Consider the following 144,179-nt stretch of genomic DNA (forward strand, 5'->3'; position numbering starts at 1 on the left):
TTTGGGATTCTTAGGGAGGTCATGGAATTCACCTCTCAAGTTTATTGGTGAGTCTACGACATTCACAAAAAAGGCCATTAGAGCATTTGGCAGACCAAACGGTGGTTGTTGAGGAATAGCTATTAGAATATTTTGTGGTTGACTAGGTGGTTGGAGTGGAGGTAGAGTTGAAGAAGATGATGAAATTTTGAATGGAAGTGGTTGAACTTAGGATGTTCCCTTGTCACTATGTGGTTTATGAAAGTGGGTAAGCTCAAGAAACTCATGTGCAATTGGCATAAACCTTAATACTCACTAAAATGGGGATTTTGGATCAATATCCTCCAGCTTGCATCAATTTTGGAAAAAGTGCACCTCTCCATAGAAGTATGTAAGGAAAATCAGGTGCGGAAACAGCTTCCTACACTAATCTCATAAGGAAAGTATGATGCAAATACTATTAAAATCTTCTACACTTACAGATTCAATATCATGTAAACAACAATATTGTAGCCAACCATGCATACAAAAATTAGACAGAGAAAGGAACACATAACACAAGGATTTGCCAGTGGGGAAAAACCTTTTCGTAAAACAACCCCACCCCTTCAGAACCTGCACAATATATTATCTTCAACACGAGGTTACAATACACTTGCAATGCAAGCTCAACATCAACAATAGAAGACTCCAGTAGCTACTCGCAGTACCAACAATACACCTTTTTCGCATCGCAACTCTTTGCAACCCTAAAAAAGCTTATAACATGCACTTCACTTTAGGGCTACTCCCGAAAGGTAAACCATATTAGGGTTTTACCATTCTCTGAGAAAATAGGAACCCCAAAAAAAATTTTGAGGCGATGCCCCGAACCCCACTATTGGGGTAGAGTGTACAGTACTCAAATATTTTAGTTGCGACATGTCTTCACCTATCATTGAATCTTCCTAACATAGCTCTTACGTGTCATAGGAATCTGTCATAACCATTTTAGTCATGATCTCCTTACACACAATTCAAGATGTCGACACATCAACATTATTTGCAAGAAATACATTTTACAAAACAAATAATAAGAATAGGAATTATACAAGGTTGAGACACCTTATTCCTAACAAAGTACACTTTCTCACCTTTTTGAATTTTGTGCACCACAAAGTTTTGTGGACTTGTAAAGTTGTAGATCTATGGATGTACATAGCTATGTACCTATGGACCTATGTACCTATGAAGCTGTGGAGTTGCATACCTGAATTTGTCAAAAACTCAAGAGATTTTTTGAATATTTGTGAAGCACAGATTATTGTAGAAGTGCAAAAATTTTGAAACTTGGAAAAAATTTCTTCCTTTCTGGGAGTCAAAAGAGGCACTCCTTCTAGCACCACTTCTACTGGGAAATTTTTTTACATGAGGTCAATGGCAAGAATCCATTGCGCAATTTCTCTCTTGAAAAGCTAATGTTTTGGGTTCAACTCCAAGGTTCAGTATTTGTCTTGTGACCTACCTAAATCTGCTCAGTTGAACATAAATGTCATTGTTCATGAGGAAGCCTTTGTTGGTTCTACTATGATTTTGGAATGAATAAATCTATTTTCTATCCCAAAATAACACACAAAAGAACAATATTTTTGTATTTTTTGGGTTTTTCAATGAATGCAATTCTAACAGTGCCACTAAAATGAGTTCCTATTCTAACAATGGGTTAGCAAAGCAAATAACAAAACTGAAAGAAAATAACATGAAATTGAAATAACTTGAAATTGAAATTCTAAACAGACATAAGCTATAGAAAACAACACATTACAAGTTAAGCTTTCGAATAAATCGATAGGAAACCAATGAAAATAGGAGCAATGCTTCCTAGAATCCACTAATGCAATCATCAGTGAGAAACATTAACTATCATATGATATTTCACCTTTCATCAAATCACAAGGCCAAAAAAAGTGCACTCATGCAAGAAAAAAGGCTATGCATGTCTCTTCTCAAGCTCAATATGTTAGTAGAATTTGTAAATCTATAGCAAACACTACAACTAAAAGATCACACAACCAGAAACAATGCAATAAACCTTTGGCTCAATCACAATTCCATGAACAAAATTCACAAAACAATGACACATTCAACCAAGAATCACTACTCTCTAAATGTGAGCACCAAAAGTATAATTTTATTGCATAACAATGGCAGCCCTTGTTACATTTTTCAATAGGGTATTTATAAGAAATCATCTCCTCAATTTGTGTTGTGAGTGAGAGATATTCTCCACGCAATAAATTGCTATTAACTAATAAAACAAACTAAATATATACAAACTAACAATTAATCTGGTTCTTAGAGAGACTCCACCCATATTTTTTTCATTAATTAGATGCATCATCGCTTTACATGTCAAAAATAGAGAAAACATGAGAGAGAAAGTAGGAAGAAGCCATCAGTCAAAGTAGAAGTGTCTGGAGGTGCCAAAAATAGAAGTTGGTCCTTCACTTAGCATGTGTCAAAGTTAAATTACCATAAGAATTCATTTCTGATGCATGGAAAGTCCTATTTTTGGAACAATTAGTTAACTATCGATGCACCTTTGAATTATGGAGTTTTGGACCTACACACCTATAGAGCTACAGAGCTCTAGACCTTGACAAGGTCAAAAATATCAAAATTTTACTAAGTGTCAAAACTGAAATTCTGGCATCTAGGTTTTGTTCTTCTTTATCCCAAAGCTATGTTTGGATGATTTCCCTTCAATTTCTCTATCATCTCAGTAATCTTAGTTGCATTTGGAAGATCTAAAGCCTCATATTTATCCTTGACCTTTTGTCTGTAGTTGTCCACCTCAATTGGAATCTTTACAAAATCTCTGAGTTTTGTGTCCAACTCTAACTATGCTTCTTCTATCCTAAAGGCTTGTTAGATGTCCTCATCATCAGCAACCTCCACAAAAATCTTCATAAAATTCTCCACTACTATCTCTATAGGTAACAATTTCTCTCATTCCTCATCTTCAAAAATATCTAAGCATGCGTCACTGTAGTATCTCTCTACTTCAAAAATTCATTGTTGTGCTTGGTCCTTGAGCCGATGAATCTTGTCATGTAATGTCTCCATTACTTTCTTTCTATCCAGTATCTTCTCTATCCAATCATCAATCATGTCTAATTCTTCTCTGGTATGTACATCAATCAAAACCCAATATCTTTGGCCCTTTATGGCTTGTAGAGTCTCCAAATCTTTGCTCAGTCATGATACTTAAGTCTTGCTTCAAAATTGCTATGATATTATTCATGTTCTCCTACATAGCATGTAGTAACTTCAAATTCTTCGTGATGATTGTAACACCTTTCTCCTCAAAAATTTCTTGCCTTTCCTGACAAGCTCTCAAAAATGGGTCTAGTTGCACATCTCCACCTTCTCTAAGTATAGTTTACAAAGTATGCTTTGAATGTTTAGGATCAAGAGGACCAATGACCTTGGCTAGATATCCCTTTAGGATCTCAACATGTCTTTGAAGTTCATGGAGTTCAATGTCCTCTTGTTTCATGTACTTTATAACCTCTTTGACTCCCATAGTCATCATTTTTTAGGTTGAATCCTATGTAGGCCTTCCAAACACAACATCCTTTAACTCATAATCTTTGAGGCTAAGGCCTTCTATAAATATGCCTTCAAGAGGGAGAGCCACTTTTCCAAATAAATCCTAGTTCTATATGGTGTTTTCAAATGCCAATGGTGTTGTGTCATGTCATAGAGAATCAGGTTTGTTTAGGATCTCTACAATATCACAAATTTATTTGTCTAAAGCATGGAATTGAAGGTTAGTACTCCCCATTATTTCATTCTGGATATCTAGGGATGTGTCCTACTGAGGACCTAGCTCTTGAGAATGAAGGAGTATGTTCTACAACTTCCTTCCCTTTATTAGGAATAAGGTGTCTCAACCTTGTATAATTCCTATTCTTATTATTTGTTTTGTAAAATGTATTTCTTGCAAATAATGTTGATGTGTCGACATCTTGAATTGTGTGTAAGGAGATCATAACTAAAATGGTTATAACGGATTCCTATGATACGTAAGAGCTATGTTAGGAAGATTCAATGACAGGTGAAGACATGTGGCAATTAAGATATTTGAGTACTGTTATAAGCATTTTTTAGGGTTGCGAAGAGATGCGATGTGAAAAAGGTGTATTTTTGGTATTGTGAGTAGCTACTAGAGTCTTTTGTTGTTGATGTTGAACTTGCATTGCAAGTGTATTGTAACCTTGTGTTGAAGATAATACATTGTGCAGGTTCTGAAGGGGTGGGGTTGTTTTACTGAAAGGTTTTTCCCCACCTGCAAATCCTTGTGTTATGTGTTCCTTTCTCTGTCTATTTTATCTATGCATGGTTGGCTACAATATTATTTTTTACATGATATTGAATCTGTAAGTTTAGAAGATTTTAATAGGATTTGCATCATACTTTCCATATGAGATTAGTGTAGGAAGCTATTTTCGCACCTGAGTTTCCTTACAAGTAGTATTAGAGCTTGATCAACTTTTGATCCTAGTTATTGGGTAGGGTTTTTTGAGTTAATCTAAAGTTGAGTGGGAGTCTTGTGCAGAGCATCCTGAATCTTATTTGCAGATTGAGATGGCAAGTTCATCATATGGACGAATGGAGGTGGAGAAATTTAATGGCACTAATTTCGAGTTGTGGAAACTCAAGATGGAAGACATGTTGGAAGATCATGACCTATGGGAAGCGACTACAAGTGCTACAAGACTAGCAACTATAGCTCAAGTAGATTGGGATATCAAAGATCATAAAGCTAAGGGTCTCATAAGACTCTATTTAACCGATGCAGTCCTTCTAAATGTTCTAGATGAGAAAACCGCATATAGTTTGTGGGAGAGACTTGGGGCCGTGTATCAAGCCAAATCTTTGGTGAACAAGTTGTTCCTGAGGAAGAAGTTGTATTCTCTATGAATGGAGGAAGGTGGATCCTTAACGGATAATTTAAATGCATTTAATCTACTAGTTGCATAGTTGACATCAGTTGGTGTCAAGTTAGAGGAGGAGGATCATTGCTACACACTTTTGTGTTATTTATCGGATTCATGGGACCATCTTGTAATGGCTCTTAGAAGCACATTAGTCACTTTCAAAATGGATGATGTGGTGTCTTTGCTGCTATCAAAGGAGATGCAGAGAAAGGCTTCCATTTCAGAAAAAGAAGCCATTGTTGTTCGTGGGAGATCCACGGAAAGAGGAAAGAAAATTGACAATAAGTCTAACAATAAGGGTAGATCCAAATCCCATGGGAAGTCAAAGACTTCCAATAAGTCCAAGGAAAAATGTTGGAACTTTGATAAGACTGGGCACTTCCATAAAGATTGTAAAGAGCCTAAGAAGAAGAAGAAAGCCTCAGATTCTGGTTTTGAAAAATCTCAAGAAGATGGCGATGCATTCATCGTAGCTTTGGCAGCCCATGCATCGTATGATGTGTGGTTGGTTGACTCAGGTGCATCTTTTCACATGACTTCTCATCAAAACTGGTTCTCAAGATATGAAGAGTTCGATGGTGGAAAGGTGTACTTGGGTGATGATTCTCACCTAAAGATAGTTGGACACGAAAGTGTCACTATCAAATTTCTTGATGGACGAGTAAAGGGAATCAATGGACTTATGCACATTCTAGGTTTGGCACAAAACCTATTATCTATAAGTATGTTGAATGATGTAAGTGTGCAAGTTGGTTTTTCTAAAGATGGATGTAAGATGATGAGAGGAGCTATGGTGCTTGCTAAGGGTACTAGGAGAGGTACTTTATTTCATCTTGATGCATACATTTCTCAGTGTAATAGTTCTTCTATTTCAAAGAAGAGAGTAGCTATCACTTCATCCCCACCATCTGAATGAGTAGTAAAGAAGATTGTGGTTAGTGGTTCTGATGGTAGTGCAACAAGTGTACCTAAGGGTGCAAAAAATTTGGAAGGAAAGCTTCCTGCAGAAAAGACAATGTTATGGCATTTGAGATTTGGTCACATTGGTGAAAAGGGTCTCAGAACCCTAAAAAATAAAAATCTTGTTGAGAGGTTAAATGATTGCAATCTTGAGTTCAACTTCTGTGAACACTATGTATATGGTAAACAAAATCATGTTCAATTTTACTCTAGTTCTCACAAATCTTTTGACGTTTTGGATCTTATTCATTCTGATGTATTTGGTCCTATAAAAGTTCCTTCAATCTCCAAGTCTGTATTTTTTGTATCATTCATAGATGATTATAGTAGAAGGACATGGATTTATTTCCTTAAAATTAAGACACAATTCTTTAGTCGATTCAAGGAATTTAAAGCCCTTGTAGAGAATCAAACTAGTAAGAAGATTAAGTGTGTGAGAACTGACAATGGTGGTGAGTTTTGCTCAGCAAAGTTTGAACAGTTCTGTAAAGAACAAGGTATCAAGAGGCATAAGACAACTCTGTATACCCCATAGCAAAATGGAGTTGTAGAGAGAATGAATAGGACACTGATGGAGAAGGCTAGGAGTATGCTTAGCGGAGCTGGTTTAGAACAAAGGTTTTGGGCTAAAGTTGTGGCCACTACTTGCTATCTAGTTAATAGATCTCCTACATCAACCCTTGTTGGTAAGACACCCATGGAGGTGTGGTCTGGTAAGAAGCCTTCAATGAGACATCTTCATGTTTTTCATTATGAAGCTTATGCACATGTTCCAATGGAGAAAAGATCTAAGTTGGAAAATAAAGTTGTTAAACGTATTTTCATCGGGTACAGTGTTGGTGTGAAAGGATACAAGCTTTGGGATCCTATGACTAGTAACGTGTTGTATAGTAGAAATGTTATTTTTAGAGAGCTAACATCTTCTCCTATTGTGCTACAACCAGATGAAAAAGAAAAGGGAAAAGATGTTGTTCAGTTGCCTCCTACCCCTGAGAAGACTGAACAGAGAGACCATGTTGGGTCTAATAATGAGGAGAGCTCTTGTAGCTCTGATAGTTCAGAAGAAGAGGAAGAACAACCTCAACCTTAGCCCTTGAGGAGATCCATGAGAGAAAGAAAGAAACCAGAAAGGTTTGGTTATTCTATGTTAGATTCCAGAGTTGTGCTTTTGCTTTGATTACTAACACTGATGAGCCTAGATCTGTGAAAGAGGCTTTGGGCATGGAAGATGCAGGTTCCTAGATTGAGGCCATGGATGATGACATGGCTTCATTAGAGAAAAAAAGAACATGGGACTTTGTACCTTTGCCTAAAGGGAGAAAATTTGTTGGCTGTAAATGGGTGTTCAAGAAGAAATTTTGTGCAAATGGCAGTTTTAGAGATAGAACAAATATTCTCTCCTGTTGCAAAGTTGAAATCCATTAGATTTCTGTTACCTCTTGCTACATCATATGATTTAGAGATAGAACAAATGGATGTGAAGACAGCTTTCCTTCATGGTGATTTGGAGGAGGAGATTTATATGTCAAAGCCTTAGCACTACATTATTAAAGGTAAACAATCCTTGGTTTGCAGATTAAAGAAGTCTCTATATGGTTTGAAGAAATCTCCTAGGATGTGGTACCTTAAGTTTGATGCTTTTGTGGGTTCAATTGGATTTGTAAGATCGAAATCATATCATTGTGTTTATTTCAGAATTGAAAATGATCGCCTTCTTATTGCTGCATCATATGTTAATGATATGTTGCTATTTGGGAAGGGTAAGGGTATGATTTCTAATTTTAAATCTCAGTTGTCAGCACAGTTTGAGATAAAAGATTTTGGGGTAGCTAGGTACATCTTGGATATGGAAATCAGTAGAGACAGTTCTAACAGAAAACTTTGGTTGAGTCAGAGTAAGTATGTGAAGTCTGTGTTGGACAGGTTCAGCATGGCAGATTGTAGACCACTATGTGTTCCTATTCCTGTGGGAACAAAGTTATCTATAGATGATTGTCCAAAATCTCCTAGTGAGGTGGAGGACATGAGTAGAGTACCTTATGCTAGTGCAGTTGACAGTCTTATGTATGTTATGATCTATACTAGACCAAACATTGCCCAAGCAGTGGGAGTCCTGAGTCAATTTATGGCTAATCCTAGATGGATACATTGGGATGTAGTTAAGCAAGTATTTAGATATTTGAGGGGTACATCAGATTACTCGATATGTTGTCATGGTAACTCTTCTAGATCTCTACATTCAATTTGTATTGATGGGTTTGTGGATTCAGATTGGGCAAGTGATATTGATCGCAGGAGATCCACCGGTGCTTATGTGTTCACTATGTTTGGTGGTGCCATCAGTTGGATGAGCAAGCGACAACTTGTGGTTGCTTTGTCCACTACCGAAGCTAAGTACATGGCTGATACTCATGCTTGTAAGGAAGCCATTTGGCATAAGAGATTATGTTCTAATGTTGGTGTTGATGCAAGACAGATTACTATTTGGTGTGACAGTCAGAGTACTATTTTCCTTGTGAAGAATCCAACTTTCTATGCCAGAACGAAGCACATTGATGTGCAGTATCACTTTTTGAGAGATATGGTGGAAGATGGAAAGGTAAATTTGGAAAAGGTAGATACTATGAAGAATGTTGTAGATGTATTAATGAAACCAGTGGGCACTGAGAAGTTCAAATGGTGTTCGGAGTCTATGGGCCTTTTGGCCTATAGCGGTTAGCTCCTATTATGTTCCTGTTGCTCTTACAAGGTGTTCAACAAGTGGGAGAATGTTAGGAATAAGGTGTCTCAACCTTGTATAATTCCTATTCTTATTATTTGTTTTGTAAAATGTATTTCTTGCAAATAATGTTGATGTGTCGACATCTTGAATTGTGTGTAAGGAGATCATGACTAAAACGGTTATGACAAATTCCTATGACACATAAGAGCTATGTTAGGAAGATTCAATGATAGGTGAAGACATGTGGCAATTAAGATATTTGAGTATTGTACACTCTACCCCAATAGTGGGGTTCAAGGCATCACCCCAAAAAAAATTTTGGGGTTCCTATTTTCTCAGAGAATGGTAAAACCCTAATACGGTTTACCTTTAGGAGTAGCCCTAAAGTGAAGTGCATGTTATAAGCATTTTTTAGGGTTGCGAAGAGATGCGATGCGAAAAAGGTGTATTGTTGGTATTGCGAGTAGCTACTAGAGTCTTCTATTGTTGATGTTGAACTTGCATTGCAAGTGTATTTTAATCTTGTGTTGAAGATAATACATTGTGCAAGTTATGAAGGGGTGGGGTTTTTTTACCGAAAGGTTTTTCCCCACCTGCAAATCCTTGTGTTATGTGTTCCTTTCCTTGTCTATTTTTTGTATGCATGGTTGGCTACAATATTTTTGTTTACATGATATTGAATATGTAAGTGTAGAAGATTTTAATAGGATTTGCATCATACTTTCCTTATGAGATTAGTGTAGGAAGTTGTTTCCGCACCTGAGTTTCCTTACAATTTTTTCTAGTCTCTCCTTTGATAATGACTCCTTATGAACTTGTTCTTCCTCTTAAATCTAAGGTGGAGGAGTCACCAAACCCTATTTCATCATTGTAATTTGTGGTGGAGAAGGAGGATTATGTCATGTCCCCTTTTCAAATAATTAAAAATAATAATCTTTTCTAAGGCAGGCAGGCCCAAAAAAGGTGAAGTTTCAAAAAAAGGGGATAATATTTGAAAGCTATTGGACTAATAAATGAAAATTATTATTAAAATATGTTTCATTAACCCCTCTTGGACGTGAGTTAGGGTTATGCCCTCTTTTACGAGGTTTGGAGGCATTTTGGGCTCATTCCACAACTTGATTTTTGCGCATTGCTTTGTTGTTCTTCAGAGGCTGCCAAACCTATGGAGAAGGAGACCCAAGAACAGGAGTATTCAAGTTTCTAGGAAGGCTATGGATAGGATTTTAAAGCCATTCCATGTGCAAGCTCATGTAGAGTTTTCCTTTGTGCTAAACAGTGCAGATTTGTGAGTTTTCGGGTGTGTTTTTTGTAAGAGTTTGGTGTTTTCGGTTGAGTATTTCATATTGGTTTGGGTTTCTGCTGTATATTAGACATTTATATGTTAAAATAGAGCTGATTATATTTATTTGGTCCTGATTATACTTCTATGATAAATTATTAGTGTTTTTGTGGTGTTTCCAGGCTATTCTGTGTTGTTTTTGGGAGCCCGATGAGCATTGTTTTTATCCTCCGTTTGGGAGCTGTTGTGTAAATGTTATACAAATATTGAAATTTCATTTTGTAGGCTATTATTCTGCTGAAAATTTTATAAAAATTTCCACTTTTAGATATATTAATAATATGTGAAGCTGTGAAGTTTTTGGCACTATTTTCGACATACTCGATTTGGGGTTTATTGAGAAATTGGTGGATCTTTGAAAGATTGGTTGTTTGATCTTAACGATATGATTAGAGGCTTTAAATATCATTAAAAATTAGAGAAAGGGACATTTTAGTGGTATCAGAGCTACGATCTTGCCAGCCTAAGGGTTTGTAGAAGTTTGTATGTCAGTTTTGACAACTACCCAAATCTTGCATGTCCAAATTTATGGTTGCATGCTACTTCTAATCATTTTCATGTTAGTTCTTGGTGAATTTGGTGGTTTCATGTTGCTTCTAATCAGATGCATGTCAAAATCTATAGTTGCATGCTACTTCTAATCATTTGCATGTTAGTTCTTGGTGAATTTGGTGGTTGCATGTTGCTTCTAATCAGCTGCATGTCAAAATCTATGGTTGCATGCTACTTCTAATCATTTGCATGTTAGTTCTTGGTATTTGAAGAAGTTATAACCTATTGGGGTTACACTCTACTTTATTTAGAATGGACAGGTATAGTACAGAGTCTCAGAGGACATGATCTTGGACAATTGATATCCAGAGTCAGAACAGTAGAAAGGATGGTTTTTTAGACATTCGAGATAAACTTAGGAAAATAAGCCATGACATGTCTGAACAGTTGGTTGAGCACCACCATATGATGAATGACATGTTGTCCAATCCAGCTAAGGTGGATAAGTTGACTGGATTTCTATTTGGCAAATTTTCTCATAGGGCAGATGACACAATTACCAAGAACCTGCATGAGGAGTTTGAGAAACTAGTTTATAGCCAAGAAGAGGTCTTAGATTCTACTCTGCCATAGGAGGTAGTGGGTTTAGATGATGATTATGAGGATTTTGTTGTGCATGATGGTGAGATACCTGGTAGAGATGAGCAGACATTGAGTATTCATGACTTTGCTGAGAAAGAGTACCAAGCACAGTTAGATGCTTCATCACATGAGGTTGAGGCAGGTAGTACTTCACATGCTTTGTCCAACTAGCTGAAGGTGAACAAAGATAGTATTGTGACTTCATTATCTCATCATGACAAGATGTGAGATATGATAGAGGATCACATTCAAATGATACAATTATAGGGTAGACATGAGGGAGTTCAAGCAAATTCTTCTTGTGTTGACTTACAAGCAATTAGGGAAGGAATGGGATTGATGAAGTTGAGTTATTTACATCTTCTATCATATCGTGACCATCTTCTTAGCCTTGTTGGAGACTATTCAAATGCCTTGAGGAGGAAGGAGGAGGAAGTTGACAAGCTTTCTCATGAGCTTGAGGATACTTGAGCTTCTTTGGTGAATACTCCATTGGCATTACAAGACTGGGAGAGACATGTGGGATAAGCATGGCATGGAATTGAGTTTAGTTTCATCCTGCACTCCTAATACTCAGCTTTCTACGAATAGTAGATCATATGTGGTCATTGATAATGTTGTGATTTCATCTTGCATTCACATCCAGGATATAGGGACAATTTCAGACAAGTATGTGTAATTAGTTGGTATTGGTTACATTACTCAGCTGAGGAGTTTTCTTGAGTTACCAGCTGATTGTAGTTTATGGATATGGACTCGAGATTGTTATATTGGTGTTTGGGATTCAGTTGACTGGAAATATTTAACACTTTTTTGTAGTATTGATTGTTTGGGTGCTATCATGGATTTGATTAGTAGAATGCACGGTGTTTTCTTTTCTTGTACCAGGATCTTATCCGATGTTGGTATTAGTTTTTATACACCGGTGTTGGGCTTTGTTCATATATCAAGTCGACTATTTTTGCTAGAATGTGTTGATGATCTTTCATATTTGGCAGTGTGTACAGATGAGTCTCAGGATCATATTGGCATTGATGACATCTAGGAGGATGTAGTGCATAGTTTTGAAGACTTAGTTTCCTTGGTGGTTTCTTTTGGTACAGAGGAGTTGAATAGCAGTGCTACAATTTTTGATACTCTGTATGTTGATATGAGCTTTGGAGTTGATTCGCATGATATGGATGGTAATACTCTAGAGACCAGTAACCTTGAGGATACTCCTTTAGATAGTAAATTAGAGGAGGTTTGTAGGATATAGTCTAGCCAATGCCATTATGTGTCTAGTCAGTTGAGAGTTAGTGAGCGAGACATTGCTATCACTTGCCAACATTTTGATGTTGCTTGTCAATTTCTAGCGGTTTATGGATGGGGTTCTCCTACTAGTGATGAGCAGGGAGGTAGTTATCTTTCCTTGATAGAGTTCCACTCTTTTGGGAGGCTATCTAGATTCTAAGATAGGATTATATGCTGTTGGTAGCTGACAGAGATTATCTGATGGAGTGGGACAGTACAACATATGATGCATTGTTGGCAAAGGAAGATGAGGTGAGTGAGCTTACTTAGCAACTTGAGGTGACTTCTGAGATTCTTGAGAGCACACAGTTGGCTTTCAAGGAGTCATAGTTTCATTTGGCTAAGGTGACCATGGACTTAGAGAAACTACAATCTTTACCAAATTCTATAAAGTTACAAGCTGTGGTGTCTGTTGATCTGAGGATGTCCATGGTCGAGATTGTCAAAGATAGGGGAGATGGGGATGCATCCATCCTTGATACTAACATTGGCATATCAAGTTCATCCCCACTAGAGTCAGGTCCAGTTGAGATGGGTGCTATAGTAGATTGTTGTGGTATGCCTGACATGGTGGTGACTAGTACTAATGGCATGAAGACTAGAGATGTTGTATCAAAGACCATGTGTGATGTTGGTGAGCCGATAGTTGGCATGGTTCCTGCTAGTAATAATACTCCCTTGGAAATGTCTTCAAAAGTAGTAGTCAGTTCCAACTTGGTTAGTGATCGATTGCAGTTAGTTACATCTGGATTGCAGTCTGAGCCACTGACTAAGATCGGCACATTCTATCAACATTACATTGTGAGGTATGCCCATCAATTCACCTTTGATGACTATGTTTATGAGATGATGATACAGAGATGTACTTTTGTTCCAAGTGCTTATCATCAGTTATGGAATAGTTTGACACCTTTGGATGAGAGTTTTGATGGGCACGACATGGCAATAGGTTTTGCAGTTGACAGCTTGATAATACATGACTTAGAGCAGGAGTTTTGGAGTGATGCTTCAATAGGTGTTGTTATTGATTCTACTCCTTTGGCTATGACATCTCCCGACTTAGATGGTGATCAGTCACAGTGGGTTGTATCACTTGTTCATGGTGAGTTTTTGACTGAGGTTGGTTTTTTTTATCAACATTATATTGCAAGGTATGTACATCAGTTATCATTTGATCCTTGTGTTGAGGAGTTGATGGCAGCAAAATTTGGTTTGGGTTCCATTTCTTGCTATTTATCTTGTGATGGCTTTTTACCATCAGGGGTGCATGAGAGTTATGGTTAAGAGACACTCGCCAATTATCTATAGAGTTGTGTTGACTGTAGGAGTTGTACAATGTGTGGATTCTCCATACTTGGTACAGTTTCATTCGGGAGCATTCACCATTATTGCAGAGTTGGATTGTACATTTCATATAGGCTAGTGGAATGCGTTGATGGTATTTACTGTGTTGGTAGTTTGATTTTTCCACTTTACTTGGGTTTTAATGTTCTAAGAGTTTGTGTCTCATGGCTTTCTGACTGTGAAAGTTGTGACTTTGGAGTTTGGTTGAGCGGTAATTATCAGTTTGATTATGGATTCCTCTTGGTTATATTGCAGAGGATATTGCAGGATCCTGTGTTAATTGACAATAGTATAGTTCATGACTAAATTTGGGATCTAGGTGGATTTATTGGTTTATTTTTCAGCCATTTCTTGAGGACAAGCAATATTTGGAAGGGGAGGACTTGTCATGTCCCCTTTTCAAATAATTAAAAATAATAATCTTTTCTAAGGCAGGCAGGCCCAAAAAAGGTGAAGTTTCAGAAAAAGGGGATAATCTTTGGAAGATAATGGAATAATAAATGAAAATTATTATTAAAATATGTTTCATTAACCCTTCTTGGACGTGAGTTAGGGTTATGCCCTCTTTTAAGGGGTTTGGAGGCATTTTGGGCTCATTCTAGAACTTGATTTTTGCGCATTGCTTTGTTGTTCTTCAGAGGCTGCCAAACCTGTGGAGAAGGAGACCTGAGAACAAGAGTTTGTAGGTTTTTTGGAAGGCTATATATATGATTTTAAAGCCATTCCATGTGCAAGCTCATGCAGAGTTTTCCTTTGTGCTGAACAGTGCAGATTTGTGAGTTTTTGGGTGTGTTTTTTGTAAGAGTTTGGTGTTTTTGGTTGAGTATTTCTTATCAGTTTGGATTGCTGCTGTATTTTAGAATTTCAGATGTTAAAATAGATCTGAATATATTTATTTTTTCATGATTATACTTCTATGATAAATTATTATTTCTTTTGTGGTGTTTTCGGGCTATTCTATGTTGTTTTCGAGAGCTCGATGAGCATTGTTTTTATCCTCCGTTTGGGAGCTGTTGTGTAAATGTTATACAAATATATAAATTTCATCTTGTAGGCTGTTATGCTGCTGAAATTTCTATAAAAATTTCCACTTTCAAATTTATTAATAATATGTGAAGCTGTGATGTTTTTGGCACTATTTCTGGCATACCCGATTTGGGGTTTATTGAGAAATTGGTGGATCTTTGAAAGATTAGTTGTTTGATCTTAAAGATCTAATTAGAGGCTTGAAATATCATAAAAAATCAAAGAAAGGGAAATTTTAGAGTAAGATTAGGACCTTGTGTATCTGGTGACATATGTGTCCAATCTTCCTATTAAGGTTCACCTATAGGGGTGTCCCTAATCTTATCCCTAATCAACTCTGTACCTGCGAGCATGAAATAAAAAATGGACATTGAGAAAACATCATCACTCTCTTCACTCTTCTTATCCACCCATTTTTTTACTTCATCTTCTAAAGATGAAATCTCTAAGGGTTCTGCTTGAGTGGATGGTGGGATACCCATGGCACTCTTTCTTCTTTGTAATTTCATGGCTCTTACTAGCTGAGTTCTTCCTTCTAGGGGCATTTCTTCCTCTTCCACTTTTGATTTTGTTTATTTTTCTTCTCCATCTCCCACCAGAATACTTTTGGGAATAGATGGATTAGGCACTAATCTTCTACTAATCCTTTGCATTTTCTTCATCCGAATCTTAATCCTTTTCTTTTGTTTCTTGGAGGTAGAAGGAGAAGCTAGGTCATCTTGCATAGGAGGAATGGAAACTTGCAGAATATGTCCCTCTTCTAGTTGGCTAGACACAATGGGAGGAAACTATAGTTAATCTTGGACTTGGGTAGCTCTAGTACATTGGGACCCTTGTGCACTTTGTTCCTATTATTGGGGAGGTGCATATTCTATCTAAATCCTCTGAGGAGAGGTCTTCTTTCTTTTATTCTTTCCCTTCCTTTCAAGAGGGTGATAATATCCAACCAAGCAATCAAGTTGGTACACTATTTCTGGCCTTATAGGAGATAGAGCTACAAAGTTATGAATTGTCACTTTCCTTCCTCTACCTCTTTCGAGGTGAGCATGTGCATGGAAGATTATAGTATCAAGAATTGGATCAAGTAGAAAAGGTTTCTTGATCCAATCCTTTGTCATTTTGATGACATGCCTCGCTCTATGATTAATATCATCCCCTTCTTCCCTGTCAACCTCTGCATTCAAAATAGGCCTTTCACCTATTTTGTCAGCATTAAGTAGGGGTTCTAGTAACTCCTTAGAATCATGTTTCTTTATCTCATTAGGGATGTTCAACTGGAGAGCCTTTTCTGCTAGATAAAAATTCATCCTATAGTAGTCCCTAATGCAGACATCATAGTCATTTGTGGCATTCATACAGTGATCTTCAATAGTATCCTCATGATGGAAGTCTCTTCCTACCAGACTCTCCACTTTCTTGGCATTGTCAAAATATGGCTGGGGAGAGTTGTATTCTTCAAGAGGATATTTCTCCCACTCCCATTAAAATCTTCTTCTCATGACTCTCAAACTATGAGTCTAGGAGTCAAAAAAAGTAGGGGTTCCCCATTCCTAGTGAGGAATGGGTCATGTGGTGTGGACACCAAAACAAATAGCCCCAAAAAAGGAAGAAATGATCAAGGCATTTCTTCATTAGCAAACATTCCTCCAATATGTGTCAAACACTAACAAACTTTGAACATCTCAAGCATCTTTCAAATGACTTTTCAATCAAAATCTTAGAATTTGAAGCCTTCAAACTTTGTATGTGCATTATGTATTCATTCCCTTTGAAATCTTAGGATGTCATCTATCAAAGTTTTCTAATAACTCAAAAACATTCTCCCACTACTCTCAACTCATTCATTTAGAATCTGCACGAAGGCTTTTTATTAATCAATTTCTTGACCAGATGAGAGAATCAATTCAAGGGCTCTCGGCAGGATGCCATGTTCTTTTTTAATTTTTGGCTATTTGAATAATTTCTCCATGTCATTCAAAACATTACTTTTGTCAAAAAAATACTTTGAATACAAGATACTTTTTTTTAAAAATGTATCTTTTGCAATTTTTGATCTTTAGAATCCTTTAGAATTATACCCGTATTTTCTTCTTTTCTTTTTTTTTTTGTATGCTGAATATGCTTAGACTGTGTAGTCAGGACATCAATTTTTTTTTTTGGATTTGATCCCTCTTGAACACCCCTTGCATTCATCTTTTATAACTTTTAGGAAAGTCTCATGCCAACCAATGATCTTAGCAACCTTTCAAGGAGACCCCTCCTATTTGAACTAGTTGAAGTTTGGATCATCCTTCGTCACCTTTGACTCCAATTTGATAGTACCTAAAACAATCTAAATTTCTAAATGATAGAATACCCAATGTCTTCCTTCATTTATCCCTAAGTCATATCCACTTTATTAGTTATCCTTCCCTGAGGAGGCTTCTTAATGAGGTATGAGCATTGTATGATGTCAATGGCCTCTTGTTGATATTCCCTATACCACCTCTCTGCTATTGAATATGAGAGTCAAGTGAACTAGTTGATTCTAGGAAGATGAAACACCCTTTCAATATTGTCAGGTCATAGATCCAACACCACTTCTTCAGTGACACTTTTGACTACCCTTTCAATAAGAATGAAACATTGTGACAGGGCCATGATCAGTTCAGTTGATTGTACGAACATAGGATGTAATGTTATTTTCACCAATTCAGAATGGATCAATGTGAACATCATGGTTGACCTCTCTATTGGCTTGTTGCAAATTCTCAAAAAATTTCCTAAGTCTGTGTGGCGCAGGTCTGTATCTTAGATCTCAGCATAATTATCATGGAGTCTTTACTTTGAAGGTACAACTTGGAACTTGAACATGACAAGTTTGGGTGCTACTCTGGATGTGGACACCATTTGATCACCTGCATATTGTGAGAAAAAAATTTATTAGTCCAAAGATAATGTAAAAGCTTATAAATAAACATGAGTAAAAAAAAGTCCCCTTTGGGCATTCATTTACTTTCTATATATATATATATATATATATATATATATATATATATATATATATATATATATATATATATATATATATATATTTAATTTTATTTTTATTTTTAAAATGTGCATGTGTGGAGCACAAGGATGCACATGACGAGATGTATGCTCAAAAAAAGGTGTTACCCAAACACAAGTAGCACCATGTGTGCCTAAAGGGTGGCGCATGCTCAAGTGGTGCAATGCACACCCAAAGGGTGGCGTGCTCAAGTGAAGCAAGGAGACCATGCAAATATTTGGCACCATGTGGCACAAGTGTTTAGCACCAATGCGCAAAGTGTGGTGTGGTGCAAGTTTCAAATAGTGCCATGGACAAAGGCATAGCACATATGTAAGTGGTGACATGCACAAAGCACGGTGGGGTGCATAAGTGAATGCAACATAAGTGGTGCCATGCACAAAGCATGGCACAAGTTCATATGTAAGTGGTGCCATGTCCAAAGCATAATGTATGTTCAATGGTGTCATGCGCAGAGTGCGGCACATATGTGAGTAGTGGATGATGCCACGCATAGAGCGTGGTGAATATGTGAGTAGTAATCAAGGGTTCATACCTTGGAGTGCCAGTTGAATACAATAAAATGGTAGAAATGAGCCAAGGTTGGGGTTTTATAGCCCCCTGCCTAGTGGGGTGCGTTTCAGGCCCCTACAAGAGTGTGTGAGTGTGTGACATGCACTTCACCCACACATGTTTATATTTGACGCGGCTTCAAAAAATTTATTTCATTTTTTTTTTGTAATTTTATGATTATTCAGTTTTTTTAATTTTTTTATCGTTCAATATTTTTTATAATTTTTTGATTTTTCAATTTTTTTGTAATGTTTTGATTTTTCAATTTTGACAACTTATACTTTAATTCTAATAAAAATTTATTCTCCGGACTCTCAAACTATGAGTCTGAGAGTCAAAAAAAAGTAGGGGGTCCTCATTCCTAGTGAGGAATGGGGTGTGTGTTGTGGACACCACAATAGCAATGTTGGCTAACGAAGAATTTTCTTGTTTTGGCATATTGAGTTAAATTGATTTGTTTGTTGCTTCTAGTCGATTGAGAAGATGAATATTAATTATTCTAAGTTGTATTAAAAATGACTTGACAATGTGTAAGATATAAATATAAGTTCAAGTTGAGGATTGAATGTGTGAAACATAATAGAAGATTTGGTGATGCTTAGAGGAAGCAAATTAGAAGGATAAGACAAATATCCTTGTTGAGCTGCAAAGATACATTCAATCAAGAAGGATCAAGTATACAAGCTAGAATTGAGATATGTAATTAGGAATTCATTTGCATCAAAAATTAGGTCATCTCATTGTTTCTCTCTAACCATTGTAGCAGTGATCTAAATATCTTAATAGAGTTGGCTTAACAACTATTTGTAAATGCTCTAGCAAGGTGGTATTTCTAGATTGAATTGTCCAAAGACCTCTAACAAGGCCACTCCTAATTGAGTGATTAAATCCTCTAATAGGGTCACACCTAACAGTGTTTTTTGTAACCTTTAATAGGGTTGGCTACTAATGGGGCTCATTTTAGAACAGTGAAAATCAATAACTAGTTGCAATTGGTGGTTTATTCCCAAATTGGATTCCCACGTTAAGTCTTGGTGTCAATTATGTTCATGCTATTTCTTTTATGTGTATGAAACCAAGTTAAAGTAAGATTAATCATAAATAATAACTTAAGATTTTCATGATAAGAATTTGTTGATTTATTTCAGGGTTTACTGAGTTACATCATTTGATAGTGTAAATTTAGTGCATATGTGTTTGTCGAGTAACAACAAAATATAGTTTAAATAGAGATTTGATTTGTATTGACATTTAAGGGATCTACAATTTATTTTTGTGGTAATTGATTCACCCCTTCCCTCTCAGTTACTTCTCTTATATTTCCAACAATTGGTATTAGAGCTTTTTGGTGCTTGCATATAAGGTTTCAATGACCTAAGCTAAAGATCAAGATGTCTTACAGAAGAGAGATTCCCAAGTTATTTAGATACAACTTTGAAGCATGGCAAGAACTTGTGAAGTTACATCTAGAAACCATTAGCGATTCAAGTTTGAAATTCTTAAAAACTTCTTAAATATCTCATACTGACACAATGTCCATTGAAGAAAGTGTTTAAAAGAAAAATCATAATATCATGATGATTGATATAGCGTCATCTCTTAACTATGCTAAATTTGATGTAGTCAAAGGATGTGCTACTGCTCATGAAATTTGGACCAAACCAAAGGATATCTATGGAGGTGATGATAATTTAAAAAGAGACAAGGCCAAAATCTTAAGAGGTCAATTTCATCATACGAAAATGAGAGAAGATGAAAACATTGCAAAATATGTTGATAGAATTAAAAGCCAGTGCCAGTGCTATAAAAGCCTCTAGAGGAACAATTGATGATGTAATAGTGGTAATCAAGGCACTCAAAACCCTTCTTCCTATCCATGCAATTAGATTGTCTATTCTTCAAGAAATGAGATGTGATCCAAATAAAAAGATAACTTTGGATGCACTAGCTAGAAATTTGACTTCATTTGAACTAGATAACTATGATAATTATATTCCTAGTTCTAGCAATCTTGATGAGTCTACATTTGAAGCCAAGGTATCACTCAAGAAGGAAGCCAAAAGGTCTAAAAAGAAAACAATCTGAAAGTGAAGAGGAAGATAATTTTGACATTGATCTTGAAGCCATTGAAGTATTTTTTGCAAGAAGGTTTCGTAAAGGCAAAGGAAAGTATAAAGGTAAAATTCATTTCATTTGTTTCTCTTGTGAAGAAGTTGGAAACATTTCTACAAGGTGCCCAAATAGAGAAGAAAAAGATGAAAAGAAGCACAACAAGTTCAAAGATAAGAAGGATTTCAAAGATCTCAAAAACTACAAAGACTACAAGGAAAAAGGTAAGAAATTTTGTTTCATAGCTAAAGATTTAGATAGTAGTGAAGATGATGAAATGGTATATATTGTTGTAAAAGATGAATCTAATGACGAAGGAGATGAAATGGAACTTATCTCTCATGTGAGAAAAAATGATACATGGATTATTGATAGTGACTACTCACATCACATGAGTGGTGATAAAACAAAGTTTGAACACATGGAACATTACGATTGTGGTAGTGTGAGATTTGGAAATAATGAATCTTGTTGCATAAAGGGAAAAGGTTGTATCTCACTAACCAATGAACTTAAATGTGACAATCCTTATCAGGTTGATTGATTAAAGCACAATCTACTAACTATGGCATAGTTGAACAATATAGGATTTAGGGTAGAATTCATGAATGGGAAGGCCAAACTACTGGATGGAAAAGAAAATCTAGTTGGATATATCAAACAAACAAAAGATAATCTATTCTACCTAGATCTTAGTGCAAGTTCATGTTTTATTGCTCAAGTAGAAGAAAGTTGGTTATGGCACAAAAGATTAATTCATGTAAACTTTTATAATCTATTCAAGATTATAAATTTAAAAAAAATAGTAAGAGATATTTCTAGTCTAAGGAAACCTAATATGGGTCTATCCAAAAATTGTCAAATTGGTAAAATGAAAAAGACAAGTTTCAGAAGCAAGGACTATCATTCAAAAGAAGTCCTGGGGCTAGTTCATATAGACTTATGTGGACCTTTTGGAATAGAGAGTTATAGTGGAGATAAGTATTTCATTTTATTTTTTGATGATTACTCTAAAAAGATAAGTGGTATCAGGCAAGATTAACTAAGAAAACTAGAAAGAAACTAAAATGTTTGAGATCAAACAAAGGTGGTGAATTCATTTCCAATGAATTCAATGAATTCTACATTGAAAATGGGATTAAGAGACAAGTATCAGCCCCTAGTACACCTTAGCAAAATGGTATAGCTGAAAGAAAGAATAGGTTCATCATGGATTATGCAGGAATATTGATGATAGAAAAGAATGTTACAATCAAATACTAGAAGGAAGAAATTAGCATTGTAGTACATACCTTGAAGGATTATAGTTGAAGAAAGACTCAAATCAAACTCCTTATGAAATATGTTATGGCTACAAACCTAATGTAAGCTAATTGAAAGTATTTGGTAGGAAATATTATATCTTGAAGGAATCTAGGGAAGGTAGATTTGATGTCAAAGATAATGAAGGCATATTCCTAGGATACCCTTGTAGAAGTAAAGAATACAAATGTTTGAATCTATCTTCTCATAAAATCATGGAAAATGCACATGTAAGCATTGATGAGTTTGCAAAAAAGAGTGATATAGAGAGCAACAAAGAACCTAAGGATTAAAGAAGATTTGTTTATTATGAACTTGATACTTTGCCAAATCTACTTGGAAGTCTAGAGGACTTACCCCCCAAGTCCCCAAAATCTCCAAAAGCTACTAAGTTGCATTAAGTACAACTTGAGTCATAGTCTAAGGGACCTAAGTTGTAGTCAAAAGCTATCAAGTTGTTACCTGAGAAAACTGAGTCTAATGGACCTAAGTCACAAATAGGAGGACCTAAGCTTAATATAGAAGATTATGAAGAGGTCAGTGGAACAAACTCCAAATATATTTACATATGTTAGCAAGATATGTTAGAAGGCATCATTTCCCTAGTCAGATCATTGGAGACAAGTTAGATGGGATAATGACAAGAAATAAATTGAAAGGTATATGTTTGGTTACTAAATTTGAACCTATAAATGTCAAAGATTCTTTTGATAATGAAATTTTGATTGAAGTTATGAATGAATGAATAGAATAGATAGAGAAGAATAAGACTTGGAATCTTTTTCCAAGACTCAAGGATAAAAATGTAATTGGCACAAAGTGGGTATTCAAAAATAAGATAAATGAAGATGGAGAAGTTTCCAAAAATAAAGCAAGGTTAGAATGTAAAGGTTATTCTCAAGAAGAAGGTATTGATTATGGTAAAACTTTTGCTCCTATTGCAAGATTAGAAGGTGTTAGAACTTTAATAGCATATGCATCTCATTAAGGATTTAAAGTTTATCAAACGGGTCTAAGATCTACATTCTTGAATGGAATTATTGATGAGGAAGTCTATATAGAAAACCTAAAGGTTTTTTAGATCCTATAAAAAGATATATGGTCTAAAAATTACACAAAGCATTGCATGTGATAACTCCTTTTTCATTGATAAGAAATTTTTGCAATTTGTGTTAAAATTTTTGAATTATTCTGCTAGGGTTATGATTATATTTTTCCACTTTATAGTTAATTGTACGATGTTAACCTCATAATGGTTTTTGACACTTGAGTGCCAACACACTTAAACATATTCCACATTGGAGCCAAGTACATCATGCATGCTGAGTCACAACAGGTACCGAGTGAAGATCAGATACCGAGTGAAGATCAGATATCGAGTGAAGTATTAGTGCTGAGCAACACAAGGTGTTGAGTGTTAACAAGTGCCAAGTAATATAAGGTGCCAAGTGATACAGTTTTGTTAAGGTGCCGAGCTATTCAGGAAATAGCATGTGTCGAGCTGAGTAACTCAATATATCAGCATAAGAGTTTGTAATTGCACAAACTATGATGCAAACAATTTTTACAGCCGACATAAGGTAAATCTCAAAGGATTTAATGATGAGATCGAATCTTTTATTTTTCCTATGCAATTTACATGCAACCAATAAGAAAAATGCTAAAGGCATGCAACCAATCAGCAAAAGATAAGTATTGAGCGGAAAATGAAAATTGAATATGGATCGTAGATCCATACCTAACCCTAAATTCTCAAATGTCTTTATAAGGAAGATGAAATTTCATTATAAAAGGGGATGATAAAAAAATAAAAAAAAGGACATACAAGGGTGCACAAGGAATTCTATTTTCAGAAGCAAGGATTATCAGATCACAAAAAGGATCAAGATCAAAAAAAGTAGAACAGCTGCCTACATTCAGCAATCAGGGATTGTAATCAGTTAGGTTCATTGTACCTAATACTCTCTAGCAATTGTATTAGAATGAAAATCCTATGGTGATAGGTTAGCTTAACAGCTATTTTGTAAATCCTTTAATTAGGTGATTAAATCCTTTAACAGGGTGACACTTCATGTTAAGTGTTTGAAATCCTCTAACCAGGTCACTATTGACACAGTGTAAAGCCTATAACAAGGCAGACCATCAGAAGTGGTTGAACAATATTGCTATATTAATTTTTGTGGGTATCATCCCCACCCCAGTTTTACCTTCTTATTCTTGGAGGGTTTCTGGGTTACCAAATTCCAGTGTTATGAGTTATTGATGCATGTGTGTTTCATGTTTATTTGATGTATTTACATGCATGCAATTTACTTTCAGTTAAAAGTTTTATTGGCTAAAGTGTGATACTTATGATTCACACCCCCCCCCCCCCCGCCCGCCCCCTCTCATAAGTACTCTTTCCACATTTGAATATTCCAACAATTGGTATCAGAGCGAATCTAGGTTCTCACAAGGAAAAGCCTAACAGCTTGGAGGAAAAGATCTAAAGATGGAAGCCTTCAAACTTGGAAAGATCATTGAAAATCAAGTGATAGATGTGCAACTTGCTTTGCATAGCCTAGAGGAATTCAAAAACAAGTTGAGAAACTCATTAAAAAAAAGGAAGGATCTAGCCATAGCTGAAAATAATATACACTACAAGGAGATTGAAACCACCAACATATTTTCCAGTGGAGACACTAAAGAGTTTGATGCAACAATAGCAGAACTGATGGAGAAAAACAAAATTCAAGCAGAGGAGATAAGATCTCTAAAGATGGAACATGAATCACAAGCCATAATGATATGTGAAATTACTGAGCAAAAGAAAAGAGCAGTTGATGACAAGGTCATGATGGAAAATGACAAAAGAAATCTTGCAAATAGACTTGAAGAAAAATGCACTGAATTGACAAGGATCTCAAACATGCAGATGGATACACTTGGCCAAATGATAAACCTTCATCATGAACTCAATGTAAAAGATATTGAGATCTCTACTTTGAAGATGCAGAATGAACAAATGCAAAATGAATTAAACAGAGAAAGAGAGGTAGCAGAGAATCTCAATAAATCAAGTGAAGCCATCAAGTATTTTGAACAGTTGTTGAAATTCCCAAAATCTTCCCATGATACATCAGGACTAGGATACAATAGCACTGAAATTGGGGAATCATCAAAAAGTGCTGAACAAAGAAGTGATAAAGGTAAGAATTCAAAACCCACTTGTCATTACTATAATAAGAAGGGGCATACATCTAATGTGTGCAGGAGTAGAAGATTCAATCAATCAAACATACCCAAAAGTTTCTGTCACAAGTGCAACATGCAAGGACATATGACACAAAATTGCAAATCCAATGTCACAAGGACTCAGAGATTTGATGGACATTGGTATAATTGCAAAAAGTATGGACATAGGGCATTTGAATGCAGATCAAAACCTATGTGGACGTCAAATCAACTGGCAAAAATAGAAGGAAATGAAAGTCATTATCATTGGGATTACAACACTAGGTACAGTTGTCACTATTGCCAAGAATATGGACATATACCACAAAACTGCATAAGAACACATTTCAAAGGGAACTACAAAAGATGGTTGAATCAAACTACATGTTTCAATTGTTTGAAAATTGGTCATATCAACAAAAACTATCCTACAAGATCAAAGGCACCCAAGACTGAAGAAAATAAAGGAAAACAAAAGATTGATGTTGAAAAGATAAGGGGGAAAATGAATAAAACTTGGAAAAAGAAAGATGAGTGCAACACATCAAGTGGAGGGATCACTTCACCCAATGGTTCAAGTGATCACACTTCATCAAACTAAGCATGAGAAGTACACAGGACTGATATACAAAGCTATATCACACATCAGTCCCAAGACAAAGAAGCTAAGCAAGGTATAAATCTACATGAAACAAGATGTCAAGACAAAAACTAAATGTTGTTGTCGAGCTGTCTTTGGATGCCAAGTTAAAACAGATGTTGAGATCCCAATAGCAACCGAGTTGATAACCGATACTGATTTAGATAACTCCAATGGAAGCTGAGTAAAGTGAAATATAGTGGAAGCCGAGTTAGGTTAAAATTTCTTCAGAAGTCGAGTTGGCAGTTGAGCATTTAATGCAATGAAATTAGGGTATATTATCATGATTTCAATCAATTTTTCTAATCACGATCAAGAAGCAAAGGAGAAGAAAGAGAGATGAGTGACTTCATAGCAAGAATTCAACATTTCAAGCAGATTGCAACCTCATTCAACACACTTTTCATCGATCTTAAGGTATTTTCATTTGTACCAAGCTACGTAGTTTCATATCCTTTTATTGAGAAAACCCTAGTTTTCATAAATGGCATCAAGTTCGAAAAAAACCAAGGAAAAAGAGTCATTTGAAGTTTAGTTAGTTTCAAATGATGTCAAGCAACCTGATTTCTATCCTATTCTTGAAGTTGCCTACAAAAATGACCCAGTCAGAGCTCTCTCCCACATTCCCCCAAAAGTTGTAATGGTTCAAGATGTGAGGAAAGTTACAATTGCAAGATAGGAGCTCTAGGAGACATGGAAATTAGACAAGCATATGATAAACTGTGTGTAGATGGAGTCTTGAAAGAAGAATTTAAAATCGTCAAAAGAAAGGGTTTGACCCAAGTTTTAAGTTTTCCCACCGTATTCAAAACAGAATGGGTTAGACTTGTATTGAGAAAAATTCATGGTGGAAACTTGTGGTTAGAAGATATTCCCATTAAATTGACAAAGGAAATTATACTTAGAGTAACAAGGTACCAAACCCTAGATCGGTAGAAATCCCTGAGAAGTGAATCAAAGGAGGTCATTAAAAAGAATACTGGTGCACAATGGAAGAAAAGAGGAATGACAATTCATACCATACAGGATCCTCTAGTTGAGTTTGTTGTTAGAGTCATCGCCCATAAATTCTATCAATCCAGTAGAGTCAACAGTGTACCATGCATTGTAGTAGATGTAAGCTACAAATTGGTGAAGAAGGATCATACTTAAGATCTTTCAGAACTGCAACTACAACAGATCAATGAAAACCTAGCTGCCATAAGAAGAACAAAGGGCACACAATGCAAATTTGGAGCAATCCTAGTTTGCATATTCTTTTATGTTTAGAATGAATTTCCTTCTTTTGGGAAAGTAGCATGGAGGAATGACAAAACCATCATTGGTCAAATTAATGAATATATAGAACAAATGGGAGAAAATTTTGATACCTTGATGACAAGCTTTTTTGAGGATTTCAAGAAAGCCATGAAGCAAAGATCAAGGATACCAGGTTCTTTAGTGGAAAAACATACTAATGATATATGTTTCTTAGTTGACATGGATTTTACCTATATTCAAGTAGTAATACCAAGGGTAAGATGGCTAAGGCCATTTGGATATGAAATCAATATTGATCAGGCATCTGCAGCAATAACTGCATTATTGGCAAAAGAAGCAGATAAAAGTGCTCCACATTTTGGCACTTATGATGTGGTAAGATCAAAGATAAATATGGAATTAAAAACTGCTTCCACATCGAACAAGAAATACAAATTAATCAAGAAGATTAAGAAGAAGTTTGGCAAGGAAATTGAGGCTGAGGCAAAAGAAGAAGAAGATAATAGTGATGATGAAGATGAGCAAGAACAAGGGCCAATGGAACTAACTCAAGGTCTTGGAGAAGACAAGGAGGAAGGTTCAGAGGAAGAAGAAGCCAAGGAAGCACCAATTGAAGCTGAGCCAAAGAAGAGAAAGGCAATAGAATAGCCTTCAGCTAAGCCTAGATCAAAGAAAGCTGCCACACCATCACCTCAAAAGCCAAGAACACGAGCATCAACAAGGGCCTCCACTCAAAAGGCTAAAGAGGAAGTTACCAAGAAGAAACAAGTCAAGGAATCATAGGAAGAGATGAGGAAAAGAAGGTATGTGGCTCAACCTGACATTGATGAAGAAGATCAATCTGAAAAGGTAAGCAATCCATCAGTTGATACCTTATGTAAAAAGATTGGAAATGGTGACTTGAGTAATTTAAATAAAGTTGATTTTAGTAAATTTACAAAAGAAGAACAGAATAAAATAGAAGAAATAGTTTATGGAATGATGGCACAGTTCAAGTACACTCCACTTGAACTAGATGGACAATTGCCAAAAGAACTGTCAAAAATTGTAGAAGACAGATGGCATTTTTGTTTAAAAATGGAGAAGGAGATGAGGCAATCAACCCTAGCCAGTGTATTGCCGAATTTGACTAGAGAACAAGTTAGGAAGGTAGTCAAAAGGCATAATAATAGGTTTACACCTAAATACAGGGCATTCTTCATACTTCAAAACAGGATGGAAGAGATTGTTCAAAGAACAGTGAAATCATGGAAGAATTCGTACAAAAGAATTGAAGATTTTCTTGAGGAAGAATACAAGGAAGAAGCTATTGTACCAATAGAGGAGAGGAGAAAAAGGAAAGAAGAAGAAGAAAATAAAAGAGAAGAAGAGAGGAAAGAAGAAGAACAAAAGAAAAGAGATGAAGAAAAGAAAGATGGAGAGGAGGAAGAGACACAAAAATAGGATGAAATGGCAACAGCTGAGCAAGAGCAGTAACCAGATCAGAGTGTACAAGACACACAACTGCCACCCCCTAGCCCTCCTCAAGCATCCATCTCACCTGTAGACATTATAACTATTACTGATGTTCCTGATACTTCTGGTCAGAATATTAATCCATTAACTACAGAAGATCTTAAAAGAATTCTTGACCAATCTACAGAACAAGCAATATTGTGTACAGATCCAGTATTTGTCAGTATAGATGAATTGCAGAAACTAGTAGAAAATACAGTCAAAGATAAGGTGAATCCACAAGAACCACCTTCTATTACAACTACTAGTAGTCAATTCCAAATACCAACAAGCATAATTGATGTTGTAAGATAGAAGCAAAGTGCAGCTGCAGAAAAAGGAACAGAACAAACAGGACAGACTATTACATCTGATCCTATAGCACAAACAAAAGGTGCACTTCCACAAATTACAATAATTGATCATGGTAGACAGAAGGATTAGGAGGAAATAGTGAAAACCCCTAAAGAATAGGAGGCAATACAAACATTAATAAATTTTCCTACCTTGGGAACTCCTTCACACTAGCCATTGCAAATATCTATACCATCATCTAGTACTACCAGAGTTGCAAGGGTACTTCACTATGGAGACCCTGAATTAGATGAGGAGATAATCATACCAAGCTATGACTCAAAATCAATAACCATTGATCAAATCAATGAGGTGCAGGATGCACTAAATAAAAGGAAAAGATAGGAGATACTCAAGAAGGAGTATAAACATAAGAAAACACTTTATGAGATTAAGGACATCTTTATGGATGCCTTCAATTTGCAATCACCAAATGATTCAAAGCATATCATAGAGCAACTAATAGATATTGTTGACCAGGTGACAAATGAAGACCTAGAAACCAATGCAAAACTTATGGAATGGTCAGAAAGAAAATTTCAGGGGAAAGTTAATGAGAAAATATCAAGACAAATTACACTTTCACAAGTTGAATTGGAAAAACTTATTGACAAGGTGAAGAAGGTACTTGAGAATATATTCTCACTGTACAAAAAATTGTGTGATTTTTCATACTTCATACAAGAAACAAGCCAAAAGATACTGAGCTTGGAAAGAAATTTAAACATTTCAAGCATGCAGCTACCAAATGATCTAGCTCAAAGTGAGAAGCATTTTTCTCAATTGCTTCACACTCATAAAGAAATAGCTATCTTAATAGCAGATGAGGCTAATATCAAGGCCAAATTAATACAACTCCAATCCTCCATTATCCCACATTTAGAGATACTCCATAAAGAACAAGTCTATGCTAAAATTGTTCTCAAGAAAGACCCAAATCTTTCTACATTAGATGGACTTATTCATCTTGCTACCGAGACTTCCATCCAGCATAAGTCACTAGAAATTGCTTTGAACAATTGGGATGCAGCTCTCAGGATGATTATGGAGGTAAATAGCACATTTTTTTCTAAATATGGTCTTAGCCCTTAAACATTCTTTGAAATAAGTGTCAAAAAGGGGGAGATATAGATTAATAGGGGGAGATAAAGATATTATGAGATAAATTAATGGGGGAGTTATAAAAGGAGAAAATATATAAAGGAGGAGCTTGATATATAGATAAGGCACAATCAACTCAGGGGGAGTTACAAAATTTTTGAGGTATATATTGTAAGTTACAAATTTTGATCAAGTTTTATCTATATATACCAATTAGATTAGTAAATGTAAAAATAAGGTCTGTTAAGTGTTTTTGTCACTCATGTCAAAGGGGGAGAGTGCTAACGTCATAATGGTTTTTGACACTTGAGTGCCAACACACTTAAACATATTCCACATTGGAGCTGAGTACATCATGCATGCCGAGTCACAACAGGTACTGAGTGAAGATCAGATACCGAGGGAACATCAGATATCGAGTGAACATCAGATACCAAGTGAAGATCAGATATCGAGTGAGATCAGATACCGACTGAAGATTAGATATTGCGTGAAGATCAAATACCGAGTGAAGTATTAGTGCTGAGCAACACAAGGTGTTGAGTGTTAACAAGTGCTGAGTAATATAAGGTGTCGAGTGATATAATTTTGTTAAGGTTTTGAGCTATTCAGGAAACAGCATGTGCCGAGCTGAGTAACTCAGTATATCAGCATAAGAGTTTGTAATTGCACAAACTATGATGCAAACAATTTTTATAGCCGACATAAGGTAAATCTCGAAGGGTTTAATGATGAGATCGAATCTTTTATTTTTCCTATGCAATTTACATGTAGCCAATAAGAAAAATGCTAAAGGCATGCAACCAATCAGCAAAAGATAAGTATTGAGCGAAAAATAAAAATTGTATATGGATTGTAGATCCATACCTAACCCTAAATTCTCAAATGTCTTTATAAGGAAGATGAAATTTCATTATAAAATGGGATGATAAAAAAAAATTTAAAAAAGGACATACAAGGGTGCACAAGGAATTCTATTTTCAGAAGGGAGGATTATCAGATCACAAAAAGGATCAAGATTAGAAAAAGTAGAACAAGTGCCTGCATTTAGCAATCAGGGATTTTAATTAGTCAGGTTCATTGTACCTAATACTCTCTAGCAATTGTATTAGAATGAAAATCCTATGGTGATAGGTTAGCTTAACAGCTATTTTGTAAATCCTTTAATTAGGTGATTAAATCCTTTAACAGGGTGACACTTCATGTTAAGTGTTTGAAATCCTCTAACCAGGTCACTATTGACACAGTGTAAAGCCTTTAATAGGGCAGGCCTTTAACAGGGCAGACCATCAGAAGTGGTTGAACAATATTGCTGCAGTAATTTTTGTGGGTATCATCCCCACCCCAGTTTTACCTTCTTATTCCTAGAGGGTTTCTGGGTTACCAAATTCCAGTGTTATGAGTTATTGATGCATGTGTGTTTCATGTTTATTTGATGTATTTACATGCATGCAATCTACTTTCAGTTAAAAGTTTTATTGGCTAAAGTGAGATACTTATGATTCACCCCCCCTTCTCATAAGTACTCTTTCCACATTTGAATATTCCAACATATGTTATTTTCCTAAGTACATTGTTTAGTATGATGTTACAATGGAGGGTTAGCTAAATATCGTAGACAAGCATGAATGCCTTTTATGATCTCACTATTAATGTTGTATTGTGTTATCATAAGTGGGGTTTTGATCTTCCCTGATCATATGATGTCCCTTGTGTTGTAAGATCATATGGTATTATATTCTATTCATGAGAAGTTCTTTTCAAATGTTACAATAAAGGGTTCATCATGGCATTAGGAGCAAAGAGTAAGGGTGGTTACGATCTTATGATAAAGTGTTTATCATCATATCATAAAGTGAAGGATGGAGATCTACAATCCCATAGTTCTTGGCGCATGATTAGAGGGTTCAGTCTTAAGGGTTAAGATGTTATGACAAAGGTTTGTCATGTGATTGTATAAAGGATCAAGGCATTGTTGTGATGGCGCAACACTCTATCATCGTAGGATCATAAGGGTTATAAAGGTAAAAAGGTTATGAGTTGTTAGGATAGATGTCAATTTTCTAATTGGGTGGAGCTAGCATACGTATTCCAGTTGTGTTTGTTGTCAACATTTGTGGGACCAAAATTTTCTAATTTGAATAGTGGCTTTCGGTCCCTAATCTTATGATAGGTCTTTCATTGTGAGATCTTAGGGCTTTAAAAAGGATTTTTGATGTTACGACTACAGTTTGTCATGAGATAGCACAAAAGGAATGATAAACTACTAATGTTATGATGTAATGGTTTCAAGATGATCGTAACATCGTAGAAGTAAATATGTTTTGTTGTGATGTTATGAAATGGAAAGCTTAACTATGATCATAAGATCATAGGGAAAGAAAAGGTGACTTATGATGCTCCAAAACCATTTGTCATAAGATTGAAGAACCATTAATACATTGTTGCAATGTTACAAAATGTCTTTTTAGCCACCTTGTCATAATATCATAGAATCTAATCCTAACATCAAACATAATGACGAGAAAAGAACTATGGTTTCTCAACCAATCAGATTTGAATGTAGTACAAAAAGTGCATAGTTGGAAATTAATGGTGACGCTCCATTAAGTTGACAAAAAGGATTGAGATCATTTTTCAAGAATGTTAAAATCAATGCAATAGAGATGTTAGTCTATGCATATTAACTTATAAGATCTTCTATTTTCATTATCACAGTTCACCATTTGCAAAGACAAAGAATTTAAGCTTTTTCTATGTTCTCTATACATTCTAAATCATTGTTTCCAAAGCTTGTAAGAGATAGAAATTTTTCAATTTTATGTAATTCAATTCAAAATTTTCAAAATGTTAGACTAGGAAGTGGAAGAAATCCAAGCCTTAGATATGGCAGTTTCAAAGACCTCAACTTCTAAGGGAGTTAAAACCAGATAAAATAAGCCTAGCAAATTTCTAGAAGAATGGATAAAGTTGTTCCTAGGATCTACTAATGTAAATTTAGTAGATGATCATCCCTTCTTTGACCCATATGCTAGGTACAGATATGCAAAGTGCCCTGATGTCACTGGTTCTGAGCTTTTCTACTTCTTCAATTCCAATAGGGAAAAGAAGGTTCCTATTTGTAATCCATGGAAGAAGAACCTTGCCAAGCTAATTTTCCCAGAGGTCTTCATGGATGTAGATTTGATAAAGGCCCTATTCTAATGTTATAACCCTACCACCAAGTCTTTCCATAGAAAGGATGGAACTATTTTATGTACCCTAGACCAAGAATCTTTCATTGAAGCCTTTGGATTAATTGGAGCAATGGGTCAATCTTTAGATTTGAAATATTTAAAAAGAAGATTTGAGGCAAACCCTAATTCTTTTACAAGAGCCTCATTCTTGCAATATATTCCTAATTATTTGAAGAAGGTGGGTCATTACCCAAAGAAGATACAGAAGAAGATGCCCCTGGACAAATTCAAAAGCTATTTTGTCAAGACTATGTATGGTGTCGACAAGGTTGTAGGAAAGGATGGGCCTGATGAGGTCTAGGGAGCAGAGTACATAATTGCTAGGGATGTGCAAGATGCCTACCATACCTATGAATATGACTATGTTATTCATATATTAGATATAATGAAGGAGAACATTACCAGAGCTAGGACTAGAGATATGAGATAATTCACTTTCCCCTATTACTTCCTGTTGATGCATTTGATCCTCTATAAAAATGTTGGATAGATCAGCTCTGATTTTATTGATCAAACTTTTGATTTACATGGAGACTTACCAGTGTAGCTGTGGACACAAATACGGGATAGCACTTATCACTTTTCTAATTCTATGTCCTTTCTCAATAATTTTAGTGTTGTATTATGAAAATGTTAGACCCAAGGCATTTTAGAGCCCCTAAAATATTGAAAGGTCTTTTAAGACCAGCACTGCTACCTAAGGGAAAAAGGCTAGATCAAAATTGGGGTGATATTTTATTGTTTCTTACCTTTTCTCTAATGAGAGTCTATGGTTGCCCCCAGCCACCCCATATCTTACCAAAGTTCATTCCTCCTAGATTAGGAATAATTGAATTTATTTGGCAATTTTTTATGGTTAATAAGGAATATCTAGGCCCTAAGGTGCATAGGGGAACTTTTTCGTGTAGATGTTTTAAAATTGGTGATTTTACCATTGGCAAAGAGGCCCTAGATTTTTTTCATTCTTTCCTCCACTACTCTAATTTATGCATAGGCCCATATAGAATGTATGACTCTGAGGGATGGATGAGGGAAACTCTGAAAGAAATGAGAAACTATGTGTTGCCCTATTCCAAAGAGTCACCCCATGAAGACATCATTCCAAACATAGTGGCAGAAGGGGAGGCAGTTGACAAGCTTGCAAAGCTTGATGATGTTCTGAGGGTGGAAAAGGAATTGAAGAGAATTGATCCCCAATTTCTAGGTTTTTACAGGGATATCCCTTACCCCCAGAGAATTAGAAAGATGGTCATGGACCATGTAGAGATAATGGCCAAATTGCTAGAACGTCCAATGGGGGAGGAGGAAAGGGTGTGCCCTGATAGCCCAAAACCTAATGTGACCCTTGAGATTGAGGAGGAGGATGTACCCCAAGAATCTTGGATGGAAAAGGACACAAAAGGTAGAAAATTGTGCAAATCCCTCCCCAAGTCAGGCAAAGAAAATTGCAAATTTTTCCAGGGACCAGTCAATATTTTACTAACATGAGACACAATTACCTCCAGACTAGGGCTACTATAGCAAAGAACACATTGACAGGCCTGGAGTTGGTAGCAGCAAGACTGGATGATAGGATCATCCAAGGTCAACAATTTTTGGAGGATGATGAACTCATCAAATCCAATGAATTCAAGAGCTTTTAATACAAAATTAAACAGACTGAACTTGTCCTCAAAATGAAACCTAATGAATTAGATGAAGAGAGGATGGAGTTGATTGAGAAACTAAAAGCCTATGATCTTGAAAGTGAAGTGATGACTTTAGAGGAGGCCAAGGATCTTGTCCAAAGAAGTGGTATGTTGCTAGTGCTTGGTTGGGACTTGAAGCAAGCTTCCATGCTTGATCAAATCAGAAGATAGAAAAATGCCATCTCCTATGAGGAAATTGGTGCTGAGGGATTGAAGAGAGGGACTGGTTTCAACATTGATACCACATCCTTGGTAGTCTAAAGCATGGTCCTTGCTTCTAACAAACCTAAATTGATGGATGTACAGAACATAGAATAAGGCAACATGATAATATAGACTCTATAGGGAACCTCTGGCAAAGAGATCACCAAGGCATTAAAGCATTTTTCATTTATGAATGAAGTCAAGGTAGAGGAAATGGAGACAAGGTTGGTCCAATCCATACATGACTAGATTGATGTCAAGAAGCTCTATGAAAATGAGCTTAGAAGTAGTCATGTATACAAGGAAAGAATTTTTGAGCTTGAAGCTAAAGTCTAGGCACTTGAGGATGAAATTGCATCCATCAAAGAGCAGCTAGCATAGGCAGAATAGAGAATGGCTCTGACTTAGGGAGAAGAAGGACAAGGGAATTCAATGCTAGTCAGGGATACTATTGAGGCTTTGGTGCAGACTGAAGATATAGAGGAGGATGAATCCTCACAGCCAAGGACAATGAGCATTGACACTCAATCAGTCTAGTAGGGAGGAGATGTAAGGATAGAAATCCTTAGAAGTATGATAAGCCACAGGGTTTATGTCCTAAAGAACCTATCACAATAGGCTCATAATTCTTTTGTTGTTTTACAAAGTGTTGAGCAGTTTTGCAATGAGGCACTCTCATGGTTAACACCCACTTTTGGTCTATGGGGGCCTTACATTCAATTTTTGGATAGATTAATGGTGTTGATGGCTAAAAATCCAGACTTACTAGATAAAATTATCATTGTAAAGGAGAGCCTAGAAATAGTAAGAGAATTAAGTGGCTTCATTACTAGTAAATTACAAGTTATAATGGGTAAATTGAAAATTTTGACTAATAGAGTAGAACCTTGTATACCATCAATACTTAGTGCTAATAATGTAGCAAGGGACTGGTAGGATTGGTCAACTTCTTTTGATGACATTTTGACCCGAGAGACAATAGTAGCAATTTTTGAAGATAACTCGGATTCCCCTTTCCATGCTTTGACTGATTCTCTTTTTATGGTAGATATAAATTTGAATAAATTTATTGTTGAATCCAAAGCAATTATGGATGCCAAGTGGACCAAGGCCACTCAAGATCTACAAGAGGTAAAGAATACTAACTGGCCCACCAAAAGAGAGATCTATGTTTTGGAAGTATTAGGTGAAATAAAAGCTCTATCGGCAGGTGGTACCTAAGATTTTGCATATGAGGTAGATAAAGTACAAGGAGAAGAAAAGATGAAATATTCAACCTTAATGTTTTTCTACTTTCTCAGCTACTTATCTTTTTTTATCGATATTTTGGAAGAATGATCTATGTATTTATTCTGTACACCATCCAAAAGTTTTTGTTTCCATTAAAATTTTGACATGTGTCCTTCTCTCATCTGTAGCTTGTTGCAATCCTATTTATGGATTCCCAAGATAAAAAGTAGAGGTTGGTTGTCTATAGAATTTTCCATATATGTCATATTATTATTTTACATTTTGTCCAGAGTGTTATGTAGTTACTTGAATGAGTTCAATTATATGCATATTTGAATACAAAAAGGAAAACATTCTGGAAAAGTGGTTTTATGCCTATGTTTTATTTTGAGTTTTTATTAGAAATATTGAAATAAAATAGAAGGATTTATCCTTAAATATCATTATCTTTGAAGTTTTGTCTCTTTTTCATATATCTATAGCTTTGAGACTGAATAGATAAGTTTTCTCCTTAGTTTAATGCAATTTAAATGGTTGTATATCTCTCATTGATTGCTGCTAATTTAAAGAATTAGGTAATTACTTTCTATAATTGATAAGGTTTAGGGTTTATGAGAAGGATGAGAATCAGAATGAAACTAAAAGTTTAATGTTGACTCTCTTAATCACAAGTTGATTAAAAAGGTCTAAATTGCTAATCATTGACTCTATAGCCCAATGGATAAGGTATTGGCCCATCATAAAGTTTGAAGGAATATTAAAACATTCATATGATTACAAGACATTTACATAGCAACAATATCAATTTTCCTTTTTATGCATTGAAGAATTAGAAGTGTTGTTTATTACTTGTTTGCTATTTCTTTCTTTGGCAGTGGTTAGACATAATAGTCAAGAAGTTTGTTAGAAAATTTTAGAAGATATGGACCATTTCTACTATAGGGGATAGTCTTGCATAGTGAAATATCAAGTTAATCAGGCAGATCCCCTAGCTTTGCCCATCTTGGCTCAGCAGAGCCTAAAGTGAAGTGAGTCCTGATGACTCTATTAATTGGTCTAGAACTAAGATTTAGCCTTGCTGAATATAGGATTTAGCTCATCCTTAGGCTTGTTTCTATCTTTTTTTCCTAGTATCAGCTTTAAATCCACCTAATATGTTCTTTACAAGAAAGAACTCCAACTATATGGTCTTAAACAAGCTCCCAGAGCTTGGTATGAAAGACTTCATAACTACTTAGTAAGGATTGGTTTTCAAATAAAAATTGATAATAGTAGTCTGTATATCAAAGAAGGACTAGACAAGAAGATTGTGTTGGCTGAAATATTTGTGGACGACACTTTATTCACTTCAAATGATGACTTTTGCAAGGCATTTTTAGTAGAGATGAGTAAAGAATTTGAGATGTTTATGTTTGAAGAGATAAAATTCTTTGTTGGATTGCAAATCTAGTGGAAGAATGATGGTATCTACATTACTCAATCCAAATATATCAAGGAGATACTAAAGAAGTTTAGAATGGAAGATTCAAGACCAGTTGGAACACCTATGTCTGTTGGACATAATCTTTCCAAAATTGATGATTCTAAGGTGGTAGATTAGACCATATATAGATCAATGATTGGAAAATTTTAATATGTAGTACACATAAGGCCTAATACTACATTAGCAGCTGGTATGATGGAAAGATTCTTGAAAAATCCCAAAGAAAACCACATGTGGAAATCAAGAGAACCATTAGGTATCTAAAAGATACTGAAGAATATCATTTATGGTACAAAAAAGGAAGGCAATTTGGATTTCAAAGAATTCATAAATATTGATTGGGTATGAAGTGTTGATGATAGAAAAAGAATCAGTTGTGAAACATTCTTTCTTGGTAAAGACTAGTGTCTTCGAAAAGCAAGAAACAAAATTGTATTTCTTAGTCCACAGCAGAAACAAAATATGTAGTAGTAACAGTTAGTTGTTCAAATGTTGTTTGGTTGAAACAACTATTGGTAGGTATGAAGATAGAAATCAAGGATCTAGTGATTATCTTTTGTGATAACACAAGTGAAATTAATATATCAAAAAATACTGTGATGTATACCAAAACCAAGAACATTGCTATAAAATATCATTTTTTGAGAGAATTGGTACAAGATAAAGAGGTAAGATTGGAATATGTGAATACTAAAGAGGAAATTGTAGATATATTCACTAAGCCATTACCTAAGGGTGTATTTTTTTATCTAAGAGGTAGATTAGGGGTCATTCCCCTATTTGAAGCTTAATAAATGAAGTTTAGTGATGCATCAACAAGAGTATGTTGAAGATTAGTCAGTTGATACAGTATTGACAAGGGCACATTGGAAATGAATTAGTACATGAGGCACATTGATATTCACTGAATATTGTCTTTGGCATGAGATGTCAAAGAGGGAGAATTTTACTATCATATCTAATAGAAATTTCATAAAGAGAAAGAGAAAGAGGTGTCAAAGAGGGAGAATGAACTTGGTCTGATATCAAAGAAGGAAATTTTTCTATCACAAGAAGATGTTGTAGATAGAGCTTTGCTAACAGAGAGAAAAACTTAAGGTAGGGGGAGTTCACACTAATAGAGGGAGTTTTCATGGATGAGAATCAAAATGAGATTAAGGATATGTTTCTTATTTTATTCTTGCTCTAAACTTTCATTGCATTATGACATGTTGTATTGCCATCAATGCCAAAGAGGGAGATTATTGGAAACAATTGATTAATTGTGTATTTTCTTTGATGTTACACAAAATGTCATATCATTTTTAGTTATTGTATTCCAAGCTCACTTGGGGGATGAAGATAGTTCCTTGTGTCTACCAAGCATTCCAGAGTTTTCTTAATTTAGAAGACAGTATCTACCAAATTCACTCGATCATCAAAGAAAAGTTTGTAGAAGTTGAGTGTTAACTGAGCTCACTTGATCAATGAAAGAAATGTTGGATGGAACCAATTTTAACCAAGCTCACTTGGTTACCAAAGGATCTTTGTGAATATGCAATGTTAACCATGTTCACTTGGTTAATACGAGAAAATTACTTTGAGTTAGTATCTACTGAGCAAGGTTGGCTAACAAACGATTTTCTTGTTTTCACATTTTGAGTTAGATTGATTTGTTTGTTGCTTCTAGCTAACTATGAAGATAAATATTAATTATTCTAAGTTGTATTCAATCTAACTTGACAATGTGTAAGATATAAATATAAGGTCAAGTTGAGGATTGAATGTGTGAAACATAATAGAAGATTTGATGATTCTTAGAGGAAGAAAATTAGAAGGATAAGTAGAATATCCTTATTGATTTGTAGAGATACATTCAATCAAGAAGGACCAAGTATACAAACCAGAATTAATCAGCAATTAAGTTGCATTAGAAATTAGGTCATCTCAGTGTTACTCTCTAACCATTGTAGTAGTGATCTAAATCTCTTTATAGAGTTCTCTTAATAGCTATTTTCAAATCCTCTAATAAAGTGGCATTTTTGTTAGAGTAAATAATTACTCCAGCATCATCAAATACATAAAAAATTGTTCAACTCACTAATTACACCCAATTCACTTATAGCAGGAATTGCATCCAAGCTGTTTGTTAATGAGTTGATAGAAATGTATTCTAAAGGCCAAACCCCAAGGGAATGACATCTAGAATGTCACAAGAGAGGATGGACATCCTCTAATTCTAAGAATAGAATTGTATATCCAAGTTCCTATCAAATGCAATTCACCAACATCCCATAATTCGATACAATAATTTGATGCTAAACAATGAAGCTCCCACCTCTATTTATACTTTTCCTACACCCTTCTTGAAGGAAATAAAATATTAATTAATTGTATTTACTTGAAGCTTCCCCCTTCCAATAATTAATGCACTCTCTAGAAACTCCTCCCTTATAATACAATAATTAATTGTGCTTCTAGAAAATTAAATTACTAGAGGCTTCCTCCTCAATAATTAATGCACTCTCTAGAAGCTTCTCCTTTGTAATACAATAATTAATTAAATATAAACTCACCTTTTAATTTTAATTTATTTAATGAATTTATAATAAATTAATCTATTTGTCCTTATTTCTCCACTTAGCCTTTGGAGAACGTAAAGGCTAAGAACTCCACTTAGTTGCAAAAAAATGAGGACATTACAGTCCACCCTACTTGAAATTACTTGTCCTCAAGCAATCTAGCAACATAATTAATTCCAACCTCCACCTGGATCCCAAATGAAGTAGTATGTGACATCCCTATAGACATTAAACCAACTATTAGCTAGCATCATCAGGACCAACCACATGTCCTACAGCCTAGCACCCAAAATTTGTGCTAATGAAATAGAAGTCAAAATGTCTCGAGAAGGCAACTCTATAGAAGATTCATGAAATCTCTCCTTCCCTATATCCACCCACATAATATATATTGGATTGGAATCCTGATCATCACCAAAATGCATTGAAAAAGATGAAGCTACAGGAAAACCATATGCACTCATGCCAACTATATCAATAATAGGTGTAGCCACATCAATATATATGGACATAGGAACAACACTAACTACCGCAACAAAATATTGAACCAAATCTGTAGTTGATGAAAACTCATAATCATCAACATGTGCACCATCATTAAAACACATATCAAAAACTACATGCATATTGCTAAACTCCTCATTGGATGGTTCAACTGACATAGAAGTGGCTATTGATATGAGAATATCCTTGCATTCTCCTATTCCAACTATTATTGCATCATGATCCCTTAACAAAGCCTCATATGTGGACTCCTAACTCTATACACATGACTCAATGCCAGATTATGAATCAATAATACTATAGTGTAAACCCACATCTACTAACCTCATTGAAACACCCACATCACCAATATCATAGTTGGGTGGCTCTATATGTGCCTCAGTCCCATTATTATTACTCCTATTGTTGTCATTTCCTCCATTGTTATTTTTTCCATTGTTGGAATCATCTATATTAGTATTCATGCCCATCTATCTAGCCATAAGCTGTAACATCGTATTCATTCACCTATTCTGCTCCTGTTGCATACGTTGCCCCTCCTCTAATGTACCCAATAACTATTTGAGCATTTTGTCTAACACTTTTCCCTCTATCTAGCTATCCCAAATTCCCTATGAGACCTCCATAGGATGGCAAGACTTATAGCTTTTATACCACTGTAATGGGCTCTAATACCACTGGGCACCTAATTACACCCAATATGCCTATAATAGGTACCTACTAGTTATAACTTCTTCTCAAACACTTTGCAAGAAAGCTCTAATACCACTATAATGGGCATCCTAGAAATTTTCAAGAACTAAATGAACTTTTGAAAATGATTTTAATGTCCTTCTATAGATTTAAAACCACATAATATGAAAAAGAAGGAATTTATGCAAACTGAAGATTGAACCACTGCTGAAATAATATTAGTTCTCAAACTAATAAAATCAAATACATAGCAATGAATTCCAAAGGTCTAACCCCAAGGGAATGATGTCTAGAATGTCACAAGAGAGTATAGATGTCCTCTAATGATAAGAACAAATCTATAATGCACACCACCAAGCTCTTATCAAATGCAATTCACAAATATCCCATGCCAAACAATAAAGCTCCCATCTCTATTTATACTTTTCCTTCACCCTTCTAGAAGGAAATAAAATATTAATTAATTTCATTTTCTAGAAGCCTCCCCCTTCCAATAATTAATGCACTCCTTAGAAAATCCTCCCTTGTAATACAATAATCATTTGTGGTTCTAGAAAATTAAATTACTAGAGGCTTCCCCTTTTTCAATAATTAATGCACTATCTAGAAGCTTCTCCTTGCAATACAATAACTAATTGTGCTTATATAAAATGAAATTAATTAAATATAAAGTCACCTTTTAATTTTAATTTATTTAATGAATTTATAAGAAATTGATTTAATCAATTCCTTATTTCTACACTTAGCCTTTGGAGAACATAAAGGCTAAGAACTCTGCTAAGCTGCTAAAAAGATGGGACATTATAGTCCACCCTCCTTGAAATTGCTTGTCCTCAAGCAATCCAGCATTACAATAAACACTAACTTCCACCTGGATCCCAAATGCAATAGTAGATGACATCCCTGTGGACATTAAACCAACTACAAACTAGCATCATCAAAACCAAGCACATGTGCTACAGCCTAGCACCCAAAACTTGTGTTGATGATGTAGAAGTCAAAATCTCACGAGAAGGAAATTCCATAGAAGATCTATGAAATCTCTTCTTCCTTGTATCCACCCACATAATATAAATTGGACTAGAATCTTGGTCATCACCAACATGCATTGAAAAAGATAGCTATAGGCAAACCATATGCACTCATGCCAACTGTAGTTGATGAAAACTCATAATCCTCAACATGTGTGCCTTCATCAGAACACACATCAACAATTGCATGCATACTGCTAAACTCCTTAGATGGTTCAACTAAAATAGAAGTGGCTATTGATATGACATTATCCTACCATTCTCCTAATCTCACTATTGTTGCATCGTCATCCCTTGACAATGTGACATATGTAGACTCCTAACTCTACACACATGACTCAACACTAGATTGTGAATCAATAATACTAAAGCATAAACCCACATCTACTGACTCTACTAAAACACCCACATCACCAACATCATTGTTGAGTGGCTCTATACTTGCCTTGGTCCCATTAATATTGCCCTTTTTTTTATAGCTTCCATTGTTGACATCATCTGGATTAATATTGATGCCCATTTGTCTAGACATAAGCTACACCATCATATCCATTTGCCTATTCTGGTCTTGTTGCATATGTTGCCCCTCCTCTAATGTACCCAATAATTGTTTGAAAATTATATCCTAATCTGAATTAATATTCCTGCCTCCACCTAGTCTTGTATCCCTATCATCTCAGTCACCCATACTATTGTCTTGTTTAAAGAATATCTCCTCAGTGTCTATATGATTGGATTATATGTCCCTCTACATAGATGAACTAGATTATTCACTTTGCAAGTCTGAACTCCTACTTTTTCTTGGTTTGGTATTGTAGAAATTATAAAACCCTTGTTACATGCTCATTCATACATGCTATTTCAAATTCCCTATCAAACCTCCACAAGAGCATCATTAGAACCAACCTATTCTACAATTCCCTTTTGAGGTTCTTCAACATAGAAACAAAATGGATCAAGCCATGGGATTGATTGTACTAAACATATCCAATAGTCTATTGTTTCACTTGGATGATTTGATGACAACTTGACCTAATTGGACCAAGTTTCATAACTTATTTGGCACAGTGAATAAATTTCATGCATTGCATCTTGATGTAGAGTTGACTTCTTTGACACCTAATAGCTTTCCCACCATTGAGGACTTCTTGATGAAGTTCAAATATCTATGTATAGATTTGCAGGGATGTGGGAAAAATAAAATAGATAATGAGTGTATCTTTTTAATACTCTCAAAGTTGAGAGGACAATATCAAAAACTTTCTTCCACTTTCAACTCCAGTATGGATGCCTTGGGTAATAGACATCAATGCCATCTTTTGAGACATTTTGTGATCAGTTGTCACAGGAAAAGTTTAAGATCACTTAAATGGATTAACTTATAAGTTCACAGTCACATACATTAATTACCAAGGATACATAGGAGAAAAAGTCAAAGCAGATATCTGATTCCTCCTCTCAACACTCTATTAGTGCATCCTCTTCTTCTAAGAAGAAGGTGAAAAAGAAGACAAGGATTCCTACATGTTCCTATTCTTAAAAAGGATTTCATGATGAGGCACATTTTTTAAGAAGAGATTTGATGGCTAAGAGAAACAAATTGTAGATTTGCAAGCTCTTCTTCAGAAAAGCATTGTTTCATCTCCATCCTCTTCTACCTCACAAGAATCTTCCTTTCAATATTCTTCCATATCTTTCACCTTTACATTAGATCTTGGAAAGGTTCATGCATTACAGGCATCCTTTACATCCCCTTCATAGGTCCCTTGGATGCTGGATCCAGCTACTTCTCACCATATGACATCTTCTCAAGGTGTCTTCTCTACTCTTGAGGCTTCTCCCATTCCTCATATTCTCATGGGGGATAACACTACCCTACCAATATGCAAGAAAGGTTTAGTTCCCATCCAAGATGGTATATTCAATGATGTATTGTATGTTTCATCTCTATCTACAAACCTTATCTCAATTTCTCAGATTACACACAGTGGATTTGGGAAGATAGTTGAGTTCACTACAGATTTAGTCTAGGAGGCCTTATTGCTACAAGGGTAGTTGATCCTTCCACCCATCTCTAAACCTTCTCACACTTTGGTCCACCATCTCCATTATCAGAGTATGGCTCTTCTCTTTTATAGAAGCATCATGTAGTCTAGTCAGGATACTTGAACCTTTGTATTGTACCTGAGATCCCTATTTTGAGTTCCACACCCCATCTAGTTAAGGTTTTTTTTCTTCAGCAAGATTCTTCTTCAACTCTGCATGAACCTCTAGCTCCATTCATCGAGCTTCCAGGTGCACCTGTTGTAGATTCTATAGTGGACATTCATGACAGTGTCATCACACCTACGTTGGGGATTCCCTTTTAGGATCCTCATATTTTCTCCTTTGAGCATCAACTAGGCCTTCTAGTTTTCCCTCTCATTCAGGGGTTCCCTTGTTTCCACTACATTGGAGTTTCATGGGTTCAATTCTTTCTCTAGGGGGGCTCTAGTGTCTTTTCTCTACCTCTTGGGGGGTTGGTTGTTCTTATGGTTTTGAGAAAGTCATTTGAGCCATTTCTAGTGGAAGTTGTCCTTGGGGTCTTGTTAAGGTATTCCTTCATGTATTTTTCAACATGTTTGTACTTACCTCTTTTTGGGGTAGGGTTTTTCCCATGTGGTTTTCCCTCTTTCCCCATTTTCAGAGGTTGCATTTCTTTGCATTTGTAAATGGGTACCTAACATGGCCTAGTTTTTGGGACCCATTATGCATTTTATCATAGCTTTTGTGAGCTTAAGTGCATTACCCTAAGTTGCATATAAAGGAGGGTGTTAGTGTAAATTATTATTATTTACGCTTTACTTAAGTTTACTTAGGATAAATGCATTTATTTATTACTTGTGATCTAGGAGTTGTTGAAAACATGAGAGTTTGTTCCGACCTAGTTATACTTATCTTCTCAACTACATGGAGGATAATCCACCTTTTTTGGATGTATGTTGAGCTATCATGCTTATCTCCTAGTGCTTTCTAGCTCATTCTAGAAGCTTCCTAGAGGCCTTTATACACAGGCTCACGTAGTGTATTTGCATATCATATTGTGCAGCAATTTAATTTTTATCTGAGAATACAATTTTCTTATTTTCAGACCAAACCCTTGCCTCTTCTTATCTTCTTCTTCTTTATGATAGGATTTCTACATGCAGGTAATTCAAGGGCTTGTGGATTTGATTTGCATATTTTCTCAAAAGATGCCTTATGGAAGAATTATAAGGATGCATGAACTAATTATCTTCCAAGTGTGATCAAGATACCATGAAAAAATACATTCAATCAATGATGCAAGAACATAGACCAACAAGATATAGGTGGGGTTGACTGCCCAAATCTTCTTTACTATATGCACAACTTGGTTACACTATACAAAGATGGATCTTGTATTTACAAATATAGATCACCCCAAAATACTATTTGAATCAACCACCAAGGTCTTGTTACAATAAGAGTTCCAAGCTTGGATTCAAGTCAAGTTTTCCTAGCCAAGACCATCTCATGCTTAGTCACCACTTCTACTCATCCATTGCTCAAACTTGCTCATCACACCTCACTACCTTGCAACTATTCTCACTGCCCGTTCCTTTGTAATGATCACCTTCATAATATACCCTAACTTCTATATTTTTCCTTGGCTGCCTACCTCTTCTACCTTGACTTCTATCTCCTACTTCTATCTACATTCCAAATGGATCATCTAGGCCTCCTTATATAGGAAAGCCTCAAGTAAACTAGTCATTATGCAAAATAGGTCCTAATTTATTTTACCCTACCTCATAATTTAATGCAATGACTAGTTCCATCAATAAAGGATATCGTAATGGTTATCTTGGCCAATCCTAAATCAATTCTCATATAATTAAATAGGCTCAACTTAGCCCAATGCAATATTTTGACATACATGGCACATAAGTTGTTTACATAGTGTAATGTCCAAGAAACATAACACCCACCCCTAGGTCCTATTTTACCCAATTCATATCCACAAGCTCACATTAGCCTAATCCAACACTTTATCAAATTGTGAGATCATGTGGCCAAAGTTACATAATGAGCCAATCTTAAAACAACCCAGCCTATATCACCAAAGACATCTTCTAAGTCACCTAGATCTCCTAGTCTAGCCAAGCCATTCTCTACCAAACTGCCCAAATTGCCTTGAAATGACACCCTAGAATAGTGTCACTAGTCTAGGTCTATTACATCCTCCCCCACTCAAATTAGATGTTTCCCTCAACATCCTGTACACCTAGCCTTAGATGTGCCAAAGGGAGTGTTTGTTCAGCTTAGATCAATTCGACTAGGAAGGGTCCCTCCCATTAAGGGTACAAAAAAACTTTTCCCAGTCCACTCGATGTTTCTCACTCATCACTAAGTCTTTTCCTTTTGATCTCCAATCCTTCTCCATCAAGATGTTGAGAACCATACCTAATTTGTGGTCAGGAAATGTCAAAATGACACACAGTTGCCCAACCTTCATTATCATGACACAACTTAGGTGTGGTGCAATCATCACCTTGGCCTGTCTATAAAAGTATTGTCCTAAGATTAGTTCATACCTATCCAAATTAATAGTGACCAAGTTCACCTTGTCTTGCCATTATTTGACTCACATGACCATGCCTAAAATTTCACCAACCACCTTTTGTGGAGGCAATTCTATTTCTTTGACTGATGTCTCACTCCAATTTATCCATAAGACAATCTATCTAGGCTAATCCATTGAGATATAGTTGTGTGACACACCTAAGTCTATTAGTGCATTGACTTCCTTTCTCCCAAAAGTTTCCCTAAAAAATTCAGCTCATGTAGGCCTTTTGTGTTAATAGCTATAATTAAAGTATCTACTTATTGTAGAGTGTTGAGCATTTTCAAAGTTTCGATCTTAGTGACCTTTGTATCTCCAACCACTGCTCCAAAAGTAGATTTTTTTGGACACTCTCTTGCAAAATGACCTAGCTCATTACAAATGAAGCAAGTTTTTTTTCTTCCTCTTATCAGTTTCACCAAGATTCAACTTGCCTCCACTCAACTTCACTTTCTTCCCCTTTGACTTTCCATTGCACTATGATCCATTCTACTTCTCTTCCTTGGGATGGAATTGCTTGTCGCTCTTGTCAAATCATTCATTTTCAACATTATCAATCAATCCATCCACAAATAAGATTGCATCAGCCAATGTTTGTTTTATTTGATGTTGTAACTCCTCTTTCAAATCAGCCTAATTCCAAATCAGTGTCATTGGATTTCTTGCCCTTTCATCAATCAAATGAGTTATCCACCACAATTTTGTGCTTCCAATTAAACATGTTGCAACCTTCTTTAACTTGATCTCTTTAGGTAGACCAAGGACTATGGCTAGATAATCTTCCACATCCTAGATAAATTTGTTCAACATGGTGTCATCTCATTCTCCATCATAGGACCCAATCTCAACTAAATCTTTTCATCCAAAGTTTCCACCTTGCAACAACGCTTGACAAAGAGGTTGTCCCTCCTTTATGACATGCACTTCCTCTTGAAGTGATCTCATTTGATCTGCCATATTGGACAACTCTTCTCTCAAATGCTCTTCAAGATCTAATTCTTCTAAGGCGTTTGACCCCATCTCATGTAAATGAAGCCAATCCTTATTCTTCAATGTTGTATTCCTTGTCTGTCCAACTTCTTGATGTTGGGTCTGTTCTTCATCAACCTAACTATCCACCTCTACCACGATCTCTCCTCACCCTAAAAAATTTCACATTGATTTTCCATCTTCAATACATGGTCTCTTATACCATCTATCATGGCCCTTGGGAGCATATTGTGTGGCATTGGCTACCCTGGCTCAAAATGCAAGCCAAAATAGGGTTCCAAACTACGCCTATCCCCTAAACATGTCTTGTGGAAGTGTTATAAGAATGCAATAACTAATCATCTCCCAAGTTTGATCAAGATACCATGAAACAAAACATTCAATCAATGATGCAAGAAAATAGACCAACAAGATATAGGTGAGGTTGATCACCCAAATTTGATTTACTAAATGCACAACTTGGTTACAATATACAAACATAGATCTTATATTCAGAAATATAGATCACCCCAAGATACTATGTGAATTGACCACCAAGTTCAATAAGAGTTCCAAGCTTAGATTCAAGTCAAGCTAGCCTAGACAAGACTGTCTCACACTTAGCCACCACTTCTACTCGTCAGTTGCTCAAACTTGCTCATCATACCTCACTGCCTTGCAACTCTTCTCACTACTCACTTCTTAGTAATGACCACCTTTGTAGTTTCCCCTAACTTCTATCTTCTTCCTTGGCCTACCTACCTCTGCTACCTTGACTGTTGTCTCTTGCTTCTATCTACTTTCAAAATGGATTGCCTAGGCCTCCTTATATAGGAATGCCTCAGGTAAACTAGCCCTTATGCAAAATAGGTCCTGACCTATTTTACCCTGCCTCATAATTTAATGCAATGGCTAGTTGCATCAATCAAGGAAATAATGGCTATCTTGGCCAGCCTTACCTCAATTCCCATATAACGAAAAAGGCCGAACTTAGCTTGATGCAATATTTTGACTTAGATGACACATAAGTCAGTTACATAGTGTAACATCCAAGAAACATAACACCCACCCCTGGGTCCTATTTTACCTTGTTCATATCCAAAAGCTTGTGTCAATCAAATCCAACACTTAATCAAATCATGAGATCATGTTGCCAAATTTTCATAAGGAGCCAATCTTAAAACAATCCAGCCTATGTCACCAAAGACATCTTCTAAGTTGCCCAAATCTCCCAGTCTAGTCGAGTCATTCACTACCAAACTACCCAGATTGCCTTGAAATGATACCCTAGAATAGTGCCACTAGTCTAGGTTTGTTACATCCTCCCCCACTCAAATTAGATTGTGTCTTTGACATCTTGCACACCCAACCTTAGATGTGCCAAAGGGATTTTTTTCTCAAGTCAGATCAATTCAACTAGGGAGGGTCCCTCCCATTAAGGGTACTCAAAAACTATTCCCAATCCACTCGATGTTGATCACTGATCACTAAGTATTTTCCTTTTGATCTCCAATCCTTCTCCATCAAGATGTTGAGAACCATACTTAATTTTTTCTTAGGAAATTTTGAAAAAAACACACAACTATCCAACCTTCATTATCATGACACAACTTAGGTGTGGTGTAATCATCACCTTGGCTTGTCTACAGAATTCTTGTTCCAAGATCAGTTCATACTTGTCCAAATCAATAGAGACAAATTTTTCCTTGTCTTGCCATGATCTAACTCGCATGACCATGCCTTGAATTTCACCAACCACCTTTAGTGGAGGCAATTCTACCACTTTGAATGATGCCTCACTCTGATCTATCCATAAGCCAATTTTTTTAGCCCAATCACCTAAGTCTATCAATGCATTGACTTCCTTTCTCCCAAAAGTTTCCTTAATAGTTTAGCTTGTGCAAACCTTTTATGTTAGTAGCTATATTTGAACCGTCTACTTGTTTTAGAGTGTTGAGCATTTGCAAAGTTTTGATCTCGGTGGGCTTTGTATCTCCAACCACTACTCCAAAAGTAGATCTATTTGGACACTCTCTTGCAAGATGACCTGGCTCATTGCAAATGAAGCAAGTCCATTTCTCCCTCTTGTCTATTTCACCAAGAGTCAACTTGCCTTCCCTCAAATTCACTTTCTTCCCCTTTGACTCACCATTGTGTTGTGATCCATTTCACTTCTCTTCCTTAGGATGGAATCACTTCTCACTCTAGTCAGATCATTCATTTTCAACATGATCCATCAATCCATCTACAACTAAGATTGCATTAGCCAAAATCTATGCTTTTTGAGACCATAACTCCTCTCGTGCCTTGGGCTGCAAGTTACATGTAAACAAGTACCACTTTTCAAAGTCATTCGACTTTGTACATTCCAAATCCAAGATCTTAAATGCACTCACATATTCCCTCAAGGGTTCCTATGTGTTTCAAATTGTCAAAAAATTGATGGATCAACCAATATAAGTTCCTAGGTCTAAACTATGCATGCAATGCCTCTTTCAAATTAGCCCAATTTTGAATCGGTGTCACTAGCTTGCCTAGCCTTTCATCAAACTGATGTGTTTTGCACCACAATTTTTCAATTCCAGTTAAACATGTTGAAACCTTCTTTAACTTGATCTCTCTAGGTAGACCAGGGACTATCATTAGATACTCTTCAACATCCCAGGTGAAGTTGTTCAACACATTGTCATCTCGTACTCCATCATTGGACCCAATCTCAACTGAATCTTTTTGCCCAAAGTTTCCACCTTGTGACAATGCTTGACAAAGATCTTGTCCCTCCTTGATGACATGCACTTCCTCTTGAAGTGGTCTCATCTAATCTACCATATCAGACAACTCTTCCCTCAAACACTCTTCAAGATCTAATTCTACTAAGGCATTCAACCTCATCTCATGTAAATGAAGCCAATCCTTATGCTTCAATGTTGTATTCCTTATCTTCCCAAATTCTTGATGTTAGGTCTGTTCTTCATCAAACTAATTGTCCACATCTACCATGATCTCTCCTCACCCCAAACCAATTCAAGCTGATCTACCTGCTTCAATGCAGATCAAAAATTTTATCTTGAGCCAAACTTTTGCTTTGATACCATTTGCCACAGCCCTTAGGAGCAAGCCATGTAGCACTAGCTACCCTAGCTCAAAATGTAAGCCAAAATAGGGTTCTAGACTATGCCTAACCCTTAAATATGCCTTAAAAAAGTGTTATAAGGATGCATGAACTAATTATCTCCCAAGTGTGATCAAGATACTAGGAAACAAAATATTCAATCAATGATGTGAGAACATAGACCAACAAGATATAGGTGAGGTTGATCACCCAAATCTTCTTTACTATATGCACAACTCGATTATAATATACAAAGATAGATCTTGTATTCACAAATATAGATCACCCCAAGATATTATTTGAATCAACCACCAAGTTCAATAAGAGCTCCAAGCTCAAATTCAAGTCAAGTTGACCTAGCCTCATGCTTAGCTACCACTTCCACTTATCCACTGCTCAAACTTGCTCATCACACCTTGCTTCCTTGCAACTCTTCTCACTGCTCACCACATAGTAATGACCACCTTCATAGTCTCCCCTAACTTTTATCTTCTACCTTGGTTTCCTACCTCTACTACCTCAACTTCTACCTCTTGCTTCTATCTGCTTTCCAAATGGATCACCTAGGCCTCCTTATATAGGAATGCCTCAAGTAAACTAACCTTTATGCAAAATAGGTCCTGACCTATCTTATCCTACCTCATAATTTAATGCAATGGATAGTGGCATCAATCAAGGACATAATGGCTATCTTGGCTGGCCCTACCTCAATTCCCATATAATGAAATAGGCTTGACTTAGCCCAATGCAATATTTTGACTTACACGGCACATAAGTTGGTTACATCGTGTAACATCCAAGAAACATAAAACCCACCCCTAGGTCTTATTTTACCCAATTCATATCCACAAGCTTGTCTCAACCCAATCCAACACTTCATCAAATCATCAGCTCATGTCACCAAAGTTCCATAATGAGCCAATCTTAGAACAACATAGCCTGAGTCACCAAAGACATCTTTTAAGTTGCCTAGATCTCCTAGTCTAGCTGAGCCATTCTTTGTCAAGCTACCCAAATTGGCTTGAAATGACACCCTAAAATAGTGCTACCAATCTAGCTTTGTTACATCATATGATATGCAAATACACTAGGAGAGCCTATGTATAAAGGCCTCTAGGAAGCTTCTAGAATGAGCTAGAAAGTACTAGAAGATAATCATGAAAACTTAGCATACATCTAGAAAAGGTAGATTATCCTCCATGTACACAAGAGGATAAGTATGACAAGGTAGGAACAAAAGCCTATGTTGTCAACAAGTCAATAAATGAAAGTAACTCCTAGATGAAAACTAATAAATAAATGCATTTATCTAAAGTAAACTTAAGTAAAGTGTAAATAATAATAATTTAGACTAACACCCCCCCTTAAGTGAAACTTAGGGGAATACACTTAAACTCACAAAAGCTAAGATGAAATGCAGAATGGGTCCTAACAACTAGGCCATGTTAGGTACCCAAGTACAAATTCAAAGAAATGCAACCTTTAAAAATGGGGGAAGAGGGAAAATCCAATGGGAAAACCCCTCCCCCAAAAAGAGATAAGTACAAACATGTAGATAAAACATGAAGGAAGGAAGGAAGGCCTCAACAAGATCCCCTGGGACACCTTCCACCAAAAAGGGCTCAAGAGATTCTCTCAAAACCATAAGTACAACTAGCCCCCCATGAGAGATAAAAAAGACAGCAAATTTCCCCCAGGATAATGGAGCCCCTAGAGAAAGAATTGAACTAATAGAACTCCAATGTGAAGAAAATAAAGGAACCCATAAATGAGAGGGAAAACTAGAAGGCCTAGCTAATGCTCATAGGAGAAAATATGAGGATCCTAAAAGGCAATCCCCAAGGAAGGTGTGATGTCACTGTCATGAATGTCCACTATAGAATCCACAACACAAACACCTTGAGGCTCAATGAATGAAGCTAGAGGATCAGGAAGAGTAGAAGAAGAATCCTATGGAAGAGAAAAGACCTCAACTGGATGTGGTGTGGAAGTCAAAATAGCAATCTCAGTAACAATAGAAAGGTTCCAAGTATTCTAACCGCACCACATGATGCTCCTGTGAAAGAGAAGAATTTTTCTCTAACAATGGAGATGGTGAACCAAAGTGCAAGAAGGTATAGAGACAAGTGGAAGGATCAACTACCCCTATAGCAATAAGACTTCCTATCTCGAATGAAGACTAAATCTGCAGTGAACTCAGCTATCTTCCATGATCCATTGTGTGTAATCTAAGAAATTGAGAGATGGTTTACCATCCTGGATGTGAACTAAACCTTTCCCATAGATTGGTAGGGTATTTATTCCCCATAAGAATATGAGGAATGGGAGAAACCTCAATAGTGGATAAGACACCTTGAAAAGATGTCATATGGTAAGAAGCACTTAGGGACCTGTGAAGAGGATGTAATGGAAGCCCATAATGCATGACTCTTTCCAAGATCTAGTGAAGGTGTCAAAGAGGTTGAAGAATACTAAAAGGAAGATCCTAGTGAGGTAGAAGAGGATGGAGAGGAAATAGTACTCTTCTAAAGGAGAGCTTTCAAATTGGTAATTTGTTTCTCATAGCCATCTAATCTCTTCTGAAAACAATGTGACTCATCATGAGGTCCCTTCTAACAATAGGAATAGGTAGGAGTCTCAGTCTTCTTTTTTTCCTTCTTCTTAGAAGAAGAGGATGAACAGTAGAGTGCTAAGAGGAGGAATTTAGATATTTGCTTCAGCTTCTACTCCTGTGTATCCTTGGTAAGTGATGCTTGTGATTTTGAACCTATAAGTGAGTCCATTTGAGTGATCTTAGACTATTCTTACATTTACCAATCACAAAATGTATCAAAATGAGGCATTTGATGTCTAGTACCCAAGGCATTCATAGTGGAGTAGAAAGCGAAAGAAAAGATTTGATATTATCCTCGCAACTTTGAGAGTATCAAAAAGAAACACTCATCATCTATTTTGTTTTTTCCACATCCTTGCAAAACTATGTGTAGAGATTTGAACTTCATCAGGAAGTCTTCAATGGTGGGAAAGCTATCAGGTGTCAAAGAGGTGAACTTTGCATCAAGCTAAAGTGCCCAAAACTCATTCACTATGCCAAACAAGTTGTGAAACTTTGTCCAAATAGCTTGAGGAGTGGTCAAACCATTCAAGTAAAATAGGACACTATCTAAGATGTTTAGTACAATCAATCACATGACTTCATCCATTTTGTTTCTATGCTAAAGAATCTCAAAAGGGTGTTGTAGAACAGGTTGGTTCTCATCCAAACATGACCATAAACCTCATAACATGAGAAGCCTAGTCATTTGTGCTTTCCAAATGTGATAGTTGTGTGATATCATGAGCAAGTCTTGAGTGCAATAAGTGTAAAATAGATAGCAAAATTTGGTCAAGATGAACTATACTTAGCTACATTTCTTGGAGGCTAGGATGAAGAGGAGTCACTTAAGACTTCCAAAAAATAGGTGGTCCAAGATGTTCCACTAGAGTATGCTAAGCTCATGCCTGGAAAACTACCATTCATGTTACCACTACAAAGATATGTGGATCATATAATTGAGCTAGAGAAAGGAGTTATGCCCCCCACAAAATCTCTATACCCCTCTCTGGACCCAAGGTGATCAAGTTAAAGAAGCATTTAACTAAACTTGTTGAGGCTAGCTAAAGTTGACCTTCTAGATCACCCTATGCTGCACTAGTCTTGTTTCAGTGCAAGAAGGAAGGAATGCTCAAGATTTTCATAGACTATAAAGCATTCAACAAGCTGACAATGAAAAACATATATTCACTCCCCCTCATCATGGATATGTTTGATGGTTTAATGGATGCAAGGGTGTTCAGCAAGTTGGATTTGTGACAAGGTTACTACCAAATTAGGATTGTACTACGCGACAAGGAGAATATGGCTATAACAACTTGGTATGGAAATTATGAGTTTATGGTGATGCTCTTTCTATCATGTTTTTTGCTTTTCTATAATATAGTTGATATCTTGGGTGTTCTAGGTCTAAGGATCATTTTCATGGCATGGGATCCTTTCTTTTGAGTTGTACTATCTATTGTATCAACTTTGTTCCTTTTCTAATCATTGTTGATATCATTTGTAAGCATCTTTATACAAAGACACTGAGATAAAGTGCCACTCTTGAATTTTGGGATCTTGAACATTGTTTTGGGATAGGTGTACTCGCACTATATTATAAAGTGCCATGGGGGGGGGGGGTTTAGTTGTTGCCATTTTGTGCCCTATTCCATTGTCAAGTGAGTGTCTCTTCCATGACATTAGCCCCATGATGTGTTAGTGACACAAGCCTTTATAGGTGTTTGTATCTCTTCCTCTCTCTCATTGTCCTTGGTTCTTTTTGTAGAGCACTTTTGGCACACTTTCTCAGTTGCTTATCACCTCATCCTATCTACACTAAGGGGGGATTCTTTTTTTGTTTCTAATACTTCCTTGGTTCAATGGAGTGAGCTATGTATTTATTATTTCATCCTATATACTATGTGATTGTAGTGGCTAGCTACCTATTCATTTCCAATGAGATGGATCATCTACCATATAGACACTCTTGGTTTGTAGCCTTTTATTTTTGTGGAGGTTCTTCAGATTAGAAATTTCCTTTTGATAGAGATTGTGGATTCTTCATGCTTCAATGATGTTATTCATGATCTTCTCTTTGTTCCTATTTTTTAGACATTCCTCTAGTTGGAGGCTTCTTCAATCCTTCACTAGATTTTTAGCTATCTCTTTTGGAGAGTGGTTTTTCCCATTGGGTTTTCTCCTTTTTCTTCAGTTTACAGATATTGCATTGCATTTCTTTGCATTTTTACATGGGTACCTAAATGGCCTAGCTATCGAGACCCATTTTGCATTTCATCTTAGCTTTTGTAAGCTTAAGTGCATTCCCCTAAGTTTCACTTTAGGGGGGGTGTTAGAGTAAATTATTATTATTTACACTTTACTTAAATTTACTTAGGGTAAATGCATTTAGTTATTAGTTGTCATCTAGAAGTACAACACAAGAGTTTTTTTCTACCTTGTCATACTTATCCTCTTGTCTACGTGGAGGATAATCCACCTTTTGTGGATGTATGTTGAGTTCTCATGCTTATCTCCTAGTACTTTCTAGCTCATTCTAGAAGCTTCCTAGAGGTCGTTATAAACAAGCTTTCCTAGTGTATTTGAATATCATATTGTACAACAATTTATATTTTATCTGAGATTACAATTATCCTATTTTTAGACCAAACCCTTGCCTCTTCTTTTATTTTTCTTGTCTATGATAGGTTTTCTGTGTTTAGGTGATTTGAGGGCTTGTGGATTTGATTTGCATATTTTCTCAAATCCTACAATTTCTAGATTGAATTGTCTAAGAATTTCTAACAAGGCCATTCCTAATAGGGTTATTAAATCCTCTAATAGGATCATACCTAACAATGTCTTTTGTAACCTTTAATAGGGTTGGCTCCTAACAGGGCTCACTTTAGAACAGTGAAAATTAGTAACTAGTTGTGATTGGTGGTTTTTCCCAAATTGAGTTTCCATGTTAAATCTTGGTGTCAACTGTATTCATGCTATTTCTTTTACATCTATGAAATTAAGTGAAAGTAATATTAATCACAAATAATATCTTAATATTTTCATGCTAAGCATTTTTTGAATTATTTTAGTGTAAACCAAGTGCATGTGTGTTTTCAAAGTAACAGTAGAATATAGTTTACATAGAGTTTTGATTTGTATTGACATCTAAGGGATCTAGGATTTATTTTTGTGGTAACTGATTCATCCTCCCCTCTTAGTTACTCTGCTTATATTTCCAACAAGAAAGTCTAATAGTATAAATAAGAAGTAGAGTTCTGACTACCTTGTTGATCATAGTTTCATCATCAATCTTTCCATTGGATCCTCTTATAGCATTTACTACCTCTTTGACTTGTCCATAGTATTGTGCAATGGTTTCACCTTCTATCATTCTCATCTCATGAAACTTCTGTCTAAAACTTTATGATTTTTCTCTTAAAACATTTGTGTCTTCTCCATAGACAGTGTGTAGTCTATCCCACATTTTATTGGCATTATCATGCTCCTTTATGTCATCGAACTTGGTATAGCTTAGGGCTAACACAATCTCAAACATTACCTAATTATGTTCTTGCTTCTCTTTCATATGTTTAGCTATCAGAGGTCTTGGTATCTCTACATATGAACATTCCACATAGTGTATTTCTCCTCCAATTCTTGCCAAATGTAACTACATCAAACTCTACCATGTAGGGAAGTTCTTTTTGTACATCTTAATTTTTGGCTTCAAGTACCTTCAAACTTTTATGTATAAGCACCAATTCTCTGATAGCGATTTTTAAAATGATTTCAAATAAATAGGAGGGGGAATTACTTATCCTTATATCTAGATGTACCAATTGAACTTTTAATCACATCAAATACTTCAGATCTAACCATTTTGTAGCTCAGTCACTATAGTGAATAATCAGCAACATAAACTTGAAGTCTAGTGTCCTAATAGTAAAAAACTTGTAGAATGTAAAACATTAATAGTAAAACATCTCAAATAACATCCACACAAGTATGATGCCAAGATATAACATGGAAACCCAATTTAGAAAAAACCACTAGTAACATGTCACCAATGTTTCACTCTTCTACAGTGAGCTTTCTTAGGATCCAACCACATTAAAGGTTACAAAACACACTATTAAATGTGACCTTTTTAAAAGATTTAATCACCTATTATGAGTGGCCTTGTTAGAGGATTTTAGAACATTCCATTAGAATGTCACCTTGATTAAAAGAATTTACAAATGATTGTTAGGTCAACCTTGATTAAAGGATTTCAACTAATAAAATGGTTAGAAAGTATTAGTGTTTTTTTTCTAATAAATACAACTCATTTTGCAAATATAGATCACAATTTGGCTCAATATTTGACCATTTTACTAGACTCCATTAACATCTCCATCACTAATTCTCTTGGCAACCCTTTAACAAATCACTCTTTACCTCAACACTTCATTGTTCAACCTTCAACTCAAGTTTTCTAATCAATAGAATCAAAAACTACTCCAACATTAGTAGGTTAGCACTTATGCCTTCTTCGAAAGGTAGTTTTGATATTTTTTCTCTTAAACATCATCGTAGGTCTTAGGGTTTGGTTAGATTCATCGAATCCTTTCATCATTTTGTTCCCTCTTTTCTCTTCTAGAAACTTCTCCAAGCTTCTCCTTGAATCCATGCATGTAAATACTCAAACATGATTTCCCTTGAATTAAATGTTCCAAGTCATCCATCTTTATCTTCAACACTCTTTCCATATTCCAAGGATTCAATGGTGTTGGCTGAAAATCAAGATTTCTTCACAAACTAAAAAATGTTGTCACTCAGCCAACATTAGGTTCTGATACCTAATTATCACTAAATTATTCAGTTGATACTAAGTTTTCTATTTAGCATACTTTCTAATACTCAATCAATATTGATGCTTGATCAATAATGTATTTTTCTCAGCTTATATTGTCACTTGGTCAACTTTAGCGTCACTCAACATAAACTTCTAGTTCCCTAATCTTCTATTTTTTTTCAAAATCAAGCCTATGCATTTGGTCTTCTATTGATCACTTCATCTAGGCTTTAGTAAAGCTATCTTCTTTACTTGTGTTATGATTAAACAATCATATTATCTTGTCAAATTCCAACTAATTAAGTGCCCATTATAACTCCCTATTACTCAACCTTTCTTCTACTTCATTTTTTTATGTATTCTTCTCAAATCCTTTTCATCAATTATCTTGATATGGCACTCTACCCAAATAGAAATTGCCTTACTACTAAGGTTTGACATCAATGAAAAAATAAAAATTGTTCCAATTGTACTTTCCAACACCTGTTAGGGTCCACCCTTGACTTGATTTATTGGTTCAAAGGTAGATAAAAAATAGAAAAATGATCTAATAGTTTACTTACTAAACTTATCTTGGAATGGATCCTTTTTTTTCTCCCTTAACTAGTTTGGACTGATACTCTACCTTCTCCTAGTTTTGCAACTTTGATCAATGATCACTTGTGTGCTTCGCTCTCACTACTTGTGCATATATTACTCTTTTCTTTGTTCAAGAACACTCTCCTCTTCTCACTAAAATCACTTCTTGAGGTAATAGCTCAAATCACCCTTCTTTACTTTTGGATATTAAACCTTAGCTCAACTCTTCTATCTCTTTGGCTAATTTCCTTGAAATATAATCTTTACTCTTTCAATTTTTTCCTTTTATATTGTTCTCTTTCTTCACTAGGAAGATTTGGTCTAGGAATTCAAAATTAAACTCTCACCCTAGTCACTATCTTAGCCTCTTATTGTACTAGTTTTGGTCAAATCTCATTTCTCTATCAAAACTCAATTTAAAAAAAAAAACTAAAAATACCCTTTTATAGATCTCAGATTCAATATCATCATTATATTTTGTTTTAAGTGTTTTGATTAGTTATAATATGTTATAATATCAAAATGTTATAAGTCAATATTTTAACATTTCAAAAGATGCTCTCTCAAAAAATGAAAAAAATAGTAAATCATATCAAAAAAATAAAAAAAATTATATTTATCACTAGAGGAGAGAATCCTCTTCATGAATATGTAATTTTTTTTCAAGAAGGTATAGATTTGATAGGGAAGTTTTGATGGTAGGAAAAAATTGTTGGAAAAAATTCTTTTTTTGTTCACTAGCTATACATGTCATCTATAAAATATTTTCAAATCAGAACAAAAAAAGATGATTTGCACATACTTGTTTGACAGCAACTACATCCTATATTTTTTATAGTTAAAAAAGGGACTTCAAAATAAAATAAAATGAATAAATTCTTAGTCAAAAAATTATAAAAATTATAGGCATAAAATTCATACAATTCTACATATTTCATCAGTTTACATCATCTTCATATTTTAAACACAAATACCATTTTTTTTGTCATTAATGTTGAACTGTCACATTCTGATATCACATTTCTTTATAAAAGGTGACACAGGTCTGTGCTTTTACCCGTGTCACTCTTTTTAGATTCTAGTGTGTTCATATAGGAGCCATAGGTTCTATGTGCTCTTAGTGAGTTTCTTTAGTTCAAAAGAATTTGAATTTGAATTCTTTCAAGTATTCCTCAATCATTTCTCCCATCACCATTAAGTTCAATATTGAGTGCCCTCTTACCCTCTACATGACTAGACACTTACAGGTTTCTTACTTCATGGTCATCAAAATGACCTGACTGAATCAACTCACTATTGTGTCTGCCATTTCTTCCACTCTTCTTCCTTCTTCTTAAATGGACTTTTCTTAACATGCTTTGTCTAAGTAGAACACTTTTTTCATTTCTTCTACTACTCTTTCACATCTTCTCTACTATGACTACCCTTGCAAGTCAGAGTCGCACATTAGTGTGCCTTTCCAATTGTTCCTTTCTACTGATCATGATACCTTTTCATATGTTGTTAACAATGCATGTTTTTTCAACAATGACAACACTTTTGATGACTAAGTCTATAGTCTATTGACCAATTAGTCTTCAAGACACTTAGGCCAACATTCTTTTGGTATATCATGTTTTAAATTGTTACTACTCTTCTTGCATTTATTTATCATATGTATGATGTTTATACAAATTTCTCTCACTTTTTATTAGTTATGTCTTTACATTTTTTTCTTGGGTATGTTCTTTCACAGTTAAATAATGCAACATTTTTGAATAAGCCATTTTTTAAGACTATCATTATACTTATATGTGCCTTTCATATCTATATTTTAGATGACATTACATATTAAGTCTAATAATAGTCTTAAAAAGTATAGCTTATGGTTCAACACATTCATATAAGTCAATGATAGTGTATGGTTCATGATCCTAATATTTCTCTATTCTTAAATGAATAAACTCCTTTGTCACCTCTCCCTACTTCTTAATCTCATATGCACACAACCTTTGTTATAATTCCTCCCTACACAAAATTTTCTCATAATTATTTCAACATCATATTCTCTTCTTCTACCCTCTATCATAATTATACTATGATTTATAACCTTATTACTATTTCAAATATAAGAGGATTAACTAAGAGGGGAGGGGTGAATTAGTTACCACTAAAAAAAATCCAAATATTTTAGATGTCAAAAATAACTTCTTTGAAATAAACAGCTCGGTTAGAACTAGAAATCCACTATAACTTGGATAACAAAGAAATCTGTTACATTAATTTGCATGAACCTTTAGTAACTTAGATGCAAAAAGATAAATTAATAAGAAAATAACATGAACACATGAGACACAAATATTTAATGTGGAACCCCAATTTGGGAAAGCCACCAATGCAACTAGTTACAACTATTCACTCTTATAAAGTGAGCCCTGTTAGGAGCCAACCTTGTTTAAGGATAAAAAACACATTGTTAGGTGTGACCTTATTAAAGGACTTAAATCACCCTATTATGAGTGGCCTTGTTAGATGTCTTAAGACACTTCAATCTAGAAATTCCACCTTGCTAGAGGATTTACAAAATCACTACTAAGTCAACTCTATTAAGAGATTTCTTCAGTGCTACAATTGTTAGAGAGCAACAATGATTGACCTTATTTATGAAGCAACTAGATTGTGGATACAGATCATTATTCGCATTTATCTTCTAATCCTTCTTGATCAAAATATTCTTTTCAGCTCCTTGGATATTTTTTCCTTTATCAAATATCCTTATCTATCTGCATCTTATCTTCTTCAACACTTACACAATATTTAATCCACATCTTGACCTTTCATATATATGAGATACAATGCCAAGTCAGCTTGGATATCCTTGAAAATAAAAAAATAAAATTCACTGATTCAACTTGCATAAAAATAAAAATAAATATTTATTCTCATGCAAGTTGACTTGAACTAAAACTTGGTCACCCAATTACTACTGAGTTCCTTGGTAACCAACCTGACTTGGTTTACACTGAACTTCTAACTTGGTCACAATTGAACTCCTTTGGTGACCGACCTAGCTTGGCTTCAACTAGATTACTCAACTTATCTTTTGCTTGTCTAATATAGGAGTCTTCTAAGCTTAGTTCCAATTGGAAGTGCTTGGTTTGAGTATAACATTTATGTAGCATCAATGACAATATACAATTGAATAATTGTTATAAAAAATCATTGTCTTTGGCATTGATAGAAAAATAACATGTCATTATGCAAAGAAAACTTAGAGCAATAAAATGATTTATAAGATTTTATAATATACTTTGTTTCATTTTGATTCTCTATATGTCCATGACAACTCCCTCTGAGATTCTCCTACTACCATCTTATCTTTAGACTCCATCAGATCAAGTTCTCTCTCTTTTTGATATGTAGATCACTTCCTCTTATCATTATCAAGGACATGATTCAATCTTTCCCTCTTTGACATCACATGCCAAATACTTGACATAGTACTTTTACAATGTACCTAATGTACTAATTCATATGCAATCAGCTCTAACTTCTTGCATCAATTTGATAGTTCTTCAATGAAGCTCCATTCATGCATCACTAATCTATACTCTAGTGAGCATCAGATAGCAGAATGACCCCTAGCTTTCCTCTTAGATACAAAAATGCATCCTTAGGTAAAGGTTTGCTAAATATGTCAGCAACCAACTCCTTTGTGTTAACATACTCAAAACTAACCTCTTTATCTTGAACCAATTCTCTTAGAAAATAATACTTGATTGCAATTTGTTTTGTCTTGGTGTGCATCACTGGGATTTTGGATGATATGCTGATTGCACTTTTTTTAACAATATATAACCACTAGATCCTTGATTTCTTCCTTCATTCCTGATAACAATTTCTTGAACCATATTATGCTGTAACAATTAACTGCTACTACAATATATTCATCCTCTATTGTAAATTGAGAGATGTAATTTTGATTCTTACTTGTCCAAGATACTAACCTCTATACAATAAATAATTCTCCTCCATTGGTTCTCTTCATTTCATCAATGCTTCTAGCCTAATTAGCATCAGTAAAGGATTTCAACTCGAATCTCCCTCCTTTCTTGTGCCATAGACCATAGTCTTGAGTACCTTTTAGATATCTCATAATTCTGTTTATTTCCTTCATATGATTTTCTCTTGGATTTCTAAAGAACCTTGCAATTATACCAATTACTAATGCAATATCAAGTCTTATGTGAAAAATATACTAAATTTTTCCAATCATAGATCTATAGGTCATCTAATTTACCTCTTTTGAATCATCATCCTTGGATAAATTGTGTTTAGTAGACATAGGTTTTCCAACTAGTTTAGAATATTCCATTCCAAAAGTCTTCAATATCTCCTTGATATATTTTGACTAAGTAATGTTCATTTGATGAACTTGTAAACCAACAAAGAATTTTATTTCTCCAAACATTGGCATTTCAAACTTGTTCCTCATTTCTTTATAGAATGACATGAATAAGTCATCATGACCTATAAATAAGATAACATCCACAAATATTTTTGCTAGAAAAATTGTGTTTTGTGGTCCCTCTTTAATATATAGATTGTTGTTATCATTTTATCTTTGAAAACCAATCTTTATTAGATATGCATGAAGTCTCTCATACCATGCTTTAGGAGCTCGCTTTAGACCATATAAAGCTTTTTGTAGCTTACAAACCATGTCTCTTTTGATTAGATCAATGAAACCTTTAGGATGATCAATGTAGACTTTGTCTTTTAGAATTCCATTCAAGAAAGTTGATTATACATCCATTTGTTACACTTTAAATCCTTTAAATGTAGCATATGCAAGTAGTTCCTTAACCCCTTCAAGTCTAGCAACAAGAGAAAATGTTTCTCCATAGACTATGCCTTCTTCTTGAGTGTGTATCCCTTGCACACTAGCCTTGCCTTATTCCTTGAGACTTCTCCATTTTTATTCAATTTATTTTTGAATACCCATTTTGTACCAACTACATTTTTATCCTTGGGTCTAGGAACAAGAGTCCAAGTATTGTTCCTTTCAATTTTCTCAATCTCTTCATTCATGGCCTCTATCCAACTTTCATTTTTCAATACATTAGTAACAATTTTAAGTTTAGATTTAGTAAGAAAACATGTACCTTTTAGTTTTTTCCTTGTCATTGTGCCTTTTTTATCTCCAATTATTTTCTTAGTTGCATGATGTCTTCTAAAATATCTAGAAAGTATAGGTATCTTACTTCTAGATTCAAGACAAGATTCACTTGGTTCACCATGCTCAAAGGTTCTATGAATCTCCAAAAAAAAATTTATTTCTACTATCTAAGACTCAATTCCCATAGACTATGTCTCAATTTTTTGTGTCTAAGACTCAGTTTGAACTATCTCTAACTCGGGTTGTACTAACTATAACTAGGTTGACACTCCAGACTTGGGTGACTTAGGTGGAGTAATCTGTTGAATGTTTGGTAATGCATCAAGTTCAAAGTAGACAAAAAAATTTTAATCTTCATGTTCTTTACTCCTTTTTTCTTCTTTTTTTGTTTAAACCCATCAATTTTTCCATGTGCACTTTCTATAACCTTATGATTAGCAAGATTCAAACATTTGTATGCTTTGCTCTTATTGGAATATCCTAGGAAAATGCCTGCATCACTTTTCACATCAAACTTTCCTTTCCTTGACTCTTTCAAGATATAACATTTGCTTCCAAATACTTTAAAATAATAGACATTAATTTTATAGCCATCCCATAATTCATAAGGTGTTTAATCTATACCTTTCTTTAGTTGATATTAGTTTAAGGAATGAATTGTTGTGTTCATTCTTCCTTCCATTATTTGGTTGAAACATTTTTCTCTATCATTAGTGTCCTTACACAATCCATGATGGATATATTTCTTCTCTCTACTATTTCATTCTACTAATGTCTACTAGGTGTAGATACTTATCTTTTTATTCCTCTTTCATTGTAAAATTCATTGAATTCATTAGAGTAGAATTCTCCTCGTCTATCTAATCTTAAGTTTTTTAACGTGTTACTTGTTTCTTCCTCAACTCTTGCTAGATACCACTTGAATTTTTGAAAAGCTTTAGATTTATCCTTTAATTACATTACTATCATCATCCTAGAATAATCATCAACAAACAAAATGAAAAATTTGTCTACAATGTAGCTCTCTATACATATTGGTCCACAAAGATCTATATGAACTAGTTCTAAGACTTCTTTAGTATTGTAATTCTTATTTTTGAAGCTAGTTTTACCCATCTTTCCAATCTGACATTGTTTGCATATGGTTATTTTAGGTTTCTTCATATTTGGAATGCCTCCTACTCTTATGTTTTTGATGACAGGCCACACTACCCGTACCAACTGACAACCAAAATCACAACAAGATGGAGATAGAGAGATGACAAAAATGCTTCATAAAGCATCATCCATTAATACTTGAAATTCATTAGAAGAGATTACATTTGAAGAGCTTACAATTCAAGAAGTTCTATTTCTCTAACTTCCATTAGAAGAGCTTCCATTTTTCGAACTTGATTACAAATGATAATAAGCCTTGCTTAAATAGTCACTTCTAACCCAAGACATTACAAACACAACCAATGTGGGATAAAAGGTAAATACAACTACCTTTAAATAAATATTAAATTCCCACCCCAAATACAACTAAGCACCCAAAAAATATTAAATACATGATTCAAGGAACTTTCCACAAACTTCTAAATTGCCACCTATACACCTCGATTAATGGAATGACAACTATTTTTATTATTTTTCTTTTTATGCCACCTATGCACCTTGAAAATAGAAATTCCTCTTTTCTCTTTTTTTCCTATTTTATTTTTTTATTATTTTTCCTTCTATTTTCGTCACTTTCTCTCTCCTCCACAAATTTTTATTTTTATTTTTTATTTTTTATTTTTTTCTCTTTTTTTTTCTCCTCTTTTTTTTTTTTTTTTTGTTAATATATAAATTTAATTTTCCCATGCAAGTTTGCTTATAGTAATGAGATTATCATATTTTATATGACACATCCTTTTATGCATAATCAACTTTTCTCTACACGTTCCAAGACACATGAACTATTAGAGAGATCAAGATGGAATAGATTATCTTTTTTCTGATTGGTAGTTCCAACTAGGTTTCCTTTACCATCCAGAAACCTAGCCTTTCCATTCATGAATTCTATGTTAAATCCAATATTGTCTAGATGTGCAACACTTAGAAGATTGTGTTTGAGTCATTCAACCCAGTAGTAATTATCACATATAATTTCATCATTCAATGTAATGCATCCTTTTCCCTTCACATAACATGGTTCATTGTTTTCAAATTTGATACTTGCACCATCATAGTTCTCCAAGTGTTCAAACTTTATTTTATCACTAGTCATTTGATGAGAATAGTCACTATCTATTATCCATGTGTCATTGTTGCTTGCATGCAAAATAAGTGCCATCTTTTCATTATCCTCATCATTTGATTCATCCTTAATAGCAATATACACCATTTCATCTTCATTATTGCTATGAAAATCTTTAGCAATTTAACAAGATTTCTTAACTTTGTCCTTGTAGTCTTTGTAGCTTTTGAAAGCTTTCTTGCCTTTTAAAATGCTAGATTTTATGTCATCTTTACTTTCCTTGTTGGGACATCTTGTAGCAATGTGACCAATTTCTTCACGAGAAAAATAAATCAATGGAATTTTTCCTTTATATTTACCTTTGTACTTTGGTAACCTCCTTGCAAGTAGGGCTACAATGGCTTCAAGATCATCATTAGATTCTTCTTCTTCTTCTTCACTATTAGATTATTCTCCTTTAGAGCTTCCTCGCTTTATGCCAAGGTTTAGTTTGTCTTTGAAATTTGATTCCATGTTTTGAGATACAGGATGATAGTTATCAATGTTACCGAACTCAAATGTTGTTAACCTTCCCAGTAGTGCATCCAAAGTTATATCATTTTTGGGATCACATCTCATCTCTTGAATAGCTAAAACTTTGATTGCATAAATATCAAGAAGAGTTCTTAATACCTTGTTGACTATAATTTCATCTTCTATTTTTCCTCCTAAGCCTCTAATTGCACTCACACTTGCTTTGATTTGATCATTGTATTTTCAATGTTTTTATATTTTCTCATCTTCATATGATCAAATTGACCTCTTAAAATTTTTTATTGGTCTCTCCTCACATTATCATCTCCTCCATATATTTTTTGTAGTTTGTTCCACATTTCCTAAGTGGTAGGACAATCTTTCAGGTCATCAAATTTAGCATAATTAGGGGCATAAGCCATGTTGATCATCATTGTGTTGTGATTATTATTTTCTACCATTTTATCCATAGTCAAAGGATTAAGAGGTCACACGTAATTTTTGATTAGGAATTTTAGGCCTATGTCTCCAATGGTTACCAAATGTAGCTTCATGAGATCTTGACATGCTTTTAATTTATCTTTGTTCAACTTGGGAATCTATCTTCTCTAACATGTCTTCATCTTTAGCTTAGGTCCTTGAAACTTTTTCTACAAGCATCAAAAGCTCTAATACCAATTGTTGTAAATATAAAAGGAGTAATTGAGAGGGGAGGGTTCAAATAAATCACCACTAAAATAAATCTAAATCCCTTAGATTTCAACAATAACTTCCTTGAAACACACAACTTGATTAGAACTAGAAATCCACTGTAACTTGATAAACAAAGTAATATGATATATTAGTGTACATTAACCTTAGTAATTTAGTTGTAGAAAGATAAAGTAATAAGAAAATAACATGAGACACATGAGAAAAAAATATTTAACATGGAAACCCAATTTGGGAAAACCACCAATACAACTAGTTACGTTAGGAGGCAACCCTATTAAAGGTTACAAAACACACTGTTAGGTGTGACCCTATTAAAGGATTTAAATCACCCTATTAAAAGTGGCCTTGTTAAAGATCTTAAGACACTTCAATCTAGAAATTCCACCTTCCTAGAAGATTTACAAAATGATTGTTAAGTCAACTCTATTAAGAGATTTTTTCACTACTACAATTTTTAGAGAGTAACAATGATTGACTCAGTTTATGAAGCAACTAGATTACAAATTTAGATCACTATTCTAGTTTATCCTCTAGATCCTTCCTAATCAAAATATTCTTTGCAACTCCTTGGATATTCTTACCTTAATCAAATATCCTTCTCTATTTGCATCTTATCTTCTTAAACACTTACACACTATTCAATCTACCTATTGATCTTTCATATATATGAGATACAATGTCAAGTCAACTTGAATATCCTTGAAAATAGATAAATAGCATCCACTGAGTTGGCTTGCATAGAAAAATTAAGAAAAATATTTTGATGTAGGTCGGCTTACATTGAAACTGAGTCACTTGATTACCACTGAGTTCCTTAGTAATCAACCTCACTCAGTTTACACTAAACTTCTACCTTGGTCACAACTGAACTCCTTTGGTGACTAACCTAGCTTGGCTTCAACTAGATTATTAAACTTTTATTTTACTCAGATGATACATGAGTTTTCCAAGCTTTGATCTAACTAGCAATGCTCAACTAGAGTATAACATATGTGTAACATCAATGGCAATATACAATTAAATAATTGTTATCAAAAATTACTCAAAAAGGTTATAAGCGTTTAGGTCTTGGTATTAAGAACCCTATTCACTCTCCTGTGCAACATCATAAGAGAGGTATTGGCCATGTTCCTTCTTCTAATAATCATTATTCTTCTTCTCCACCTTGGCCTCCTTTGCCTCTTCTTCTAATTCCAGATTTTCATCCTATTGATAGGAAGGAAGCTTTGGCCTTAAGGGTTTATCATCAAATTTTACAAGCTCCTACCTTAAAATATTAACAATCAATTCTGAAAAATGGTGCTATATTTAAATGTCCTTTTGACACTAATAATATTCTCTTCATGATTGTGTAGAATTTATCATCTATATTCATGGTAACAGTGAAAAAGGTAAACTTTCTTATACAAAAGATATTTATTATCTTCTTCATAAAAAACCTTAGCATTATAAACTTTCTTATACACAAGATATTTATTATCTTCATAAAAAACCTTAGCATTTATAATCCCTACTATCACCACTCGTTGTTATCTTGTATAATATGTTTAGGAGTGGTTCAATATTCCTTTCTCCTTGTTCACCTTCAATGGGGTGAAAGGATCATCCTTTCTTGGTTCTATTTTGGCTATTTGATATTTGGTATTAATATCACCTCTTATGTTATCCCTTCACGTTTTTATCCATTTGGGTGCATATTCTTCTAATGTTTTACAATTGATTGGTTGTTTTACAAATTTTTGTGTAACTTTATCTTTGCATTATGCATATTATAAGGATCTCACTTAGATGGGTGTTCTTGTCTTCTTTCTTCATATTATCTCCTATGGGTATAAAATGCTTCTCCTTTTCATTTATTTCTTATAGGCTATGTTTTTTTGTGGAACATTTTTATCTTTGTTTATGAAAATATTATTTTACATGCAAGATTGTGTGTCTTTTGCCTAAGTAATGTCTTTTTATATCTTGGATTTTAATGTTTCTCATTCAGTAATTATCTATAGCTTACATTGTATGTGATATCTATCTTGGTGTATTATAATTTTTAGAGTTGATTATCCTATGATGTGTCTTCTATGGTATGATATTATGCTAGAATATTTCTTATTATATATAAGATTTTTTTGCATAACTATCTATTATGGCCTACATATTTATATATCATGAGATGTTGTGGCATAATCTTCCCATAGACTTTCTTTCTTGTCTAGCACTTGGTGGGGGGAAGTTCTTATGTACATTCACTCTCTTTACCTAAGGATCAACTTTCCTTAGTAAAATGGCATTTTTTTATTCGATGGTATTCCTTTCTTATAGGCAAGGGTGTCCTAATCACAACTCTATTATACAAGAGGTGCATGTCCTTGATCATCACCTCTTCTTTATTTTCAAAATTATGTTCATTATAAATAATTTCCCTTACTATGTACTCTAAAAACTCATCCTTCTTCCAAGGATCCCTATTTCACCTACGCACGGGGCTAAATAGGTGCATTCTTGTTCTTCTTCCACTCTTTTATCTTGAAGTTGTATCTTTTTCAATAACACACCTCTTGAATTTAGATTTCTTGTACACAATATCTCTTCCTTTCAATGGTTTCTTCTTATAATTGACATGTTCTTTCATAATTTATTATATTCTTATCTTATAAGAGTTGGTTCTATTTGCTAAGTTTATGGTTCACATTATTGATGGAGGATATACCCTTGTCCTTGATGTTCTTCTTTATAATTTTCATGGCTATATAATCATCATAAGGAGGAGGAATATATACTACCTCTTTGTACATAAATTTCATTGACAACCATTTGGTAATAAACACAAATTTTGAGTATGGTTTGGAGAACTTTAGCCTTATTCATTGGGTATGATTTCTAGGTCATCTCCAAATCTATGAATTGTTTCTTCATATCTTTTTCACACACAAGAACATATGATAAAACTCATATATATGGATAATGCATGCACATTTTATAAATCCTCAATGAGTACTAGTGACATCTTTCAATCTCAAAGAAATGCATCTTCTTCTCTTTTGCTAAATCTTCAATGGGTCTTATAAATACTTCTCCATCCTGAGATCTTGGTTTTTCTTTTTCTTTTTTAGGATTGACAATTAGGAATACAAATTTTCTATACCATTCAATCCTTCTCTTTTTCTCATTCACAGTATAGAATAAAAAACCTTACTAGATTAGACAATAACTCTCTTTTTTCTTAGTGCTTTCATGTTGGTAGGATAGATGCCATTCCCTAAATTTAGCAGGGCAAAAAACAACCAAAAAAAAAAAATTAAAGGTACATTAAGGGACAATACACATGTACCTATGTATAATAGATATATTCTATCGAACTATTTAGAGATTGAAGTCTACAATTCATGTTTCTTAAGTACATTAGGGTATCACTAATTTGATCGTGGGTGGGAGGTGACACGTAGCAACTTCTAGGTACGTAGATACTCCAACCAAGCCTTAGTGTTGGGGGTTAATTATATCGATGGTTACCATCTTTATAGGTGGTTAATTACAATACATTCATAAACTTTCTTTTCCCATCAAAATGTGTCATAGATATTTCATATCCTTTCATAATTTAGTTTCATGTACGTAATCTTGATATTATGTAGATTATTTACTAGGGCACTCTTTTCAAGTGTCAATGTCATACATAACCATTTATTTGTTTTATTTTAATTACTTATTATTTTATTATTATTTTAAAATCATTTTATTTTAATTTCTTATTATTTTTATTATTATTTAAAAACTATTTCATTCATTAATTAAATATAGTTAATATTAAACAAGGCTATCATAAAATCCTAAATCTACCACCCCTAATACTCATTCTAGCTTGGTCTACTACACGTCTTGAGTTACTATATTAATTCAAATGTTATTGAAAAACCCATAAAGAATCACCATAACCCTAATAATTTCTTGCTTCTTACACTATGTAATAATAATATCCCTAAACATTAACTATTAATCCCATCTAATGAATGTTCCCCTTAAATCCTAATAACCCCAAAAAAATTTAAAAGAACATCCCAAATTTTAAAAAAACAACACACCACTTTTCTACACATAACATGAACTAACTAAAAATTAAACAAAATAAGACAAATTATATTTAATATCTTACTACCCATTTATCTCATAACATCTATAACCCACTTTTTCTTTAATCCTAATTTTACTCGGTTACCCTCTTAAACCTCCACATGATTTCTTTGACTCCTTGAATAGTCTAGATGACATGGACCCCAGGGTACCTTTTCATGCACTATTCCCCAACCACTAATTCCTTCCTCCCACTTCCCAACAATAGGCTTCCCCTTTTCTAGGTGTGAGGGGTGAGATAAAGTCAAAATTTAATTCTGCACACACCCCAAACATGTTAGGTGCCTAGGAGAAAGGTTAGCCCATCATGTCAAATCACAAACACTTATCAAAGTTTATTAACATGCCAATGTCTGACTAAGGGGCTACCTAGTGGGGACCAATTCCACCCCCCTTAAGTGTTGTCCATTTCTTCCAAGGAATTTATGCCTAGATCATGGGTTTTGGATGATTTTTAAATTAGTATACATATTTATATATGGCTCTTCATTGTTATTTGATAGATGTTTTTTTTTTGTTTTAATTTTTTTTTATTGGTTAATATTTATTGTTCATAGGATCGAGATGTTTTCTTGGAGTAGAGATGTTTTCTTGGTGTAACACCTTTTGTTAGGTCCTGTGGTTCTGACATAGTCCTCAAACATATATATTTACTTATTTATTTATTTATTTATTTGAGAGAAAAGTAACACAGATCATGTGACTCATGTGAGTCACTAATTTCCAATTGTTTATATGCTATGAGATTATTATTTGTGTGATTCTATATTCTAATGTACTAGTTCTTAATATTTTAGGTGTAGGATTCCCAAGGGTATATTCTCTTTGAAAATTGTATTTCTTTGTATTATGGTGAGGGAATTATTTTTCTTCCCCATACATTTTCCGAAAAGCATAATATGCTCCTATAGTAAGATCCTCTTACTTTGGACTATGTAATCATTTTCAAGCTATATTTATTTATTTATTTATTTATTTATTTATTTAAGAGAAAAGTAACACAGATCACGTGACTCATGTGAGTCACTAATTTCCAATTGTTTATATGCTATGAGATTATTATTTGTGTGATTCTATATTCTAATGTACTAGTTCTTAATATTTTAGGTGTAGGATTCCCAAGGGTATATTCTCTTTGAAAATTTTATTGCTTTGTATTATGGGGAGGGAATTATTTTTCTTCCCCATACATTTTTCGAAAAGCATAATATGCTCCTATAGTAAGATCCTCTTAGTTTGGACTATGTAATCATTTTCAAGCTAAATCTTTTTTCTTGATTTTTGAGAACATATCTAATGATGTGATGGTGTGATCTAACCTAGGAATTGATTGGAACTTGAAACCCAAATAATCAAACTTTCCTACACACAAAATGAACTAAAAAGTATAGAAACTTTCTTCCATTACATAACCTATGAAATTACAATGCAACATCTATGTTTTGAATTGATGATCTATAACTATAATATTCTTCCACACAACATTTATGAAACTTTTCTTCCAATGAATTACAATAGACATAAGAAGGAGGATCCTATTACACAATTTCATCATAATACATCAAATCTCATAATGGATATTTTTTTACAATTTCAAACAATAAGCAATGATAACAATTCTCTTTTACATCAAAATAGAATCACAATGGGAGCTTGATATCACAATACATTTGAGTGGACATGACACATTTGTCTCTCTTTACACACTTGATCTTTTTTCAACTTTTTCGAGGGTAAAACCCTAACATCTTAGAGGAATCCATCTTCACAAAACCTGCACATACACACAAACTAGGAACCATGGAGGCTCACCTCCCATCCTAGGCTTCTATGAAGCCACCCACTGAGTAGGGGAAACAAGATCCAAATGGGATACACACAAACTACATTTGATAATGCATGGGAAGATACAAGACAACAAATAAAACTCCCTCCCAAGGTTTTACACATTGATTCACCATTGGAATCATTAGCACATTGGGTGAAGGTGGGCTCTTCAAAGAGGAGATGCCATAACCAAACATAAACATCATATTGCAATTGGATTTTGCCTCCCAAGGCCATCCTAAAAATCTCCTTCTTCTTACTCACAAAACCCCCTGTGTCTCCCCAAAACAACAAGGTATATGGCTTCAATGGAGCCCATACTCCATAAAAGAAGAATAACTGCTCACCATGAGGTGAATTTTATCAACTACAACGTTGAGCCCAACTAATTCCTTCACCCAAAGATTCTCTTCACTCTTGAGGTTGATTGAATCCTTCATACCTGTGATCACATTTAGCATTCAAATCCAAAAAAAAAAGTCAAGAAGGAAAACCAAAAAAATCTTCAAGAACACAATACACATTCACATTGCCACAACACAATAACAAAACCCACAATGCAAAGGTTCACAATGCAATGTATGCTCCATTAAAAAAATTTCCCATACTTGTAGATTTATTTTACAATACTAAAAGAAAGAAAATGAAACATGGTTTGAAATACCAACCTTGGTCCAAGCTAAAGGCAATGATAGTTGTAGTAGAACTCCCTTAATCTTCCTCCAAAATCTAACTATCTCTAAACTTAGAGAATGGGTGAACAACCCACTAATTTGACCAAGGCTCTCTAATAAGGCCTTCTCACTAACTATTTTAGTAAAGACACCAAGCCACTTCCTCTTACAAACTTGTCGCCTCTAAATTTTCTATATTTGACTTAATGAGAACATGGGAGAAAACACATGTGACAACTCCAAATTCAAATTGATGAAAGAATACATGAGTAAAGGACCCCCAAAGATATCTAGGCACTCACATGGTCCAAATTAGCATCCCCCCCCCCCCACCCCAGATATATTATCATATGGCTAACTTATTTTCACCTAAAAGACACTTTCGGACCACTTAATGATCCCTCAAAACCCTAGCCAAGTCCAAATTCAGATTTCCTTGATTGTGACCCTTCCTACCACTTGTCAAGTGGGTTTACTTATTAACAAGGTAATTAATTTTAGGGTAAATTGCCGCCATGATCAAAACCCTAAATGACATGTCAATTGTACACACAAAATCCACAAGTGTCAAGTGACACATAAAACACATTCCACATCACCATGACATGCCCCTAATGCATATTAATGATTAAACATTTCCACATGCAACCAAACTCATATTTACAAAGAAAAATACTTTCACAACAAGGCGTTTGAATCTTCCAAAGATTTTCCTTGGTTAAATTGTGTTCACAAAGGTTTGGAACTTGTTCCCCCCAAGAACTCATATGGTTCCACTTCATGCACATTAAACTCAAGCATCAATAGTCCAAGGAGGTCGTATAAAATACATATATCATAAAACCATATAATTTCATAATTCAAATTCAATTTCCTTCCCTAGTTATTTCAAATGGTTATTTCAAGATGTTTTTGGAAGCTGGAACATAGTTATCAAAGTTGTCCAGTTCAAATGGAGTCAATATTCCAACTATAGCCTCTAGATTTATCTTGTGATTTGCTTCACATCTTCTTTCTTCAATTGTAGAAACTCTGATTGCATAAATGGGAAGTAGAGTTCTGAGATATTTACTTATAGTTGTCTCTTCACTGATATCTCCTCCAGAAGCTTTGATTGCACTGACACATGCTTTAACTCTTTCAACATATTTTGCAATGTTTTCATCCTCTCTCATCCTCATTTGATCAAATTGTCCTCTCAGACTTTCTGCTTTGGCTCTTCTAACATTATCATCTCCTCCATAGATCTCTTTCAATTTTCCCACATTTCAAAGGAAGATTTGCAGTCCTTGATATCATCGAATTCTTCATAACTCAAAGCATATGCTATATCTATCATCATAATGTTGTGAGTCTTCTTTTTAGCAATATCATTGACAGATAGTGTACCAGCTAGTTCTACATATTTTTCATCAAGGTAGTTTAGTCATGTATCTCCAATAGAAGCTAGATGAAGTCTTATCAACCCTTGCCATGCTGAGAAGTTATTCCTGTTAAGCCTTGGAATTTCCCTCTTGTAAGACATCCTAATCTTTGGCTTAGATCCTTGAAATCTTTCCTGCAAGCACCAAAAGCTCTGATACCAATTGTTGAAAATAGAGATGGAGTAACTGAGAGGGGAGGGGTGAATCAGTTACCACAAAAATAAATCCACAAATCCTTGGATGTCTTAAAATAAAGTTGTTGCTGACACTTGGTAACCACACAAATAAATGCAAAAACTTGATAGATGTTCTGTTAAATTATTAAGCATTTAAAGGAGTTAACATGCATGCATAAAGAAATTGAACACAAGAGACACCAGATTTAACGTGGAAACCCAATTTGGGAAAAACCACCAAGTAACTAGTTACCAATTTTCACTCTTCTAAAGTGAGCCCTTTTAGGAGCCAACCTTGTTAAAGGTTACAAAACACACTGTTAGGTGTGACCCTATTAGAGGATTTAATCACCCTATTAGAAGTGGCCTTGTCAGAGGTCTTAAAAATAATTCAACCGAATTGTCACTTTGTTAGAGGATTTACAGAATGGCTGTCAAACCAACTCTGTTAAGAGGTTTTGAATCACTATTACAATGATTAGAAAGCAACAATGATGTGATCTAAAATATATGCAACTTATCTTTGCTGAATATAGATCTTTGTTCTGCTTCACTACATCCTCACTGATCAAACACAACTTTGCAACTTCATAAGGATATCTAATCCTTCCTCAACATTCACTCATATATCTGCTCATTCATACATTTGCACTCTTATGCATCCACACTCTTACATCTTATGAATTCACAACTTGACCTTTCATATATACCTTTTAGATTGTCAAGTCGGCTCAATTACAACTTACAAAAATTGAAAAAAATTAAATCAGTCAGCTCCACAAGACAATTAAACTTAATTCTTTTAGAACAATAAAATTCTTTGCTGCCTGACCCAGCTTGATGACCATTTCTCCAGAATGGTATCCCCAATGTTAACCAAGTGAAGCCCAGTAAACATTGCAAACCTTGCAACTTTCTTCGAAGACCGAGTTAACTTGGTAAACATTGACCTTTCTTCATTTACCGAGTGAGCTTGGTAAAAGCTAATCTTCCTTCGCTTATCGAGTGAGCTTGGTAAAAGCTAACTTTCTCTTTGATGACCGAGTGAACTCAGTAAACATTGAACTTGGTAAACATTGACTTTCCCTTTGTTAACCTTGGGAGCTCAGTTAACATTAACTTTCTCCTACAAGATCCTTTGATGCTTAAGTGAGCTTGGTAAGAGCTAACTTACTGTGTAATGTTTAGGAATGTTCGGTAGACACTATAAATTGCTTTGTTAGCCGTTTGAGCTCGGTAGACTCTGTCTGATGGTTGATATGACATTTGTATAACATCAATGACAATACACAATTAACAATTGTATCCAACAATCTCCCTCTTTAGCATTGATGGTAACATAACATGTCATAGCAAAAATGAAATTCGAAGACAAGTCTTTCTCTTATATGGAAACACAACATGTCAACATAACAATTCTCCCTCTAAGATAGAAAACTCTCCTTCTTACAGTAATCTCCCTCTATGAAGGAATTACATAACAAATTCTTTATATTTTGAACAAATTTTAGAGAGATATGACAGTAAAACTCTCCCTCTTTGACAACACATGCCAAAGACAACTCAACTCAAATGAATTTTAGTGTACCTTTAGTACTGATTCATATGCAGTATTTTCTAGTTATGCTGCATCAACCGATAGATCTTCAATCTGGTATGAGTTGATGCATCACTAAAACTTTATTTTAGTGAACTTCAGATAGGGGAGTGACCCCTAACTTACCTCTTAGATTTAGGAATGCATCCTTAGGTAATGATTTAGTGAATATGTCCGCAATTTGTTCCTTTCTATGAACATATTCCAATCTAATCTCCTTATCTTGCACTAATTCCCTGAAAAAATAATATTTTATTGCAATGTGCTTGGTTTTGGAATGCATCACTGGATTCTTAGATATGTTGATTGCACTTGTATTATCACAAAACATAACAATTGGTTCTTTGATTTCTATCTTCATGCCTTCTAACAACTGTTTAAACCAAATAATATTAGAGCAGTTTACTGCTGCAGCAACATACTCTACCTCTGTTGTAGATTGAGATTTACATATCTACTTTTTGCTTGTCCAAGAAACCAACCTCTTTCCAAGAAAGAATGCACATCCACTTGTACTTTTTCTATCATCAAGGTTTCCTACCCAATCAACATCAGTAAATACTTTCAAATCCAAATTTTCTCCAAACTTATACCATAAACCATACTCTTCAATTCCTTTCAAATATCTCATTATTCTTTTGATTTCCATCATGTGATTTTCTCTTGGTTTTGCTGAAAATCTTGCTACAATACTAATTGCAAGAGCAATATCTAGCCTAGCATGAACTACATACTGCAACTTTCCAATCATAGATCTATACACTGTTTGATCTACTTCTTTTGATTCATCTTCCTTGGTAAGTTTTAATCCGATACACATAGGAGTCCCGACTAGTTTACAATCTTCCATTCCAAAAAATTTCAATATCTCCTTGATGTATTTTGATTGAGTGATGTACATACCATTTATATTCTATTGAATTTGAAGACCAACAAAAAATTTGATCTCACCAAACATAAACATTTCAAATTCTTTGTTCATTTTTTCTAAAAATTCTTTGCACAGATCATCATTCCTTATGAAAACAGTATCATCTACAAATATTTTTGCAAAGACAATCTTATTATCTGGTCCTTCCTTAATATACAAACTACTATTATTATTAGTTCTTTGAAAACCAATCTGAACAAGATAGTTATGCAATCTGTAATACCATGCTCTAGGGGCTTGTTTTAGACCGTACAATGCTTGTGTAATTTGTAGACCATGTCCTTCTTATCTGAATCAACAAAACCTTCAAGTTGTTTAATATAAACCTCTTCATCTAGTATAGATTGAGGAATGCTAACTCGATATCTATCTAATAAACTTTGACTCCTTTGTGAGCAGCATATGCTAGTAAGATTATGACTCCTTCCAATCTTGCAATAGGAGCAAAAGTTTCTCCATAGTCTATTCCTTCTTCTTGGGCATATCCTTTGCATACTAGTCTAGCTTTGTTTCTTAATACCTTACCATCTTCATCAAACTTGTTTCTGAATACCCACTAAGTTCCAATCACATTTTTATCTTTAGGTCTGGGTACAAGAGTCCATGTCTTATTTTTCTCTATCTATACTATCTCTTCATTAATAGCCTCAATCCAACTATCATTTTCCAATGCATCTTTTGATATTTCTAGGTTCAAAGTCAGAAAGTAAAAAAGTATCTTTCAACTTATTTCTTGTCATGGTTCCTTCAAATTTATCTCCAATGATCTGATCTGCTGAATGATGTCTCCTGATATACTTAGCTAATACAGGTTCCTTGCCTTTTCAATGAATTTCATTATTTTCTTCTTGCATTTCAACTTCAAGTTCTATCTGTTTTGACTCGGTAGATATTTGCTCGAGTTTTTCAAAATTGGTAGACACTTGCTCAGTAGACACTTGCTTAGTTTGTTGTGGCTCAGTTCTAACTTCCTATAACTTGGTTACAGATGACTCAGGAGTAGAAGATTCCTGATTCTCTGATGTAACTGGTATTGTATCAGGTTCCCTGAAGACAAACCTTTTATAATCTTCTGATTCCCTTTTTCTTTCTTCTTTAATCCTTTCTACAAACTCATCAACTTTCGCATGTGCACTTTCTATGAATTTGTGAGTAGACAAGTTCAAACACTTATATGCCTTACGTTTGCATGAGTATCCAAAGAATATACCTTCATCACCTTTCACATAAAATTTGTCTTTTCTAGATTCTTTCAAAATGTAACATTTACTTCCAAATACCTTAAAGTAACTTACATTAGGTTTATAGCCATACCATAACTCATAGGAGGTTTTGAATGAGTCTTTCTTTAGCTATACTCGGTTCAAGGTATAAACTATAGTGTTGATAGCTCCCTTCCAGTATTTGATAGCAATGTTCTTTTCAATTAATAAAGTTCTTGCACAATCCATGATGGATCTATTTATTCTTTCAGCTATTCCATTTTGTTGGGGTGTTCTAGGGGCTGATACCTATCTTTTGATTCCTCTTTCAATGCAAAATTTATTAAACTCATGTGAAATGAATTCTCCACCTCTGTCTAACCTCAAGCATTTTAATCTTTTCCCTGTTTCTTTTTCTACTCTAGCAAAATACCACTTGAACTTTTCAAATGCTTTTGATTTGTCTCTTAGATACATGACTGTCATCATTCTTGAGTAATCATCAACAAAAAGAATGAATAACTTTTCTCCAGTATAGCTTTCAATTCCAATGGGTCCAAATAAATCAGTATGCACAATTTCTAATATATCTTCATACTGATAGTTTTTACTTTTAAAACTAGTCTTTCCCATCTTTCCAATCTGAAAATTTTTGCATAGACTGACCTCAGGTTTCTTTATGTTAGGAATGCCTCTTACTTTCTTAAATTTGCTTATCTTTACCAGATTATCAAAGTTTACATGACACAACCTTTTATGCCATAACCAACTTTCTTCAACTTGAGCAATGAAACATGAACATTCACCTAGTTCAAGATAGAACAAGTTACCTTTAGTTTGATTACCTAATCCAATCAACTTTCCTTTGCCATCCAGTAGTCTTGTTTTACCATGCATGAATTCTACTTTGAATCCATTATTGAGTAGTTGTACCACACTTTAAAAATTATGCTTTAGTCTTTTTACCCAATAGGCATTATCACATATAAATTCTTTGGTTAGAGAGATTCTTCCTCTCCCTTTTATACAACAAGGTTCATTGTTACCAAATCTTACACTGCCACCATCGTAGTCTTCAAAGTATTCAAACTTAGTTTTGTCACCAATCATGTGATGAGAACAACCACTATCTATGATCCATGTATCATTTTTTCTCATATAGAAATGAGTGCCATTTCCTCATCATTATCAGATTCATATTTCACAGCAATGTAGACAATTTCATCTTCTTCTTCATCATTAGAATCATTAGAATCTTTAGCCATAAAACATGTTTTCTTACCTTTATCCTTGAATGATTTGAAATCTTTCTTGCCATTCCATTTGTGATCTATCTTTTCATCTTTATTCTGCTTGTTTGGACACCTAGAAGCAATATGACAAACTTCTTCACATGAAAAAAAAAATTAGGGGTACTTTACCTTTGTATTTTCCTCTGCCTCTAGAATATTTCCTTGCTAGAAGGGCTTCAATTACTTCAAGATCATTGTCTAAACTTTGGTTTGATTCATCTTCACTTTCTGACGGAGATTTCTTTTTGCCTTTCTCCTTGAGCGAAAGTTTGGCTTCAAATGTTGATTCAATGTTTTTTGAAGCTGGAACATAGTTATCAAACTTGTCCAGTTCAAATGCAGTCAATCTTCCAACTATAGCCTCTAGATTTATCTTGTGATTCACTTCACATCTTCTTTCTTGAATTGTAGAAACTCTAATTGCATAAATGGGAAGTAGAGTTCTGAGAACTTTACTTATAACTGTCTCTTCACTAATATCTCCTCCAGAAGCTTTGATTGCACTGACACATGCTTTAACTCTTTCAACATATTTTGCAATGTTTTCATCCTCTCTCATCCTCATTTAATCAAATTTTCCTCTCAGACTTTTTGCTTTGGCTCTTCTAACATTATCATCTCCTCCATAGATCTCTTTCAATTTTTCCCACATTTAAAAGGCAGATTTGTAGCCCTTGATATCATCGAATTCTTCATAACTCAGAGCAGATGCTATATCTATCATCATAATTTTGTGAGTCTTCTTTTCAGCAATATCATTGACAGATAGTGTACCAGCTGGTTCTGCATATTTTTCATCTAGTTATTTTAGTCTTGTATCTCCAATAGAAGCTAGACAAAGTCTCATCAACCCTTGCTATGCTGAGAAGTTATTCTTGTTAAGCCTTGGAATTTCCCTCTTGTAAGACATCTTGATCTTTTTCTTAGATCCTTGAAATCTTTCTTACAAGCACCAAAATCTCTAATACCATATGTTGAAAATAGAGATGGAGTAACTGAGAGGGGAAGGGTGAATCAGTTACCACAAAAATAAAGTGATCTGAAATATATGCAACTTATCTTTGCTGAATACAGATCTCTGTTCTACTTCACTAGATCCTCACTGATCAAACACAACTTTCTAGCTTCATAAAGATATCTAATCCTTCCTCAACATTCGCTCATATATCTGCTCATTCATACATTCATACTCTTATGCATCCACACTCTTATATCTTATGAATTCGCAACTTGACCTTTCATATATACCTTTCAGATTGTCAAGTCGGCTCAATTACAAGTTACAACAACTAAAAAACATTAAATCAGTCAGCTCCACAAGACAATTAAACTTAATTCTTTTAGAACAATAAAATTCTTTCCTGCCCGACTCAACTCGGTGACCATAGCTCCAGAATGGTATCCCCAATGATAACCAAGTGAAGCTCGGTAAACATTGCAAACCTTGCAACTTTCTTCGAAGACTAAGTTAACTCGGTAAACACTGACCTTCCTTCATTTATCGAGTGAGCTTAGTAAAAGCTAATCTTCCTTCACTTACCGAGTGAGCTCGGTAAAAGCTAACTTTCTCTTTAATGATCGAGTGAACTCAATAGACATTAAACTCAATAAACATTGACTTTCCCTTTATCAACCTTGGGAGCTTAGTTAACATTAACTTTCAGCTACAAGATCCTTTGATGCCCGAGTGAGCTCGGTAAGAGCTAACTTACTGTGTAATGTTCAAGAACGTTCGATAGACACTGTAAATTGTTTTTCCGACTATCTGAGCCTGATAGACTCTATCTGATGGCTGATATGACATTTTTGTAACATCAATAACAATACACAATTAACAATTGTATCCAAAAATCTCCCTCTTTGGCATTGATGGCAAGACAACATGTCATAGCAGAAATGAAATTTGAAGACAAGTATTTCTCTTATATGGCAACACAACATGTCAACATAACAATTCTCCCTCTAAGATAGAAAACTCTCTTTCTTACAGTAATCTCCCTTTATGAAGGAATTACATAACAAATTCTTTATATTTTGAACAAATTTCAGAGAGATATGATAGTAAAACTCTCCCTCTTTGACAATACATGCCAAAGACGACTCAACTCAAATGAATTTCAGTGTACCTTTAGTATTGATTCATATGCGGTATTTTTTGGTTATGTTGCATCAACTGATAGATCTTCAATCTGGTATGAGTTGATGCATCACTAAAACTTTATTTTAGTGAACTTCAGATAGGGGAGTGACCCCTAACTTACCTCTTAGATTTAGGAATGCATCCTTAGGTAATGGTTTAGTGAATATGTCAGCAATTTGTTCCTTTCTATGAACATATTCCAATCTGATCTCCTTATCTTGCACCAATTCCCTGACAAAATGATATTTTACTGCAATGTGCTTGGTTTTGGAATGCATCACTGGATTCTTAGATATGTTGATTGCACTTGTATTATCACAAATCATAACAACCGGTTCTTTGATTTCTATCTTTATTCCTTCTAACAACTGTTTAAACCAAACAATATTAGAATAGTTTACTTCTACAGCAACATACTCTGCCTCTGTTGTAGATTGAGATTTACATATCTGCTTTTTGCTTGTCCAAGAAACCAACATCTTTCCAAGAAAGAATTCACCTCCACTTGTACTTTTTCTATCATCAAGGTTTCCTACCCAATCAGCATCAGTAAATACTTTCAAATCCAAATTTCCTCCAAACTTATACCATAAACCATACTCTTCAATTCCTTTCAAATATCTCATTATTCTTTTGATTGCTATCATGTGATTTTCTATTGGTTTTGCTGAAAATCTTGCTACAATACCAACTGCAAGAAAAATATTTGGCCTAGTATGAACTACATATAGCAACTTTAGCAACTTTCCAATTATAGATCTATACACTGTTTGATCTACTTCTTTTGATTCATCTTCCTTGGTAAGTTTTAATCTGGTACACATAGGAGTCTCGACTAGTTTACAATCTTCCATTCCAAAAAAATTCAATATCTCCTTGATGTATTTTGATTGAGTAATGTAGATACCATTTATATTCTATTGAATTTGAAGACCAACAAAAAATTTGATCTCACCAAACATAGATATTTCGAATTCCTTGTTCATTTGTTCTAAAAATTCTTTGCACAGATCATCATTCTCTATGAAAACAGTATCATCTAAAAATATTTCTTCCAAGACAATCTTATTATCTAGTCCTTCCTTAATATACAAACTACTATTATCATTAGTTCTTTGAAAACCAATCTAAACAAGAGAGTTATGCAATCTTTCATACCATGCTCTAGGGGCTTGTTTTAGACCGTACAATTCCTTATGTAATTTGCAGACCATGTCCTTCTTATCTGGATCAACAAAACCTTTAGGTTGTTCAATGTAAACCTCTTCATCTAATATACCATTGAGGAATGCTGACTTGACATCCATCTAATAAACTTTCAATCCTTTGTGAGCAGCATATGCTAGTAAGGTTCTGACTCCTTCCAATCTTGCAATAGGAGAAAAAGTTTCTCCATAGTCTATTCCTTCTTCTTGGGCATATCCTTCGCATACTAGTCTAGCGCTTTTTATTGATACGTTACCATCTTCATCCAACTTGTTTCTGAATACCCACTTAGTTCCAATCACATTTTTGTCTTTAGGTCTAGGTACAAGAGTCCATGTCTTGTTTTTCTCTATTTGTACTATCTCTTCATTCATTGCCTCAATCCAACTATCATTTTCCAATGCATCTTTGAGATTTCTAGGTTCAAAGTCAGCAAGTAAACAAGTACCTTTCAACTTATTTCTTGTCATGGTTCCTTCATATTTATCTACAATGATTTGATCTACTGAATGATGTCTCCTGACATACTTAGCTAATACAAGCTCTTTGCCTTTTGAATGAATTTCATTATTTTCTTCTTGCATTTCAACTTCAGGTTCTGTCTATTCTGGCTCGGTAGATATTTTCTTGAGTTTTTCAAACTTGATAGACACTTGCTTGGTCAAAACTTGCTCGATTTGTTATGGCTTGGTTTGAACTTCCTGTAACTTGGTTATAGATGACTCAAGAGTAGAAGATTCCTGATTCTCTGATGTAATTGGTACTGTATCAGGTTCACTAAAGACAAACCTTTTGTAATATTTTGGTTCAATTTTGCTTTCTTCTTCAATCCTTTTTGCAAACTCATCAACTTTCACATGTGCACTTTCTATGACTTTGTGAGTAGACATGTTCAAACACCTATATGCCTTACTTTTGCATGAGTATCCAAAGAATATACCTTCATCACCTTTCATATCAAATTTTCCTTTTTTAGATTCTTTCAAAATTTAACATTTACTTCCAAATACCTTAAGGTAACTTACATTAGGTTTATAGCCATACCATAACTCATAGGAGGTTTTGAATGAGTCTTTCTTCAGTTGTACTCAGTTCAAGGTATAAACTACAGTGTTGATAGCTTCCTTCCAATATTTGATAGCAATGTTCTTTTCAATCATTAAAGTTTTTGCACAATCTATGATGGATCTATTTCTTCTTTCAGCTATTCCATTTTGTTGGGGTGTTCTAGGGGCTGATACCTATCTTTTGATTCCTTTTTCAATGCAAAAGTTATTAAACTCATGTGAAATGAATTCTCCACCTCTGTCTAACCTCAAGCATTTTAATCTTTTCCCTTTTTCTTTTTCTACTCTGGCCAAATACCATTTGAACTTTTCAAATGCTTCTGATTTGTCTCTTAGATACATGACTATCATCATTCTTGAGTAATCATCAACAAAATGAATGAATAACTTTTCTCCAGTATAGCTTTCAATTCCAATGGATACACATAAATCAGTATGCACAATTTCTAATATATCTTCAGACTGGTAGATTTTACTTTTAAAACTAGTCTTTCCCATCTTTCCAATCTAACAATTTTTGCATAGGCTGACCTCAGGTTTCTTTATGTTAAGAATGCCTCTTACTTTCTTAAATTTTCTTATCTTTACTAGATTATCAAAGTTTACATGAGACAACCTTTTATGCCATAACCAACTTTCTTCAACTTGAGCAATGAAACATGAACATTCACCTAGTTCAAGATAGAACAAGTTACCTTTAGTTTGAGTACCTGATCCAATCAGCTTTCCTTTTCCATCCAGTAGTCTTGCTTTACTATGCATGAATTCTACTTTAAATAAATTATTGATTAGTTGTGCCACACTTAATGAATTATGCTTTAGTCCTTTTACCCAATAGGCATTATCACATATAAGTTCCTTGGTTAGAGAGATTCTTCCTCTCCCTTTTATACAACAAGGTTCATTGTTACCAAATCTTAAACTGCCAGCATTGTAGTCTTCAAAGTATTCAAACTTATTTTTGTCACCAGTCATGTGATGAGAACAACCACTATCTATGATCCATGTATCATTTTTTCTCATATGAGAAATGAGTTCCATTTCCTCATCATTATCAGATTCATCTTTCACAACAATGAAGACAATTTCATCTTCTTCTTCATCATTAGAATCATTAGAATCTTTAGCCATAAAACATGTTTTCTTACCTTTATCCTTGAATGATTTGAAATCTTTCTTGCCATTCCATTTGTGATATGTCTTTTCATCTTTATTCTACTTGTTTGGACACCTAGCAGCAATATGACCAACTTCTACACATGAAAAAAAAATTAAGGGTACTTTACCTTTGTATTTTCCTCTGCCTCTAGAATATTTCCTTGCTATGAGGGCTTCAATTACTTCAAGATCACTGTCTAAACTTTGGTTTGATTCATCTTCACTTTCTAACAGAGATTTCTTTTTTCCTTTCTCCTTGAGTGAAAGTTTGGCTTCAAATGTTGATTCAATGTTTTTTGAAGCTGGAACATAGTTATCAAACTTGTCCAGATCAAATGCAGTCAATCTTCCAACTATAGCCTCTAGATTTATCTTGTGATTTGCTTCACATCTTCTTTCTTGAATTGCAGAAACTCTAATTGCATAAATGGGAAGTAGAGTTCTGAGAACTTTACTTATAACTGTCTCTTCACTAATATCTCCTCCAGAAGCTTTGATTGCACTGACACATGCTTTAACTCTTTCAACATATTTTGCAATGTTTTCATCCTCTCTCATTCTCATTTGATCAAATTTTCCTCTCATGCTTTCTGCTTTGGCTCTTCTAACATTATCATCTCCTCCATAGATCTCTTTCAATTTTTCCCACATTTCAAAGGCAGATTTGCAGTCCTTGATATCATCAAATTCTTCACAACTCAGAGCAGATGCTATATCTATCATCATAATGTTGTGAGTCTTCTTTTCAACAATATCATTGACAGATAGTGTACCAACTGGTTCTGCATATTTTTCATCTAGTTATTTTAGTCATGTATCTCCAATAGAAGCTAGATGAAGTCTCATCAACCCTTGCAATGCTGAGAAGTTATTCTTGTTAAGCTTTGGAATTTCCCTCTTGTAAGACATCCTGATCTTTGGCTTAGATCCTTGAAATCTTTCCTGCAAGCACAGAAATCTCTGATACCAATTGTTGAAAATAGAGATGGAGTAACTGAGAGGGGAAGGGTGAATCATTTACCACAAAAATAAATCCACAAATCTTCGGATGTCTTAAAATAAAGTTGTTTCTGACACTTGGTAACCACACAAATAAATGCAAAAACTTGATAGATGTTATGTTAACTTATTAAGCATTTAAATTAGTTAACATGCATGCATAAAGAAATTGAACACAAGAGACACCAGATTTAACGTGGAAACCCAATTTGGGAAAAAACACCAAGTAACTAGTTACCAATTTTCACTCTTCTAAAATGAGCCCTTTTAGGAGCCAACCCTATTAAAGGTTACAAAACACACTCTTAGGTGTGACCCTATTAGAGGATTTAATCACCATGTTAGAAGTGGCCTTGTCAGAGGTCTTTATAAAAATTCAATTGAATTGTCACCTTGTTAGAGGATTTACAAAATGGCTGTCAAACCAACTCTGTTAAGAGGTTTTGAATCACTGTTACAATGATTAGAAAGCAACAATGAAGTGATCTGAAATATATGCAACTTATCTTTGCTGAATATAGATCTCTATTCTGCTTCACTAGATCCTTACTAATCGAACACAACTTTGTAGCTTCATAAGGATATCTAATCCTTCCTCAACATTTTCTCATATATCCGCTCAATCATACATTCATAATCTTATGCATCCACACTCTTACATCTTATGAATTCGCAACTTGACCTTTCATATATACCTTTCAAATTGTCAAGTCAGCTCAATTACAAGTTACAACAACTGAAAAATATTAAATCAGTCAGCTCCACAAGACAATTAAACTTAATTCTTTTAGAACAATAAAATTCTTTGCTACTTGACCCAGCTTGGTGACCATTGCTCTAGAATGGTATCCCCAGTGTTAACCAAGTGAAGCTCAGAAAACATTGCAAACCTTGCAACTTTCTTTGGAGATCAAGTTAACTCAATAAACACTGAACTTCTTTCATTTACTGAGTGAGCTTGGTAAAAGCTAATCTTCCTTTGCTTACCGAGTGAGCTCGGTAAAAGCTAACTTTCTCTTTGATGACCGAGTGAATTCAGTAGACATTGAACTCAGTAAACATGGACTTTCCCTTTGTTAACCTTGGGAGCTCAGTTAACATTAACTTTCTATTACAAGATCCTTTGATGCCCCAGTGAGCTCGGTAAGAGCTAACTTATTGTGTAATGTTCAGGAATGTTTCGTAGACACTATAAATTGTTTTGTGGACCATCTGAGCTCGGTAGACTCTATCTAATGGCTGATATGACATTTGTGTAACATCAATGAGAATACACAATTAACAATTGTATTCAACAAGTAGAGTGTTGGGTAAATGCGAGTAAGCAATCCAAGGGATTATTGAATGTGAGATTTGTGATCTAGTTACAAGATTAGAAGGAGAAAAATTCTAGTTGATAGAATAGAAAAGGAGTAAGGAGAAGTACTATTCATTTCTATTACTCTACAAGGAATAATACAGAGATTATTTGGATAGTGGGTTCATTGGTCTTACCCCCAAAGTTTTTCAGATAGTGGATCCATCTATCTTCTACAACTCCTAATAGGTTTGGAATCTCCTAATAGGGACTGATATGTATTAAATGTTGCTATAGACTCCTAATAGGGTCTATCATCTAACAAAGAATATTTATATTAGTACATTGTCTTGCAAGTTCCATCCCCACCAAGGTTTTCCCTTTGATCAAGGGTTTCCCTAGTTAACATATCTCATGTTATTGTGTATGAGTTTCTTGTTGTGGTTTTTTATTATATTGCTCATATGGTTGAATTTTAATAGGGTGAATAACTATGATATTAGTTGGATAATTAATCCACACCCCTCCCCCTCTTTTAGTTATATTGGTGGACTATATATTCTAACAATTGGTTTGCTTAAGAGTTATGGGAGATCAATGGAAAACCTTTTCAGAAAGGAAAGCCCTAGATCTAATGGGTCCAACTATGATAGTTTGAAAGAAATGATAAAGACTCATATATTATTTATGGACCTTGATTATTGGCTTTTGACTAAAAGCGAAAGACAAATTGTCAAAGAACAAAAGATTGAAGAATGCAGTGAAGCAGAGAGAGACATACTCATCTGTAACATGAGAGCCAAAGAAGATTTATTATCAACTCTTCCAAAGAAGGAATACAATTAGGTAAAGTCACTTCAAACATCTCATAAGATTTGGACAACATTATGATCAATTTTTGAAGATGATACACATACAAAAAAATGGTAAGATTGCAAAATTGGATATGTGCATTTCAAGATGCTAACATGATGGAAGATGAATCTATAAGAAGCTATAATTGTAGGATATCAAGGATTGTTGCAGGAATCAAGACATGTGGTGGAAAAAAGGAAGAAGATGAGGTTGTGTGGAAGATCTTGAAGACTTTGACACCACCATTCAGGCAAGTAGCTTAGATGATTCAACTACTTATACCATGTACTAAGGAGTTTACTAGGGAAACATTGCTTGGAAGATTGGAAGTAGCAAAAGTAGGTTTGAGATAATTAGGAGAACTAACAAGAGTGGAGATAGCTTTCAATTCCTTAAATGTTTGACCAAGTCTATCTAGAAGCACTACTGCACATGGACATTTTTCTAGTCATAAAAAAACTAGATCTGATGAAGATAAAAAGATTGAAGAAGGTATAGCCATTCTTGTGAGAAGAGAAAACTATGGTAAGAATATCTTTAAATGTTAGACTTGCAATGATTTTTGTCATTATACATCTAAATATCCTAAAATAGACAAAAAATTATAAGGGAAAGTTTAATCCTAGAAGACTTAAGAATTGTCTATATGCTAATGAAAAAGAGGAATCTAATGAAAAATTTCAAAGTGAAAGTGATGGTGAGCTAGGATTTGTAGCAATTAAGGAAGATGATCTTGATAAAGAAATTAGAGAAGAAAAAGCTCTAGTTTATCAAGTTGAAAAGAAATCTGATTGGATAATAGACATCGGATGTTCACATCACATGACTGGTGATATGAATAATTTTTTTAAATTTGGCAACTATGATGGAGGTATTGTTAGAGTTGGCAACAATGCAACCTATCACATTATAGGAATAGGATCCATTACTTTAAATGGAAAGACTAACATTGATAGTGTTTACTTTGTTGATAGATTAAAGCATAATTTTGTGAGTGTTGGACAGTTGGTGGACAAAGGGTATCAATTGCAATTCACATAAAAGACTTACACTATCAAGGATAAAGATGGTAAGATGATTGGAACTGGAACTAGGTTTAGAGGTAATGTATTTCAGTTGAATCTCATTGAAACAACATGTTTGGTTGCAAAAGTGGATAACAATTGGTTACTATATAGGAGATTTTGTCATATAATCTTAATAATACTGTGAAAGTTAGTGGCACATTTGCAATTAGAGACTTGCATAAGATAATAAAGCTTGCTAATATTGTTTGCAAAGAATGTATTTTGGCTAAGAAGAAGAAGGTATCATTTCCTAGCAAGAAGCTCACAACCATAGAGAAGTTGGATATTATTCACACAAATCTAAGTGGTCCCTCTAGAACAAGAGGATTCTATGGTAAAAGGTATTTCATGATTTTTGTTGATGATTTCACTAGAATGATGAGGGTAGAATTTCTTAAATAGAAGATTAAAGCAATTGAGAAGTTTAAGATATTTAAAAATAGAGTTGAAAATGAACCTAGTGTTAAGATAAAATGTTTGAGATCAGATAGAGGAGGAAAATTCACCTCTAGAGAGTTTAACATGTTTGTACAAAGAATGGAATCAAGAGATAGTTATCTTCACCTAGGACACCTGAACAAAATGGGATTATAGAAAGAAGAAATAGATCAATAGCAGAGGTAGCAAGAGAAGTATTGTTTGAGAATGATGTTTTTAAGACTTTTTAGAGAGAAGTAGTCAATACAATAGTGTACACTATGAATAGAGTCCAGATTAGAAAAGGTATGAGAAAGACGTCTTATGAATTATGCTTTGGTCATTTACCATCGGTTAAGTATTTTAGAATTTTTGGAAGCAAGTGTTACATTAGGAGAGATGATGATATTGGTAAGTTTGATCCAAGAAGTGATGAATGTATGTGTCTTGGCTATTCATTGAAAACAAAGGCATACAGATGTTTTAATCATAGAACTAAGACAAGAGTTGAATACACAAACTTAAAGATTGATGAAAATTTTGGAACTAAGGAAAAGATATTAGATTACAATTCAGATGGGGAAGAAGATAATATTGGAATTGTTAGACAGACTATAGAATTTTCCTTTGAGACTAATAATGATCTATAGAATGATTTACAAACTAATGAGAAAAGAGGATAACAAATATCTGAACTAAGACATGGGATAAGAGTTGAGTTGGAAACTCCTGCCTTTAATAGAAACATAAAAAGAAAAACCCTCCAAACAAGATAATTGGAAGCAAAGACAAAGGTGTGATGACAAAAAAATAGAGTTAATGAGGAATTATGTCAATTTCTCAAGTTGAACCTAAGAGTGTAGATGAATCCTGTAAAGATGATCATTGGACCCAAGCAATGAAGGAAAAACTAGACCACATTGTGAAGAATAAAACATGGGAATTAGTTCCTAGACCTAAAGACAAGAATTTTATATGACCCAAGTGAGTATTCAGAAACAAGATGAATGAGCAAGGGGAAGTTGTAAGAAACAAGACTAGACTTGTGTGCAAAGGATATTCATAGCAAGAAGTAATAGAATATGAGGAGACATAAACCCCTATATCTAGAATGGAAGTAGTAAGAATGTTCTTGGCTTATTTAGCGAATAAGAAGTCCAAAGTATATCAGATCTATGTTAAATCAGCCTTCTAGAATGGAGAACATGAAGAAGAGGTTTTCATTGATTAGCTCAATGGTTACTTTTTGACAAAAGACAAAGATATGGTATGCAGACTAAAGAAATATCTATATGGACTGAAGCAAGTACATATAAATTGGTATGCGAGGTTGGATAGCTATTTGGAAAAACTTAGATTTGTTAAAGGCATGGTAAATAGTAACTTGTATTTAAAAGAAATTGAGAATTGTTTGTTAATAATAGTAATATTTTTTAGTGACATAATAGTTGGAGATAATTATGAAACAAGTGATAAGTTTATTGAAGAAATGAAGAATGAGTTTGAGATGAGCATGATAGGAGAAATGAAGTTTTTCCCAGGGTTGCATATTGTGTAGAATAGTGATGGTATTTTTATTTCACAAGATAAGTACTTACAAGATTTTTTGAAAAGGTTTGGATTGGAAATTTTTAAGCATCTTGGTATACCTATGACAATTGGTCACAAGTTATCTAGCAAATATGAGACACCTACAGTTGAGAAAAAGAAGTATAGATCCATGACTAGAGGTTTCAATATCTAACTCACACTAGACCAAATATAGAAAATGTAGTTGGGATTGTATCTATATTTCAAGATGATCCTAAGGAGTATCATTATAAAGTAGCGAGGGCTCCTCCTCTTTCTACTCTTGAGCCTAATTTTCATGTTTATGTGCCTATTTCTAGTGTTTCCACCTATGTTCCTCCTATTATGACTACTTCTATTCAAGCATCTAATCGTCTTAATGGTCTTCTTGTCCCTTCTTTTCCTATGAGTGTTCTTCATATTTCATTGCCAACATCACAGTCTTCGTATAATAGTATTCTTTTCACTTATCTTAACCCTTTTACTATGGTTCCTATTGTTCCACCCATCATTTCTTCCATTTCATCTAATTCATACACTTTTCCTAGTGTGTCGAATATTCTTGTTTCATTTGTTCCTTCTAATGATTTCACTATCCTTGATCTTGCTCAAATAGTGTCTTCTTTGCAACAAAAAATTGCTTCCTTCACTCAATCTAAGTTTAATATTCCTATAAGTGATATGGGTAATCATTTTTCTTTTGACAATATATATACTACTACTCCTATAAAAGATGGTATGCCTCATCTTGATCCTTACAATGATAAAGGGGATCATGTGAAACATCTTAAGGCTTTCCAACTTCTATGTACTAATTATGCTTATGACCATAGGGTTTTAGCTAAGTCCCATACTTTCCATGATAAAGCTTTGCAATGGTATTTCTCTTTATTGCCTTACTCTATTGATTCTTTTCGTAAACTTGCTAATGCTTTCATACAACAATTTCATAATAACATTGGTCCTTCTATTTCTTTGATTAATTTGATGCATTGTAAACAATGTCCTAAAGAGAAAATGACTTATTTTATTAGTACATTTAAGAATTTGCATGCTCATATTTCTTATCATGTTCATGATATTGATATTCAACATGCGTTTATTTCAAATTTACAAAAACACAATAGAGATAAGATTTTGCTAATTAATTCTACCTCTTTTTAACAACTTTATGCAACTCTTCATCATTATTAATTTTAAGTGGTTAGTTTGAGAGAACTACTCCAGTGGCTATTGTACATGTTGATAAGAGTGATGCCACACCAAATCCTAATAAATTTCAAAAACCTAACAATTATGTCAAGATCAAAAAAATCACAAATATAATAGATAATTAAGTAGTTGTTGCATCTTAGAGTACCACTACCTATTCCTCTATTTTTGGATGAGTCATAAGTTTACTCCTCTCTGAGTATTTGTATTTCATTGTGACTAGGTTGGTTAGCATTAATATGAGTACACTTCCTCATATTAAATCTCTTTTGCTTTTTACCACATCAAGTTCACATTTCAATCCTCTATCATTTTGTTAATTTCATCGCTAGTCTAGACATGATACTAAGGCTTGTTATTCTTTGAAACAAAAGATTATGGATTTAATTGATGTTAATGCCTTATCTATTGAGGATCAAGATAATGGGAAAAAATTTGTGTCACCTCCTAATAAATATCTTCAAATCTATACTAATCATTTACCTTAACACACTACTAATGCTATTGTTCAACATTCTTCTTCTTTTGTTCCTCCTAAAGTGAATGTTTCTTATAATACCTTACGACACAAGAATGGTAATATTGTTAATGCTATGGAATGTGTAGTAGTTCAACCTCCATCTCCACCTAAGGAAGATGTTTCTTCTACATCTAATTATCAACCTAAACCTAAACTAAATCTCACATGTCTTAGAGCCCTTGCTATCTCATTCATTGATGTTAATAAATTTAAGCCTCCAGATGGTACTCTCTATATTGCTACTCAGATTACTAAATATCCTTCTTATGGGTGTCTTTTTTATCCTACTTATATGTTTAATATTAAAATTGAGGAACATCCTTTTAATAAAAGGAAACATTGTGATGTTTATAACTCAACTAATACTTGGATTGAGACTTGTAATGGTTTCTTGTATCCTCAACAAGGTTTCATCTTTTTTCCTACTTATCTCTATGGTAAAGTGGTTAATAGTACCTTTTTTGTCATCCCTACTTTTGATCAATTCCAAGTAAATCTTTTTTAACTGTGGTTGACTATCATGCAATCTACTGCTTCTCCTATTCATCAATGCATAAAATTTCCTTATGGTGGTGATATTAAGAACATCAAGCATAGTCTTTATCATCCTCCTAGGCCTCAAGACTGTGCTACTCTTGATAGGGGAGGAGGGAAACATTATATGAGTGACTACTCTAGCATAGAAACTTTTTTGTGTGTTTTCTTTTTGTTATGTGCCTCCTCTATATCTTGTTTCCTAAATGTATATTTAGATTTCTTTAAAAACTTGTCTTGCTCTATTGGCTCAAGGTGATAAAGAAATCAATGCATTGTAATATTCTTCTATTTTTACATTACATCTTCTATGTATTGTTTTATATGATTTTGCACATGTTTTATTATTTTCACTTGTATCCTTGTGTTCTCTACTTGGATGTATGACATTGTAGTAGCAATTATATTTGGTCTCTATGGTGGTGATCTAAAAAGCCTCTTCTTTGTAACTCTTACATATCTTTCTTCCATTGTGTTGGAGTTTTACTTCCTTTGGGGGATGATGACATGTCATACTTGATATAATACTTGCATATTATCATATGATCATATTAACCCCAAAGTTAGTAGATGCCTTTTGTGCTCTTGCATGTTATATTTTCCTTTCCTTTTTCTTGTCTTTTTCTAGGGGTATCTCATAGTGGAAGTGTCCCTTGATGATTGCATGTATACTCCATTAAAGTCATTTCTCCTATTAAAGTGTTTGCAATGACTATAATGTGGGGGCATATGCTCTTCTCATTTTTGCATTCTAGCCATGGCGCAGTGAATATAGATTATTAGTCTAGTATGGGGTATTTTAGCCTTGGTTTCTTAGTATGCTTCCTAAGTTAGCATCAAATCTATGCATTACTTCTTCATCCTCATCTTTCAATGTACGAAATATACTACAAATCCCTTTATGGATTATGCACAATCCTAAAGAATGGATTCTTTATGCACACATTCAATCCATGAAGTGAATGTCCTTCATATTGAGTCTCTCTTTCCTTTCAATGCACATATGCTAAATATCATCTATGGGTAACACATAATAATTTTATAAGTCCTATACATGGGTAATGCATCCTTACTAAACCTTACCATGGTGATACATAGAATGTTGATCTATGGATAGGTCTTTTGATATATTGACTAATGAGTTACCACCTCATTAGGCTATTTTTATGCCATCCATTGTAGCAACTCTTTTGATGATTTATAGTAGGGTAGGCACTCTTTGGTTGAGATAATCACTCTTTATTTTTAGTCTATTCTTTAATTATGATTTGGGAGTTAGCAAGGTTTTCAATGCCTTTAGGGGCTTGATTCTTTCTCTCCTAAATTTTAATAAGAGTGTCATATGTCTTGTGTTCTACTTTACCAAGAGTCAGGATATATTCCATCCTCTCACTAAAGTGGGGGCTAAATGTAGAATATTAAATTAGAAGAAATCAAATTTAATAAAGGTTTAGCACCTATTTAATGTGAGGTCATCAATCCCATTCTCTCTTTTATCTCTTCTTCCCTTTTTTTGTATCCTCTTTAATAGCTCCAATTTTTAAGTTGTTAAGCTCAAGGTAGGATCTATTTCCCATAGGTCCCTCTTTTCATCCATCTATCCACTTGGAATCCACCACTCATATCAAAATGGGGTAATCTAGACTTGATTTCTAGATCTTGAGACCTATTTTGCAGCCTCAAGATATCCTTGGGGTTTCTTCACCTAGTTATCAAGGGCATAGTGCACACCTAACTAATCAAGGGTGTATTCTACCCCTAATTGACCAATCAGGGGTGCACTACGCCCCTGATGAGGCCCTATTTTGGCCTATCTATTCATGTCCCATATTTTAGGATGTTTGAGTTTCAATTCCTAGGTCTTTCATCCTATAGGAGTTATTTATTTATGAGCTCTAAATAAACCCTTCCATTTTCTTCACTTTTCATATCACAACATCTCATTTTCAAGTGCTCAAGTATCCACAAGCTTTAGCTTTCAAGTGTCCAAGTTTCAAGTCTTTAAGTCTTCAAGCATTCCTCCATTAAAGATCAAGGATTAAAGTGTTCAATAAATTAAATGAGTTTATCGTCAAGATCTTATTTAATCCATTCAAGATCATTTTTTACATCTTCTACATCCATTTGTCTTCATCTTCTTGGTCTGAGTCCATTTATAAAGTAAGTACATTGTGTTCCATTCAAGAGACCTAACTTTTGCAAGGTGAATTCATAAATTTTATTTGCATTCATTGTATTTCAACTATTTCAATTCTATAAGAATTTTCCTTAGGAAAAAATCACCCAAGATAAAGGAACCCAAGCACAAGTACAATAGTAGCCCAAAGGAGTATGATAAAAATGATGATATGATATTCAATTCAATATCACAGTACACTAGGAGTGCCTATATATAAAGGCCTCTAGAATGCTTCTATAATGCCTAGAAATCAGCAACATAATAAGTCATACAACCAAGCACATGTCCACCAGGTGTGGGTTATGTTAAATTATGGTGACTGATGAGGAAAGTACTGTACATACTTCATAAATATGGCCAACATGTTGACCCTAAAGCAGTTTAATACGTGTATAAAAGGGCTTAGGGTTGGGTATTTTTCATTATATTGTGATGCAAAATTGGTTCTTGCGGTGGTATTGAGCTGTAAGGGATTACGGATTATAATCAGGTTGTAATCACTGGATTGTAATAAGATCGGACTTGCTATTTGGTGGATGTAGCCCAGGGGATTGGCTGAACCACATTAAATCTTGGTGCCTTGTGTTCATTTCTGTGTGATCTATTATTTTTTGTTATTGGTTATATTTTCATGTAGTTTTTATTTTTGTCTGTGGTTTATCCTAACAAGTGGTATCAGAGAAAGGTTGTCTTTTAGTTATCCTCTGCAGGAAAGTCTCACAGTTAAGTGGGAGTCTCACGGTTGAGTGGGAGCGATGGCAGATGAGGGTAGGCTAAGGGTTGATAGGTTTAATGGGCAGAACTTTCAGTTATGGAAGATGCAAATGGAAGACTATCTATATCAGAAGGGTTTATGGAAGCTGTTGGAAGGAAAAGCCAAGAATCAGGGAACTATGTCAGAAGCTGAATGGGATCTTTTGGACAGAAAGGCACTCGGAAGCATTCGATTATGCTTGGCACCATCGGTGGAATTTAATATTACAAAAGAAAAGACAATAGAAGATTTGATGAAAACCCTATTGACACTGTATGAAAAGCCCTCTGCTTCAAAAAAGGTATTTCTCATGAAGCATTTCTTCAATATGAAAATGGTAGAAGGTGGATCTGTTGCAGATCATTTGAATGAGTTTAATACTATTACTAGTCAGTTATCCTCTGTGGGTATCAATTTTGATGAAGAAATTAGGGCTCTCTTAATTTTGTGTTCTTTGCCTAAAAGCTGGAATGGCTTGGTAATGACGGTGAGTAATTCTGATCCTAGATATAGTACCCTAAAATATGATGATGTGATCAGTGTTGTTTTAAGTGAGGAAACTCCTAGGAAATCCTCAGGTGGATCTACATCAGAAAGTGCTTTGAATGCACAAAGTAGGGGCAGAACGACTGAAAGAGGAAGTAACTTTAGAAATTGTGGGAAATCAAGAGGAAAGTCAAATGGCAGGAGGTCTCAATCGAGAGGACCAAATGATTGCTGGTACTGTGAGAAACCAGGGAACAAAAAAAAAGATTGCTAGAATTGAAAGAAAAATGAAGGAGATAAATCAGATGGAGACAAGGAGGAAAATGTGGTAAGTAACAAATCTAAAGAGGATGCTTTGGTTTTGTCTTTAGAGAGTGTTGATGATTCATGGGTTTTAGATTCTGGTGCTTCATTTCATGCTACACCTTATAGAGGTTATTTCATTGATTATGTCCAAGGAGATTTTGGGCTTGTTTATTTGGGGGATAATGAACCCTGTCAGATTGTTGGAAAGGGAAAAATTAAGATTAAGTTGCAGAATGGGAATCATTGGCTACTACATGAGGTAAGAAATGTTCCAAGGCTGAGTAGAAATTTAATTTCAGCCGGGCAACTAAGTGATGAGGGTTGTGTAGTTACTTTTAATGATAAAAATTGAAAGGTTTCAAAAGGTTCCCTTGTAGTAGCAAAAGGTGTGAAAGTAGGCACCTTATATCTTTGTACAGGTCATATTGTTCCTACTACTTTGATTGTTTCAGAGAAAAATGAATGTTCAGGAACAATTGTTGTAGTTGAGCAGGAAGAACAAATAGTTGTTGTAGATTCTGATACAGCGTTGTGGCACAACAGACTTGGGCACATGAGTGAGAAAGGTATGAAAGTACTTCATTCAAAGAAAGTTTTACCAGGTCTAAAATGTGTTAATATGGACTTCTGTGAAAGTTGTGTGTATGGAAAACAAAAGAGAGTGATTTTTGTAAAGACTGGGAAGGAAAACAAAAAGGAGAAATTAGAGCTTGTGCATACAAATGTATGGGGACCAGCTCAGGTATCTTCCCTTGGCGGCTCTCATTATTATGTTACATTTATTGATGATGCAACTAGGAAATTATGGGTTTATTTCCTTAGACAGAAATCTGATGTATTTCAAACTTTTAAGAAATGGAAATGCTTGGTTGAAAATGAGACTGGTAAGAAATTAAAATGTCTCAGATCTGATAATGATGGTGAGTATTGCAATCATGAATTTGAAGATTATTGCTCCACTAATGGTATTCATAGACAAAAAATTATTCCAAGGACTCCACAGGAAAATGGAGTGTCTAAACGCATGAACAGAACTATAATGGAGCGTGCAAGGAGCATGAGGTTGCATGTTGGGTTGCCCTTACACATGTGGGCAAAGGCTATCAGTACTATAGTATATTTGATTAATAGAGGTCCCTCTACTCCTTTGGGTTGTGGTATTCTAGAGGAAGCATGGACTGGTAAGAAGGTGAGTTATTCTTTTCTCAAGACCTTTGGTTGTGAAGCTTTTGCTCATATAGACTCTGAAAATAGAACCAAGCTAGAAGCTAAATCAAAGAAATGTGTCTTTGTTGGATATGGCATTAATGAATTTGGTTATAGGCTTTGGGATTTTGAAAATCTTAAAATTGTTAGAAGTCAGGATGTCATATTCAATGAGAAAGTGTTGTACAAAGATCTGTTGCAACAACATGAGAAGAAAGAAGATGATTATGTAGTGCTGGATTATACTCCAAAAGCTGATGTTCTAGCCATTCCTTATGATGTGCAACAACTGCAACAAAAAATACCACACACATCGGTGAATGTTAGACAGTCAACAAAGCAAATTAAACCTCCACAAAGATTTTCTCCCTCTTTGTATTCTACTTTACTTACTGATGCTGGTGAACCTGAAAGTTATGATGAAGCTATGCAGGTGGATACTAAGATTCAGTTGGAATCTGCAATGAAAGATGAAATGGACTCTTTACTATAGAATAAGACATGGGATCTATGCAAGTTGTCTACAGGTAAAAAGGCTTTACAGAATAAGTGGGTTTATAGGTTGAAAGAAAAGGAAGGAGGTAAGAAAAGATTTAAGGCCAGGTTAGTTGTAAAAGGATTTGCACAGAAAAAGGGAATTGATTTTGATGAGATATTTTTTCCTGTTGTTAAAATGACTTCTATCTATACTATTTTAAGTCTTGTGGCTACTGAAGATTTGCATTTAGAGTAGTTGGATGTTAAAACAACCTTTCTTCATGAAGAAATATATATGCCCTAGCCATGAGGATTTGAGGTCAAAGGTAAGGAGAACTTAGTGTGCAAATTGAAGAAAAGTTTATATGGCCTGAAGCAAGCACCTTGGCAATGGTATATGAAATTTGATAGGTTTATGCATGAGCATGGCTATAACAGGTGTCATTAAGATTATTGTGTTTATTTTAAGAGGTTGGATGATGATAGCTACATTATTTTATGTTTATATGTTGATGATATGCTTGTAGCTGGGTCTAACATGGATCATATTAAGGGGCTAAAATGTTAGTTAGCACATGCATTTTCTATGAAGGATTTGGGGGCAGCAAAACAAATCCCTGGTATGAAGATTTGTAGAGATAGGAAGAACATAACCTTGATGCTATCTCAGGCTAATTATGTTGAGAAGGTGTTGCAACGTTTCTCTATGGAGAATGCTAAAGCTGTCAGCACACCTTTACCTAGTCATTTGAAATTGACTAAGGAGATGTGTCCCAAGACACAAGAAGAGGAGGATAAGATGTCCAAGGTACCCTATGCTTCAACTGTAGGAAGCTTGATGTATGCTATCGTATGCACTAGGCCAGATATTGCACATGCAGTGGGAGTTGTTAGCAAGTATATGAGTCATCCAGGATTTGAGCATTGGAATGCTGTCAAGTGGATTCTCTGATATTTGAGAGGAACATCCAATAAATTTTTACACTTTGGGGGATCTACTACTAATTTACAAGGCTATATTGACTCAGATTTGGTAGGGGATATTGATACCAGGCGGAGTACTATAGGTTATGTCTTTACTGTTGGTGGGGTAGCTGTGAGCTGGGTTTCTAGTTTACAAAAGATTAATGCTCTATCCACTACAGAGGTAGAGTATGTTGCTGCTAAAGAGGCAGCCAAGGAGATGATATGGCTTCAGTTCTTCTTGGAAGAATTGGGACATCCTTAGATGAATAATTATTTGTTTACAGATAGTCAGAGTGCAATTCATCTTGCCAAAAATTCAGCTCTGCATTCCAAGACCAAACACATATAATTGTGGTACCATTTTATTCAGTCAATTTTTGAGGATGGATAGTTAAAGCTAGAGAAGATACATACCAATGACAATCTAGCAGATATGTTGACACAGGTTGTAACAAGGGAGAAGTTGAACTCCTCTTCAGCTTTGGTTGGTCTTTTAGACTGAATATGGATAAAACAACAGTAGAGTCCATGGTGGTTTGATCCCGTGAGAGCCCCATGTGGTAGTGGTGTTGGTACAAGATCAATCTCCAAGTGGGAGATTGTTGTTTAGTTTGGAGCCTAATCAGTCCCCAAGTGGGAGATTGTTAGATTATGGTGATTGATCAGGAAAGTACTGTACATACTTCATAAATATGGCCGACATGTTATAATCCTAAAGTGGTTTAATACTTGTATAAAAGGGCTTAGGGTTGGGTATTTTTCATTATGTTGTGATGTGAAATTGGCTCTTGCGGCGGTATTGAGTTGTAAGGGATTACAGATTGTAATCAAGTTGTAATCACTAGATTGTAAAAAGATCAGACTTGTTGTTTGGTGGACACAACCCAGGGGATTGGGTGAACCACGTTAAATCTTGGTGCCTTGTGTTCATTTTTGTGTGATCTATTATTTTCTATTACTGGTTATATTTGCATGTAGTTTTTATTTCTGTCTGTGGTTTATCCTAATAGGTTATCCTCCATTAAGTATAAAAGTAAGTTCAATGATGAGAGGACAAGCCTACAAAGGTGTAGCATGCAAAATTATGTTATAGACACCATGTGCTAAAATAGGTGTATGAATAACTATGTTGTCTACATTATAACTTAGTTAATTATGCAAGCTCTAGTGTTGTAGACACCATGTGCTGAATTAGAGTTGGTTACTCTAGTGTTGTCAACATGACAACTCATAAGACAACACAAACTCCTAAGTATCTTACCTAAGAAATAATAAAATAATGCATTGACCTAAGTAAACTTAAGTAAAGTGTAATAAGTAGATACTTATTTACACCAACACCCCCCCTTAAGTGCAACTTAGGGGAATGAACTTAAGCTTACGAAAGCTAGGATGAATATGCAAGATGGGTCTCAGCTACTAGGCCATGTTAGGTACCCATGTACAAAAGAAATGCAATTTCTCATAAAGCAGAGAAAGAGGGAAAACATCAAGGGAAACCCCCCTCCCCAAAAAAAAGAGAGATGAAAAGAAAAGATGCATGGATGGATGGAGTAATTAAGACCCCCCCATTATGACATACATTAAGTACATACAAAAGAGAAGTATGAGAAGAACACAATCCCAATAGAGGAAAAGGTCCCCCCCACAAGAGAGAAGAAGAAGAGAGACAAGATAGTCCCCCCCCCCAATGAAAAATGTCAATCAGTGATAGCTACTTCAATGTAGAAGCTAATCCATGACTATTGAATAATGTTCCTCCCCTTTGGAAGAAACAATATAATAGGCACATGCAAGATGCTTCCCCTATGTGTACAAAGAATCTTGAAGATGTATGATGCCTCTAAAACCTACTCAATTATCCCTATATCAATATTGAATATCACCCCTTCCAATGCTGCTAAAAAGAACAATGTCAGATCTAGAAATGATGGATGTAGAACATGTCCCAAAGAATTATATGTCTCCTCAAATGATAAAGAGACCTCCTACAACTGCTATAAATAAGAATCCACAGTCATATCAACCTATGAAGACTAATCATGTAGAGAATGGACATGAGGATTAGAGTGAGCCCTTGCAACAACTAAAGAAGGATCTTCTTCATCAAAGAGAAGATTAATATCATCAATTATGTATCCCAAATCTTCTATGTGTGACTCTACAAAAAAAGCTAAAATATCTATCAAGAAGTCATCTACAAATGTTGGAGCTAGAAGACTAGGTGTACCTTGTTGTGCTAGACCTATCACTATGGCTATATATGCATAGGGAATGTGTTAATGATGTGACCTCTCCCTATATCTATCAAAAAAATCCCACTAATCTTAGTCTCTTGAACCACTATCACTTGTGTCACTATCAATTTTCACAATGTATGAAGTGTGGAGAGGATTAGAGGATAAGCTGGGTGAACATTCCTCAAAGTTAACATTCCTCTCTATGAAAATCCCATGTATCTTAGGATCCATAAGTCCTTATGCCTTAACACTATTTTCATATCTAATGAAAGTACAAGGCCTAGGTGGTGGTGCCTTGCATCCCTTGAAAGATATGTTTGCCCATGCTAGAAAACCAAAGACTCTAAAGTGTTTCACAACTTCTTTTCTTCTGCACCATACCTCAAAAGGAGTCTTGCCATCTAAGGCTTTGTGAAGAGGCCTATTAAGTATGTGATTGGCATTGTTTATAGCTTTGACTTCAAGTATAGGATCTAGAGACATGGCTAGTATCTTGCAACTTTCCATTAACTTAAGAGTTCATATCCTTGATGATGCATAATCTATCTTATGCGGACTAAATGCTTTTGGATTCTAAATATCAATATCCTCAAGTTTGCAAAAAAATTTAAGTCTTCTGTTCACATATCTTCTTTCATTGTCCATTGTAAGAACTTTGATGGATTTCCTTGATTGTATTTCAACATGACTCTTGAAGGCTAGAAACTTGTCCAACACTTCATTCTTATGATCAATATAGTAGATCCATGTGTAGCATGAAAAGTCATTGATGAAAGTGAGTATGTACCGACCCTAGCTGACTAATGTTACTACAAAAGGACCTGCTAGTACCATGTGAACCAACTAAAGAACAACTAGTGCTCTTGAAGACTTCCTTTTATCAAACTCCTCCTCTAGATGCATATACACTGAACATGTTGAAAATTCACCTTTGGAAAACTTGATTGTGGGTAGACCTTTGACAATGTTTTTTGAGAAAAGTTGATGAAGATAATTAAAGGCAAGATGGTCATACCACTCATGCCATAATTTGGTTTGTGAATGAGATTGAGTCAACAAGACATGTGAAGGACACTTTGGCATAAAGTGGGACAAAGAATACAAAATTGTGTTACGATTAATTTTCCCCATTGAAATTAATTAATCATCTTTGAAAGTGCGCACTATTACTGAATATGGAAGGAACTCAACTTTATTTTCATCTCCATAGTAAGTGATTTGGTAAATTGAGAGGAGATTAGAGCTAAGGTTAGGAACATAGAGAATATTTTTGAATTCTCCATTTTCCATCTCCACATATCCTTTCCCTTCAACTTCTATTTTTGTATTATCTCCTAAAAAGATGTGTGGTACCTTAGACTACTTCAATGAAGAAAAGTCTCCTTTTGAAGAACCCATATGATATCAGGCACCTAAGTCAAGAATCCATTCTGCTGAAGAACTTGAGTTTTCCATAAGTGCTTGCCCTTTTCCCTTTGAATCTGAAGATGAAGATCCTTTCTCCTTATAAGCATTAGGTAGTGGAACATTGTGTTTCTTTATGATGTTTGTAAACTCATCAATTTTTTTATGATAATACTTATGTTCATAATGACCCAACTTCTTGCAATAGGCACACTTTTTCTTCTCCTTATTAGTGTCCCCCTTCTTGTTTGAATTTGAGGAAGACTTGCCTTGTTGATTTGATGGTGGTGTTTGCTTTTCTATATCCTCTTGTGTGTTATTTTTCCACTTCTTCTTCTTTCCCTTTCCTTTATTTGAAGTTTGAGAACCCTCATTATTGGCCACCAATGCCTTAAACTTAGATGACTGGAGAGTTCCCTTTGATTGCAACTTCTTTTCTTCATTATCCAACAACTAAGCATAACGATCAAAAGTCACTTTTTGATAGGCAACCCCTAATGTAGTCTTTGTGGTTTTGTAAGAAGAAAAAAATGTGGAGTACTCAAATGATAGTTTATTATGAATGAGATAGATTAACCTATCATCTTAAATAGGACTACCGCTATCATCAAGCTTTGTTCTTTATTCATCACTTTAATTATGAAATCTTGTATAGAATCAAATGTCTTAGGATCTAGGGATACAAGCTCATCTTCAATTTTGTAAACATCCTCCTCAGACACTTTACCATACATGTTTTTGAGGGCATCCCAAGAATCCTTAGATGTCTTATAATTCTCAATTTGATAGAGAATTTTGTCTTCAACCCCCAACATCATATCATCTAGGGCTTTCCTATCTATTATTTCCCAAGCATTAATGTCACTTTTAGATACTTGATCACCTATTAGTTTATGAAGGGTACCATCTACATACTGAGAAACTTCATTATGCATTAATTGACACCACATTTTAATGGACCATGTAGCATAGTTATGTGATGTTAATTTTTGAAACCTAAAATTTCCCATGATGCAAGAAATAAAAAATAAGAGTAGGAAAAGAGGAACACAAAACCAAGAAACACCCCCCCTTTTCACTCAATCAAGAAACCCCCTCAAAAAAGATGATTCTGTACTTTATATTTAGTGTGTTTACAATGGTCACTTGCCAATTTTGGCCTTAGTGGGCTTCTAATTTTTCTATGTACAACCTCCTTTTGGAGTTCAAAACTAGAACATTACAATGTATCTCAAATATGCAACAATTCTGAAGTTATATAAAAGCATTACAATGTAGAAAAGGACCTAATTCTGAAAGTGATAGTTTTGTCTACATAACCTTATAATCTAATTGTAGATCTAGAAAGTAGATGAAAAAAACACACTTTCAAAAAAAAAAAAACCTAATTTTCAGTCCAAATGAGCCCGTACGGAGCAATTGAAGTTGCAAAATGAAGGATTAGATAGGTATAGTCACAAAAAGACACAATTTCTAACAAATTCATGCACCAAAACCAAAAAACAACCGCACCACTAAAAAGTTATCTAGCCAAAATTTAAAAAGTGCACTTGATTTGGAGCTCAGATGATTGAGATATGGCCTCCCAAAGTCAGACTGTCAAATCAAAAATGAATCTAGAGAAGGTTTTGATCAGCAAAAGGTGAGATTAAATTTGAAGATCAAATGGTCATCATAGCAGTTCAAAATTGCCTTGAAATGATGGTCATACAGCCACAAAATTTAGTATCGTGAAATGTTGATGTAAGCAAAAAAAATTCCCCCTTGCTGACATGGTAGGCTGACTACATGTATGGACCAATAAGGTCACTATATGGAATGACACGTGTTGTATAGTACTATGATATGGCAAGGTCTTCGCTAGCAGTGTACAGGATGCCACATAGCAGTTTCTAGTTTGTGTGTTAGTGTGATATTTCTTGTTGACATGGCACATCCACATGGAGGGTTGCTCTATTTAAGGCTCTAGAATGCTTAATTGGCACCAAAAAATTCTATCGCCAGCATGGAATTGGTGTGAGAGAGGGGCTAGTATTTAACACCTATGGCTATAAAGTTAAAGTAGTGACCAGTACTATTGTGTGGATAGAGTTTGTAGGCAACATGTCAAGCTGCCAGCTAGATTAATTTGGCGACCATCATTTTAGGGAGTAGTGAGATTTCTAGGCTAGAAGGATGCAATTTGTCGCTACCTGATAAGATCACCAGAGAAATCATTTGTCACTATTGGGAATGTTATAGACGAGAAAGTCAACCTCTATCAAAGAATCCACTATACCAGGCTAGATTACATATACATTGCCATGATCACACTGAGAATGGATCTTGCATTGCCAGTGAAGTCTAAGTTTAATCCCACATTGGTTGGTAATGTGGTTGCCATGTGCTTTAAAAGAAGAGGCTTGCAAGTAATAAACAAACTTGAGCCGACTAGTTCTTTCTTGCCAAAGTTGTTGGGGTTAGCTAGGTAATATCATGGAAAGTGGTATATTCACCAGAATAATTGATAATGTTGCCAAAAATATGAAGGAATATTCTTATAATTTGAAGAAAATTCTATCTATAGGGGCAAACATTTCACCACCTGGTTCTTGCAAAAAAAATTCTCTACAAGGCAATTTTTTTTTGAAAAATTCCAGAAATCCAAAAATATTTGCAAAGAAAAAATAATTACATATCTAAACAAAATAATTTGTGGAGATTCAATAGAGCATACTGGATTTGCAAATCAAGGCCTTCGGGTGCCAGTTTACAAAAAAGAAATTACCTCAAAATCAACTTTGGCCCAATATAGCAAATTTATAGTCAATTTTCACCAAATCATTATTCCAAATAGAATGGTGAGGTTTGTTTTGGCTCTAGATGCTCCCAATTTTTGTGGATTCTCTGAATTTGGGTTGAGGCACTAAAGAAAGAATAGCCTTGAATAGTTATGTGAAGAGGATATCCCCAAGATCTGATACCATGTAAGAATTTTTCTTAGGGAAAAATCATCCAAGATCAAAGAACTCAAGCATAAGCACAATAGTAGACTGAGAGAGTAAGATCAAAATGACGATATGATATTCAATTCAATATGAAAGTACACTAGGAGTTCCTATATATAAAGGCCTCTAGAATGCTTCTAGAATGCCTAGAAATTAGCAACATGATAAGTCATACAACCAAGCACATGTCCACCAGGTGTGGGTTATCCTCCATTAAGAACAAGAGTAAGTGTGATGATGAGAGGATAAGCCTAGAAAGGTGTAGCATGCAAAATTATGTTGTAGACACCATGTGCTAAAATAGGAGTGTGAATAATTGTGTTTTCTACATGACAACTCAATTAATTATGTAAACTCTAGTGTTGTAGACACCATGTGGTGAATTAGAGTTGTTTACTCCAGTGTTGTCAATATGACAACTCATAAGAGTACAAAATCTCCTAGGTGTCTCATCTAAGAAATAATAAAATAATGCATACTAATAAAATAATGCATTGACCTAAGTAAACTTAAGTAAAATGTAATAAGTAAATACTTATTTACACCAAAAAATTCAAGGATGATTCAGAAACTGGAGTTTGATCAAGGGAAACCACCCATCAACAACCAAAATAAATAAATAAATTGCAGGTTATGGACACCTAATTGAGAATAGGTTATGGGGCAGAGTACCCTTTTTTTCTTTCATCAGAACTATGAAAATAGAATTAGCATCACACACAGTTAATGAGGAGTACACTACACCCCTAACAAACCAATTTGCCCCTAACAATTTTCCAAGAGATTTATGGGTTTCATCTGATACATAGTTTTTGGCCTAGATTTGACACTTTCAACTCATTTTAGTCAGAATAGCAAGCAAAAAAAAAACTTAAAAGGTGTATCCATTTTTCCTCCTTTGTACATTTTAGCATATCTACATATCAATAGCTTTTATTACAAAAAAAAAAAAAAAAAATTATGAGGGATTGGATAGTTTTCCTCTATTCTTCCTAGATTTAGTTTCTATGTATCCTCCTCATTCATCCAATGAGATCTAATCTTTCTAGACCTATTTCTTTAGAATTCATATTGAAAGAATTATTTTCCTTACCTTCTCTCCTTATATATCATATACTCACATATGTGATTATTTTATGTGATGATCTTAGGGTTCCTTTCTTTGATTCACATTTCCAACCCCATACAAGGTATATAGTACCCTTTTTCATTGCACTTTTAAAATAACAATGCACAAGATTACATGAAAATAATTTTTTTAATGCCTTTGTTTTCAAAATTAACTAAAATTTGTAACTTACATACTCCTTTCATTTTCAATAATAATATATAAACTTGCAACCCTTCATTTTTTTCTTTGCAACCACAAAATACTAAAAGAATATATTACATAATGTTCAAGGGGAAAATGGCACCAATGATAAACAATGCAAACAAGACTGAGCATGTTGAATAATTTCTCCCTAGGTCATTTAATACAAGAGAAAGAGAGGCTTCCAAGAATAACTCTTGATAAGCCCTAAATTTAATTAGAAAAACCCTAAAAGGATAAAGGGAAGCCAATACAAGATCTAGAAACTCATCAAGGAAGTACACTAGCAAGTTCTCTTTCATGCAATGTAAACAAGAGATATGACATGTATAGATCTGAATTATGCACAAAGAGCCCAATAGAGATCTAAAAGTAGATGTATGCTAAGAGGGAAAATAAAATATAAGGTACTTACCTAGAAATATAAAGAGGAAGATGTAATTTTTTTCTAGAAATCTCATATCCAATCTGTTTCTGAACTTCCAATCACAGAATCTAAGAATAAAATGATGAAAGGAACAAAACTAGGAAATCTACCTAGAATTTGAGATTGGAGGACTAGGTCAACTTGGGAAGATGTTCTACAATGAGGTTGATGTAATCCGGCTATCTAAAACTAGTGAATCTAGAAAGCTTATGAATAGTAGGTTCTAGAGCTATAATCCTTTTAGCATCCACTTGCAAATCTATAACAATTTTGTGTATGTGGGTGGCTATAAAGGGGGTTTCCTTTGTTAACTCCCTCATTTTGGTGATTTCCACCTTCATGAAAATCATTTAGTAAAAATTTCATGTGTTTGTGTGTATATGCATAACAATGTTCACTTTAGTGGTGAATTATCATTTGGCAAATTTTCGCCATCGACCAACATCGATTTGGAAAAAAAAACATCTACATATGTGATATAGTGTGTTGCTCTAAGTTTACCAAAAATAAGTCAAACCACCAAGCCCATTGCCACTAGATTTATGCCATCAGATCTCCTTTTAAAATGAAATAGCCAATCAGAAATAGTTTTTACACACAATAAATTAAACACATTCGCCTATGATTTCCAAAGCTAAACTTTTTGGCTTGCCTTAATTCACCCTTGGTTTTAAAAAATATTTTACGAGAGGGAGAACATTCAGCGCCCAAAAAAGTTCACTGTAGTGGTGAATAATCACAAAATAGCAATTTTTGCCTAGCGACCAACATTGATTTGGTGAAGTTTTTACACATATGCGAGTTGGCATGTTGCCCCAAGTTTGCAAATATAATTCAAACCCTCGGGCCCATCACTAAAGGATTTATGTCATTAGATCATGTTTCAAAATGAAATAGCCAATCAAAAATATTTTTAGCACACAACAAATTAAACACTTTCGACTATGATTTCCCACGTGATATTTTTGGACAGCCTCAATTTGCCCTTGGTTTTTAAAAATGTTTTACAAGAGGGATGACATTTACCCCCCAAATATACAGATGCGTGTCCACACAAATTCAATTTTTCCATCTATATTATGCATGGTCATATAATGGATGAACCATATTCGCCTTGGAAATTATAGAATATAGGATTTTTTTAATGCGGATTTCACCAAATATTTGGCACACCCTATAATATACTAATGGATTTTTCCCTAAAAGACTGGTATAAATACATTCATAGATAAGTAGGTTGTCTCAATTCTAAATAGTATTCAGTAGCAAAGTCTTAATTTCTCATATTGTCGAGATCATTGTTGAGCAAGCTATGAGTGCAACAGCTGCATTTTAGACAAAGGTAAGTAACTTAGACCCTGTTCTCTATAATTTTAGTATGTTCTTATATGTAGTAGATACAAGTTAAATTGCTAGTGGTCAGTTATCAATTGGGACTAGTATAGTAACTAGGGAGACTTAGGACATCTATATTTTAAAGTGTAGGTTGTACAACCACTAAATACTATTTAGATAAATATATATAATAGACTATAGTCGATTGTCAATTTTTGAATAACTTGAATTTTATTGCAGCCCTTATTTCTTTGGAGATGTCGAACATGAACAAGGGTAAGAGTCCTACATGTGGTGGAAGTCAAGAAAGGCCAGCCAAGCGCACTAACACCTTGGCATCATATTTTGGTGGAAAAAATCAAGAAGCAACATCATCACAAGTGAATTTATAAGATTCCCAACCACTGCCACTAATTGTTCCACTAGCACATATTGAAGAAATTAGCGAACTTGATATATCTATTCATGATGAACTTGAAGAAGATAACCAAGTAAATAGCTAGAGTATCCAAGATCTACAAGTTAATAAAAAAAGTAGCCAGAATAATATAATATACTTGGATGATAATTCCAAAAATGGTGATTGTACACAACCAAGAAAGGGGAAAAGGAAATACAATGCAAAAATTGGTGTGAAATTTGATAGAAATTTGCATTGGGATGTATCAATCAGGAATTTTCAAATAAACTAGCCCTCAAAGTACCCATTCATTGAACCCACATGCAATCCAAAAGAAGGTGAGCCCCTAGTAGAATGTATATTTATGATATTCTCAAGGATAAATAAAAAGGAAAAGAGGTTACAACTAAAAATTGACCCCATAGAAAAGCATATGGCTAAAGTTTATGAGAAGAAAATCATAGATGTAGTGGAAAATTTAGTTATAAAATAGAAAACCGAGGAATGTCAACATACTGAGAATTTAGAAATCTTAGAATTTTAGGAGAAAATATAGATGAAGCCTAATGAAGTAAAGGGCTCCATGGAATCTCTTATTGGAAAAGCAATGGAAGTTCAAGAAATGGATAAAGTTCTTTAATTAAGTGTTGTCTTCTATATTTTAAGAAAAGGGCGTGCCATGATAGACTGCCCATCATTGACTACTTTATTACACTTTACAAAAGTTTTTAATTATGCAAGGAGTCATTGGTCAGTAAATAATAGATGGGAATGGGAAATTTGTCTTGTTGAGCTTGAAAAGGAAGATATCAAAGAAAAAATTGAAGAGTCAAATTTCATTGCATTACCTTTAGATGAGGTGACAACAATAGACAATACTTCCTAGGTATGCATGCATGTCTATAATGTACACAATTTTGTCCACCAACCCAATCTAGTACCTGTTGTTAAAATGAAGGATAATTCAACAATGGAAAACATATTGAACTAATAAAGAGTTCCCTAATTAAATATGAAGGTATAGCTGAAATACTAATTGCCCAAATGTTGGTTGTGTGTTGGAGCAGATGGAGCTTTAGTAATGCAAGGCCACAAGAATAGTCTTGTCACAAAGTTAAAAGAATTTTCTATACCTTGCGTTGTAGGCATTCACTATATGGCTCATAGAATGAATCTAGCTTTTGGAATTTTCAACAACTTTGCACAAATATACAGAGTTGAAGTTTTAATCAAAGAGATCTATAAGCACTTTTTTCAAAGTCCTAAATGATATAGGGAATTTCAATAGTTTGTTGAGGGCCTAACTAATGGGAGAAATCTACTTAAGGATAATGATACCAGATGGATCTCTTTGGATGGACTAGCTCATTGAGTTATTTTTTTGAATATCCATTATTGCTTGGTACAATAGAATCAACTTGCGATAATCAGGGTGGTCAGTGAAAATATGCTGATCTACTTGAAAGATTAAGTAATGTAGAGACACTCTTAACATTGGTAGCCATTCTCCCTATGCTAGAGGAAATGCAAAATATAGTGAAGAAGGTCAAATAAATATATATATGCATATTGCAGAATATAATACTCTACAAAAAATGACATATGCAGTCCTCGATAATCTCTATAGAAATTTAGATTCATTTTCTATGGATGAAAAACTTTTATGGTAGTTGAGAATCATAGATTTGGATAATTCTAATAACATTTTAAATGTTGATGTAAAGGCAGAATTATGTGCCAATACATCAGGTGTTGAGATACCAATGCACTACTATGGAAGGCTCGTGTCCACGAGAAAAGGAAAGAAACCTATGCAACAAAAATTAATTGTTACAAAGGAAGTGTTTGAACAAATTGCTGAGTCTATAATGAATTATGTGAAGGATATTTCTTATAATATTTCGTAAAAAATTAGAGAAAGATGGCCTTGACATGAATTATTTGAATCAATGTGTATTGTGTTTCCCCATTACTAGAGTTTAAGAAGCGCTAAAGATTTTTGAGATAAGTTAATGGTTTTGATAGATCAATTTTGCAAAAGCAAAGAAATCAATGGGGTGACTATAAATGGAGCTTTAGATGAATCTTATTTCAAAGAGAAGTCACATCATTTTGCCTATACAATGACGAAACAATATGATCTTATAGGAAATCCCAAAGAAAAAGAATTGGTGACCACACTTTTGACAAATGTAGCTCAGAGTGAAGTGTTACAAGATTCAATATCAGAATGTTCAAGCTCGTTGAATTGTGTTTGACCATGATATTGGGGTCTATAAAGGATGAGAGAGATTCCAATGCTTTGGGGTTCCTAAAATAAAAGATAATAAATAAACTAGACAAGAATTTGGAAAATTGTATGAGGTTGTATACATCCAAATATGAAATCAATACTTTTCCTTACGAAAGGGTAGTAAAATTTTGGACAAAGAAATGCCAAAGAAGAAGTTTGGGCAACATTTTTAAAAATGAGATCAGTAACTCAGGTAATGGTTTTGGTAGTGGTAGCATTAATTTTGAAACTCATGATTACTATTAGGATGAGGGAGGTATGTCTATTAGATAAAATATGGAGCATGATGGATTGTTTGAACTTGATGTCGAGAACTTGAAAGATTTAGATGATGAGATGATGTGGAAAGTTTAATAATTTTGGTATGATGTGTCAATTTTGAATTATTATTTGAATCTAATCATGATTCATCTATCATGCATAATAAGTTATAACATTTTTTAAATGTCTAATGTCAAAAAAAAAGTACATTTTAAGTTAGATGATCGCATGATTCATGAATCGAGATTCATTCAAATTTTACCATTACTATTGTTTTTTATTTTCATTATTATGTTCATATGATATGTTGTTATGGTACAATGACAATCCTTGATGATTTTTGTGAAAATTTACCAAATCAAGTGATAAAATTCAATGATTGTAATTTGCAAAAGTTAAATTTGAATGCCCAACTTCATAATCATGAGTTAAAAGTGTTGAAAATATTCAAGACTAGCTAGGTTACTAAGAGGGGAGGGGTGAATCAGTAACCTCAAAAATTTTGAATAAATTCAGCACTTAATAACCTAATCCATTTATCATTAATTAATCTAATCTACTACATGCATGAGAAACTGAAACATGGCACATGAACACAATATTTTGTGACCCAAAAACTATCCAAATAGAAAGTAAAACTAGGGTGGGGATGATACCCAAAAAACTTCAATACTACAGCATAAAGTTGGCCTATTAAGGCTTACAATGATCACTTATGATGATTTGGCCTATTAGGAGCAATTAAGACTGCTAGGTCCACTTTGTTAGAGGTTTTGCAAACATACAATGAAGTATGCACTTGGTAAAGAGATTTAAGAAAAGACTGTTAAGTCTACCCTTTTAAAGGATTTGAAGTTGATTCACCTATTAGGATGAAATATTAGATCTAACTTATATCTGATTTGCTGATTAAGATCCTTGAAATACAAATCACCTCTTTGTGATAGATGTAACTTAACTACTCCTAATTTAACCTTGCAAAACACTTAGCTCTGCTACTGATTCACATTCACATTCTCATGCATCAAAACATTGCTTATATTTCTTCAACTATGATTAGGTATGATACAATAAATTACATATATATACCAACCCAATTCTCATAATTACAAGGTCAACCAAAATACAAGATAACATTAATATTACTAAGTCGGCCCAAATGTAGAAACTCAGGTTCTCAAAGCTGACTTGGTGAAGTTCTCATCCTTGATGTCCACTGCATTACTCGACATCATCATACATTCAGAAGAAGTAGATGATCAATTCATACTAACCACTTCAATGTAGCTTCAAAACTAGTATACACTTGAGACTCAGTAGATATTGTGTCACTTGGTAGAAACTGAATTCCATGTTTACCATACTTGTACTCAATAAACACTACTTATCCCATTACTTAGTTAACAGTAGCTTCTAATCATAAAAACTAATAACTCGATAGTCACTATGAAGCTCGATAACAACAAACTACTCGGTAAGACCTGAATTGCTCGGTCTGAACTATTGGACTTCGCATTACCTAAATTTACTTGGTAACCATTAGAATGCTCATTATGAACTGTGAAATTTGGTAACTACTGAATTGCTTGGCAAACACTGGAGACTGAACAAAGAGCTTGATAACCATACAAAATCTAAATAAGTGTTATCACTAATAACAAACATGACTTAATACCAACAATCTCCCCCTTTGGCATTAGTGACAAAAACACTTATTAGTGAAAACTTATGTACACTAATATGTTGATTTTGATTATTGATTTTTTAAAATTTGTCTTTGTAACTCTGTTGTATACACATTTTGCATATGTCTCCCCCATACAATGTATGTATCATATCAGGCATAATATCATACTGAGTGTAAATACAAATATCTCTCCTCCTCAATCTCTCCTCTTTTATATTATGCACATATCTCTCCCCCTTTTTGACAATAATACCAAAGATTTAAAATCTACTTATATAGAGCCACCAAAATGTGAGAGAAACTCATAGTGTACCTTAAGAATAAGATTTAAGGTCTTGTCCCCATTTTCTTTTAAAATTTTGAAAATTTGAAGTGCAACTAGGACTTCTATAGAGAGTTCAATCATATGATTTGCAATTGAAAAATTTTTGTCATGGATCAATGTTTTTGAATAAGCAATGTACTTTTGCATTGTATCCATGATAGGAAGGATCATGTTCTAGATGTCTATAAGTGTAGACCTAATCCTTGCTTAACAACTTCTCCTACATATCTAATAGGAATCTGACTCTCATGTGGTGTGTAGAGCTTGAACTAGGGTTAAGATGCAACTTCTGAGTACTGGCCTTCAGACCCTCATCAATCTTACTCAATTTACCCTTTATTTCTTTTATATACTTGGTAACATCACACAACTTAGCAAAAAGAGATGTTACATTTGTGTAGGATGCTTCAAGATTTGCCAAAATTGAAGAGAATTCTACCTAATGGATGGCAATTTTCTAAGCAATTTGCTCAAGCAATTTATTGTCAAACTTCTTCTCTACCTTTTCCATAAGCTTATCCTAGCCAATAGAATTCTCATTGAATTTATTAACTATTTCTTCTAGTTGTAACAAAATATGTTGAGAAGAATCAACATCTACTCCTATAGCCTCTGTCAAAATATTCTTGGTACTTTCTATAATTCTGAATTCCCTATCTCTCTCTTCTCTTAGTTGCTTCTGTTTGGCTTTCTATTCAAGTAGCTGACTGACTAATCTCATCTATTCTACAGTAGCAATATCAAAATCTAACTTTGGGATTTTCAATCTCCTTCTCTAGATCAATATCTTCCTCGATTTCTTTTCCACTAATCAAAATTTTTAGTGGTGTCTTTGGTTCAACTTCTGATACTAATGCTTTATATTTTGAAGCAAAAACAACGGTGAAAATACTAGGGCTTGCAGTAAAAAATTGTATAGTGCCTACTAATGGAATGCTTACTGGAGCAATAAAAGAATCCAAAATTGATGTACTACCCAAAATTGAGGTATTAATAGGTGGCATATTGATATAAGTACTTACAATAGGAACACTTACTGGAGCAAGAAAAACTGTAGTAGACAAAACTAAAGAGTCAAAATTTGTAGAACTAAAAATTGCACTTACTGCTAATGAACCTAACTCAGGCACTGAAGAAGAGGAGGGTTGTAGCTTGGTAGATGAAGTGGTAGACACTTCAATTAGAGATACCTGGAGTTGAGTGGGAGTGAAGAGTGATTGGATAGATGATGTATTTTTTGTGGTCACAATCACACTTGCTAAAGCTATCTCCATGCTTTATGATGCTACTATTTTTACTAAAGAGTGAGGAATGGAGGCTATGACTTCTATAGCTATACTAACTAGATCACTTTTTTCTTTTTTTTGCCTATCTTCCTCTTAAGCTTCTTCCTCTTTCTCTTCTTCACCATCCTTCATCAAATCTTGATATTCTTCAGCATCAATGGTGACACAAGGAGTATTGCCTTCTTCATTATCTAGATCCTTGTCACTGTCATCATCATCATTGACCTCAACTAGATTCTGACTTAGCTTGTGAAGATAGAACACATTCTTCCATAATTTTATTGCATTCTTCACAACATCTTTAACATATTTCATTAGAACAAGAAAAGTATTGAATTTTAGATCCATTTTGCTTTCATTGTCTTTAAATGCTTTCTTCACCTCTGCATCTATCAAGTTGGGCACCAACTACTTTATATTTTGAGAAAAAATATCCTTTACTATTTGAATGATGTTATCCCATCCAACCTTTACCTTATGTAACAAAACTATAGGAATTTGAGATGCAAACTAATCAAGAGAGAATTTCCATCTGCCTAGCTTATCCATGATCAAATATTAAACAACTTTCTATTCTGATAGAGTCTTGGTTTCATACTTGAGTGCCTTGAAGTTGTTTATTCCAGCACCTTTCTCAATTGATTTAGTCTTTCTTGGAATGTAGGAGGAGGTCGGTTAAAGACAAGATCACTTTCATCTTTTCTTGCTTTCTTCTTAGATCTTCTTGTGAATACAGCTATAGAGGGCTTAGGTGGCTCGGTGATAATCACCCTGCCTTACTTCTTTATAGGCTCTTCTTCCTTATTTGATTCTTCTTCTTCATTCTTAGATTCTTCTTCATCTTTTAGCTCAATAAGCATAAGAGGGGCATTGCTATTTTCAATGTTGATATCCTCCTCTTACCTTTATTCACTACCTCTGGAAGCTTAATTTCAAGTTCTATTCTGGCTTTGGCTTCATCATAGGTTCCAAACATAGGTTCCTTTGGATCTATGGGCTCATTAACTATGGCTTCAATTATTTCTTTTGTTTCATCAATATTAACCTCATAAGGAAGAGGTTTCACCCACACTATTCTAGGCCTTACTGCTTGGATGTATATTCTGTCACAATCAACTATAAAATAGACATCATCCTTGTAGTCTTCAACCACCTTTTGAGGTATCCTAAATATATTATTCATCTTATCTTCAAAAACTTCATAATAATTTTCCATGATACTATCAACATTCTCACTCATTTCAGCTATAAAATCATTCATCTGGTACAAAACTGGAGTGTCTTTTTTCAATACCATTATTCCTTTAGAAGGGAAAAACTTTTGAACATAAAAGAACAAATATGTCAATAGAGAACGAAATTTTCATGCGTTATTCTTCGAGGTCCTAATACTTTCCATGTTCTTATTCAGTTGCTTCAACATTAAGTCTGCTAAGTCATATTCCAAATTCTTCTTAACAACCTTGTAAACTAGGTCAACTCCCTCACATGACACATTATTGAGTCAACTAGAGTTGTAGATCTTATGAGGAATAATATGAATACCAAATTTGAGTTCCACATTAGATACATTGCTAATTTTCAATCCTCTACCATCCCATTTAGCTAGGGTTTTCTTCTAAAGCTCATCCCAACCTAGGGTTTTCGTGACTTTAGCCTTGTTAAGCATAGGGAGACTAGTAATATGATGAATCATTTTCTTCAAAATAAAAAATGACTGCTCTAACCACAATTGACCATTATGGACTCAGCTTGAGATATATCTAATCCATTTAATCTAAAAGCTTTGTGGTAGGTAAGGAATGTGGCTTAAGCCTTTCTCCTCTAGGTGTTTATGCTCAAGCTTAAGAGTTCCATCCATACATAGTTTACCTAGGGCCCTATTCTTTCCTAGGGTTCCTATCTCTTGTAATCACATTTGAAATGAGTTCTAATATCATTAATAAGGAGTGCCTTTGGTGGAATTTGTGACTAAGCTCCATTTGGGTCGAGGGTTTCTACAATTGCTGGTACCAATTTGAAATTTGGGGCTTTCAATTCAATGCCTCACACCAACATCTCTGATCTTTTCTTTGCATTGTTACTACTACTACTAGATGTCATGATCAATTGATAAATTGAGGAAGTTCTTCAAAAAACTTTGCTGCAAATACTGCTCAAGATCGCTAAAATGCTCTTCAAATCACTCTATTTTGAATATACTGAATTTGCAATGAAAATGAAGTCAAATTCCTACCTTCTGATATTAAAAAATCCCATTAATGCTCTGTACAATGAGAGCCATAATGACATAGTGTGTGACAAACTGTCATCCACTATCTGCATAGATTGCACAATAGAAGCTTTTAACTTAGCAACCAAACAAAACTTTTTTACTCCCAACCTTTCTCAGTAGAGCCAATGAGCCAGCCTTGTTGGGTGATAACTGATGCTAAAATTTTGCGATCCCTTTGTATCTGGAATACTGATTTGGATATTTTTCTTCATTTCAATTGGAACTATTTAAGATGCGACCTTGAGAATACAATTCCAATTCTTCCTTAAGAACTTAATTAGAAATGATGGAGTCACCCACTTCTTGAGTGACTGGAACACCATCACTTAAACTAGCTTGCTTGGTAGATGTAGGAATCCACTGCTATCTCATTTTTTTCCTGATGTTATTAGCTTTTGCTTTCTTTTCATCTTCAACACTACCTATATTCATGCAATTCTTAGCTATATGACCAAGTTTAGCACGTGTGTAAAATCTTATTATAGTATCCTTTCTTCTCAAGTGATGCCTACCATACTTTATGCCAACATGTCCATATTCTCCACAGTAGTGACATCTACACCAAGTATTGTAGTCCCAACCAAATATTTCCTTTATAAATTTTTCAAATGGATTGAATGGTTTTGATCTTCATTCTAATGCCTTGTGACATTGTTTCTTGCATTTGTGACATTTTCCTTCAACCTTTGGTTTTTCCTTGCATTCATTAGCTTTATGACCATTTTGACTACAATTGTAGCATTTACCATTGAATTTTTTCTTTCCATTTCTCCAACCTCTATTTGATGTATGACCTATCTTACCACAATAATATCAACCTTGTTTGGAGGATTCACCTTCTTCTTTTGTCTATAAAGATTCTGCTCATTTTTTTTACTCAATTGATCCATGTCTACTTGGGATTTCAATATTATTTCATTGAGTTGCTTCTCAAAATTTAGATCAACTTTCAATATTTCATTGATTTTCCTTTCAGTGCTTAAATCATTCATTAACCTTTCATTTTCAGATCCCAGACTCATGATTTCTTCATTTGCATTGGAGATTTGATTGGTAAGACTTTCTTGCTAAAGGGATTGATTTTGAGTTTCATTATTCCTTGCCTCCAAGTCTTCTCTAGCCTTATTTCTTTATTTTGAGATTTCACACAATCTTATTGTCTGAATTTCCTATTCTCTTTTTAATTTTATTACCTCTTCTTGTAGGGAGCCATTCTTTTCTAGGAATTCTTTTATTGCATCATTTGCTTCATCTAAACTATTTGAGGGGAAAAAGACTTCAATATTTTCTTCAACTTACTAGTGATCATTCATCTATTTGGCAAGTTCCTTCCTTCTTTTTAGGGATTGGGAAAGATGCTCTTTTGCTTGCTTGAGTTGAGTTATGGCCATTTCTAGATCTAACTTTTCATTATCAATAGCTTTGTCAAGTCTGAATATCATCATTATCTGTAATCTTTGCTCAAGCTATCAAAGTTTATCCTAAGAACCACAAAGCTCTGATACCAATTGTTAGAAATATTCAAGACTAGCTAGGTGAATGAGAGGGGAGGAGTGAATCAATAATCTCAAAACTTTTGAATAAATTCAGCACTTAATAACATAATCCATCTATCATTAATTAATCTAATCTTCTACATGCATGAGAAACTGAAACATGGCACATGAACACAATATTTGGTGACCTAGAAACCTTCCAAATGGAAAGTAAAATTTCGGTGGGGATGATACCCAAAAAACTTCAATTAAGGCTTACAATGATGACTTTTGATAATCTACCCTATTAGGAGCAATTAGAACTGCTAGGTCCACCTTGTTAAAGGTTTTACAAACATACAATGAGGTATGCACTCGACAAAGAGATTTAAGAAAAGATTGTTAAGTCTACCTTGTTAAAGTATTTGAAGCTGATTCACTTGTTAGGATGAAACAATAGATTTGACTTAGAACTAATTTTTTTATTAAGATCCTTGAAATACAAATCACCTCTTTGTGATAGATGTAACTTAACTTCTCCTAATTTGACCTTGCACAACACTTAGCTCTGTTGATGATTCACATTCACATTCTCATGCATCAAAATATTACTTGTATTTCTTTAACTATGATTAGGTATGATACAATACATTACATATATATACCAACCCAATTCTCATAATTACAAGGTCAGCCAAAACACAAGATAACACCAATATTACTAAGTTAGCCCAAATGTAAAAACTTGGGTTCTGAAAGTTGACTTGGTGAATTTCTAATACTTAGCATCCACTACATTACTCAGCATCATCATGTATTTAGTAGAGTTAGAGGCTTGATCCAACTAATCAATTCAATGTAGCTTCAAACTTGGTATACACTTGAGACTCGGTATATACTATGTCACTTGGTAGAAACTAAATTCCATGTTACCATACCTACACTTGGTAAACACTACTTATCCCATTACTCGATTAACACTAGCTTCTCATCATAAAAATTGATAACTCAATAGCTAGTACGAAGCTTAGTAACCACTGACTACTTGGTAAGAACATAACTGCTTGGTCTGAACTATTGGACTTTGCACTACCTAAATTTACTTGGTAACCATTGTAATTCTCTGTATGAACTATGAAACTTGGTAACCATTGTAATTCTCAGTATGAACTATGAAACTTGGTAACCACTAAATTTCTTAGCAAACACTAGAGACTAAACAAAGATCTTGGTAACCATAAAAAATCAAAATAAGTGTTGTCACTAATAACAAACATGACTTAATGCCAACAAAAAGTACTAAATTTTCAATGATAACATTTAGCAATTGACCCTAAATTCCCTTCTATACAAATATAGAAATAAGGGAGAAACAATAGCAGGTCATTTTTCCTCATGGGAAGAGTCTTAGACTCTTATACTATGATCAAATTCAGTATTAGTTACATTTTTTGCCTTTTCATTTGATAGGCCTAGTAAGCAAAATAGCATTTTAATTCTATTCTGTTTATCATGTTCAAGAAATAAAGTTCAAACTTTAAAATAATATCAAACAATTACAAATAGAAATAAAGTTAAAACTAAAAAGATGATTAAAATCACTTTCCAAGTGTCACATTATACATACTTTGATGCTTGATGGATGTCTTATCATATGACTAAAGATTCAGTCAGGTTTTTGAGGATGTTGAAGTCTACTTTGTTTGGTGTTTTAACATTTTTTTACATTATAGTAGATGACCTTTAGCTTCATCATACTTCCATATTTGGAAGATTTACTTGAAATCAATGCTACATCCAATAAGGCATTCAAATTTTCCAATGGTTTAATGCAATTCAAAATGCCTTCAAGAGTTGGATCCTGAGGAAACATCACTACTTTAGACATCATTTTTGCCTCCAACTCTTTTTTGTAAACTTCCCTACCAATAAATGTCATTGATGAATTACTAGAGCAAGGAGTAGGAAAACCAAAACTTATCATTAATTTTTCTCTTTCATCCATCTTGCTGAGTTTTCTCCCAATTGAGTTCAAATCTTCCTATCCTTTCCTTATACTCTGGCATTTTTTAATGATAGTTGATGTCTTTACTGATGCACTAACATAGTCATGAACTCCTTGGCTAGCCAAATACCTATCATTATGTGTGTTGATTATGTGTATAATATGTCTTGCAATCTTCTTGAGCTTAAAAAGGTCATTGTTCTTCTCAATCTACTCTTTGATACTCCTACAAATAGCTTGAAAACTTTGATGCAATTCAAACCAATCACACAACCTACCAAAATTTTTCATAATTTCACTCCACATTTTTTATTTAATTAGCTTGACTAAATTTTTTTTTCTTCATTTGACTCAAAAAAGTTGTTCTATGAGGTTTTGATTGTTTTATTAGCCTTTTGCACCTCTTGCACCATTTGTGACAACTGATTTTCACTTTGTTTCTTTATTTGCTTTGCTTTCTCTTCCCACATTTTTGCTTTTTCCTTCTCATTGTCCAATTCCTTATTTATTTTATTGATTGTATCTCCACCAGACTCTAACTTTTTGAAAATATCTACCATAGATTCTCTTTCATCTTCAAGTTTTTTTATTTCTTTCATGCAATTTGTCCCTGAGTTCATTGAGTTTTTCATCAGCTTCCATATTAACATGGTTTAGAGTATCACTGAGTTTCTTATTGCTCTATTCCAATTGTTCCTTCAACATCTTGAGTTTTTCTTCTCTCTCTACATTTACATCAAATAGCTTTTTGTTTCTTTCTTCCAATTGTTCCTTCAAAATTTTCATTTTTGCCTGCATATTTTTTGGTTGAGGCTATACACTTGGTCCTTGAGAGGAAGTACTTGTAATCCTTTTCTCTATTTCTATGCACCTTCTATCTATTGCTTTCTCCCTTTCCTTTGTATTTTCTAGGTCTACTTTTAACTTTTCAATTGCCTTCTCTAGTCTTTTCTCTCTCTCTCCACGTTGAATAGTGAATTGTAGACCATAGAGTTGGTCTTTTTTGATACACTAACTTTGTCCACATTTTGTACTTTGGAGAAATTTTTAGATAGTGTGCTAACATAAAAATTTGATGGATTTACCTCACTCTTTGGTGGGTTATTACCTAGTTGTGGGAGACAAACAATCATAAACTCCATCACTTTTTTATTGGTGTTATATGTTGGAAATATCCTACTTTATGCAGGTTCTTGAGATTGAACCACCTCAAGTACATCCTTCATGAATGCCTTATTATTTTTTCTATTTATCTTTGTGGTTTCTTGAAAATTTGATACAAAATTATTGAACTCAAAATTTGGGTCTATTGATACAATGCAATGCTTGAAAGGAGAAACAGAACTTGTAACATTATACTTTTCTCCATCAATGCCTAAGGTTGTAATAATTGCATTTTGAGGATTACCAATACCAATAGCATCACCCCTTCCTAAACCTACCCCATTGCCACTAACAAGTGGAGTTTTTGGATTTTTATGGATTTTTTGTGTTGAGGGAGTTGAGACTGGCATTGTATCAGTATCAGTAGCCAAAACCTTTTACTTCTTTGCACAATGACCTTCAACTCCAAGGACAAGGATCTTGTCAAATTTCAGTCGCATCACACCTTTTCCAGAAGAAACAACTGGGGAGGTTATATATCCACCTAGGACAAAAAATTGCTAGGGTTTACCTTTTTTTGAACCTAATGGGTCATCTAACTCATCTCCAATGTTTGGTTTATGACCACGTTTCGATACATTTGGTACGGGAACTGGATACCAATTTCCTCGACCTATTATGCCCAGAACACCATCACTTGGATAACCCATTTTTTTATCATATTTTCCCCTATGCCATATTTTTTCCTTTTTTTTGGTTAAGTACAACATATTGTCTAGTTGTTGTTGAATCAGATGTACTACTACTTGGAGTAGGGGATTTAGTGGAACTAGTTGCAATGCATGTGGCTATGGATGAAGGATCCTTACAAACCTCATACTCATTGCCTTCATTAGTTACATCATGTTGTGAAGTTGCTACATTTGGATGCTCATTATCCCATAATTTGCTAAATTTTTCATCCTTAGGAAAGTCTTCAAAATCTGCAGAGGCATTTGGTTTGCTGAGATTCTTCCTCATCTCCCAAAATGCATTAAGTTTTTATTAACACCACTTTGCAGCTACACAATCATGATTTATGTAATTTGGAAGATGTTGTTTACTTGGATGATCCATTATTCAATAGAAATTATAGGATCTCATAGGTTGTACTTTTTCTTTCTGTCTATACAAGTCTTTAATTTATGTTGACAATAAATGTATTGAAATATTTTTTTCACTAGAGTATTTTTCATCTCTATTTTGACCTCTTCCCATGAGTCCATATGTGAAATCTTTCAATCAATGGCACACTCTCATGTTGGCATATGCTTGTGGAGTTCCCATTCTACACAAGCTTTGTACCAAAATATGTTTAGTGGGTCATACTGTCAGTGCCTAGAAACATAAAATTTTAATTCTTGTACCACATTCAATTCTCTCCTCTCAAATGTAAACCCTCTACATCCAATAGACAATGAAGGAAAATTTGTCTTCTTTTGTTGACCATGAAACAATGCATCTGTGCTTTCCATCTGTCATACATATTCCAATGCAAATACCCTCTTTAGCACATGTATAGGAAGTTTGTAGGGTTCTACAACTAAACCATTAAATCTTAATCAGCGTACTCTTCCATAAAATACTAGTCAGCCAATTGAATTTGACTTACTAGCTGAATTAATCATTTACAAGACACAAGAAATCTAGGAATTGAAGTGTCTGTAATTTAATGATAAAGTGGTGCTAAAAAGATGTCTACAAAGTGGTTGTAGTTCCCTTGGGGAACACCCATCCTAATCATTGTTTTCCATTCAAATATTGGTTTACCAAAATTAAGCTAAAGCTTGTTTGTTTCAAAAATTTGATGATGCTTTAATAATAGAAGATAGCACAAGTAGGTAGTGTACCTAAATGTCTTCTATGATAGTGGGTCTACCCCTCTTTTAATCATTAAAAATTGTTTGTTCATGTGATGTACAATGTGCATAATATAATTACATCTTACAGGTTTTTTAAAACAATGAATATTGAAAATCATTAAGGAGGTTTATGATCATGAGGCAGATTGAAAGTGTCTATTAACCCTCTAATATAACAATATTTTTTATCTGAACCTAACTTGTCATATGTTTCTGCCAATTTTTCTAGGTCAATGTAGGTTGGATTTTGTTATTCAAACCCTAGGTCCAATAGTCTATCAAATTCACTCTTTGTGATAGAAAAAATTACCTCTTGTGTTGGAAATGATTGAAAAAGATCTTTGAATGAAGAATGATGGAATTGGTAAAGAATGTTTTCGATCATTTTTTTTTCATTGATGTCAAACTTGCTAACTACAGGAATGACAATTGCTTAACTGATCCAAATACTATCACTTAGTTGATTGACAAGGAGGAGTTAATCAAAAAGATGTAAATAGAACACCTAGAGAAAGGTTGAAGTTATGATGTTGTAATGAAGTATAAAGATTAGGTAAGACAATGATGAAATCATGTGCAAAGACTGACTAAGTTCATCTGTGAGTATCAAGCAATCCTTTAGGTGCCAAGCATCAAAAAAAGGTAGTGGATGCTAAGAAATTTTCTTTAGGTGTTGAGCATCAGGAAAAGGTAGTGGATGCTGAGAAAATCAAGAATCATTCAGGTACCAAGTGATCCAGAAAATTGTATATGCCGAGTAACAAAGATGTTCATATGCTGAGCTATACAGAATTCAACATTTGTTGAGTAATTTAGGATCCAACAAGAGCCGAGCATTACGAAGTAAATAGAAGTCAGGTGATTCAAGAAAACAATAGAAGCTAAGTAATACAGGAAAGCTTTAGGTGCCAAGTAAAGCAAAAACTACAGAGGATGCTGAGCAATCCAGACCCACTTAATGTCGAGCATCAGTAAACCAATGATGTTGAGTTGCTGCATTATTTGTTAAATTCAAAAGAATTGCCAAATCAATAATAATAAGTTTGTTACATTGAATTTTGTGAATTAGTTGGATGATAAGGATGATGAGTAGATGTCACAAAATTTTATGTAAACTATGCAGACAAATTCAAGGCAAATACTGATGGGTTTTCTAGAAGAAACACTTTGGAGGGAAAACAATTTCGAAAATCAATTCAAATTGATAAGCAAGAAGACTTGAGTGGAAAATGAAGAATAGAACTTCTTTATAAGGAGGTTATAGGTCAGAGATCAAGAGTGAGTGAGTTGGTCATAAGTGTGGTCATGTGAAGAAGCCAAGAGAAGGCTAGTGTGAAGTGTCAAGAAGAGGACACACTGAGGAGTAAGCACAGAGCATCAAGACTCTAAGTTGATCAAGTGACCATAGAGTGCATTGGCATAATAAGTGGAAGAACTCGAGGAGACATATCTTGAATGGTGTACAAGTTGTCAGCGCTGCAAGGAAGAAAAGCCAAGCAAAGAAAAGAATTGAAGAGTGATCTAAAATCTGCAAGGTTAGAGTTGTAATGTTTATTAGGTCAAAACCTTTCTAATACTTTCTTACCATTGTATTAGACATTGAAATCCTACATTTCTAGGTTAGCTTAATAGCTAGGTGAATAAGCCTCAAGAAAAGGATAGAAGATCCCCAGGAGAAGGATAAGAGATCCTCAAGAGAAGGATAGGAGATCCTTAGAGAGGGATAAAAGATTCTTTTGAGAAGGTGACTATAAATCCCATGGACTTGGGTGGGCCTAATGGCTCTATGTAAATCCTTTAATAGGGTGGCATTCTAAGTTGAACGTTCTTAAGTCCTCTAATAGGGTACACTCCTAACAGGGTTACATCTAAGAATGTGTAAAACCTTTAATAGGGCAGGCCTATAACAAGGAAAACTATCAGAAGTGGTTGAAAACAATTGCACAGTAATTTTGTGGGTGTCATCCCCACCCCAGTTTTACCTTCTTAATCCTGGAGGGTTTCTAGGTCACCAAAATCCTTTGTGTTATGAGGTGATGCATGTTTACTTTTCATGATTGTTTAATGTTTAATTGCATGCATGATAATTTCAATTAAATGCCATTAAGGATTTGACAAGAAACTAAAAAGGCTAGTACTTCTGATTCACCCCCATTTTATTAAAAAAATTGTAATGGATATTATTGGACCTTGAATAACTGATTCACCCCCCCCCCCTCAATTATTCTAAAAGAATTCTAACATCCTGTGTGTTTTGGTTCACAATTGCCTTTATGTTTTCATCATAGTTTTCAGCACAAACTATTACAAATTATGGACAAAGGAATACTTGAAGGAACCTCAAGCGAGCAATTCCACCGATCCACATTACAACTTTGCTTACAATGGTCCCTATCATGGTGTTCAATTTAATATATTTTGATTATTTTTGTGCATCATCCCACTTATCTTCAATTGTATATTAGATCGCCTTAAGACACCTTCAATAGATAATTAGATCCAAAATATCATGGAATTCATTAGTAAAACCTGTCATTTTAACAAGTTTGTGCATGTCAAAAACTAGTTTTTGGGTCCCTTATATTTACTTTTGGGTTATAATTCCATTACCAATGCCACTCCTTTTGTATGTTTTAATTTTATAGAACTATACACAAACACAATTACAATTTACAGACTTGAATAACATTTAAACCCTAAATTATATTTGTAATTTTTAACTTTTGAAGTTTCCTGGCTACTAAAAGTACATAATTTAGGATTACAATGCATGATAAATTGAAAATAAAACCCTAAATTTCACAGCCGATACTAATTACTAAACTATCAATAAAAAATGTGTTAAGGAATCAGGATCTTAGTTCTTACTCAGAAAGTTGAAACTGTAATTGATAAATATTTTCTATAACATTGTGCGTTCAAAGAAGACTAGGTTTCTGATGCTCATAGCTCCACTGCATTTTCTAAATCTTGGTCCTTGGATTGATAATTTGTGCACACAGTAGAAATCCAAGTTTGAATAATGAAAACTAAACCTTATGGTATGCACAAAATAAAATTACTCAAGCATGTGTTTGATATTAATTCTAACATACATTGTACAGTGGACAACTTCTATTATAATTATTTTTGAAACCATAAATGTACAATGTTATACTATAATTCAGGACTAAATCTAATAGTTATCACTAATTTATGAAAACTTCTTTTTGAAGAGTTCTTTTTGGAGGAAATTTTGAAACAAAATTGAAGGTAGCCAAATTCGGCCCAAAATAAATCTTGAGTCATTGATCTTTGATTTTCCAATGGTGTTAGCTGCCGATCTTTACATGTCTTATTATAGCACCATGGCCTAGATCAATGCCACGTGTCTTCTTTCTAACCTGATTCATGTATGGCATTTGTCTTCTTTCTATGGTATTTGAGAAAGCAAGACTACTCCAACCAAAATCGATGCGAAATACAACTAGGACCATTCAATCTTTATTGATTGAATGATGTTTATTGCTATAAAGGATGTGGATGTTGCAATAGATGTTATGTCAAGTATGCCACATGTCTTCTTCCTAAGGAATATGTGAATGCAAGTCGATTATTGCCAAAATTGGCCTGAAATTCATTTGGAGTCATTGATCTAAGTTGATTGAATGATGGTCAGCCTAAATCCCTATCACGCATGTCAATATGATATCCACTATCCATGTCAAAATGATTATCGAATAGTCACTACTATTAAATGTATGCAACATGTCTTCTCTCAGGAGTGATTTGGGAAAACAAGTTGAGTGCTACCCAAATCGGCCTGAAATACATCTCAAGTCATTGATCCTTGCTCATCCAATGGTAGTGGTGGCATCCCCTTTATTATATTAACACTTGCATCATCATATTAAATTATAATTATAATATTAATTATTATTATACTATAATAATAACAAGATTTTAACACTTGTGCATTTGTGTAATGTGCATTGAATTTCAAACTAAACTATTTCGGTGTTGAGATATGCTTCAAAATATCATTATTGAAATTATTGAAATAGGGAGATAGTCAAAGAATACTATATGTTTCAATCATGGTTTTTTCGTTGATGTCAAACCTGCTATTTGTTGGTAAGATAACTGCTTATAATATTAAAGTACCATCACTTAGTTGATTGATGAAGAGGATTTAATCAAAAGATGTAACAATAGAACCTAGAGGAAAGGTTGAGTTATGATTATGTAATAAAGTACAAGGATTAGTTAAGACAATGATGATATGATGTATTTATAATCTACTTAAGGTTACAAAGATTGGTTACACTTAGAAAGTTTAGAAGAACAATTTACACAAAGTTTGTCTACCAAGCTTGACCGAGTGGATAGTAAGTGTCGAGAAAAGTTAGTGTAAGCCAAGCATAAAATTAGTTGGATCCAAGTAAAATTTCATTCTAGTGTATGCTAAGAAAAAAAGTTTATGTCGAGTAAATTTTAGTTTATGTCAAGCACTAGTAAACTCTAGTAGGTGCCGAGTAATTTCATAGTGGATGTCAAGAAATGTAGTATGTGTCGAGCATCAGAAGGTTGATAATGTCAAGCTAATACATTATTTAAAAGATCAAATATTCAATGAATCTAAGATGACAAGTTTCTTTTCTCAAATTTCATGAACTAGGTGGAGGATAGGGTGATGAGCTAGTGGCATAAAATTTGAGGTAAATGATTTTTAGGTGAAATCAAAGTAGATTCTAGGAGAAATTTCTAGAAGAGATATGAGATATGGGGTAGATACATTGTATCCTACCTAATCTGTCCGAAACTTAAATTTGGACAATGGAAAATGAGCAGCAAAATATATTAATTTTCTATTTATATGAATTCTTGGTCATGAAGAAAAGTTGTCATGTTTGAGAACCTAAGGGAGACAAGGAGTCAAGGGTCTTGCTTCATCAAGTGACCTAAGAGAAGAGTTTGCAATGGCATGTTAAGAAAGAAGGCTTAAGGAGATGAATGCTTGAAGGGTGAACAAGCTATCACTGCTACAAAGTATGAAGGCCAAGTAGAATTGAGGACTGAACAGAGATCTATAATCTGCAAGAGAAGTTGTAAGTTGTATCAAATCAAAGCCTTACTATTACTCTCTAACAATTGTATCAGTCTAGGGTAAATCCTTTGGATTAAGATTGACCTAACAGTCATTTGTAAATCCTTTAACTGGGTGGCATTCCAAGTGAATAGCCTAAAGTCCTCTAACAAGGCTTACTTCTAATAAGGTGATTGAAATCCTTTAACAGGGTCACATTTAATAGTGTATATTGTAACATTTAATAGGGTTGGCCTTTCAAAGGGCATCACTTTAGAAGAGTGAAAAAGAGTAGCATGTTACTGGTCATTTTTCCCAATTTGGGTTTCCATGTAAATCATTGTGTCAAGTGTGTTGATGAATATGTTATGTTTCATGCTTTACATTTCTCCAAGTTGATTTGACAGTAACCTACAAGTTTAAAGTGATTGCATAATCTTATGGATGCATGCATGAGTATAAATATTTTATGGGTTCACTAAGTAATGAAAATTTTTATTTATACATCTAGACCTTGGATAACTAATTCACCCCACCTCCCTTCTTAGTTATTCTAAAGTATCCAAACATTACATTAAAAAAATAATTATCTTATTTTATGCTTTTGAAGATGCTTAAAATATAATTAACTTTAAGGACCTAATACAGTATAATTGAATTATTCTAATTCACATAGCATACTTATAGTTTTAATTAAAAAGTGATTAAAATATGAATAGTTGAACGTTCTTCTATAGCATATTATTAGTTATTATAGACTAGAGATAACAATGTCTTTTTTCTGGTTGCATTTATAAAACTAGTTGAGTGTGCCCCACATTTTTTTGAAAAGAATCTCTGGTCGTTGATCTAACTTGATCGAGTAGTGCTACTATGAGCATAGTGATTTCACACTTGACCATGTTTGCCACGTGTCTTGTTTCTAAGTCTTTTGGAAAAGCCAGTCGTCTATTGTTGAATTTAGCCTAAAAATCATTAGAAGGCATTGATCTTTGTTCATCCAACAGTCATCATGGCATGACCTTTTAACTTTATAATAGTAGTAACACATTTCTTAAATATATTAGAATATTTCTAATTTTAAAAATGAAATAGTTTTTCAATGATACTTTAAATTTGATTGTAAAATAAGCCTATCCAATGGATAGTTAAATTTGATTGTAAAAGTAACTATCGATTAAATTGATTGTTAAATGTGAAACCTCAATAAGTTAATTTTAATTCAATTTTAAATGTTATATTTTGTTTCTTAACAATTTATTAGAAAAATTGGAAAATGACAAAATATTGCATAAGTAAGCATAACTATGAAATATAATTTTATATGGAACTTTAGAAATTTCATTGATATTCATTGTCACTTGAAAATTACAATCTGAAGTAGAGTCTAGAGACTCTAGAGGCATGTGCATTGATTGTAATTTGATAAAACAAAATGGAAATTGAAACCAAACTTCAGGGGAAAACCCTAGTACTACTATACTAGTCATTGTAGGAAGCACAAGACTAGACTAAGGTTGTGAATTCTTTTAGCCATGGGTTGTCATGTGCTACTTCATCTAGGTTATACCATTTTTGGAGAAAATCCAAGCCAATTCATGCCCATTTCTTATGGTGCTTCAACTACCCAACAATCAAGCCCAACAAAAATGGTTACAGGGCTACATTCTAGCCAAGTTCAAAAAGCTTATGGATTTCACACATCCAAGGGATCCCCACCCCTAATTTTGCATGAGAAATAATATCAATTTCATTGCCCAAGTATTCTACTTTAAAAGTCTTCCTTAGGAGCACCAAAATGTCAACCCTTGCTTCTCTAAGGTCAAGCAGAGAGGGTAGAAAATGGGACATAATGTTAGTCTTGACATGTTACCTATTCTCAATCTCCAAAAACTAAAACCCCAGAACCATTTTCACAGCATGAATAATGAAGTTCATAGTAGTAGTTGTAGTAGGAAAAACCTCATTGTAGATTGACAAGAGGTTTTCATCAAGGACTTCACCTAAAAAGGCCTTTTTTTCCTCTTCTAATTTGCATGTCGAGAAAATTGGAGTGGTCATCTTGACTATAGAGAAAGGCCTACCACTCTACCAAACTACCACCAAGTAAACCAAACTAGGATTAAACAAGCACTAAAAGTATGTATCTATTACTAGACTATTGATTACCAAAAATGAGATGAGCAATGATGAAAGAGGCAGCTCAATTACCTATAAATAAGCCAAGTGGCTAAGAAATGATCCTAACTCCATACATATTTGCTTGTCTAGCTTCTAGTTCATTTGTTTTAAATTATTAAATCTTCACAAATCTTCAACATAAATGCAAGTTCATGTCAAAAAATTTGTTATGTGAGAAAAGTCGATGGAAAAGGTAATGCACTAACAGTGACAAAGACATGTATGTACTATCCACTACAAGTGGTAGAGGATGGAAGGAAAGATGTCACCATTTGAGAGACTTGAACAAGGTCAAGGCTTCATTATAGACATTTAGCCTGAAATAAACCTTCAACCATTGATATATTATCATTCGATGGATGATAGTTTATAAATGGACGTTACTTGTTACACACGTATGTTGGAGATATGAAATGATATAAGAAACATTTCCCAAAAATCCATTACCACATACATCAATTCCTCATCACATGTGGCATGTGTAGTATGTATTGTGTACTTCTAGAAACCAATAAGTACTTACTAGAAAGTGAAATTACGATTCACACAAATTTAGAAAGTAAACTTATGATTACTGTAAAATAACTAGAGCCCCAAAAAAAACCATACCTACTGAAATATCAAATGTCAAAAAAAAGGATTTTACTTTGCATTATATATATATATATATATATATATTTATATATATTTATATATATATATATATATATTTATATATATATATATATTTATATATATATATATATATATATAAGTAAACTTATGATTACTGTAAAATAACTAGAGCCCCAAAAAAAACCATACCTACTGAAATATCAAATGTCAAAAAAAAGGATTTTACTTTGCATTATATACTTTACATCTACTTTACATTTCATCTTCATATATATATATATATATATATATATATATATATATATATATATATATATATATATATATATATATATATATATATATATATACATACTATAGTATACCAATAATAGTTGTGGTTTTCCTGAAAAAGGGAAGTGACAAAGCTTCAAACAAATTACATTTCAAAATCATACACTTTTGATAATATGTTTTAAAAAATAAACCCTAACTAAACTGATGATTATTTGTGTAACACTTATTTTATCCTTCAAAACATCCCAAAAGCATTGAAGTTCTAGTTTTGTTGTTCCACCGCATCTGAAAATTGATCTTCAAAATTATCAGGGTTGAGATCCATTTTAAATAATATTGCTTGGAGGTTTTCCTTTTCCATCTCTTTTTTGAGCTCTTTGATGGCGTCCTCGGGATTAGTAGAGAAAACTTGTGAAGCGGCAATAAGCCCAATCGTAAGATCACTTTTTTTCTCATCCTCCTTTATAGAAAAATCTAGGTTGACAATAGGGCTTGGATTTTCATTTGATGATCCCTCTTCCATAGGTAGACCCATTTTGACAACAAACTACTTTTCTAATAATGGCAACCATTTACCAAGATGTCTGCAATTTAAAGAATGTTTTTTCAAATAGATTCCACCATGCCATAAATGCAATAGGACATTCCACAAACGTGTCATCCAGCCACATTCACCAATGAATTATATATTTTTTTCAATAGAAAGGAAAAAATTTCTAATCAAATATATATTTTTTCCAATAAACGAGAAAATTTGCCTAATGCAATATATATTTTTTCCAACAAATGGGAAAAATCGCGTAATGCAATAAATATTTTTTTTCCAATGAATGGAAAAAAAAGGGACAAAATCACCTTGATTTTATGAAATTTTGTAATGGTTGAAGAAAATTTGCATCTAACATTAAACTTTCTGTGACATCAAAAAAAAATTGCCAATAGAAATTAATTTTTTCCCCTGAAATTAATGTTGGATTCACCATGAATTTATATATTTTTCAGGGAGGGGGTTTCTTATAGTTATCACTATCCCCCAAATATGTGGATGCATGTCATGCATTAATTCAATTTTTCCAATTATATTATGCATGGTCATATAATCGATAACCATATTCACCTTAGAAATTCTAGAATATGTGTTTGTATTATGCATGCTTTGCCAAATATTTTGTATATGCTATAATATTCCTATGAATTTTTCCAAAAAAGAGTGGTATAAATGTGTTCATAGATTAGTAGGTTGTGTCAATTCTAATCAATAGTGAAGTCTCAATTTCTCATACTATTGAGATCATTATCGAGCAAGTCATGAGTGCGGTCACTATATTTTAGCCAGAGTGGAGGAACTCAGACCCCTATTTGTCTATTCTCTATAATTTTTGTTTGTTCTTATTTAGTAGATACAAGTTAGACTATTAGGGGTCAATTATCAACTGGGACTAGTGACCAGTACCACCGAGTCATGCAATAACCCAGGAGACCTAGGACTATTTAGATAAATATATGTAATAAACTATAGTCGACTTTCATTTTTTGAATAACTTTAATTTTATGGAAGCCTATATTTCTTTGGATATGTCAAACACAAACAAGGGCAAGACTCCTACATGTAGTGGAACTCAAGAAAGGCCGACCAAGTGCACTCACAAAACCTTGTCATCATATTTTTGTGGCCAAAATTAGGAAGCTACAACATCACCAATACATTTAAAAGATTCCCAACCATTGCCACTGCCAATTCCACTATCACATATTGAAGAGGTTGGTGAACCTAATATCTCTGATCATGATGAACTTGGAGAAGATATTCAGGTAAATACCTAGAGTAGCCAAGATCTTTAGATCAATACCTAGAGTAGCTAGAATAATATAATAGACTTGGATGATAATTCTAAATATGGTTATGGTGCACAACCAAGAAAGGAAAAAAGGAAATACAATGCAAAATCCAAAAAGGATCAGATGTGGGAACTATCGATTAGGAATTTTCAAATAGAATGGGCCTCAAAGTATCCATTCATTGATCCTATATGCAATCCAAAAGAAGGTGAGTCTCTAGTAGAATGTGGATATATGATATGCACAAGGCTAAATAGAAAGGAAAAGATGTTGCCACTAAAAATTGACACCATAGAAAAGCATATGGGTAAATTTTATGAGAATAAAATCATATATGGAGTGGAAAAATTAGTGACAAGATGGAAAACCAAGGAGAAATTTCAGCATGTTAAGAATGAAAAAAATCTTAGAATTTCAGGAGAAAATACAAATAAAGAATACTGAAGTAAAAGGATCCATTAAATCTCTTCTTGGAAAAGCAATGGAAGTTCAAGAAATGGGTAAATTTCTTTAGTTAAGTGTTGCCTTTGATATTTTGAGTGAAGGGTGTGCCATGATAGATTACCCATTATTGAGTGGTTTATTACACTTTGTGAAAGTTCATTGTTATCCGAGGAGTCACTGGTCAGCAAACAATAGATAGAAATGAGCAAGTTGTCTTGTTGAGGTTGAAAAGGAAAATATCAAAGTAAAAATTAAAGAGTCAAATTTCATTTCATTATCTTTAGATGAGGTAACAACAAGGGAAAATACTTCTTGGGTATGTATGCATGTCTATACTGTACATAATTTCATCTACCAACCCAATCTACTAATTGTTGTTAAAATGAAGAATAATTCAAAAGAAGAAGACATGTTTGAACTAGTAAAGATTTTTCTAATTGAATATGGAGGTATAGATGAAATGATGATTTCCCAAAAGGTGGTGTGTATTGGAGCATATAGAGCTTTAGTAATGCAATGCCACAAGAATAGTCTTGTCACATAGCTAAAATATTTTCTTGCACCTTACATTGTTGGCATTCAGTGCATGGCCCATAGAATGAAGTGAGCTTTTGGAATTGTTAGCAATTCTCCATAAATATATAGAGTTGAAGTTTTAATCAAAGAGATATATAAGCACTTTTGTCAAATTCCTAAATCATTTAGGGAATTTCAACAATTTTTCAAGGGACTAACTAATGGCAGAAAGCTTCTTAAGGATACTGATACTAGATGGGTCTCTTTGGATGGACTAGCTCATCAAGTTTTTTTTGAATATCCATCATTGCTTGGTACAATAGAGTCAACTCATGGCAATTAGGGTGGTCAACAGAAATATGGTGAGCAACTTGAAAGTTTAACTATTGTAGAGACACTCTTAACATTAGAAGTCATTCTCCCCATACTAGTGGAAATGAGAAATATAATGAAGAAGATCAAACAAAGATTTATGTATATTGCAAAATATAATACACTATGTAAAATGACATGCACGGCCGTCGATAATCTCTATAGAAATCTAGTTTCATTTTTTGTGGATGAAAAATTTTCAGTGTAGATGAGAAACACATATTTGGATAATCCTAGTAAAAAAGAATTTTTTAAATACAAAGGAGGATTTTTGTGCCAATATACGGGGTGCTGAGATACCAATGCACTACTATGGAATGCTTGTGTCCATGAGAAAAGGAAAGAAACCCACATAGCCAAAATTAATTGTTTTTTTTTTAATTGATTAGACTGTATGAATCAGGTGCAGCATGGCCCCCCCTCTAAATTGTAGTGAGCCAGGTAAACTTTTTAACGTGACCGGTAGCGCTAACACGACATGCCCACTGGGACCACGGGGATGAGCCAAAATTAATTATTACAAAGGAAGTGTTTGAATAGATTGTTGAGTCTATAATGAATTATATGAAGGATATTTCTTATAATATTTCCTCCAAAATTAGAGAAAGATTTCCTCAGCATGAATTACTTGAATCATGTGTATTGTGTTTTCCCATTATTGGAGTTTAAGAAGTCCTAAAGCTTTTAGAGATAAGCTATTGATTTTGAGAGATCAATTTTTCAAATGAAAACTAATCAATGGGGTAACTGTAAATGAATTTTTAGATGAATCTCATTTGAGAGATCATTTCTATCATTTAGTCATGACAATGAAGGAATAATATGATCTTATGCAGAACCTTAGAGAAGAAGGATCAGTAACGAAACTTTTAAGACATCTAGCTCAGAGAAAAGTACCATGGGATTCAATGTCAAAAAATTTCAAGCTTGTTGAATTATGTTTGACCATGATATTGGGGTCTATGGAGGATGAGAGGCTTTTAGTGCTTTGGGGTTCCTAAAATCAAAGGTAAGAAAGAAACTACACAGTAAGTTGGAAAAAATTTTGAGATTGTATACATCCATATATGAAGTCAATAATTTTCCTTATAAAATGGAAATACTAAAATTGTAGAAGAAGAAATGCCAAAGAAGAGGTTTGGGCACATTTCAAACAATGAGATCAGTAACTCAAGTAGTGGTACTAGTATAGGTATCATTCATGTTGAAGCTAAGGATCACCATCAGGCAAGCAAAGGTATACAAACTAGAGAAAATATGGAGCATGATGGATTATTTGAACTTGATGGTGATGAATCCAAATATTTGAATGATGAGATATTGTGGTAAGTTTAATAGTTATGGTATGATGTGTCAATTATGAATTTATTACTTATTATTAATTACTATAGTCTACATTCTTGACTATGGACAATATTCTCTAAATTCAATCATGATTCATCTATCATGCGTAATAAGTTAAATCATTTTTTAAATGTATAATGTCAAATAAACATGTACATTTTATGGTAGATGATGCCATGAATCAAGATTCATTCAAATTTTACCATTTCTATAATTTTTTATTTGCATTATTATTCTCATATGATACATTGTTATGGTACAATCCTTGATGATTTTTATGAAAATATAGAAATTGAAATGATAAAATTTATAATCATTCTGATTACTTTTTTTACATATGATAATTGATAAAATTCAATGAATTCAATTTGAAAAATTTGAATTTGAATACCCAGGTTCATAATAATGAGTTATAAGTACTAAATTTGCAACCATTACATTTAGAAAATGATCTTGAATTCCCTTCTATATAAATATAGAAATAAGGGAGCAACAACAGATTTAGGTCATTTTGCCTCATAGGAAGAGTCTTAAAGTAGCATCAAATTCAGTATAAAAAACATTTCCTACCTTTGCATTTGATAGGCCTATTAAGAAAAATAGAATTTGGATTCTACTACATTTATCATGTTCAAGAAACAAAGTTCAAACTTTAAAATCATATCAAACAATTTGTTTCCATGATTTCACCTCCTCTATTATTTTCAAACTTCTATGATTTCAAATTGAAAGGCAACAGAGAATGTCAAGATCAAGTCTAGAGGATATGATGTAGATCCTGGAAATAGGTTAGAAGGAAAATATTTAGATCCAATGCAGAGGAAGAGCTTGAATATCCAACAATGGTGAACACCCTAGTCAAAGGAGGCAAGAATGAAGATGGAAACCAAATCAATGGCATAGAATATATTAGAAACTCCACATCACAAGTTGAAATTTCAATAGCAAATGAATGAATGCCATGTACATGGATTGTGGTCATATTACATTTCCCAACATCAAGAAATGTCTATCACCATAAGTCATAGTGATTATCACCAAGCACAAGATATGAAACTTTGTTACAACAATGAGTGATGAGGAATGGATGGATGATGTAGTTATCTTCATAGGCCATAGCGATCAAGCTTATTGCTAAGCATGGGAGACAAAACTCAGTTATAGTGGTGAGCGATGATTTTTTCTTATCGCCACAACCTTTAGCAATCATCCAATATCGAATGAGAAAAACTTAGTTATATTGATGGACAATGAAATTTTGGCATTGGCTATAGTGATGATCTTATCGGAGGCCAGATTGAGTAGTAAGACATTGTGGCAATAACTGATGATTGAGATGTTGTTGACTCAGCTATGACATTGCCATAGCATATAACGATTGGGTTAATCATTGTGCAGAGAAGGTTCAGTTTTGATATGGCAAAAATAGATAAAATAAATCATATTGTTGTAACTTATGGCTATCATCAACAACTTGGATGTTGTGGATTTAGTTGTGGTAATGACCAATGAGGTTGTTGAGAATAGTTATGGAGATGTGTAAAGGAAGCCAGATATGAAGTTTTTCATTGTATACTATGGTGAAATGAATCATCAGAGATTAGTGAAATGGCATTTTGTTATAGCAAAAGTTGATAAGAAATCTTGTGTCACCATAGGTTATAGTGATGCAAAGATTGAGCTTGCAGTACACAAAATAGAGTTTATCGCTATATCCTATAGCATTGATCCCATCAGATGGTAGAATGAGCAGTTAAACATTGTGGCGATGAATGATACAAATGAGACATTGATATGTGTTAGAGTGATCACAAAGGAAGTCATAAAGGTAAAGGTAAAGAGGATTGATGGGTTTTAATCATGATCATTGATTCAAGATTGATGGCCAAAAGTTAAACTTATTGTGACTATTGAGATACAAATTACATAGATTTGGTGCCAATAGTGGAATACAAAGGGAATGAATATTTTCATAGGGTCTTTGAACCTACCTAAAGATCAATAGTCTCCAAGTGTTCTCAAGGATGCCATGGGATCATATTCATCATTGGGAAAGATGCCACACTTCCATACCATGTTGCAGATTGGATGTTTTCATATTTTATTCATATTTTCTTTCTAGTGTATGATTGTCGCACTACCAAAACTAAGGAATTACAAAAAACTATAAATATAATTGGTAATTCCATTTATCTTATTTGGCTTTTACATTTTTTGTTCCAATCATATGTTAGATTAGGTTTGGATGGAGGGATAAAAGATAATTACATTTGGTACTGTGGTTTTCTCTTGGATTCCATTTCACTATGGTGATTATAGCATAGGTAATTCCATTTATCTTCCATGTGCAGTTCTTTATTGTACACCTTCCTATTTTATCTACATCATTGGAATTAGTAATCATGATTGCATAAGTAGAGATAGATTGTAGTTAGAAATTAGATAGAAGTGTTGCAAGATACTTGATGAAAAGTATTCCATTGGGGGTTGTGAGTTATCCAAATCCATTTTTCCTAAGTTGTTTGTGTCTACAAGAAATTTTGTTAGCCTTTATTGCTCTCAAGTTAAGAGCTTATTCTGTCATAAACTTTTGATATAATAAAGACATATTTATTACACGTCATTACAGGTCCTAAAGGGAGTTGTACCTTGTAATTTAGAGGGAGTGATATAACACATACAATGACCATTTGTTGGTGACATCCCTTTTTTTCTCCAAAATTTGGGCATTAAAAAGAGTCAAGTTATAAAACCTAACAGGAGAACAAACTGATAACCAATAGTTTTTGGCAAATCTACTGGGGAGAATTCAAAATGAAAGAGCTCTAAAGAATTTTCTTTCATAATAAGTTTTCACTCTAATTCCTTAAATATTTTGAGTTGCAAGAAAGGTCTTGTGGAGGTGAGGTGTTTTCCATAAGAACTTAGTTTTACAGCCTCAACTTGCTAGAAAAGGATAAGCTAACTCAAAGTTGAAGACTGGTAAATTTCCCTTGATCACTAGGGTTAAGGTAAACACACCATTTTCTAAGTAGTTGATTTATACTAGATTCTAAATACACCAGGAGTGTCAAGGAAAGAGGAAGGATTGACCCAGTATACAAAGAACTCAAAAAGGCCAACTTTGTTATTCTAGAAGATATTTTCAGAAAGGGAAGAGTGCTTACATGGGAATTTGTAGCTAAGAAACTTCAAGAAACTCACTTTCCTACACTAGTTTTTACTAGAAAAAGGAGAAGTCTATATTCTTCTCCTCCTATTGCTAGAACTTCTATTCTCCCTATCTTTGATGCTTTGTTGTTAATTGGTGTAACACTCCTTGTTTCAGTCACTTTCCAAGAAAATCATATCATTGTACAAGTATTTATGGCAATCCCTTGGGGAAATACAATTTTCCTCTCAACCTTGCAACTAACAATGACTTTCCAAGAGCATCAAGAAAAAATTTCCCAAGATTCAATGGTGATGGCACAATCTTTACATAACAACATCTAAGTGCTTTTCATAAAGCTTGTAATGTGGTGAATCCTCAACATGAAGATGTGGTAGTAAGGATTTTTGTGGATACTCTTGTAGATAATGTTGTTAATTGGTTCCAAGATTAACTATAGGGTGTCAAATAGATTGGGATCACATGAAACAAAGATTTGAAGAATGGTATAAAAGTACAGAAGATGCACACAACTATTGTTGCTACAATTGGCACAAATGAAGAAAGAACAATTCATTTCTATGAGGGATTTTAATGCAAGGTTTAACAAAATCATCAAGATAATACCTATTTTAAGTGCACCAACAGAAGACAATAAATAGACCTTCTACATCAGCTCTATTCCTCCTAATCTAGGATATCAAATTAGGAGAGAAAATGTAGCAAATTTACAAGCTGCCCAAACACTAGTTGTGGAGATGGAAGATGATATGATAGCCTCTGGTATGTGGAAAAAAGAACTTTAATCTAGAACCATAGGCAATGTAGCTAGCACTTCAAATAATATAGATGACATCCTCCAAAAGTTTTCTATTTAGGTTATTTCATTGAAGAAATAGATCAATAGGCCTATTCATTATTTTCATCAACCTTATCAAGAAGGACCTAGACATCTAAATGGAGGTAAGACTTTGTAAATACCACCTGCTCAATAGAGGTTACCAGTTGAGGTTGCTCCAAAGAGATAAAATATGTGTGCTTTCCACCTAAGGGCAGATCATGATGGAGATACATGTGCTGACGTGATCAAATATAAGTAGATGGTAGACAACAAAGAATAAATAGTGGAATATCCTAAAAGTGAAGATGCTCATGCTCCTTGTGGTGACTCTATAAACTTTTTCTTGAAGTATGAACAAGATTTAGAGATAGGAGGTGACTATTTTACAACTCTAGATGGACCTTAGTTGACAGTCATGACTAGAATTCAAAAGAATAGGAGTTAATTCTCCAATTTAGTGCCTGTTAGAAATCATGCATCATCAAACAAAGTAGATAAAGATAGTAGCATGGTACCTTCAATTTTAGAAAAAGAGTACAAAGCTAAGTCACTTGATTCCTTTGATATAATAAAATAATGTGAAGAGGTGAGAATTCAGCTAGAGTACTTGAAGTCTAATCCCAATCAACTACAAAGGTTAGTTGAGAAATGTAATAATAAAGATGGAAAACATGTTAGTATTAATGCTAACATTGATCATCAAAACAAAGCTAGTACTAGTGGAACTCTTTTGGATGATGAAGATCTTGCACTACCTAAATTGTTTCAAGAAGAAGAATCCATTGTCTTGGCCACCTCTCCAAATCAAAAACCAAATCCTTTTTACATTTCCTTGTTTATCAATGGAAATAGGTTGATTAATTTAATCATAGACTCAAGGCTTTATGATAATGTAATGCCAACCTCTTTAGCTAAAGCTCTATTTCTACCCCTAACTAAAACTTTTGGTCATTATTACTCAATCGATGCAAAACAAGTACCCATGCTTGGACAAATAAAGGATGTTAAAGTTGCTCTAGTTGTCTATCCTTTTAAGAGGCTAAAATTGATGGAAATATTCAAGATAAGATAGGTTATTGAGAGGGGAGGGGTGAATCGGTAACTTCAAAACTTTAAACAATTCACCATTTTAACCACTCATCATTCATTTATCTAATCTACTGCATATATGAGAAATCAAACATCCATAACACATAAACACAGTAATTTGGTGACCCAAAAACCTTCCAAATAGAAAGTAAAATTGGGGTGGGGATGATACCTACAAAACTTTGTTACTGTAGTATGAAGTTGGTTGGTTAAGGCTTACATTGACCACTTCTGGTTGTATATGAGCAATGTTAGTATGCTAATAGAAACCAAAT

The sequence above is a fragment of the Cupressus sempervirens genome, chromosome 7, assembly GCF_028749045.1.
Source record: "Cupressus sempervirens isolate cs-2001-9-10 chromosome 7, ASM2874904v1, whole genome shotgun sequence".
NCBI lineage: Eukaryota > Viridiplantae > Streptophyta > Pinopsida > Cupressales > Cupressaceae > Cupressus > Cupressus sempervirens.